Source organism: Sciurus vulgaris (assembly GCF_902686455.1).
Source record: "Sciurus vulgaris genome assembly, chromosome: 9".
In the NCBI taxonomy this organism is placed as follows: Eukaryota; Metazoa; Chordata; class Mammalia; order Rodentia; family Sciuridae; genus Sciurus; species Sciurus vulgaris.
The window spans coordinates 20822995-20967173 of record NC_136469.1 but is presented as its reverse complement, the minus strand read 5'-3'; the positions used below and the strand labels follow the sequence as shown (position 1 = coordinate 20967173).

Here is a 144179-nt window from a genome sequence, read left to right as displayed (position 1 = left end):
TTTGGATCTTTTCCCAAGCTAGAAATAGGTAGTAAGATACTCTTGGAATCCTGGTCAGTGACAGCAAGGCACAGGGCCCAGTTGACTTCGCAATCACCAGGGTAAACAACCCCTTTCCACTGAACTGTGTTGCTGCACTGTTGGTAGGCTTGGGATGTGAACTGTGGGGGCGGGGATCATTTATTTGCTTTCCAGTGCTGGAGATTGAACCCAGGGCCTCACGTGTGCTAGGCAAGCACTCTGCCACTGAAGTACATCCCAGCCCTTTCTTTTCAACTTGAGATAGGGTCTCACTACATTGCCCAGGCTGGCCTAAAACTTGTAATTCTCATGTGTCAGCCTCTTGAGTAGCTGGGATTGTATGTGCCACTGTGCCTGACTTAAATGCAGTCGGACTTATGAGATTTTGAATTTACTGTGGGTTTAATGGGGTGTAACCCTATCATAAGTCAAGGAGCATCCAAACTAAGCCTGATGCCTAAAAGAAAGCTTTTCACCAAAGCGGCTTATACCAGTACGCGGTGGACCTTCACAGACAGCCTGGCAAGTCTCATTTAAGTAAAGTGGGGAAAAAAATTGTCTTTGCAAAACAAGTGAATCTCCTCTGACCAGCAATTCCAGTAATCGTGAGTAAATGCTCATAAAAAGACCAGGAATGGTTTCTGAGAGCTGATAGAGTGAGACAGGATGAGAGGCAAACACCACATGTGATTATATACCCCATCAGAGTCACAATATTTAGTAGACACCTTTCACTTATTCTACAAATTGTGATTCAGTTGCATATGTTTTAGGAAAACAATGGCATTAGCTTTCTATTTGCTGCCATAACTAATTACAGGTTAAATGGCTTAAGACCACACACATCTGTTATTTTACAATTCTTCAGGTCAGAACTCTTGACATAGATCTCATTGGGCTTCAGTGAAGGTGTCAGCAGGACTGCACTCCTGGCTAGAGGGAGGAATTGATTTTCTTGCTTTTTCCAGTTCCTACAGGTCACCTCCATTCCTCGACTCATAGCTCCCTTCCTCCATCTTCAAAGCCACTAATGCCGCATCCACCTGTGCAGAGTGTACTGCACCTTTTGTGACCTTCTGTTGTCATATCTCCTTCTCATCTCCTCTTCTGCCTCTCTTCAACTTTTAAGGGCATTCATGATTTCATTGCACCTACTCATACAATTCAGAACCTATTTTAAGGTCAGCTGATTTGCAAACTTCGTTTTATCCGCAACCTTAATTCACTTGACTTCGTAACCTATATATATATATATATTTTTTTTTTTTTTTCCAGTTTAAGGAATTAAAATATAGGCATCTTTCAGTATGAGGAAGGGGTGGACATTATTTTGCCTAACTACATCCAATCTTAAGATGGTTTATTATTTTATTTCTAAAACAATAGCAAAAATTTCAGATTTTTCTTGGAGTGGCGAATATTTTAGGCACACTTCTTTCACAAAGCGTATTTTTGTACTCACCACCAATCTGATAAAAGACCATCACACTGAGATTTAAAATGGCAATTATCGTTCCGTTCCTAATCTCCTCATTCTGGGGCAAATAATATAACCTCTCTGAATCACAGTTGCATGCTGCTAACATATGGGTAACTACACATTTCCTACTGATCTCGAGTTATCTTCTGGGGTGGATGAGAAATGCAAATATATGTTAAACTATCACATTACCCTGCTAAGTAAATGTAAGACAATATATCTATTAGTAGCAATGTTGATAACAATTACCTTGTTCCAATTTACCTAATTTTTTAAAAATCAGAGTTACAAGCTATCAAATGGTATAGGAGTTAAAGGATCCTAGGAAGATGTCTCCCACATTTTCAAAGTGTGAACTCTCATGTAAGCATAGCATTTCTTTCATGAGTGAAATGCCTTTAAGAGGATGCTAAAACTCCTGCAATCCCCAGGGGGTCTAGTCTTCAAAGGATCTGGTTTAAAATAGACTATCTGTAATACAGATATAAATTATGTGACAGTGTGATTGGCTACATCATCCACTTTCTGCAGGTGGTAGTTTTTTTTTTTTTTTTTTTCTTTCCCTACCTACAGTTGCATCCAGAAGGGAAACTATTGCTTGCTTAAGTAAGAGGATGCACACAGGTGGGCCAGGGCCCGTGGTCCTCAATTTAAGGGTGCACTTTCATTTTCAATGCAATTAGCTGTCTAATTGAGCATCCAAATTTAGTAGTGCATTTGCATGTGCAATTAATTATGATTTAAAAGCACTCTGTGTTAATGGTTTCTTTTCCATTATCTACAAATGTAATTACCAAAGGATGGATTGAGTTTGGAAATCATTTGGGATTTTTTTTTTTTTTTTTTTTTTTTTTTTGGATCCCCAGAGTCTGATTCGGTAAGTGGTAACTGTGTGATCAGAGCATCACAGCATTATACCCAGAGGTATGAGTCTGAAAAGTGAGGGCTTTAGGGAGAGGACCAGAATTGCTAATTTGAGTATTTAGTAATATTTTTCTTACTTATTGGAATTCATTCAAAGGATAATCACCACATAATTTCACACAGGCAGAACCAAGATAAATCCTAGACTTTCAAACACTATATTTTAAAAAAGAAAACTCACATTTAATAAATTTCTAGGAGGAGACAATACTTTTAGTAATTTTTCATAAATCACAAAATTAATATGTTCAAAATTAATATGTTCACAAAATTAACAAACTTCAACTTAGAAGCATGTGCATGGTTTTTCTGATAAAGAAAATAAAGTATGACCTTTAAGAAGTTGAGAAGAAATTCAAATTCGGAGTCATTAATAATAACTAAGAATGTTAATTAAATGTTTATGAAAACAGACTTTGAAGAGAATATAAAAGTTTTGAATAAGCTGAAAATTCAAATTTTTTCTTTTCTTTTTTCCTAAGAAAAAGCATTAAGAATTTGGCTAACCTAAGAATTCTATAAATTTAATGCTGATAGGTTTGCTGTGAAAAAAGAAAGTTCAAGAACTTTAACAGACTCCAAGCATTTCCATCCCTGATTACAAGGGCTCAAAGACATTGAAAAATGGAAGCATACTGACTTGACTTTACCTCCACAGTCCTGGTGAGCATGGAACCTCACTTTGCTGGAAGTTACTGGAAGGAGAGTGGCCAGTAGGAAACTCAGGGTCACTTCAGAAATGAAAGGAAAAGGTCAGGAAGATGGTACAAAAGAAAAAATATCCCTTAATCATTATTTTATGAGTGTTTTAATTGTTTAAAATAAATTGCCTTAAATAAACTAAGTTTACTTTAAAATTATGTATTATTGACTCCCCATACTGCTTTCCAAAGTGGTTGCACCAATTGTATTTCCATCAGCAATGTATGAATATACCTTTTCCCCACATCCTCACCAACATTTATTGTTGCTTGTGTTCTTGATGATTGCCATTCTGACTGCAGTGAGATGAAATCTCAGTGTAGTTTTGATTTGCATTTCTCTAATTGCTAGAGATGTCCATCATTTTCTCATATATTTGTATTTCTTCTTCTGTGAAGTGTCTGTTCAGTTCTTTTGCCCATTTATTGATTGGGTTATTTGTTTTTTTGCATTAAAAATTAAACAAAATCAATAAATTGTTAAAATAAATTTTCTTGGTTGTTTAAACAACATATATACATATTAATAATATATATATATATATACGTTGTTTAAACAACCAAGGAAATTTATTTTTAACAATTATATATATATATACACATATATATAAACACACACACATATATATATATTTTTTTTTTAGAGGAAGAAAAACAAACAGAACAGTATAAGATGATGAGTGAAAGTATTCCTTCCCACTCAGATTCTTGGTTGTTCTCCCCAAAGTTGACAACGTGTAACATCTTTCATGTCTTCATTTGGAAAAAGAAAAAAAAGAAAGTATTTTAGTTTAGAATTTTACACAAGTTTTTGTATCATGTCATAACCAGTCTCTGTTTTGCTCCTGCTTTAATTTTTTACTTATTCCAATAGCTTCCATTTCCTTGCATGTCAAGACATTCAATGTTACCTCATTATCTCTTAGGGCTGCTTAGAATACTACTGAATAGATATATTTTTAATATTCTCATATTGATGAACATCCAAGTTTTTCTAGTTTGGTCCTTTATATACAATAATGTAAAGAACATTTTTGCAACTATGTTGGCATACTTTGGTGTAAATACAGGGAGAATACATTTTTAGAAATGAAATTCATGAGTCACATGATAGATGTATTTTAAATTTGAATCATTAGCAAATGCATATTAAAATATGACAACATTCATCACCACTAACAATGTCTTAGAGGTTAAATTTCTCCACACTTTTAGCAATGTAGTACTGATGTTTTAACTCTTCCTAAGCTAATAAGGGAAAGTATTTTGTTTTAATTTGTTTTTTCATTTTTTGGAATTTGATTATTTTTCACATGTTTACCTTGACAGTTTCAATCTTTTTTGTGAATGGCTCATGTGTTGGTCAGCTTTTTGTTGCTGTGGCAAAATACCTGAGAAAAATCAACTTGGAGAAAGATTTATTTTGGTCCATAGTTTCAGGAGTTTCAGTTAATGCTTAACCAGATCCATTATTCCTAGACCAGTGAAGAGGCAGAACATCATAGTAAATGGGCATGGCAGAGCAAAACTGCTCATTTTATGATAGCCAGGAAGGAGAGAGAGAGAGACAGAGACAGAGACAGACAGGCACGATAGTCACCAAGGGCAGACTGCCAAGGAACAACTTCTTCAACTAGGTCTCACCTCCTACAGTTCCTACCACCGCCCCTAGTCCATTCAGCTGCACCTCCATCAATGGATTAATACATTGATGAGGTCAGAGCTCTCATGATTAAATCACTTCCCAGAGTCCTATTTCTGAACCTATCTGCATTGGGACCAAGCCTTCAACAAATGCGTCTTTGGGGAACTTTCTAGGTCTAAACCATAACAACTCATTTGTATTCTTTGTTTTTATTTTTATTCTTTGTTTTATTTTTACTTCTTAAACATTTTTTCCTTTTGCTTTGTGCATCTGAGATATTGGACCTGGTAGGTGGTCCTTTCTGTATACTGTGTTTATTTCCCATTCTGGTCAGTTGGCTCTTGATGATGTCTATACTCTGCACTGCTGAAATAGCCTTGGTTTTTTTTTGCTGCTCATTGCTTTTGAAAACTGTTTTGGAAAAATGATTTAAGGTCTTAAAGAAAAAAAAGGAGACTTTATCTAAAGAGATATTGCCCTAAGGGTGTTCTTTATTAGCCAAGGACAATCTGAAACCAAATTCAGGACTCCCCTTTCCCACAGAATAAAACCATTGGCATACTGCTGAGGAATTTGTTTTTTTCTGAATGACAGTTTATTGAGGGAATGTCTCCACTAGAATATAGGGTGCACTCCCACTTCCCGCCTTGTATAGACCATGGGTTTTGATGTCTGCTTGACCTCCCTTGTCTTTCATGGATCTGAAAACAAATTTAAAATTTTTTTCAGGAATGGCAAGTACTCAATGGAAAAATGAAATACTCAGTTTATCTGCTAATCTTTACAGAATCCCTGCTTTGTTTTCCCTTCTACTTTCTTTTGGTAATCTCTGCTTCATTGTCAATTATTTGATATTTTCCAAAGGGGTTCTTAAAGTAATTTATTCAGCCTTTTAATTGTAAGCTGTATGTGGTTTGTCTGAATCACTTGGTTTTTGATTACCCTCATTGAAAGCTCTTATCTTTATGATTCCCTCCTTTCTACTTAGAAGAAGAGAGTGGTTTTCAACTTTTTTCCCCAGTTCTTTTGAGATTAAAATGAAGTTGACTTACATTGTTTTGCCTTCTTTCTGGTTTTCAGATTTAGTTGTCTGCCTCTTTTGTTTATTATTTTGGCTATGTCCATTGGTTTCAAATGTAGTTCATTTAAAATAGCAAATTAGTGACAGTAATTTATTTTTAATGTGATACCTTCGTTACATCTTTATGGCCACCTCTAACTTATTAATTTTCTATTTATATTTTTATTTTTAATTTATTTTCTATTTATATTATTATTTATTTTAATTTATTTTTTATATTATTTTAATTTATTTTCTATTTATATTATTATTATTTCTATTTATATTATTATTTTCTATTTATATTATATGATTGTGAACCATATGATTTATGCCTTGAGGAAGTACATATATTTACTTTCTTGCCCAATATTTAAACAGTTATTGTAACTATTACTTAGAAAGAGTATGTATGTTCGAAAGTTTCTTTTTTCTATGGTTGGAGGTAAGTTTATGTTTCTTTATTTTATTTATCCTACTGTTGTGTGTCGAGGGCTATTATATGCTGGGTTCCATCCTGGACTGCAAGGGAAGGACAATCAACAAAACTGACAGCATCACCGTCCGTTGCCAAATTGACCGTCTAGCGGAAAAGGCAACTAGTGCATAAGTAACTGCATTTTTTAGTGATAATGTCTGTGGACAAAAGCAAAAGAGTGTGAAGGGATGGAGGGTGACAGGTGTGGCTATAAATAGAGTGGTCAGGGCAAGTTCACCACGGAACCCAGAGAAGACAACTGAATACCGTTAGAGGAGGAGTCTGGGGAGGTCTCAGAGAACATTCCAGAAAAAAGAAACAGCATGTTATCAGGTATAGTTCCTAAGTTATGTCATTCAACTTCTCTATTCTTTAATGTTGTTGCTGTTGATATTATTGTTTGGGCTACTCTCTTCAATTTCCCAGAAAGATATTTTGAAGATGTTTTGAAGAGATCTCTTATGATCAGGCTTTCTAAATTTTGCATATATATATATATATGAAAACTGGAATAAGTTGCTGTGGCTACAAGACACGGGGTCATGTGTGCTGGCGGATTCTTGTCTCATGTGCCTGCAGAATGAAGTTCACAGATGACACAGAGTGAGAATTCAGTGGCAGATTTAATAGAAGCAAGAAAGGATAAAGCTCCCCACAGCATGGAGGGGTTCCAATGAAGGTGCCATCAGTGGCTCTCTGTCTAGAGGCTCTTATACTGTTTTATTGAGGAACTAACCTTTGGGTAGTTCCCCTTGATTGTTCTTTTGCACTGACTCAGTTGAAGGTGTGCACTTTTAATTTCTTATTCCCATAACAGGATGATTTAATGCGCTTGTTAACTTGAGTTTGTCCTGTACTTGTTCCTTAAAACAAAAGCATGGCTAGGATTCAAGACAGCTCTTTGAGGTTGACAGATGTTGGGGTAGTCAAGGAAACTAGGGCAACAACAGAATGTATGGGTGCCTGAGAAGAGAAGGGCCTTCCATTTCAAGCAGAGGAAAACAAACAAAGAAAACAAGTTCTGGCCCAGGGTTTTAATCTGGGGTGTTGGGATCCCATCCTCTGAATACCCCCTTTCTGTGAAATGTCTGTGATAATATTCCACTAGTCCTCAGAGTATTTCTGTCTAAAGTCATTATATAGATGGCTCCAGGGACCTGCTTCTGGTATTGATGCAATTCCCTTCAGCATGAATCTCTTCAGATTCTAGCTAACGGTTAGATCCTTGTCTGACTGCCCCAAAGTGAAGTCAACCAGTTGACAAAGCCAGGGACAGAGTCTCCCAAGAATTCTTCTCATTTAGGAGAAAGACAAAACTGGGAAACCACATTGTGCAGGCAGCAGTGGAGAAAGCCCCCTATGGCTACCAGGGATAATAAATCTCAAATATAAAAATTGAACCAAGAGATCCTGTAAGGAAAACAGTGTCATGAAAGAGAAGGCCAAGAGAAGAAATGAGCCTCAAACAGTAGAGGCTCAAACTTAAATATCCCACTTATTATCCTCAGAGAAATCTGTGGAGATACTGCGAAGTATTAAAGTTAAAAACCATTGATAGAATTCCTGGAACAGCTGGAAAACACTAGAAGATAAAAAATCAAAGACATTCTAGAGAATTAGATGGAAAACACACACACACACACACACACACACACACACACACACAAAACAGATGAGAATAACATTACAGACACAGGATATTTTTTGTTGCACCAAAATCCAACTAATAACCATTATAGAAAGAAAGAAAAAAAATCAGAGGAAACAAGTTTGTTTAACAAAAACAGAAGAAAATTTCCTTAGAAAGATTCATACTGAGTAACATTATAGGGGCTTGTATGCCATGCTGAAGAATTTGAAATTCATTATATTCTCTTTGGAATTCTCCAGTGAGATATTAGAGACTATAATCTACAGGCTATGATACTATATGTCTTTGTCGATTCATCTCTGTGTCTATTTGCCTACCAACTGAAACCAGAATTGAGGACAAGTAGTTAAGTGTAAAACTGGGAATCTGGTCAAATGGAGGAATGAAGGCCATCTGAGTCTGGGAAGCTGGAGACCACCTCTGGGAGATTGGAATGTCAGTGTCTCTAGAGCCCTTTTGATCACCAAGGTTACCTGCCCGTACTGCTACTCCCCAAAACAGCTGCAGACAGGGAATTGCTCCCTGGGCCCCTACCTGCCTGAAACTTCCCTGCAGCCGTTCTCCCTGCCACCTGCTTCTTACCTTTTGATCATATCACCTGCAACTCCTGGGCCTAGTCACATAGGCAGGAAGGAGAAAGATATGGGGGGAAAAACAGGAGAACAAAGGAGACCCTAATCTGTAAAAGATGCAGGGTGCATTCTCTTCTTGGGATTCTAGAACATCAGCCATGGCCTCCCAGGAGAAGTCTGTATTATTACCTTTAAATAAAACCTGCTTAATATGCTTGCCTTGGCGTGCTTCTCTGGTTGTCATACTTCAACATCTGAGAAAGCAGAAATCATTACTGATAAAAGGCAGTATCACTATCATCTATCATCTATCTATATCTATCTGTCAATTATGAGAACCAATGAATGCTTTTTAAACATCTGAGTAATATAATTGATATATCTTTTAGGAAATTATTTTCTATTAACAACCAATTATAGATAAGTAAAAAAATAGTATTTTATGAGTTTACATTTACCAGATCTAATCACATCTAAGTTCTTTCTATAACCTTACATGGACCAAGAATGTTATTATGTTGTTCATGTTTGATAGTTTTGATTCAAAAAATGTCTTTAACTCCTACGTATCAGATCCGAGAGTGAAGTTCAGTTTTTGGATTCCAATGTTGTTTTCTCTTTCCTCTCAATTATTCTTTGTTCTTTGGTGACATTTCACATGGATGTGGCACTTTTTCTACAATAACATTTAGCTTGCAACTCATATGGAAAATTTATCTCTGGTAAATCTAAAGACATATCAGAGAATTGCTTGGTATTCAATAAACTGGTTTTTCCTTAGTTTTTGAAACTCTGGTAGATGACATTTATTTTCCAGACTCCCTTGTTTTTAGATGTTACTATGAACTAGTTCCTAGCCAGTGGATCACAAATGCATCTCTGTTAGTTCACTGTAGCTCAGTATCTTGCCTAAATTAGGCTAAAACTTTAATTTTCTAAAACAAATGAAGTGTAAATCTATAAATTGAAAAAAATCCATACCTTAATAAACTATTTTATTTGGATATCCTTTCCTTTCCTATTTACTCTCCAAGGGCCTCTTAGAATACAGCCAAATTGGAATTTTTAATTGTAAGTAGCCATTTGAAATTGCTTAATCAATGCTGACTTTCAAGCAAATGTATAGACAAACTTCATTATCACAGCTACTTTCTAAATGAATTCTTAAGTGTATCGTGTAATTTTCTTTTTGATTTCTCTAGATAATGCCAATGAAATGGATTAAAAATAGGTCTAAGTACCTTAAATTTATAGACACATTTTCTTGTAAGTAAAGAATTTATTTCTTACAAAATATTTACCCTGGATAAGTAAGCTTCTCAGTCTCTTAAGAGTCTCATACAGCCCACTAAGTGGTATAAATATGTAAATGTGGTGATGTTGTGATTTCCAATGATAAAATGTCATTTTTTAAAACTTTAGTTTTATAATGAAAGGACCTAGATTTTCTAACCAAGTGATAATGGAAGACACATTTGTGTAGTTTGCTAATGATCTCTGTATCTTGCTGGGTTTGTTGTTTCTGTTACTGGTAAGGTATCAAACAGGGCTGTTTTAGCTGAGTGAGGTCCCCCTTGTGTACCTGATTGAAACAAAAATACTTTGTTTTTCCTATCAGTCGTGTTCCTTTATAAAAATAAAAACCTTATACTGGGATAAATTAGATCAAATGCAATTGTTTGGATACACTTATTTATAACCAGGGAAATCCTTTATTTAACTTATGTCACTGGGCTTGAGGAAAACACACATTTCCTAAATCCTTTAATTTGTAATCAAAACCTTTTTAAAACATATGCATCTTACACGTTTCTTTGACACTTCAGGGCAATTCCAGAATACAATTTCTTTCAGCATCTTTATATTTTTCATTAAAAATTTTATTTTTTTTCTGGTGATGCAAATAAGATCACTCTTTAGAAAATTGTCCAAAAACACCAACCAAACAAACAAACAACAAAACAGTAGTGTAGGTGAATCACATGAAAGTGCTATGGTTTAAATATAGACATTTTCTCTCCAGAGGTGCATGTGTTAAAGGCTTTGTCTCTGAGGTGGCAGTATTGATAGGTATTGTGAATCTTTAAAAGGTGGGGCCTCTCGGGAGGCCTTTAGGTCATTGGTGGTGTGCCCTTCAATCCCTTAGTCTCTCTTTGCTTCATGGCTTGTAACTTGACCGGTTGTCCTGATGCCTTGCCATTGCCATCTCTACTCTCATTGAGGACGAAACAACAGGTTGCCCAACCTTGGATTTGAACTCTAAACTGTGAGCTAAATAAATATTTTCTCTTTTATTGCCCTAGGTATTTCTCTGTAGTAAAATGATGACTAATAGAGAAGTTTAAAGGCTTTCCTCAGTTGATATGTATCAGGGAGCAGCTCAAAGAAATTCATCCTGGCACTGAAATTTTAGAAGGTGAGATTTTGATTGGGTAGAAGTTTTTAGTTTTAACTGCTGTGAAACTTTCGGTTGGGGATTTTCTGAGTTTTGTGCCTCTTGCTCAGAATTGTTGGTATAATTCTATCCTCATACCTGCCATTGGAAGTGCTTTCCAAGCTCAGTTTTCATATCTCTATGATTTGTTGGTTAAGCAAAGTGTGAGGAGGGTATTTGAAGGTGGCAACAGACAAGAAAAGAAAAAAGGGATCTGCTATGCTGCAATAATATTAAAAATGGTACTCAAAAATAAATGTATATGTAACATTAGAAAATATTACTCATGGCAAAAAAAAAAAAGCAGTAAGGGAAATACAGTGGAATACCAATGAGATAGAGAAAATAGAAAACAAAAACAATAAGGTAACCATAAATCCAAGTATATCAAAAATAACATTAAATGTGAATTGATCAACAATTGATCCAAAATTATCTCATATTAATACAAGTGAAACTGTCACTGCCTTGTAGGAGTTCAAACATACAAATACAACCTTGGAACTTTTGGTTAGCTTAATTTTCCTTTTTTAAAAAATTCCCCTCTGGAAAAACATGACTTATCTCACCTACATGAGATTAAATGTGGATGAAATACAGTACCCATATTATTCCTATTAAGATCTTTAGTTCATTGGAAATTTCTGTTCTTTTTTAAAAGCAAAAACTCTGAGAGAAGATTCTATTGCAGCTTTAAGCTTCTTTTAGTAACTGAGATGTACATGTCACCCTTAATAGTTGATTTGTAATTAATGGCTAACATAATATATTAAATGATTTCATTGTGATATTTATTAGGTATAGTCATTTTTCTCTACATTCTAGAACAGGCATCAAACAGACCACCAAACAGATGGGCCTAGCACTTTGCTGGTGTCCAATAACTATTAAGTCAATCAATTTGCTCTTCTGATGTTCAGCCTGCCCAAGAAGCCTTTAAAATATTCATTCCACTCCTTTAAAGTCATTCACAAGAGGCTGACCCTTTTTTGTCCTATTTCAAAAGGGTGCCTAGGCAGAGAGAGAAGCTGACTTTTGTTGATAGCAAATCTCACAAGCAAAAATGAAATCTACTTGTTAGATCAGGACTGTGCATCAGACCTGGCCATGAAAATCCATTCTCTTCAGGGTTTTATTCTCTTCTTCCATTATTTATGGTTTGAACTTCTCATGCTGCCACCCATGTTTCTATAAATGGAACTGAATCACGTTGTCATTGTCATTGAGGACAGGTGGGGATGACCTGCAGAATGTAGGTGATTGACAGGTATGTTTGATGGGGGGGCGTGTGCCCTCAGGTCAAATAAACCTGCTACTGCTTGGGTTCCAAGTACTTTTGATAATTAAAATGATGTTTTGTGATCATTTCAGTTTTAGCAAATATTTTCTACATTCCAATTTAGAGTTTCATTGTTTGTGCCTAAATATGTTCCTGGGTCCCAATCACTTGGGGTCCTGTTATTTTGAATTATGATACAGAACAGTGAAGGAAGGAATAAGAATTTTCTATTTCATTATAGGGCACTGGTTATATGACTACTGACATGAAAATAAACTACTTCTCAGTGCTTTAAAACCAGAACATAGTAAATAATACTATCAGTGTGATTTATTTATGGCTAGACCTTCATAGATGGGGATTTCTGCTAGATGCCTTCAAGTTTTAAGGTTTATCTTAGTTTTAGTGAGAAATGGAATTTTTAGATTAGGTTGGAACTGTTTTAAAGGTCTCAATGATTTGCCAAGCATATCAAGCAGCAGTAGGACACCTTAGAGATCTCTGACTATTCTATAAGGGCAAATAGGAGATGGAGTTGTGGACAGAGAGAAGGAAGAAGGGAAGAAAGGCAGAAAGATGTAGGCAGGACGAAAGGAAAGGAAAGGAAGGAAAGGAGGGAGGGAGGGAGGGAAAGAGGGAGGGAGGGAGGAGCCAAGGAAGGATTTGCAGGTAGCAAATGGGGAGGGAGGGAGGTTAAACATGAACTAAGCAGCTCCATTCTCTAACCTGTGCAAAACATTTTTCCTCACCTCTTCAGTTTTCCAAGTAGGCTGCTGCTCGTATCCTGCACCAGATAAGAAGACACCACTTCCATCCTCCCTAAGGCAAAGGCAGAAGGTACCTCTGGATTCAACATCGTCCTTCTTTCCAAGCACTTGATCTCTGTTTTGAACATCTGCCCTCTTTCCAAATGCCACTTGATTCAGTGACAGAGCCAAAATGGCCTCACCCACATTAGGTTGACTTTTGAAAGATTCAAATGGGAGCAAAAACTCAAGCACACTTATTCTGAATTTCTTTCTTTTTTTTTTTTGGTGGGGAGGTAGGGTACCAGGGATTGAACTCAGGGGCACTCGACCATTGAGCTGCATTCCCAACTCTGTTTTGTATTTTGTTTAGAGACAGTGTCTCACCAAGTTGCTTAGCACCTTCCTGTTGCTCAGGCTGGCTTTAAACTCTCAATCCTCATGCCTCAGCCTCCTGAGTTGCTGGGATGACAGGCATGCACCATCACACCTGGCCTGAATTTCTTTTTAGGGGAGGTAGACTGATGAAAATTTGTGAGTAAAGAGGACCAGTATTTAGGGTAATGAAGTTTATGCTGAATGATGGTTTATGAGTGCATTCAAAGAAAGCATAATATTAACCTGAGGAACTTATCTGGGCTTTTGATCCAATGAGGAATTGAGTTTATTGGAAAGTTTTGTGAAATGCATCCTTTCCAAAATACCATTATACTTGAAAGTTAACAGCCTAAAACTGTTGCACATCTCAAGCTGTTTGCTGAGTCTGGAAGCTTTGCGATGCAGATTAATCCCATGGTGGCTTCCTCCACCCCCACTGTTTTCTCTATTAGGAAGCAAAGATTCCCATATGCTCCCTTGTAAGACAGAATGACTCAGCCATTCTATATTTAATGCATCCCTTGGATAGCTGCTTTCGATTTTATATGCTGGTACAAGAACACAGCGATCAACTGTGACACCGTCTGTTGATGAAATGAAGAGAATGGCCCTGGAGACAACAAGTTTTATGTTCTGGTTGAAATGTGTAAGAAAATCCAAATCTGTCCAATCCTCTTATTTGCCAATATCTTTCAAATGGACTCCTGGCTTCAGCACTAAACCTAATCAAATGATAAAAGTGTTGAGATTATATGCAAGGTGCTGGTCTCCTAATAGTCAGCAGCAACCAGTAACAAATTGACGAGAATTCACGGTGTAAGAAAACCCACGAAAACCATGCCGGACATGGGAAATCACATAAGAGGGTTTATTAAGCAAACGGAGTGTCTCCCTGCAGGGTGAGAGAGAAAATGAGCGGAAAAGAGAAAGGGTGAACATAAGAAAGAGTATGAAAAGTGAGGAGGAGAAAGAAAGTGAGTAGGAGAAAGAAAGCATGAGAAAAAGATGGCGGGGAGCTATCCTTAAGCAGTTGAATTCCACCAGGCAAACAGGGGACCAATAACAGAGAAGGATACTTGCAAGCTGACTGATGAACCAATAGCTAGCTAGGATGTTCACAGACTGACAAGTAGTTGGGAGGCGGGGAAAATGGCTGCACCAGAAAGGGAGGGGAGAGCAGCTTTGTATTACACACAGTGGGCACTGAAAGGCAGAATTACGGTTGAGGATGTCCATTTTTTCCCTCAAGATGAGGCCTGTCAGCATCACCTACTATCATATTCTTTTCTCTATGGACTGTGCCTTCAATTCATGCACGGAATTGTTCCCTGAGATAAGTGGGACGTAATTGAAATGAGAAAAAGCTGGATAGTCCCCAATGACCATCTGCAGCTAGAGAGCTGGATGAACCAGTAGCCACGTAGTCCAAGAGGTGGAAGCCCCAGAACAAGAGGGAGCAACAGCACTACCCTAGTCTGAAACCAAGGTTTCTGGAAACTCCCTGGAGAATCACTGGCAGAGTCGGATTTGGAAGAGTGAAGAAATGAGAGTCCGATATCCTCAGATGATCCAGGCAGCAATCAAGAACCCGCTCAAGAAGAGCCAAGCTTGAGTCTGCTTCTGCTGCCTTGTTCTTCCAACTTTTATTCCATCCAAGTCACCATCCTATTGGGTGGTGCTGCCCACGCTTAGGGAGGGTCTCCACTTCAGTTCACTATCCCACATTCCAGTCATTCCTAGACACGCCCTCATGGACACACCCAGAAGCCTCTTAATCATTGTCATCTTTTAATTCATCAAGTTGACAATTCAAATTAACTCTTACACTGCCTAAGTGACCAGACCTAGAAGTTGCTGGTGGGATGGCCAAAAGGTGAGAAGCAGGTGGGCTGGAAAGGGTAAGGTGGAGTGATTGTGGCAGGAAAACAGGCATTAATTAATTAACAACTCCCTGTCTGCAATCTTTGGTAGTATAGGCAGGTAATATTGGTGATCAAAGGGCTCCAGATGCATTAACATTCCAGTCTCCCAGGGGTGGCCTCCAACTTCCAGGACCCAAACCAGCCTCCATTTTCATGATCCAACCCAGTTACCTATCTATACTGACTGCCTGTCTTTAATTTTTGCTTCAATATCACAGTAAGACATTGCACTCAACACAGTTAAATGGGTTTTTAACCAGATTTAAGATGACTATTTGTTTAGTCAAGATTATTGCAATAAGAAAAAGAGAATGAACTCAAATCTTGAGAGCGTTTAGGAGTTGGGGTGAGGAGTTTGATCCCACCTGTGCTTGCTGATTGTTTTTACACAGAAGACAAGTAAACGTTCCCCCATCATAATGACAGAAGAGAGCTTTACAACTTGGAGCAAAGAGCTTTTGGACTTAGGCTTCCACCCTCCCATGGAAAGTGAGAGATGTGGGCACTGCATTCTCCAGGATTACATTTCAAAGAGATAGCTCTCAGGTCCTTGAAAAAGACATTCTCTGGGTTGTAAAACTGGCACAGGCTCTTAAGGAGATTTACACACATTCTAAAGTCGCAAAAAAAAAAAAAAAAAAAAAAAAAAAAAAGAATTCGCAATTACTACATTGTTAAAGTAAATGCTCTAGGAGAAGATCTGAGGCTAAGAGTCAGGAGCTGAGTTAGCTTTCTGTCACTGTGACAAACACCCAAGATGATGAACATATAAAGAAAAAAGGTTTATTTTAGCGCATGGTTTTGGAGGTTGAGTCCACAATTGGTCCAGTTGCTTTTGGGTCTGCAGTGAGCAATACACCATAATGGGACCATATAGTGGAGCAAAGTCGCTCACCCTTGTGGTCAGAAAATGAAAGAGGAAGGGGAGGGTCTGCGGCCCTCCTACCCCTTTCAAGGTCATAGTCCCAGTGACCTACAGACCTCCCAGTAGGCACCACCTTCAAATAGTGCTAACCTAGGGACTAAGCCTTTAACACATGGGATTCAGGGCCCACTGCAGAGCCAAACTATAGTAGGAAGAAATCTGCCTAAAGTTTTATTAAGTAGACTGGAACATTAAGGCCATCTTAGTCACTTGCTGCAGAGGGATTTTCTAAAATACACATATTCCTGAGACATTTTCATCACTTGATACCCTAAACACTTTTGCGTTTCACCATGCTTCAGAATATTAGAGAATTTGAAAGTTTCTAAATACAGTATGTGCTTTGTTAGACCCACCTCTATGCCACCACACATACGATTCTTTTTACTGGAGATTCATTTTCCTGCCTTTTTCCTACTAAGCTCATATTTCCTTCTTTGATACCACTCGTATGAAGCCCATCCCAAATGAAAACTTTCACTCTTTCATTGACCACATGCTACCTGTTATATAGTTCCAGCTTGAACTTATCAGATTGTATTATTAATAGGTGTTCCTCTCAGAGCTAGGCAGGAATAGTTAGAAGTTGTATTATATTATCTTTATATTATCTTTGTGGCAGCCATATTAGGGTCAGTTACCTTGAAAGGACTCCTTTAATATTTTTCCGCTGAATTAAATACTGAGAAAGGATTTAAAATGTCACAAGAATGAAGTCATGAAATTCCTTAGCCCAGGGGAAACATGAAGCAGAGCACTGCGGTTACCTGAGCTGGTATACCGGGTTTTGCCAACTCTCTGGTGCCGTAAAGACAGTAAAGAACCCCAGGAAGTCTGTCCCTTCTTATGGAAACCCTCTCAAGTGAGCTGACATTTGTCAACCAATGCGTTTACAACAACCAACACGCAGCAGCCCCCTTCTTGTTCTTCTGATCTATAAAATCAGATCCTAGGGTACCATTTTGTACATTCAGTGTGCAACAACTTGCTTTTAAGTTGGCAAGGTGCAGTTTTTGGTTTGTTTGTTTTTTACAAATGGAGCTCTTAATTTTCCTCAACGGGTGTAAATCACCATCTTTAGAGAGTAGTTTTTTTAAAATAACAAGTGTAATTTTGAACTATATGTAAATAAAGAGCATGATAAAGCCAATTTTATAAAACCTGTCAGAAGTATTTTCTCACGGGATTTTTAAAAATGCACTCTCAAAGTCGAAAGCAAAAAGCATGTCATTGAAAGGAAGACCTAGTCCCAAGGACTTTCAAGGACAACACTGACTTAGATAAATGAGGTTGATATGTTTACTAATTAGTTAGTCTTAATACACCCCTGAAGTTTACATAGCACATCTGGGTAGGAACATGTTCACTATGAGTTCTTAGTAAATATATGTTGACTAAATATTTAGCAATGCTCCTGTTGTTTAAGGCATCATGGAAAAATAGGAATTAGGCCCCCTGGTTCACTCAGTTTCACACACACAGCAAGGTGAAATCATGCTCCACTGTGATAATGAATCCATTAGTCAGTCTTGTAAATGTTCAGGCACTTTCCCACTAAACAGCTGCCGTACACCTGCCAGCGAATGAACCTCATTCACTGAGTGTGCTTAGTTCAATTTAAAGTTGCGTTCATACCTGTGAACATGAATTATTTAAATCCCTGAAGTATTTGGCAGAAAAAAGACATTTTTTAAAAATTCTTCCAAAGATAACTGAAATCTGGCTTATGAGTTAACTCCACAGAGGGAAAAATATATTGGGTCGTGACTATTTTATAAAAAATAAAACTGGGCAACTTAAGAATGTACATTTTTATTGAATATAATTTACATAGCATAAAATACCAAAATCTTCAAATCTTAAGCGTACATGTCAAAGGTTTTAGCAAATGCATAGATAGATCAGTATAATTTGTACCTCTATCAGGTACAGAATATTTCATTTCAAGAAATTATGTCATACCAGTTAAAACCCAACTGAGGAAAACCCTCTAGATTCATTTTGCCTGTGTTGGAACTTCACATAAATGGCATTTTACAATAAGTCCCTTGTTAAGTCTCTCTTCTTTCACTCAGCCAAAAGGTTTTAGAAAATTTCCCAATGTTAATATCAAGATTGACATGTGTTGCTGCATGTATCATTATCTTTTTGCTTTTATTTCTTTGTAGTATTTAATTGTATGACTTTTTGTTAATCTAGTCCTATTTTTTGAAGGGAGGGCTATTCCTGGGCTATTTCCTTGATGCAACTATTATGAATACATCTGCTATAAAAATCATTGTACCCTTGAGTACAACTCAATTGTTGAGTTGTAGGGAAAGCCTATGCTAAACTCCCCAAGAAATTTAATTGCCTGTTATCCAAAATTGTTGTACTGTTTGACACACCCAGAAGGCATGAGTGAGAATTCTAGTTGCTCTACAAGCTATCTAACACTTGGTGTTATAAAACTGTGTCATTATAATCATTTTGGCTGTTATGCAGTAGATTTCCACTGTGGTTTTCATTTACATTTACTAAATAGTAAGTGCTATTCAGCACCTTCTTCTGTGTTTATTGGTCGTTCGTGTGTATGTTCACTGGTAAAGTAGTAATCAAGTCTTCTGCCTATTGGGTTGTCTTTTTATTTTTCATTTTGTAAGAAGATTGTGTGTTTGTGTGTGAATATATATAATGTATATGAACATATGTATGAATATATATTCTATATAATACATATATAATATATATTATATATATAATATATATTCTGTGGGAAAAAATATATATATATTCCACCCCCCCACACACACAGGGAGCAGAAATCTTTTGTCAAGCATTCATGTTAAGAATATTTTCTCCAGTCTGAAGCTGGCTTATTTATTTTTTTAATGGTGAATTTTAAACTAAAACTTTAAAACTTTAAAACTAAAGCACAAGCTTTAGTTTTGATGAAAGTCAGTTTATCAATTTTTTCTTTTATGGTTGGTGCTTTCTGAGTTGGTTCAGAAATCTTTGTTCAACCAAAGCAGGGCAGATTCATTCTCCAGTGTTATCTTCTGGAAGTCTTACAGTGTTAGCTTTAGAGTTAAGCCTATAATCCACCTCAAATTGCTTTTCATTTATGAGGTGAGATGTTCTTTTCTTTGTAAATAAGAATATACAATTCTGTAAGCACTCTTTGTTGAAAGGTTTTGATTTTTGCATTGAATTGCTTTGGTTTTCTCGCTTAAAACCACATGCTCTCACATGGGCAGGTCCATTTCCACACGCTTCAGGTTGAGAGCTACCGCCCGGTCTCCATGTCAGGCCTGGGATCCCTTGTAGGATTTCCCTCAGTTTTCCTCCTAGCCCCTGTGCCTCTCGGCCATGTGGGCCGCTTCTCTGGGCTCTCTTGGTCTTCCTCCTGTGGATGTCTGCCATCGCTCATAGTTAGGGTAAGGCTTAGAGTTCCTGCAAAGGGCATCTCTGGGCTCCTTCCTGCTGTCCTGTCTAATCAGCTCCTGTGCATGTGCCTAGAAGGGCCTTTCTTAGCTAGCTCTATTTTAAATAATGTGCAGCTGCTCTCTCATATTTGACATAAGCCTGGAATGTGGGAGGGTTTCTCTCAATTCTTTTGCTCTTTCTTCAGTCTACAGCAGGCTGGGGGCAATTCTACCTTGGAAAATTCTCTTACTTCTCAGGCTGTTCCAGCCATATTTCTAAAGGCCCATGTTAGAATGTTGGCAGGGAATATAGAATCCCTCTGTGCTTGGGCTCCTCAGAGTTTCTAAATTCTTAGGCTGAGCTCTTCACCCTTTAAAAATCCTTGCAAGTTCACTATATTCTTTTTCTTACTCCATGACGTCTTCTGCTTCCCCTGCTATTCTACCGAATAGTAAAAATAAAAAGGTCCATTGTTTCTCCCTCTCTGAAGAGGATTCTGCATTGTTCATATTTCAATTCATCATGTTACTTTGAGACTTTAGGTTTTTAGTGGGTTTAAAATAATCCTGATTTTCAAAAAATTGTCTTTTTTTCATTTTGTGGGTGATCAACTTCATTGAAATTAAAAATATGATTCGGGGTATTCTTCATCAACGTATGTTTCTATACCAAAGAAAATGTTCCTGTACTTAGTCTTCCACAATTTACACAGTACGGCATGCAGTAGAGTTTGATATCACTGAATGATCAGTTCTGTGCTCCAGGAGAAGGCATTTTACAGGATCTTCAGCAGTTTTTTACCCAAAAAACTTATCTACTCAAAAAACACACAAGAGCCAATGCTCTTTTTATATAAGAGGGAGCATGATGGGTCTGGCCATACCAGCTCTGACCTCTTATAGCAATAACTTGCCCAATTCTCTTTTATTTATAATATACCGGCAAAGGGGGCAAGGACCGGGAGGAGCTTCTTCTGTGATGGACAGGATAGGGTGGAGTTGGGGGAGCCATTGTCTTAGGGAGAAAATTCCAGAAGGAGACAGGGAACCACTCCCATACAGCACCACAGGCTTCCTGGCAGTTTCTAGAAGCCAGGCCTCTGTATCCCATTGCTCAACCTAATCTGATTCTGCTAAATAAAGATGGCTTCCCACAGAATGTGTTAGAATTTTGGGTCTAACAGCAGGATTCAGGCCTGGGGCAGGAGACTGCTTTTGTTCCAGCCATAAGATTTTGTATATTATTTGCCTCATGAAAAATGATGTACACAGATTATTTTCATAAAACAGTAAGAGACACCTTATTTAATAGAGCAGAATAGTCTCTATTTGTGGGTCCTATGGACCAATACAAAGTTATCTTTATTCCTGATATGTTTTATGCCAAAACATAATTTCTCAGTTTTGAAGATTAGTGAGATATGAGTGCTTTCATTTTAAGCAGGGGGAGGGAAACCATCTGCAGGAAGAAAAAAGTCCTATGATTAGGCTGAAACATGCTTTATTTTATAATACCAGCTCCCTAGTTTAGATAATCATAGCAACAGATTGCTCCAAATAAATGGCCTTCCCTTTCTAATGCACGGCACAGGTGAAAACACATTAAAGGCAACATTAGAGAAGGATATAAGTCATAATGTTGGCTGAGAAAGCACATGCCTAAAGCTCGGTCCTTGTCCCTGATGCCAATAATGAGGACAGGTTTTGAGAAAAAGGAAAAAGAAGGTTTATTGCTTTGCTAGCAAAGGAGGAAACACGGAGACTCCTGTCCAGAGGCGTGATTCTGCCCATCAGTAGGAACAGGGGGCTTTTATAGAGGTGATTTGTAGAGAATAAGATTAGAGAGGAGAGATCAGGAAGGAGAAGATCAGGGAAAAGAAGATCAGGGAGGAGAAGGTTAGGGAAACGAAGATCAGGGAGAAGATCAGGGAAAAGATTGGGAAAAAGAAAAACCATTTAAGTTTCAAAACCACAAGGGATATCGTCAAAGTGTCAAATGAACCACTGTTACAGAAGGACATAAATGGGTTGGAGAAAATGAGAAAAGAAAAAGTGGAGCCGTTTATAAGTGGGAGACCTTTCTAGAGTCTTGGGGTACTCAAAGCCCCATGTCTCCCGACCTCAAAGTTTTAGACCAAAAGAATGGTACCGTATTTCTTTTAAAAATAATTGCTACTTTTATTAGAACCCAGAGAAATGTCTTTGAGAGAAGACCAATACTTTCTGAGGCATCACTTTGAACTAAATCATCTCAAGAAATAAGGAAGGATTTGGAATATAATTCCCTTTATTTTTCTCACCTCTTCCTTCCCGAGGCATGAAAACTGCCATCCATGAGATCCACATGTTTGCTTTTCAGGATTTAAAAAGCAAATTAAAGAGTATGTTTCTACCTACTGGCTCCAACTTCTCTCTCTGGATAGTCCACAGATTTTTACTTAAACTGAAAGAATGGACATTTTTTTAAGCTGTTTTATCTCAACTCCCTAAGGTCTCCCTCCCAGTAATGGGAACAAAGCCCTTAAAGCTGTTCCAGGAAACATCCCCAAACAGAGAGTAAAAGAGTAAATTGACCCAGATAGCCAGATAGTGCTCAGACAGTAAGATTACCAGAAACTATTGACCAGAATCTACGCCCTGTTGTAAAACATTGTGAAACATGTTGTATGTTATCAGCCAACTCAGACCCCCTTTGGAATTTCCTGGCAGCTTTGTTCCCCTTTTTTTCCCTTTCATGTGCGACCCCTCCCGATGTGTGGTTTGTGCCTTTATAAACTTGTAAGATTTTCTGCTCGGGACTCGACTCCTCGACTCCTGCGTGAGTCACGAGTTGGGTCCCAGCGCGCTGGAATAAAAGCCTCTTGCGGTTTGCATCAAGTGGCACTTCCTGTGGTTGACTGGGGTGGCCGTCGATCCGTGGGACAGAGTTGGGGGTCTCCTTTTTGGGGGTCCTACAAAACCTGGAGGGAGATCTCCTAGAGTTGATGCTATGAAAGTAGTCCTGGTGATGTGGGATTTTCTCAAAATTTCTTTCCAAGAGGGATTGATACATTGTTAACTTGAGCATACTTTCTTGGGAACAAATAATAGCCAACTTCTTCTTTTGAATCAACCTTCAAACCATTTGGCATAATTACATGGAAGTCTCAGATATCCTATCCCTTTCCCATTTACAAATATAAAAAAAAGTAAAAACAGACCCTAATGTAGGGATGTAGAGAAAGTGATTATTTTTGTATATAGGTTGTTCTGTTCACCTGAGTCCAAGATTGAATGTCTGATTTTCACATAAAAATGTTAGCTCTGCTCGGAGAAAAACTATTTTAGAGTCATGGAGAGTCATTGTTTTGCTACCACATGTGCAGACCCAAATTACAGTGACACTGACATTAACAAGCTCACAAGAGGACACGTGAACAACTTTACGAGATTTATAATTGCCAAGGAAGTGCAATCATGCATCCTCAGGGCAGCACCTTTTCTCCCAGGAGGCAAGCCAAACAAGAAGCCAGAGAGCCTTTCTTCTGAGGTCACTCACTGAGCAGTGACTCTGAGCAGACGGCAGGGAGAACTCAAATGCCAGTGCAGTTGAGGCAGTGGTAGTGAAACTGGAGTTTCGAGATAAGACTGGATTCCCTGCGAAGCCAGAATTAAGGACAGGCAGTTAGTGTAGAAATAGGGGATTTGGTCAAATCGAGGAAATGAAGGTTGTGAAAGCCATCAGCCTCTGGAAGTTGGAGACTGCCCCTAGGAGAATGGAATGTTAAGGATCTCTGGAGCCCACTGATTACCAAATTTACCTGCCTTTATCAAGGACTGCAAGCAGGGAGCTGCTAATTAATGCCTCCTGGGCCTTAGCCTGGCTGAATCGCCTTGGCCCTCCCCCTGCCCCATCTGCATCTTACTTTTTACATCTCACCTGCAAAACCAGGCCTAGTCACTTAGGCAGGAAGGACAGATAAGGGGGGAAAGAACTGGAGAACAAAAGAGACCTTAACCTGTAAAAGATGTAGGGTGCATTCTCTTCTTGGGATTCTAGAACATCAGCCATGGCCTCCTTGGGAGAAGTCTGTATTATTACTACTTTTAAATAAAACCTGCTTAATACACTTGCCTTGGCGTGCTTCTCTAGTGTTCAAACTTCAACATTAGAAGGAGCAGAGCTCATCACCAGTAAACGGCGGTATCACCTGTTCGACCAATTTCCTTCTTGGTTCTTGGGTCATAAAATTTGAAGACTAAAGCCCACAGACAACCATGGAAAGGAAGAGTAAATGGAACAGGATTTATCTGAGCAAGAAGAGAGAGCTCCCACCCTTTGGGAGAGGTTCTGATAGCAGAATTCCATTTTGGAGTGCTGGCTTAGGAGCTGGGCAGAGCATGGAACAAAACCTATGTTAAACAGGAGTTGAAAATAGCACCAAAAGCATCGATCGAGATCTGTGTGAAACAGGCATTGAGATCAGCACCAAGGCTATCGCCCTTGAGTTTTGATTCTTACTATCAACTTCCATCTGGGTTCCTTTCCACCCCCATTTTCCCACTTTCATTTTCCCACCTGGGGGGGGGGGGCGGACACTGGAGGGGAAAAAGGAGTTCTCTCTTGTGAGCCTCAAGGTCTTTTACATTTGAAATAGGTCTTGATAGCTCCCATTAATCTGTCTACATTTTAGCCTCCAGGTATGATTTCTGCATTTGAACAAGACCTCAGTTGGGGCCCAACACTTCCGATTGCTGTCCATTGACTGTTCTTTTTCAGGAGGCCAGTAAATGCCTGGAAATGCACAAGTCCAATCTTCAATCAAGGAACCCTTTTCCAGGGAGCAAAAACATGAGCTCTCTTAGTTGTGTGTGCTTGTGACCTCCTTTATCCTTGCTCCCGCTAAGACCAGATCTCCTCATCTCTGAGACATCCCGTTATTCATTGTATGAATGCTATCAATATAGTTATCTTCAACTCACTGACTCTTTCCAAAGGTTTTGCAAAATGAATTCACCAGAGATTGCAAGATGGTGGAGTAGAGGAAGGAGACACTTCCTACTTTCTCTGCTATTTGAAATTGAAATGATAAGAATATGGCTTTATAATGAGGTGGAGTTCTGAAGAAAACCATTATAAATCAGTATCTGTCTATCAGAGATTCAGAGAAAATCAGAGATTCTGGTGTAGTGAATGGAGAATATGAGGAAATACACCTGAGCTTGGCAGTAGCTGAGGTGCTGTGTCACCTCAAAGGGACACAGTGGACAAATTTGGCCCACAAACACCTATGATGGGCAGTCTGTACTTGGTGATACAGAGACTGCACAGTGATCTGGTGTTTAAATGTGCTCAGTGTTTCTCGACTTCTAAGTGAAGAACTGAGGTGGAGATCCAGCTCAGGTAACTTGTGCTAAATCTTGTTCCTATGGGAAACCTAAGTCCTTGGCAAATCTTTCCGCTCTGTCTCAGCCAGTGCTTAATGCATGACCTAAAGCACACCTAGTAAATCATGATCCCAAAACTGTTGTAGAGAATAGTGGATCCAGGGGACTCGAGGCAGAGGCATAGAGGAGAGTGCAACTTGCTCTCCCTTTGAGCCCTGTGATATGAACAACCAGTGAAAAAGAAGGGAAGGGAATTGACCAGTTGGGCATGATTACACTGCAGACAGGAGAGTGCCACCTGGTATCCTTTTAAATTCTGGCAGGACTGACCAGCTCAAAAGGATCAAGAGAAAATTGATCCAGTGGGCAGGATTGGACTTGGAGACAGAGACTTGGAAATTTATGTTTAGAGATGAGTAAGCTACAGGAACCTACCCAGAGAGAGAATTCTTTCACCCTGCCCTACCAGTAGAACTATAGGAAGGCTCTAGAAACTTAGCTGCCCAGCTGAGATGGATGTCTACTCAGCTTCAGTGTGCAAGGATTTAATTGCTCTGGAGTAGATATCCCAAACAAAGGTATATGTTCCATTTAGAGCTCAACACAGCAGCTGCAAGTCACCAAATAAATCTTCGCACTGCTTCCAACCAGGAAAGACAGCAACCTAAGACATCTGGACAAAATCCCAATAAAAATAATTCCAGTACCCCCCCCCCACCTCCATACTGTCCAGCAGAGAAACTGAAAACCATCTAGACCAGCTATACTTCCAATCCACTCCAGAAGGCAAAGTGGCAAAAATCACAAAAGGAAGTTGGGTTTAATTCACCCAGCCTTTACTCTAAAAGGTGACTAGTCCAAGAAGTAGGGACCAAACAGGAGGCAAATATTCAACTTCAGTTACATCAATACAAAAATTCAAGCATTTTTAACAAAAAAATTTTTCTTTTGTTATTAATGTTTTTTAGTTTATTATTCTAGCTATGTTTGCAAATTTGTTCATGTGTATACATATGCAAGTATGTTTCTTTTTAATTTTATTATTTATTTTCCTTTTATTAACTTTTTTCTATATCATTTCTTTTTCTAAGAGGCAGTGATTTTTTGTTTGTTTTTTATTTTTCTCTGTTTTGTTTTTGGTTCCATTTTCTTTCTTTCTTTCTTTTTTAATGTTGGGGTGGTAGTGCTCCTTTGCTCTGCTTCTGTTTCCTTGTTTTATTATTGTTATTCTTTTCACCTCACCCTCGACTAGCAGAATACCTTGTTCTCTCTTCTACTTCTTCAGTCCCTCCCTCTTTAGAACCTCCATGCACTATCTAGCTTCCACTTCTTTCTCCTTTCACCTTTTGAACAACCCAACCTTCCCTCTGCCTTCATACCTCAATTTCTGTACTCTTAATGAAGTCTATTTTTAATGTCAATGTTAAAATCCATGGAGTTGATCCCTTTCAGGAATGGAATAAAGTAGCTCTGAGGAAGCTGCACTATCATAGCAGCTCTTCAATTGTGAATCAAAACAGCATTCGTCACTGGCAAATGGGATTTCAAAGCTGAAAAGAGCAAAGAACTCTTTCACTTGAGACAGATGATCTCAACTGTGGGATGAGGAGCCTACTGACTTGGGGAGTGGTGAACTGAGACCAAATTAAATTCAGACCAAATCTGGTGATCCCTGAGTCATCTTGTCCAAGACTAGAAAGGGCTGCAGGAAAGGCTGATGAATTTGACTCTCTCCTATCTCAGCATGTGGTACTATACTCCCGGAAAGAGGGCTGGGTCATAGCTGGCAAGCCAAGAAGGGAGTGAAACCCTACAGTGAAACTCTGCATACAAACTCCCCTAACAAGTTTTCCCACTTTGGGTCAGAGCTGAGAACAAACACCCTGTATGGTAGCTGAAACCTCAGAGGGAAAGCACTAAATCTCAAACAAAACAAGACAAAACAAAAAAACCTCAGCAGGAAAAACAAACGAACGAACAAACTGGCTCTTAGGAAGGGTGGACAGGAAAATAAATTCTTAATTTTACATATCCCAGAATGGAAGCAGCAGGAGAAGAGTTGACCAAAAAGCCAAATATAATTTAAAATCAATTTTACTTCCTTTATTATCTAGTTTCTCAAACAATTCAAGAAATTCACTCTAATTTACCACTCGGATTAGTGGACCACTGGAGAACATTGTTAATGTTAAAAAAAAAAAAAAAATTAGTATAGGTTACTTTTCTGAAATGGTTCTAATTACTGGGGATTAGTATTTCCTGTCAATGTGATGATAGAGACCAGACATAGCAACATGTTCAAATTGAGTGAAAATACACCAAGGCATTGGTCCAACCCAGTACACATTGTAAAGAGAAATCAGCTCACTAAAAGTCCCTTATTTAAAAAAGAAAGAGATAATCAGCTGGGAAAATGGGCATAAAGGCAAACGATATGAAAAACTAAGGGAATAAGCCACCTCAAGTAATTCTCAACCCAATTGATCTTATTAAAACAATAGTAGAGGAAAGGCTAGAAAAAGAATTTAGAAAGTTGATATTTAAAATGTACAATGAACTAAAAGATCTAAATAATGAACTAAAAATACACAGGAAATGAAAGACCATTTCAATAAAAATAGTTTCTGTAAAAGAACCAAATTCTAGAAAAGAAAGACTTAGTGAGTCAAATTAAAAATTCAGTTGAAAGCACTACCAATAGATTAGACCACATTAAGGACAGATCCTCAGACCATGAAAACAAAGTGTGTAATCTTGAAAATAAAGTTAACAATAAAGAAAAGATCTTAAGAGACCACGACCAGAATATTCAAGAAATCTGGGACAATATTAAGAGACCAAATGTAAGAATCATTGGCAAAGAAAAAGGTATCAAAATACAAACTAAAGAAATATGCAACCTTTTCAGTGAAATATCAGAAAAATTTCCTAACCTTAGAAATGAGAGGGAAATCCAAATGCAAGAGAGATTTAGAACCCCAAAGGACAAGATCAAGAAAGATCCTTTCCAAGACACATTTATAATTAATGTGCCTAGCATACTGAACAAGGAGAGCATTCCAAAAGCTGCAAGAGAAAAATGATAGGTTACATTTAGAGGTAAGTGAATTAGAATTTCTACTGATTTCTCAGCCGAGATCTCTTGCTATGTCCTGGGCAGCAAGGGATCAGTATTGAACAGAGGGGTGAACTAGTTGGAAAAATTAGAAGACTGAAGAAATATTTATAAATAAAGACAAAAGACAGAGAAATATAATTTCAAAAGTGGGGGCCTGGTAGATGAATCAAACTTGATTGATTTGATTTCTCTAACAAAGGAAAGAGGTCCATAAATTCTTTATTTAAAGGGAAACACGTCAAAGGGATTTATTGTCAGGAAGGATTCTTCGAGATAAAGTCAGCATGAACAGGCTAATTGAGGCATACCTGTTTGTGTGGTATCTTCTTCTTGATCAGAACAGCTGGCACCTCAAGGCTGTTGAGGGTGCCCATGCCTTTCACCCCAGGGCAGCAGGCATTTGAATCCCACTCCAGGCATGGAATCTGCCTCATTAACAGTGGCCACCTACAAATAGGTGTGTCTTCCGTCACTCTTCTACTGAGAGAAACGCACGAGGACAGTGTAGCTGTTCAGGCCTATGGAATTCAACACAACACAAGACATAACCACATTTTGTTTATGAAAGACTCAACTTTCAAAGACACTCACAGGATGAAAGTGAAAGAATGGAAAAAGATAGACCATGCAAATGGAGAGCAAAAGCAAGCAGGAGTGGCTACTCTCATATCTGAAAATATAAATTTCAAACCAAAATTAAGCTGAAGAGACAAAGAAGGTCAATTTATACTGCTGAAGGGAATCATCCAACAAGAATATATAATGATCGTAAATATTTGCCTCAAACCTTAATGTACCTACATACACAGAATAAACCCTACTCTGTATAAAAACTCAAAGAGACCCAATGCAATAATATTGAGTGATTTCAACACACCTCTTTTACCAGTAGATAGGTCATCCAGACATAACATAATAAAGACTCTTTAGAACTAAAAAAAATACACAATTTACCCGAAGGACCTAACAGACATCTATAGAAAGTTTTGTCCATCGACAACCAAATTATTTTTCTTCTTAGCTACACATTAAACCCTCTCTAAAATAGAATATATTTTAGGACACAAAACAAGTCTTAGCAAATATAAAAAATAGCATTCTTTGGATCCTATAAACTACAATGGAATAAATTAGAAATCAATAGGAAAATTTAAAAACATAAGATTAAAAATACACTTTTAAATGAGGAATGAATCATAGAAGAATTTGTGAGAAATCAAAAAGTCCTTAGAAGCAAATGAGAACAGAGAGATAATGTATCAAAATCTCTGGGACAGTATGGAGGCAGTTCTAGGGGAAAGTTTGTAGCACTTAACACCTACATTAAAAACCAGAAAGATCTCAAATAAATAATGTAATGTTATGCCCTAGAAAAGGAAGAACAAACTAAATAAAAATTCAGTAGAATATAGGGAATAATTAAAATTGGAACCAAAATTAATAAAATTGAGTTAAAAAAATACAATAGATTAATGCAACAAAAGGTTTTTTGAAAAGATAAATAAGATTGAAAAACTCATATCAAACTAAGCAAAAGAGAGATAAGATTCAAATCAACAAAATTGGAGATAGAAAAGGAAATATCATCACAGAAAATTCTGAAATCCAGAGGATCATGAGAAACTATTTTGAAAATTTATACTCCAATTAACTGGAAAATCTAGAAAACATTGACAAATTTCTACACACATATGATGTACCCAAATTAAACCTCAAGGACATAGGAAATATAATCAGAATAATATCCAATAATGATATTGAAGCAAAAATTAAAAGCCTTCCAACAAACATAAGCTCAGGACCAGAAGAATTCTCATCCAAATTTTATCAGACCTTTAGAGAAGAACAAATGCCAATCGTCCTTAAATTATTCACCAAAAGAAAGGAAAGGAAAACTCCCAAACTCATTCTATGAAATCAGTATCACTCTGACACCAAAGTCAGATAAAGATACATCAAGAAAGAAAACTACAAATCAATATTCCTGATGAAAATAAATGCAAAAATCCTTAATAAAGTATTAGCAAAATGCATTCAAAAGCACATTAAGAAGATTGTACATCATGATCAAGTAGATTTCATCCCAGGAATGCAATGTTGCTTCAATATATGTAAATTAATAAATATAATTCACCACACACATATAATTAAGGATAAGAATCACAAGATCATCTCAACAGATGTAGAGAAAGCCTTCAGCAAAATTCTCAGCAACTATTCATGTTAAAATTACTGATAAACCAGGGATAGAGGGAACTCATCTCAACATTATAAAGCCGGACATCCAAAGCCAACATCATACTGAATTGAAAAAAGACTGAAGACATTTCCTCAGAAATAAGGAACAAGAAAAGAATGTCCACTCTCACTAGTCCTTTTTAACATAGTTGTTGAAACTAGGCAGAGCAATCAGGCAAGATAATGAAATTAAAGGGATAGAAATAGAAAAAAGAAAGGAAAATTATGTCTGTTTTTTGATGATATGATCCTGTATTTAGATGACCCAAAAAACTCACCAGAAGAATTTGAAAGCTCATAAATTCAGCTAAGCAGCAGAACACAAGATCAACATATAAAAATCAACAACTTTTCTATTCTCTAATATTGAACCTGCTGAGAAAGAAATGAAGAAAACTATCCCTTTCCAAAAATCCTCAAAAAAAAATATTGGAGATAAATCTAACCAAGAACTTGAAATACCTCTACAATGAGAACTACAGAAAACTGAAGAAAGAAATTTAAGAGTGCTTTAGAAGATGGAAAGACCTCCCATGTTCTTGGGTAGACAGAATTAATATTATCAAAACGGACATACTACAAAAGCATTAAACAGATTCAATGTAATCTTCACCAAAATACTTAAGACATTCTTCACAGAACTAGATTAAACCAAACAGTCCTAAAATTCATTTGGAAGAACAAAGACCCAGAATAGTCAAAACAATACTGAACAAAAAAGAATAATATTGGATCACAATATCTGTGATCTCAAATTATTTTGCAGTGCAAGAACAGCATGGCACTGGCATCAAAACAGACGAAGATCAGTGGAAAAGAACAGAAGACACATACAGCCACACTTAGAATCACTTGATACTCAACAAAGGTGCCAAAAACATATATTGGAGAATAGATAGCCTAAATGATACCAAGGAATTTGGATGTCCATATGCAGAAGAATAACACTAGATCTATATCTTTCACCACGAACAAAAGTCAACTCAAAACGGATCAAAAACCTGAGAATTAGGCCAAAATCTTTACAACTGCTACAAGATATCCCAGGATCAACATTCCAACATATTGGGACAGAAACCAACTTCCTTATAAAGACCCCTGAAACTAAGGGATTAAAGCCAAGAATGAATAAATTGGACAGCATCCTGTTAAAAAACTTCTGCACAGCAAAGGAAATGATGAAGAGAATGAAGAAGAGGCCAAAGAATGAGGAAAAAAATTTGCCAACTACTCCTAAGTTAGGGAATTAATAACCAGAGTATATAAAATAGCTCAAAAAACTCAACACCAAAAACATCCAACCAATAAATGGGCAAAAGAACTAAAGAGACATTTCTTAATAAAATAAATACAAATGGTCAACACATAAATGAAAATATGTTCAACATTCCTCACAAACAGGAAAACGCAAATCAAAACTACTTTGAGATTTCATTTTATTCCTGATAGAATGGCAAACATCAAGAATGCAAATAAGAGGCTGGGGTTGTAGCTCAGTGGTAAAGCACTTGGCTAGCATGTGTGAGGCATTGGGTTTGATCCTTAGCACCACACAAAAATAAACAAATAAAATAAAAAAAGAATACAAATAAAAGGTATATTTGTACATTGTTGGTGGAACTGTAAATTGTTGGCACTTTAGAAAGAAGTATGGAAATTGCTCAAAATACTAGGAATGGAACCATCATATGACCCAGTTTTCTACTCCTTGGTATTTATCCAAAAAAACTAAAATCAGCATTCTATAGTGATACAGGCACATAAATGTTTATAGCAATGCAATTCACAAGAGCCAAGTTACAGAACTGGCCCAGGTGTCTAAGAAAAGTTGACTATCAAAGATAGGATTTGAACATAGATGAAAAAATTCTTAACAAAATTTTAGTAAATCACGTACAAAAACACATAAAAAAGATAGTGCACCATGATCAAGTGGGTTTTATCCCATGGATGCAAGGTTGGTTCAACATCTGGAAATCAATAAATGTAATTCACCACATCAACAGACTTAAAGTTAAGAATCACATGATTATTTCAATAGATGGAGAAAAAATATTTGATAAAATACAACACCCTTCATGCTCAAAACACTAGAAAAAACTAGGGATAGATGGAACATTCCTCAACATTGTAAAGGACATCTACACTAAGCCCATGGCCAACATCATTCTAAATGAAGAAAAACTGAAAGCATTCCCCCTAAAAACTGGAATAAGGCAGGGATGCCCTCTTTCACCACTTCTATTCAACATCATCCATGAAACTCTAGCCAGAGCAATTAGACAAACCAAAGAAATTAAAAGGATATAAATAGTAAAAGAAGAACTCAAACTATCTCTATCTGCCAATGACATGATTCTATAATTACAGGAGTCAAAATATTCTACAAGAAAACTTCTAGAATTCATAAATGAATTCAGCAAAGTGGCAGGATATAAAATCAATGCTCATAAATCTAATGCATTTTTATTCATAAGTGATGAATCCTCTGAAAGAGAAATTAGGAAAATTATCCCATTCACAATAGCCTCAAAAACGAAAACAAAAACAAAAACAAACTTGGGAATCGATCTAACAAAAGAGGTGAAAGACCTCTGCAATGAGAACTACAGAACACTAAAGAAAGAAATTAAAGAAAGCCTTAGAAGATGGAAAGATCTCTAATGTTCTTGGATAGGCAGAATTAATATCGTCAAAATGGCCATGCTACCAAAAGTGTTATACAAATTCAATGCAATTCCAGTTAAAATCCCAATGATGTACCTTACAGAAATAGAGCAAGCAATTATGAAATTCATCTGGAAGAATAAGAAACCCAGAATAGCTAAAGCAATCCTTACCAGAAAGAGTAAAGCTGGGAGTATCACAATACCAGACCTTCTACTATACTACACAGCAATAGTTACAAAAATGGCAGGGTATTGGCACCAAAATAGACAGATAGATCAGTGGTACAGAATAGAGGATACAGAGACAAACCCACATAAATACAAAGGTACCAGAAACATACAATTGAGGAAACAGCCTCTTCAACAATGGTGCTGGAAAACTGGAAATCCATATGCAGCAAAATGAAATTAAACCTCTATTTCTCACCCTGCGCAAAACTCGGCTCAAATGGATCAAAGACCTCAGAATCAGACCAGAGACCCTACATCTTATAGAAGAAAAAGTAGGTCCAAATCTTCATCATGTTGGCTCAGGACCGACTTCCTTAACATAACTCCCAAAGCACAAGAAATAAAAGCAAGAATCAATAATTGGGATAGAATTTTTCTCAGCAAACTATCAGCAATGTGAAGAGAGAGCCTACAGAGTGGGAGAAAATCTTTGCCACTCATACTTCAGATAGAGCACTAATCTCGGGAATCTATAAAGAACTCAAGAAACTTTACACTAAGAATACAAATAACCCAATCAACAAATGGGCTAAGGAAATGAGCAGATGCTTCACAAAAGAAGATCTACAAGAAATCAAAAGATATATGAAAAAATGTTCAACATCTCTAGTAATAAGAGAAATGCAAATCAAAACTACCCTAAGATTCCATCTCACCCCAATTAGAATGGCTATTTTCAAGAATACAAGCAACAATAGGTGTTGGTGAGAATGTGGTGGAAAAAGGTACACCCACACATTGCTGGTGGGGCTGCAAATTAGTGCATTCACTCTGGAAAGCAGTGTGGAGATTCCTTAGAAAACTTGGAATGAAACCACCATTTGACGCAGCTATCCAACTCCTGGGTTTATATTCAAAGGACTTAAAATCAGCATACTACAGTGATGCAGCCACATCAATGTTCATAGCTGCTCAATTCACAATAGCTAGATTATGGAACCAACCTAAATACCCTTCACTTGTGAATGGGTAAAGAAACTGTTCTATATATACACAATGGAATATTACTCAGTCATAAAGAAGAATAAATTATGGCATTTGCAGGTAAACGGATGGAGTTGAATAATATCATGCTAAGTGAGATAAGTCAATCCCACAAAAACAAAGACTGAATGATCCCTCTGATAAACTGATGTTGATACATAACAGGGAATGGGAAGGAGGCAAGAATGGAGAAAGGGTGGATTGAATAGAGGAAAAAGAGGGTTGGGGAGGGGGTGGGAGGAAGGAAAAATAACAGAATGAGACATATGTATATATGTACATGTATGATTACACAAATGTGCAACTCAACTTTGTGTATAACCAGAGAAACAACAACTATATCCCATTTTTGTACAATGAATAAAAAAAAATGATAGGGTTTTACTCTGCCATAAAGAAGACTGAAATTATAGCATTTGCTGGTAAATGGATGAATCTGGAGAACATCATGCTAAGTGAAATAAACCAGGCTCACAAAATCAAGAATGAAATGTTTTCTACATGAAAACTTGAGCAAAATAAGCGGGGAAAGAGGGAAATACCATGAAAATAGAAGGGAGGTCAGTGGAGTAGAGAGCGGGCATTCAAGGGGAGGGAGGAAGGATGGGAAGGGCAGGAACTGTGGAATCAAGTGGACCGAATCATGCTGTGTACACACGAGTTTACCACTGTGGATTCCATCTTTATGTCTGCGTATAAAGCATCAAATAAAAAGCAATAAATAAATAGAAGGAAGATCAGTAGAGGAAGAGGATAGGTGGAGGGAAAAAGCATACTGAAAAGGGTACTAGGTACTGAAAAAGAGCAAATTATATTCCATGTATGTATGATTGTGTCAAAATGAATAATGCACTAATAAAAACTGTCTCACCATTCTTGTTCTGTGGAGCATGAAACTTTCCCTTCAAGTTTATTCATGACCTACTCTTTTTTTTTCACTAGTTCTTTTTAGATACACATCACAGTGGAGTATATTTTGACATATTATATATACATGGAATATATCTTATTCTAATTAGGACCCCTTTCTTGTGGTTGTACATGATGTAGAGTCACTGTGCTGTGTTCATATATGAACGTAGGAAAGTTATGTCCGATTCATTCCACTATCTCTTTAATGTCATTTTTTCAATACATGTGCTTATTAGTATTACTAAATACCAGCAGAGGGTTCTTGGTCTGCTCAAATAACAAGAATAACAGACTGATCAAGGAAAAAGTTGGAGTCCGGAGGACCTAGGCCACCGTGGTAAAATGTTCTGTCCAACTTGCACTTAGCCTTAAGCGTAAATGGAATTTTGTCTTACACAAAAGAAAAACTGGCATAGCTGATGAGGTTAGGGGAAGAGATAGTTTGTGGAGAATAGAGAGAGATGAAGTTGGAAGACTAAGGTGGGACCATTTGACAGGAAGTGTCAGAATCTGGATTGAGAAAGCTCAACTTTATCCACTTGTCTAGGTGTTCCATGTTTTTATAATTCCTCCATTTTTTTTCTATGGATCCTATTGTTGGGCACTCTAGTGGGGCACAAAGCTGCTAAATTTTTGTTTATTTGTTTTGCCATTTCAAGATAATATTATCCCCAAACAACCAGTCCCCCAGGACCACGGATTATAATCATGCAAATTGGATTCAAACGTATTTTCTCAGCCATGCAGAAATACCAACAAGGCCTAAGACTCAGCACCACGAGGCTCAAAGATGTTTTGTTTGACCATTTTGCTGAAAAGGACTTGAAGGTTTATGCAATGGTGAAAGGATTGGACATCTGAGTCTCTGTGTGTGTTGAGGGAACAGCGAACTTTTCTCTTGGGACTCTTGTTTTCATGGAGCTGATAATATAAGCAACCATAAGAATTCATGGGCTGGTTAGCTAGGCTAACACTCCTCTAACCTCTTCATTTAAGTCTGAAGAAAATATTCAATTTTTTTATTGCAGTTTTTGTTCTGTTTTTGTCTTTTATTTATTTATTTTTATATTTTTTAAATTTATCTTTTAATTTTTTACAGACTGCATTTTGATTCATCATACACAAATGGGACACATCATTTCATTTCTATGGTTGTGCACGATGTAGATTCATACCGTTCGTGTAATCATACATGTACATAGGGTAATGATGTCTGTCTCATTCCACCATTTTTCATACCCCTCTCCCTCTCATTTCCTTCTACATAATCTGAAGTTCCCCCATTCTTCTTCCCTCCCCACCCCCACCCCCATTATATACCATTCTCCACTTATCAGGGAAAACATTTGGCCTTTGGTTTTTGGGGATTGACTTATTTCACTTAGCATGATATTCTCCAATTCCATCTGTTTATTTGCAAATGCCAAAATATTATTATTCTTTATGGCTGAATAATATTCCATTGTGTATATACACCACAGTTTCTTTATTTTTTATTGCAGGGTTTTCTTACCTTGGTGCTGGGTAATGAGATTCACCCATGGGTTTACCGTGTCAAAGGCAAGGGGGACCCTGGGGCCATCATCCAGCATAGCTCACAAAGATTCCATATCAGGGTTTGAAGGCGCCCCAAACCAGGCTGATGATAGGTGTTTATACAAGTTCCTCTCTCTACTTTCTTCTTTTCTACATGTATCTTTCTCGGAAACCTCTCCTGGCAGCCAGGATTTCTGTTCTAAATCCCAGGTTTCCAAGAGGACCTCTTAATTTGAAGTGCAAGTGGCCTTACCTTTCGGTGGTTGTACAGTAAAGTGGCTGCAAGGACCAGGGAGTCAGACAAAAGTGAAAACCAGGCAGGTGTGATGAGACCTGTGACTACAGACGTTCTTCCCGTCAATGAAACAATTCTAAGATAAGTTATTTTATGGAACCCCCAAAAGACCTCAAAAAGACATCAACATCTGAAAGGTCACAAAAAACTCAGGCACTCTCAAAGAGTATTAGTAAAGTCTGGGTCATGCTCTTTGGATAGCTCTTCCCAGAATATAGCAGCCTTCGCATTGAGTGAGATGCCAGAATTCCCCCGCAGATTGCTTAGGACCAGTCTCCCTGTGAACCTTGGCTCCCTTTTCAAACACCAGTCATCATTTCTATGTGACTGAATTTGCTATATGTGATTGTGAGGGCATTAAAGCAAAATCATCCAGAGTAACAATTTTGTTTTTAAGTTATATGGGGAAACAGCTGCACCAAAAAGATCAAGTTATTGGGCCTTGAGGAAAGTGACGGTGGGAAGAAAATGAGAAGTAATTTTGTCCTTGCTCTAATGGAGGACAATCTGTGCAGCACTTAGGGTCAAAAGAACATAAAACTTTTCCTCAGTATGAGCCTAAAATGAGAGATTTATGAACTGAACAGGGTGCTTGCGTTCTCCCAGTCAAGATAGAGATGGTCACAGGGCAGGAAGATGGCCTCAGAGGAAAATGTAAGAGGGCAGAGGGGCAACAGAAAAAAATTCCAGAGCTCACGGGGAAAGTATTGGGATAGCCTTCTCCACACACTTGTGGGGACAAACTTCTACTGACTCTTTCAATTGTGTCACCTCCTTCAGGAGACATCTCCATCAGACCCTATTCAAGCCTAACACTCCCAAGAGTCTATACCTGACAGTGTTAGAGATAGACGCTGGCTCAAATTCTTCCTCTACTATTTAATTACATATGAACTGGCAGAGATTGGCTTTCTTAGAGAGGAAGTTCTACTTTGAAAAGGAGGAGAAGACATATTAAACAGGGAAGATAGAGTCAGCCAAGTGTTCCAAAACATATATAATAGATGAGTGCATCATGTTATAAATGCAAATTATTGCTTCTCCTCCCTCTTCTTTCCCTCTGAAGCAGAATTCAGGGAGTGGGAACGAGCCATGTGTGTTTCTGTGAGACCTCCAGGAGAACTGAGTATGTGGTAAAGTATGTAAGCCACTGCAGAAGACAAAGATGACTTTATAAAAGAGGAGTCAAGCTGGGGCTGGTGGCACATACCTATAATTCCAGTGACTTGGAGGCAGGAGAATCATGAGTTCAAAGCCAGCCTCAGCAACTTAGTGAAGCACTAAGCAACTTAGTGAGACCCTGTCTCAAAATAAAACATAAAAAGAGCTGGGGATGTGGTTCAGGTTAAGTGCTCCTGGGTTCAATCCTTAGTACCAAAATGAATGAATGAATAAACAAATAAATAAAAGAGGTAGTCAAAAACATGGTATGATACCTGAAGGGAGTAGGGATTTCTTCAATGACATCTAAGCAGTCAAGTTTTTGGAGAGTTCTTCTCATGGAGTTACACAATTCTCTAAAGGCAGTAATGGACCCTAGGGAACGTCAGAACATCCTGGGCTGCAGGAGTTGGAAACATAAGTTAAATGCGTTTTAAACAGAGAAACTAAAATTAAACCACAGTATCAGAGATAAAAACATTTTTTTCTGGGATCATCACCCAGAATTCCCTTAAGGAATAAATAGGAATAAGAAGACTCAGATTGATGTTGCTGAAAAATAGAATTCATTTATTGGGGGTTGGAGGGTCTGGTATCAGCGGGGAGGTCAGAAGCAACTCCTATTGTCCCTGAAGCACATGCTAGCTCAGGGGGACCTGTGGAAAGGGTATCTGTTGTTTTTTTTTTTTTAGCTAAAGTAAATTACACTGCCTGTCTTTGTATTTTCATGATTTGAAGTGACATTCTATTAAAGGTGTTCCTGACATAAACAGGATTCGGTGGTAATGGGAGAATTAAACAAGAATTATGCTTGGCTGGTAACCTTGAGCCTAATAGCCTTTAAGAATAACACAACAGTCTTTCTTTCTTTCTATTTTTTTTTTATAGTGTGATCTATTCCCACGAGTGGAAACTTTGAGAGTTGAAAAATTATAAATCAGTACCAATGTTTCCCACCACATTTATTTACTACCATCTGTTCAGAAACTTTGTTAGTGATGAGAATTTGGTAGTAGGTCAAATTAATGGAAGTTCCATGTTAACCATGACCTTGATTCTTTGCTAATAAAAAAGTAGTGACCAAATCGTCTTGCCTTTGTAGCTTAATGATGAGAACCTCACATCATTTCTCAGCAAGCAAGGACGGTGAAGTAAACTACAGGAAGAAACAACCGTGACATAGTCCAAAGCTTTCAACCCAGCTCACCTGACACCTAAGAGTTGTGAGGGAATACATTCGACTTGATTCTTGACTAATGGGAGAAGGCTGAAATGAGATGAGTACACAAGGTCATACATCAAATCAATAATCAATATAACTGAGGCAAGCAGTTATACTCAGCAGAGGTAAGGATTGCAGTTTTATTGTAGTGAGTGAGACCACATCTAGCAGAATAACTTGAAAATGAGGTAAAGGAAGAAAATAAGAATTGGGGAGTATTGTGGTCTTTGCTGTAGGTGGTGGTTGTTAAAATAACTAGTGCAAACAGTGCTGAAGTTGGAGTGGGTGTGAGAGGGGGCGGTGGTCAGGTTGGCCTAAAGGTGGTCCCTAAGGCAACCAACAGGGAGCCAGAAAGCAGAGCATATTACCAAATTCTGGAAGATTGTTAAATTTGATAGGTAAGTCTAGAACTCTAAATCTAACCTAAACCAAAGGTATTAAAACTCAGAGAACTTTTCTAAGGATTTTCTGGGCACAGGTAATACTCTGCTTGTTTTCAACCTGAGACTACCCTGAGTTGTGTTGATCATAATACTCACCCTACTAGAGTAAAAGGATATCAAAGTACGTTCCAGGGATCGGGTAAAGAAGGAGAGTTTTAGAACCTACTCTTTGCCAAGAACTTCTAATTTAACTCACATCAATCCTTCTAGTTAATATCACTAATGCCTGTTTTCGCCAATAGAAAATAGGCTCTGAGGGATTGATTGATTTGCTCAGAATGGGATGACTAAGACCACGTCTGCTCTCACGTCTCCCTGGATAGTGTCCATCCAGTAATGACTGTGACTTCTGTGAACAGCTCAGAGGTAAAGCTCTCTGATGCCAAACTTAGTTTCATACCCTTACTGTCAAAGTGTGACCCCCAACCCCGGCCCAAGGCTCACACCTCCTGGAAGTGACTTGGTCAGAATCTGCACTTTAAGAAAATCCCAAGATGAACACAAAAATATATATTCACGTTTTACAAGCTACAATGCTGCCTGACCTTTAGCTTAGTAGGATGGATTAGGAATGCCCAGAGATGCAGTTTTAAACCCTTTGTTATATGGAATACTCTTAAGAATCTGATGAACACTACAAACCCACTCCTGAAAATGAATTAAGCAAAGTGATAACAGACTTGCAATTATTTTCTGAGGGTAAAATCCTAAATCTCATATATGGGCAACTGAATTTGGTGTAGATGCTAGGTTAAGAATTCCTTTGGGACATGATAAGATAGTGGAAAATCAAAACCAGTATTCAAAGTTTGAAAAAAAAAAAAAAGCAAAAAGCAAAAGTCCATTAGCAACACAAATACTATCAAACTGAATTACATATGTATTCGTAGAAGCTTGGCAGAAAATTTGATTTAAGTCACCTATGTGGACATGATATAATCCTCTTCATTTCTCTTCATTCACTTCTTCACAATAGACTTATTAATAGTTATATGAAGTTTTAGTTCTGCTCTGCTTTGGACATTAAATGTCCTCTGAAGGTCCACGTGTTCAAGCTCAGGTCATTGGAGGTGTGTCTTGAAGGGGACTGTGGTATCATGGTCTTCTCTTCTCTCTTTTGATTCCTGGCCAGGTGGTGAGCTGTTTTTCTCTGCCACATGATCTTACCATAATGTCCTATCTTGTCACAAGGTTAAAAACTGAGTCTGTCTGATCTTCAGCTGCAACCTCCCAAACTGAGCCAAAATAAACCTTTTCTCTTCATAAGCTAATTATCTCAGATGTTTTCTCATTAGGAAATGGAGTGACACCTGTCCAAAAGCAAAGATCTTTGATATTGATAAACATGTTTTTCTAAGAGGATATAGGGATACCTCATTCCAAAGGATGGTCAGACACAGTTTCAACTATGTTTTCAAAAACTTTATTCTAATAACTTTAGAACTATTCAGATAACTATAAACTTGGATATTCCAAAACTTTGTCATTTATTAACTATGGAGTGAAACAAAAAAAATTTTTTTTTTGATTTTTGAATAAACTAGACACTTCAAGATCACTTAGGAAAATTTTAAAAACCATAAATTCACTATGTATTGACTACTAATTTGTGCTTTTCTTCCTGTCCTTAGATTTGGAAGGTAGGCCTATGTTTATTGTTAAAAGATTCACTTCTTTGCTAGACAGATTACCTCTCAGTCACCTGGAAGTTTTGTCCAAATAGTGACATCAAAATAGAATATCATCCATTCTACCTTCTTCAATACAGTTTTGATCCTGCCTTAGTCTCTACTAGTGACTTTAGTGTTACTTAATATTTAGTAGTACTTTCTGGTGCTGGGGATTGAACCCAGGGCCTTAGTGTTTGCAAAGCAAGCACTCTACCAACTGAGCTATATCCCCAGCACAAGTAGTACTTTTTTTCTTCCCAATTATTAAAAAATCAAATCCTGTTTTGAATTTTGCTAACACTTCCTCTCTCTTCTTCACTGTCCATACTGCTAGGAAAGGACTCATTATCAATTTCAGGCTGCTATGAGTTCCCCATACAAATTTCTTTACAAAATTCAGAATGATTATGAAGTAGTTGCAGTTTAGCTAAAGTATTAAAAAAAATAAGTCCTTCTAAGTTTATGGATAACTAGAATCACAAACCATTTATTTTATTTACATCAAAATAATAATTTAGGTTTTCTTTAATAACAATGTGATAAAATAGATAAATTATGTGAATAACTAGTACGTAAATTTTAGTAAAATTGAAACATCTGCAAAAGATGCATTTTGGGCAACTACAAAATCATACCACTGATGTAATATTTTATTTTCTTTTGTTTTAAATCAAACAACACATTTCACTAATTTTATTTAATAAATTATTACTTGAGGAATGAACCAACATTTGAATTGACTGAACTATTACACCCCCAAATTTACTGTTTTTTTTTTTCACTATTTTGAAAATTAAATACAAATCGAAAAATAAATTGAAGAACTGAGGCAAGAGCAGTTTCCTCATCTTCACACACACAGTGCTATGTAACTGTTTATTCCAATCTATTTAAATGCAAAACTTTGCAGGAGCAGACCAGTAGAAACAATGCCAACCATTCCCCAAGTTGGTATGAATAAATCTGAGCTCTGTAGAAATGACAGTTAACTGCTTTTGCTGGGGTTGAAGGTGAACCATGTAACCCAGGTCTCTAAATGAACTTCTCTGTAGAGTATACTCATTAAAGAATCCATACAAAATGTGCTAAATGGGATTGCACATGCGTATCATTATTTTTAAAATGGTAATCTGAGCAATTGCTTAAAATTTAAAGCAAAACAATTCTTTTAAGGAGGCGTCCTTACCCTCCTTAAAACAGGAACTGAGCATTGCCCATACCTAGGAATCCTGAGGCATAGTCATAACAAAAGCAAAGAGACTCTTAGTTTTATTGTCTCTACACTCTCTGCAGAGTGAACTTTCTCGGTGTCTTCACTGGGAACTTTCCTCTGTGTTCTCAGTGTCACCACTTTCAAATATTCAATCCTGTGAGCATATATTATTGTTGTTGGAAATAAAGATGATTAAGAAATGAAGCTCATCCTTAGGGACCAGTGGGCTTTGCTGAGAAATGGTGTCCTCTTGGAAAACGAAGTTCCTTCACACGGAGGAAGTCAGAAGCCCCATCGGATGCCCAGGAGTCTTGATTTCATCACTGGAACAAGGGTTTCCTTCCTCTCACCTTTCTGGGCTCAGACACTAGAAGGCTTCTTTGTGGAGGTAAAGAGCTCTTGTGCTTAGCAAACCACGCTCTTTTATCAAACAAAGCATCTCTTCTATAATGGCATATCACCTCTCAAAAAACTATTGAACTGAAAAGTCAAAAATGGCATCTTGTGGCTATTTAGATGAAGCCTGTGGCTGCCTGCTCAATATCTGTTTAGAGGGAGAGATGCTTTGCTGATCCTGACTCTGAACGTGTAAGGTACTGAACCATCAAGGCCAAATGACCAGCAAAGACAATAATGCTTTAAGGGTGCACTGTCTCCTGTTTACTGTTTTGAATTGAGTGCCTCAGAGACAGGGTGACATTTTGGGATGTCACAATGCAGATGATGGGTCTGTGATTTTTACTCTTTTACAAACTTTGAGACGCCAAGAGTTTACAACATATTAAACAGAACAGGTTTCTTTTCAGATGAAATGTTTGAAGCAATGCTATTAATAATGCTGTGTATAACAGCTGCATTTATTTATCCATAAATATGGCACAAACATCTTACTTGTCAAAAAGAAAGGATTTTCTCTTACTATAAAAAGATAATTAATTCAGGCTGGATACACTTGGTGGTGGATTTGCCATCTGGGCAGAGCAAACAAAACACTAGAATAGAATTGTGTGAAGGAATAATATCAAAATAGGGAACAAAAATACATGCTTAAACTTTATTTTGATTTCTGGAATAACAAATAATTTCCCATCCTGAGTATTATACTCATGCTTACTTAAAAGGAAATATAAAAGACAGTACAGTGTAAAAAACACACAGCTGAACTTGGATGAAATTTCAGATTCTTTCTTTTCTTTCTTTCTTTCTTTTTCTTTCTTTCTTTCTTTCTTTCTTTTTTGTATACATCAGTGACAAAAATAAAATATTTCTGAGGCTCCGCACATCTTCTCTATGCCCCAGACAGATAATCTCACTGAATAAAATAACACAGATAAAAGTGCTTTGTGAACGTTAAAGAATCACAAATGACCATCAGCTGGGTCCTTAGGGAGGAGAACCCATAAACACATTGACTTAATAGTTCAACTCAGGAAACAGCTTGGCTGATGAACACGATCCGGAAAACCTTGGACAACGATGGCTCTTGTCCCGCAGGGCCATCACCATGCTGCCGTTCCCACTTCTCCCGCAGGTGGCTAGCTGTCTCTTCTGCAGAATCGTGACTTCCTACTTATGCTCTCCATAAACCCATTGGCTTTGTCCCTCTGAGCCTCTGCAGGGCCAAACTCTGATATGCAGTGTCATTGTGCTTCTAGAACTTTCTCCACCGGGTCACATCTTGCCTCTGTCCACCTCCCACTTCAGCTTTGACCTTAGCGGAACATTGTCATCAGGCTCTTGATCCTTCTCCTATACTCTTTCTCCTGGTGGGAATAACTGGCCTCTCTTTAGCACGCAGTTCTCAATGAAGAGTGATTTTGAAAGTCTTTTTTTTTTTTTTTTCTTGTGGTAAGATTTTGAGCACAGAACAATTCAAAGGTCCACAGAACCTCACAGATTAACCCTGCCCACTCCAGCCTCTTACATCCTGTGTGCTGTAAACACTTGTGTTGATGGTGAACGAGTCATTACTTTGTCGATGCTGCTTTCCATTAAGAAATTCATTAAATGGCTGCAGTGATGAAGCTCGTGTGAGATGATGCTATTAGACATCATTTAATGAAGCTGAGATTAAGTGGTGAGATTTTTTTTTACTCCAACTCCTCCCGTGACAGTAGAAAACTGTCTCCAATTTTTTTTTATGCATGCCAGAATAAGAGTCCTATTTATTTGGGGGTGTGCAGCAGAGGCTGTGAAACCAGCTGATACTGAGCGTGCCAGCTGTCCCTTTCAGCCCTCTCTCCTGCCCTGGATATTCTAGACTTCCTTTCATTTCCTTTCGCAGAAGCAATAGAACAAACAGCAGCCCACCAAGCACTCAGTTGGATACTTTAATAATGTGACTCAGGCTGGAATGAACACTTCATGAGGACTTTTACACAGCTATAACTGTCGTACCTAGCAAAAAGCTTCCACATAGTAGGCTTTCAATATACATGGTTCCAATGTGATTGAAGGAGTGAATTCCTTAATAAGGAAGAGCAGTGATAACAGTGATAATGGAGACAATCGACTTGCAGTGTGACACTGGATTTTCGGATGATAATATTCTGAAAGGGTGGACACTGTTCACAAAAACTAAATGTAAGCTTTTGATTTCTGCTGCTGTGCAGCCATTTCTTCTTTGGTTCCTTTGAAGCTTGTTTCAAAATTTAGGTCTGAAGGAGTAAAACATAAGATAAAAGCCTGGCTCTTTATTAATGATTGGTTAATTTTTCTCCTCTGTTGCATCAGAGAATGCTGTTATGATTAGGGGACTTCTTTATGCAGTAGAGTTTATCTGGCATAATAAATTCCCTAGTGAGGACACAGTTGTCACGAGACACATTCAGAAACACTGAACCAAATCTCTATGGAAATGGGGTTTCCTCTGGGCAAAAGATTTACATATGGCATGCACTATTAATCTGAACTTACCTGTGTGTGCAGAGAGCTACGCTAAGCCCGATATAACAGAAGTAATAAACAATGCATTCTCTAATATTTCTGTGTTGGGTGGGGGCAGAGAGGAGGGGACAATCACATTATTTGATTTCATATTGTATAATTTGGTTCGATGTTATGAATTATTGAATTTGACGACCATAAACAGTAACACATCAAAACATACAAGCCCCTCTTTAAAACTACAGCAACAGCAGCAAAACAATCCCCTTGATTCACTTTCTAAGACAAAGAATAAGATTATATACAAGTAATTGGGTTTCACGGATTCTCCTGACTCCCTAATTATGCACTCGTTCTGCTGTGTTTCTACATCTCCTGCCTTCTAGTCCTTTCTGTTTATTGCCAGAGAGAGTGCAGAGATAATTTCTTCTCATATATCTTTTCTTTGCCTGCAATTAAGAAAATGCAAGAACATAATTCATCAATGTGACTTAGAACTGTAAATCTAATTTGTATTAGGCTTACTTTTACTGCTTGAGATTAGCTATATGATTTTGTACTTTCTTTATTATATACGGTGTGTGGCAAATGTTTTCAGCATTTAGGGCAGTAGGCCAGATAAACATAGGATCCTCTAGGCAGATGACACTGGGCAGGTGAATCGGGGTGGAGAGCCAAAAAGGGCAGAGTTTTAAATACAAATGAAAGATTGATTTTGTTAAGAGTACAAAGCACGAAAAATAAAACTTAAGACTGCTGTAGGTGATTGCTTTGTTTCTTTTGCTGAGTGTTTTAAGAAATTGCAGACATATCCTAAATTTCCTAAGATCAAAGGAAATGATCCAAATTAAGTAGCTAATGTGAGAATAATTATAATTTCGAGCACTGGAAAGTTCCAAATTTTATACCCACTATAGGTACATATATCCAAAATGGGCTAATGACCACTATAAAACATTACTGCAAATACAGCTGGTATTGCGATTTTTTTTCTTCCCCCGATCCCAATGAACTTTGGGTGGGGGACCAACCTTTCCTCTAAGGATTAGATTGGAAACTTGGAATTAAAAATGGTGCATTTTAAATACTTTCCACCAATGGAAAAGCTAGAGAACTTGCTAATTTTACATAGTAAAATGCAAAAAATTATAATATACTATAAATAGAAAATTACAAACCATTATTTTCTATCCAATAACATAGACTCTTACAAACCAGCAGTGTTTTTATTCTACAAACATGATAAAAAGAACATGTACATAAAATACCTCTACTTGGGAAAGCATAACTATAAATGTCGTTGAAATCATTAGTTTTCTGTACACTGTTCTGCTTTTCAGTGAAAGTGTACTATTGCCACCACCACCTAAGATTTAATGGTACACATTCTATACCAGGCATTGCAATGTATTTCTCTAATAACAAGTGCTGTACATATCAATAATTAAGTTACAGCACAAAGCACAAGGTTTCCGCATAGTTCTTCTTCCTGTTGGTAGCCAATTCCTCCTCTGGGTGCTACAGTGAATAGAGAAATAAATAGTGGTCAGTAGTCAGTGGTTCCGCTCACGCACACCAGCCCAGCGATGGTATTGGTCAGGCCCTGCTATGTTACGTAATTAGACTATGACCTTTAAACAAATACTCGCTGTTTTTCCTATAGGAGGTAAATTATCAGTGCGATTTCAAAGGATGAAAAGTACACAGTTTTATTCACAATTTTACATTATGTTACAAATATGTACAATTTCAATAATAAATTAAAAATAAATGAGCAAGATAAGTCTGAGGAAAGTGCGTAGTTAACTTTGTCATTGACATTTTTCTGCCTTCATTTGTAGGAGTTCACATGATCCAAGATCCTGATCTTCTTCTTGCCAGAACATCTTGTTTTGGCAGCACATTTGAAACGCAGAGTGTTTTGTTGCCTCTAAGCATCAGGGAAGATGTTTGTTAATAATAGAAACACTGAAGAGGATCCATTGCAATCAAGGAGGGTTGATGAACATTTGTACAATATGTACAAAACTCTGCAAAAATTCTGTAATATTTTTTTCCTCCAGTTCCTCACATTCCTTGCATCCAGATTCTGTTACATTCTGTCAAATAATAAGAAAGAAGTGGTGAGTATGATATACTTCTTTCTTGGAATATCACATTATTTAAAATGTATGGTGAGGTCTTGAGACATGAGAGTTTGGACAAATTAATATCATAGTAGGAAGAACTAACTATGGGAAAAGAGAATTGGGAGTTTTATGATATAGCTGATCTTTCCTATAATGGATTAAGGTCATTGAAAAAAATAAGCCATGCCTATCAGATTTTCAGCTTAGAGTCAATGTTTTCTTAGCATCTCCTCCTAGCATTACTACAGTGCCTTTGCCTCCCTGCATCCTACACAGGTCCTCTACAAGCTGTTCCTATTCCCTTCACCTTTCCCCACTGCTTCAAATGTTATGCTTTGAGAACACCAAGTAAGCCCTGGTGCTCCTTCCCAGGCACACAGCGTGATATTGGATGTCTCTCTGCTTCTGTTTTTCTGTCCATTAAGTTCTTCCTATTTTAGCTACTGCCATGCATGCACACCTAAGAATATTCAGCTGCTGTCTCCTTTAGGAAGGCTTTCTGAACCCCTGAGCTCCTTGGGGCTCTGCTCCATGTCCTTGTCTCTCAGAACTCCTTGTTTAGACCTCTCTCATATCCACCTCACATTTTACATTCACTTTATGGAGTTTTACCCCCTTTTACACTACTGGACTCTAAGCTGTCCCAGGAGGCCAAGGCCATTCATTTTTGCTTTTCCAGCATTAAGCACAGGGACTGGCACATGACAATCACTCCATCCTAATTGGTTGAATTAATCCACATGGGTGAATATTACAAATTGTTGTTTCAAACACAGTGGCATGAATAACTAGAATATTCCAAATGCAGCAATCATTTTAGAGATCATCTGAACCAACCATGAAGGCTGTGCCAGCAAAAATTAGAATTAGATTTTATATCCATTAAGCACATGGAATTCAGATTCACCAATATTTATCAAGCACATACCATATGCCAAGCACTGTTGATTGCATGTACTACTGTTCTATTTGATCCTGAAAATAATCATGTCAGAGAGGAAGGCAAAGATATTAAGTGAATCAGTTCACTTATATTCAATTGAATCAGTTGAAATTCTTCATATCTAGGTCTTTCGATTGTGCAGACCTGGCCACTTGATCCAGTACACACATTCCACACTATGTCCTGAGGGGGAGGACTGTCAACATACACTTTAAACTGTTCATTCTGGCATGTATTATCTGTCATTATGATATGTCACTCTTTCCACTGATAAGATGAGATAACACATTATGGGAGTATTTTAACCATCTGCAACTTGTGTTTGCAAATATACTGAGTATTGAGTACCTGGGAGCCATTATTCTGGAAACTGGAATAGAACACGGAGAAAAATACCTTACCCTTTGAAGCTGACATTCTGAGAGGAAAGAAATGGACACTAGTCATTAAGTAAAGTGCATGATATGTCAGGAAGTGGGACACATACATAAGGGGGAGGACAATGCTAAAATGGGGAACAGCTTGCATTGTAAGTAGGTGACATTCAAGCTAAAGCCTAAGTAGTCTGGCATTTTTAGGGAAAAGGCAAGGTCTCTAGCCACGCTAGCTCAGGATCACTAGTCTTCGGTTGCCTCTGCCTGAACACACTTCTCCAAAAAACCTGAAGGCTCGTTCCTTCACATGGCTATCACAGTCATCTGAGGTGAACCTTCTCTAAGCTAGTGCCCCTGTTCCTTTACTTTCCTTCTTTATTGCCACTGGAATTAATATACACTTGACTTTTTACTCATTTGCTTATTGATTGGTTGATTTCTATTTCTTCTCTCCTTAAGAGTAGGGGTCATGGGTGTTTTACATACCGTATCTTAAAGACCATAAAGAATGTATTAAATGGCCTGATTTTACTATAACTTCTGTTTATAAAACTCCTTTCTGTTACCTTGCCTTTTCCATGAGTGTTCTACCATGAAAGTCACGGTTCTTTGTCTTTAGGACTCTGCAGAGCTGGCTCCCCCACCTACCACGGGTCCACAGCATGGGTTCTCCTGGAACCCTCTATTGCTTATGTTGTCTGGCGTGTCCCAAACTATACTCCAACCACTAATTATCATTATAATTTTCTAGCATAAGGGAACAGACTCTGGAGTAACTTTGCTTGGGTAGAATTCTGGCTTCTCATTTTACTAGCTGCATGAATTGGAGCAGATGATTTAAGCTCCCAATACTCCAGTTTCTACACCTTTCAACCAGAATGAGGGTCACTAAATTAAAAAAAGATATAAGGATAGTGATCTCACAGATTTATTTTGAGGATTAAACAAATCATCAAGTTAAAGCTTTAATAATAGTTCCTGGCACACAGTAGAACCCCAATGTGAGTTACTATTACTGATGCTTGATGTGATTATGTAATCAGATTAATGTTTATCTGATGCACTATTTGGTTCACCACTGTGACTGACTGTAGCTCAGAAGCACTGCCTGGCATTCATCATTCAGCAAATGTCCATTTATCAAATCAATCAATGAACAGTTGAGGACTGTGTGTATGCCATGTATGGTACACTTTTGGATGCTACTCCACTAGAATGAATTCTTCCTCTGGAGTGCCGTTGAGCAAGCTCTACTTGTCTACTGATGAATTCTTGTGATCAAGCCAAAAACATCAGATGGAGCTCTGTATGACTATTGGACAACTCACCCCATTAGAAGATAAACTGCTGTTTGCTAGGATGATCAGGTTTTTTACTGTTTCATTAATGTCCACATTTCTGGATTCATGTGAAATGACTCCAAGCTCCAGAAGAAAGCACTTCATTGCTGTTACTTTGCAACTGGGCTAGAAATAAGAGTTACAAAGAGCCATTTTGAAAAAAAAAAATCTCATTACTCATTTTCACAATGATATGTTTTTGATTTATAAAAATCAAGCCAAATATTTTATAAAGAGATACAATGCCTATAAAAGATTTTACCTAGGAATCAGCTTAATTTTTTTTTTTTTTTGTCTTTGAAATCAAAACCAAAACTAACCAATTACAACCAAGAAAGATGGTGCTATTATACAGGAGAACTAACTTAAGACTAGGAAACAAGGATGTATTCAGTTGTCTTTTGTCACTGAGCATGTTTCCCTTGTGGAAAGAGTAATAACACTGGTCCCAGAATTTCTGAACCTCAGGACTGATAATGAATCAGTAAGAATTTTGGAATCAGACCTATGTTAACATTTTAAATAGGGTAGCGGCTAATCACACTAGTCCCAAAATTTCCAAAGTTCCAGAGGCAGAGAGGACTCCAAGAAATTTATGAGAAAAACCAAGCAGGAGTAGTGTTTACGCAAAGTTTGGGCAAACTGAAAAGGGACCTCACAAGCAAACCACAAAGTATGCTTTCCACAACTGTTACTTAACAAAAATCTAAACTTACAAGAAAAAAATATTAAATGAGAATTTAACCATGACCTATTAGACTTCAGGTACCCAATGCCTGGCACAATACCTGTGTCCCTACAAGCATTTATTAAATGCTCACCGAATGGATGAATAAATGGACACCCACGTCCCAGCCCTGACAATATTCCTTAACCCCCAATGCAGCTGCTCATGATTGAAAGGTAGACCTTATTACCATGTAAGCAATAATAAAATGAGGTTAGGAATGTTAAGTGACTTCTAATGTAACACAGGTAAGAAGTGGTTGACTCAGTTTAATTCTAAATTTCAATCTCAGAGTCTTCCAACAGCCCACAAGTTGCAAGATTCTCTTGTAAGAAAGGAACCTCAGGATGCTGTGTTGCTGATTCACTGACTGCTTTCTGCTTAGGAAAAAAAAAAAAATGCACAGAAAACATGCTGAAGCCACGGGAGGATGACAATTTCCATGTGCAGCAGTGCTACTCAAGTGTTTGATGGACATCTGTTTTTCCTGCTTTTTGGCTACAGCTTCTTTCCAATGCTCATGAAGTATTAGTGGGGAAAAAAATCTATTTCAATGAAGTTCTAACTGGAGAATAATAGAGAGGACACTATTTTGAACATACACAACACAGAATTTGTTTTCCACAAAGTGAAATTGAGAATTCATTTCTTGGTTTTAGTGATAATCCAGGAAGAAAAGACTAAGAGCAAAACCAAAATCCTACAAGCCCTAGGCAATGTCAGTGTATTAATGAGACCAGTTCATCATTTTTGGAATTCTGGTAAGTTTTATGGATTATGTTTATATTCTCTCATAGAGAATACTTAGTCAGAATGCTCTTCTGACATATGTAAAGATCCATGCAAAATACAGAACAGGAATACCCCTAGGCAGTTTGTACAAAATGCAATTTGAGATGGTGATGCATGACGGCTTAGATATAACTGACATGGTGGATACTTTTAAATTGAATCGGTTAGACTGACTCTAGCATCATGATTTAACCACATCACAAAAGCATACACTATATTTTGTTTGACATTGATGTAAAAGGCTTTTTGTTTTTGTATTTTGATTTGGCACCATTATAAAAATAGCATTTATGTAGCTCTTTGTCCCCAAGCCCCACAACCTCAACAATCACTTATAAAGTTCATAGATGTAAGGACATAGAATATGTTCTAAGCATACATCAAAGTGAGATTTAAAAGCTACATATATTTCAGTGTTGAAAATATGCTTCTTTGCTATTTGAAAACTAGAAAAACAGCAATTTTGAAGGAAAAAAACTCCACTTACATGGACATCACTCTCCGTATACAAAGTAGCATCAATATGTATAGACTGAAAGGAAACAAAATTAGATAATGTGAAAAACTATGTCCTGATTTAGATATCATGAGAGCAATTTACTAAAAACAATAAATTAAGCTGTTTAAATCACTTTTTAAAAGTTTGGGATAATTTCAGATTCATACACAACTGTGAAAGAAAACAGAGGGATCCTGTGTACCCTTTACCAAGTTTCCTCTAATAACTTGCATAACCTTCATACAATATTACCACCATGAAATTGATGATGACGTAATCCACCTACCATGTTCAGATTTCACCGGTTTTATGAGCAATAATGTGTGTGTATACATGTGAGTGCAGTTCTATGTGATTTTATCTCAAAGATTCACATGACCATACCACAGTTAAGATACACAATTATCATCTTCCTGCTATTTTGGAGTCAAACCAATCTTCCTCCCACACATCACTCTTCAACCCACTACAGTATGGTATGTTTTCTTCTAATCTGTAATTTCAAGCTGTCTATGTCATTATACTTGAAGAAGCTTATTATAGATAGCACGGCTAGCCCGAGTTTTGATATCAACTCTGCCTTTTACTTGGTGGAATCTCTCCTTTTCTTCTATGAAGCCAATATTAGGATTGCTGGATATTTTTGCTACTGTCCCCAAGGTCCCTGAACCTCCCTGCCTCCTTTTATCTCCAGTATTCTATCCCAGGTTAACTGTCTTGCCTCTGTCATAATCATTCTGCTAATGAGCCTCTCCAGTTTGTTCTGTTTCAGTTATCACACTTTTCAGTTTTTTAATTTCCAACTGGTTCCTTTTATATTTACTTCTTATTTGCGAAGGCTTTCTATTAGTTTTACTTGTTTCAAGGATATTTGTAGTTGCTTTTTGAAGCATGTTTATAACGGCTGCTTTCTAATCCTTGTCAGCTAATTCAAGCAACTGGTCCATCTTGATTGTGATGTTCCTCTGCTTGGTATAGTGCTTTTCATTGATATTGTGGTGCTGTGGCTATCGTGTAAAGAGACCCTGGTCCTGCTTAAATCCATGTTAAAATGCAGTCAGCTTCTTCTGATTTGGCAAGTTCTGACCTACTTCTTATGCTATGATTCCAATGGCAGAGAAGTTTTCAGGATCTTTATGGTGCTAAATAAAGATGGGCTCCCAATCATCTGTTTGGTGTCACCTACTGGGGTAGAAGGAACTTATCCAGGCCAGGCTGCCTGGTTCTTAGGCAGAGAGTGGGATACCCAAAGGCCTCTGGGATAAAGTCTACCTCTCCAAACTGATATTTTGTGTGAGGTCCCTGCTCATCGTTACCTACTGATTCTACTAGGCCACCTGGTATCTGTAGGTGGGAGAAGGGGGTCTTTAGTCTACAGACAAGACATCCTTCCCGGGGGTCAGGTCCACCTGTGTCCCCTGCAGGTGCTACTAAGATACCTGGTTTCTCTAGATAGAAGAAGGGAGTTTGACCTGCGGAAATTAGAAATATTCAGGTAGGCCACTTATAAATTAAATTTTAAAGATAATCGGAACCTAGAAACAATAAGGAAAAGATGTATTTTAAGGCTTTAAAAGGCTCATAAATTTCCACAAAAAGATTATTGTTTAAAGTGACACTTTAAGGTTGACATAAAAACCTAAGGAAAAACGTGCACCATAGCAGTTATACTAGCTATTCATGGAAAAAAAATAAGTACTCACTTGAATAAGATTTTCGATTTTTTTCAAATCAATTATTACATCATGCCAGTTGGCCTCTGTTTTAGGAATACCTGCGCTGATACAGCTGGGGAGAAAAAAAAAAAAGAAAAAGAGCAAAGCACTTTGAATGATACAATACTGTCCTGCTAAATACTATAAGCAACAGCGCAATCAAAATGTTTTTATTCTGACCAGTGTGAAGATCAGTGTTATCCTAGTCTCTGTACATTCAATAGTCTTGTAGATGAACAGAGGCATGGAAAACAGTGCGCCTTGACACTTTAGGTCAATTCCAGGACTGGCCAATCTTGAGCATTAAAGAAAAGTCTAATTAATGAAGCAGAAACAATGCAAGATATGTGACCATGCTTAATAACTATTCTTGAATGAATTACTAGTATTTTTTAGGTAGAGGCTCCATGAGCTTACTAAGCAGATAAAAATCTTAAAGTAGGCAACAATGATTTTCACTTAACAACTGTGACAGTAAATGTTCTTTCCAGTATGTTCAGTTCTACGCTGCTCACATACAGTTTCCTTCATACACATTGCAAACTTTAGCCTGATCTGGGCTAAATGATCATATACTTAGTAACTTTGGTAAAAATCAAAATTTAATATCCAGATGAAAGATACTGACCAAATAACTATGGAACAATGGCTAGAGCTTCAGAAAAAAAACTGTCTTTCTCTGATGGATCTTGTACAGAAGTATGAGAATCATTGCTAATCTAGCTTATGAGGAAGATTTACCTCTATGGTTCCCCATACCATGATGCATTGGTAGAGGAAAAGTGAACTGGGATCAGATTAGACAATAATAGTTTGGGTGCTGGGGACCAACTGGGTGCAGTGTATTAGCTGCATCTAAGAGAAAAGAAAAAAGTTAATAGACATGGAAAGATAATGTCCGTTTATAAGGAGAAAAAGCAAAAGGTCTAAAGAAAGAATGAGACATTGTAAGCTGAGCTAGGATAGTGATCAAAGGACAGGAGAAGTCGTGTTAGGGACGAATGAAAAGCAACATGAGGGAATCCTAAACACCTACTTTTTACTGCTATGACAGTCACGCAGGAAGGAATGGCACACTTTCAAGTGTATTTGGAAATGGAGAGGCCCAGTTTATTGGCGGGGAGTACTCGTTTGGGATCTTAGGAGAATAGATAAACGTGCAGTTGGCTGTTCACCCAGACTCCTCTGAGCTGCTGTGATCTGCCCCTCAAGCCCCATATTCTCAGTTCCTAGAGGTGAGAGCAAACGGACCATTTTGCTGGGGACCAGTTTCATGGGGAAGACATTCAGGGACAACGGTCATGGCCTTTGACGTGACGATTATGATACCTAAAGATAAAATTACCCCAAAATGAAGACGCGAATGCCGGCCTCGGTTAAAAAACGACTATTGAGAAGTAAACACACGTAGCACTGGATGGAAGTAATTCTCAAATGTGGTTTCTGAAAAATATAATCAGAGACACAATGGTACAATATTTTCAGTTGAAAAGTTAAATGTAAAACAACATTGTATCTTATTTCTAGGCTCAAAGTGTAAAGTTATCATCATTTCATAGTTAACCTTTTTTTATCAAATAGTGAAACTAGAATTTATTTTTTTTCTTTATCCCCCACTTCCAAATCTATCTCTATGCTCAAAAGTCTTTAATAGGTATTTCTCTGGATGCACATTTTTGATAATAATTTAACAAAGTTTACATATTTAGTAGTATACTTACATACCAATGTCATCACTTAATTTTTTCTATTATCTTTCAAGTCCTCTCATCCTTCTTTCCTTTTTAATAGACCATCATATTTTATGCAGCACAGATTAATAACATGCATTAATAACAAGGTACTCATATATTAATTTCATGTAACAATTTGAAAATTAATAACATGCTAATATCACTTGGAAAAAAAGCACATAAAAATGAAGTCAACTAAAGATATTTTATTCCATTCTAAGAGCCTCTATATAATAATTTTTCTTGGTGATTTAGGAAAATCATTTATCTCAGACATTCCCAGAGTTTCAATACTTTTGCCTGACTCTTTTGTGTTTTTAAAGCTTTTATAGTTCTGCGCTTCAGTTAGTCTCCACGGAAGAGATGAATTATTCTCAGACCTTGCCCTCAAAGACGGCAAAATTTACTGCATAGACAGACATTTAAAGAACAAAATAGAGTGGGATGAGTGAAATAATGCATTTACAGTGACACGAAGAGCCTAGCAAAATTGTTAATCTTGTTTTTAAAACTCCGTTTAATTTATTTTCAAAATAAAGACAATCCTATGTGAACAGACATCCGTGACATCCCAAGGTCTTCAGCAAATAATCGTAGAACTTGTTATGAAGTGTCTGAGATTCAAATGACCTTTGAAAGAAAAGTCCACAGGCTATTTTCATCTATTTTTTTTTTTTTCTTACCAAAATTCTCATTACTCAATGCCAGAGTAAGTCCTCAGGTATTGAAGAAGAGCCTGCTATGGCAATGGGTTCCCAGCAGCCATCCATCCAGAATACGTCCTGCAATACAATTCCAAGTAAAGGACGATTCATTAAAGTCACAAAGAGACGTTTTGGAAAGAAAGGGAAGAAACTGATATTTAATGAGAACCTACTTTTAAAATGGATATTCCCTGCCATATGTACCACGTTCGATCCTCATGACAGTCCTGTGGGGAAAGGTAAGCAGCATTGGGGTAAGCTGCCCCATCCCACAACCAGTGTGTGACAGCCAGATATGGCATCAGGTTTGTCTGATCACAAAGAGCAAGATATTTTTATTAAACTATGACTCTAAACTGAAAATTTCTGAAACCATATAGTGAAAAGTAGATGCATGGAAATACTTATGACCACTCTTTGACAATCCCCTCCAACAGCAGGAGCTACTCCCATAGACACTGATGAATGTGTTCAGTCTTTAAAATAAATCATTGCTAACTGAAACATCATTTGAGAATTTCTTAAGTACAAAATTCTATTTTTTTATAATTTAAGGTATGTGAAGAATGCAAGGGTTCAAAATACATTCACTTGCAATCCATTAAAATATTTAAAATAAAATACAGAATATGAACAATTTATTATTGTCCTGTAAAATATATATATATATATATATATAATAGTACATATTTATTGGCTTTATCAACACACATACAAAAAAAAAAAAATCAAAATCTGCCACATCCCCTGAGATAAATATTCACTGGAACCAAGTTTCATAAACTCAAATAGTTCAATTCTTATGCTTTAAGATATTTCCAAAATATAAAATGATTGATTTAAAATCTATAAGGCATTAGTCTTAAAAGGAAAAACTGCCATTTATCAAGGTATTAAACAAGACATTATGAGGGTATGTTTGATAGGAATATTTTTCTGTGAGAACATATTAAATCTAATCTTCCTGTACATCTAACCTAAATGACCCATCAATTGATTCATTTAAAACAACGAAATTGCTGTTCTTACTGTTCTCACTTCATAATCATACCATCTACCTTATTTTACTGTTCATTTTTTACAACATTGTAAAATATTTCATAATCATAATATTTCATAAATATTTTTTATATTTCATTCAAATTCTTTCTAGTTCTAGTATTCCAAATTCTACATTTTTTCAAAAAACAATGCTATTTATTGACTTGGGATTGAATAATGAATGCTAAGAGTGATGAAATGTTTAGTGTGGCCTTAGGAAGCTACTTTAACAGACAATGGAGCTTTTGATCCTTGACTTTTATAGCAGTGACCCTCACTGCCATGCCCAGCTACCTCCTGCTGGCATAAGGAAAAGACTAAGTGCGTTAGCCAGAATGCTCCACGGTTGAAAGCAGGTCTCAAGCATGACGGAATGCAGTGGGAAATGTCCTCAGAATCTTCCAACAACATAATCATAACAGAAAGCAGTGTAGCTGAAAGGGAACATGTTACAGTGTTGACTGGCATCTGGCAAAAGAACATACGTAGATTTCTGGGTTGAAAGCAACCAACCTGGCAGCTTTCGAGATAGCCTACCTACCACATACTATTATTCTATGGACCAACGATTCTCCTAAAAACACATGTGTTTTTTTGTAAGTGGATGTAATCCCTGTGGTGGGGGGGGGGTGTTAAAAAAAACACTGAGTTTTTTTCTGGATTGGGCAAACCATCACTGTTTTAAAGAAACAGAAAGTGGTAATCATTTTCAATAAAGGGCCAGATAATAAATATCTCAGACTTTGTCAATCTCGTGGTCTTGCTCATAATTACTTGATAAGACCACTACAGTGAAAACAGCCATAGATAACACATGAACGAATGGGTTGGACTGTCTTCCAATACAACTTCATATTTCAAAATGGGTGACGGGGCCCTGGATCTACCAATAACCTATGTTAGTAAAAAGTTTACTTGTTGATGATCTCTGAACCCTATGCACTTCTCCATCAGTCCTAATTTGAATACTGAGAAAGTAATTATTTTCAAGTGTCATTACTTTTACTAGCATTTTTTTTAACAGTAATTGCTTCTTTCAAATAAGAGTCTTGGCTTATTTCACTTAGCATGATATTCTCCAATTCCATCCATTTATTTGCAAATTCCATAATATCATTCTTCTTTATGGCTGAATAGTATTCCATTGTGTATATATACCAGAGTTTCTTTATCCATTCATCTGTTGAAGGGCATGTTGGTTGGTTCCACAATCTAGCTATTGTGAACTGAGCTGCTATAAACATTGATGTGGCTGTGTTACTGTAGTTTGCTGATTTTAAGTCCTTTGGGTATAAACTGAGGAGTGGGATAACTGGGTCAAAAGGTGGGTCTATTCCAAGTTTTCTGAGGCCCAAAAAACCAAAGGCCAAATGTTTTCCCGATAAGTGGAGAATGATATATAATGGGGATGGGGGGTGGGGAGTGAGAGAAGAATGGGGGAACTTTGGATTATGCAGAAGGAAATGAGAGGGAGGAGGTTATGAAAAATGGTGATGTGAGACAGACATCATTACCCTACGTACATGTATGATTGTACGAATGGTATGAATCTACATCGTGTACAACCATAGCAACGAAATGATGTACCCCATTTGTGTACAATGAATCAAAATGCAGTCTATAAAAAATTAAAAGATAAATTAAAAAAATAAGAGTCTTCCTCAAACAAACTCTACATATAATATTAAGACTAAAACACAAATCATTATAAGCTACATTACCAGAGGCTATTGCTACATTTTCAAAAATTAATTCATACAAATAAAAGACCTGAAGTGGGTATTTAACTCTTTTATAATGCTCCACAACATACTCAAGGGTCTTGCTATGGTCTGATTGTCCCTCAGATGTTCAGGAGCTAGAAGCTTGGTCCTCTATGTGACAGTATCAAGAAGTGGTCTAACACTGAAGAGGTGGGGCTTGTGGGATGAAGTTAAATGGTTGAAACTGTGCCCGTGAAAGGGGCAGATGTAGGTCTCAGGGACCCCAGCTGTTTCCGTGAGAGTGAGTTGTTATGAAAGAGCAAGCTCGATTCCAGAATCCCTTGGGCTAATAGTCTCACCACATGATCTCGTCTTCTTTAGTGCACCCTGTTATTGTGATACCACCTACCACGAGGCCCTTGGCAAATGCCAAACTGATGGGGCCACCCAATCTAGAACTTCCAGTCTCCAAACCAATGAGCTAACTAAACCTCTTTTCTTTAGAAGCATTCAGCTTCTGGTGTTTTGTTTTAGCAATAGAAACATACTATTATAGGCCTATAAATCTCAATTTCAGCAAAATCACAAAAACAAGTGACTAGTTAGAATATTTCTTCTTTTAAAAAATATTGTTTAATACAAAAGTGTGTAAAATACCTAAAAGCATGCTAGGAATAGCATGTATTGCATAATTTGAGGATTTAATTACATTTGGCTCCTTCTCAAAACCATTAGCTTCTTAGCTCAGCTTGCTTCCCTACTCCATGAGGGTCCTGGTCCTTGCAATGCTATCCCAAGTAGCATACTAACTTCCCAACATACTTCATCTTTTTCCAACATACATTTTGCTAATTTCAAATTCCAACTGGCTAAATATTTGTGGAAAAAAATGAATGACATTATAATTTCATGAGTTGTAACCTCTAAAAATTATAAAGATCTGAAATCATACCTACTACCTTATGTGATTACAAATCAATAATAATGATATTGAACTACTGAATACTGAATTACAGTAATTTCAATAATATGGAATCACCAATCACTGCAAACTGCTAATTATTTCTTACTCTCCCTAACATCCTTGCCTGCATTTTTAAGTCAAGTTTATCAGGGTGCATTTCAAGATAATAAAACCCATACATTTTAAGCACATACTATGCAGAGTTCCAATGATCTCTCGTTCTCATGAAATCAGCACCATTGCCATGATATAGACCATACATATAACCACAGAAGATTCCTCATGCCCCTTTGCAGTCATTTCATCTTCAACCCCAAGTCAGTTCCTGGTTTAACCATGTACTTCCAAATAGCAATGCAGAAAGAAAATCGTGGATAATGATGTGGAAAAAGGAAGAAGCAGCCAAGTCATACTATGATTATTATTTTATTTGGGTATTTGAAACATATTCATGCTGACTAACTGCAAACATCAAGAGAAAATGTAACTATCGAAAGAACAATTCCCAAACTCATAAAACAGGAAGAAAAGGTGAAGAAAACTTGAGCAATCTAACAGAAGGTAGTAGTGGTGGATTGTGGCAATCAGAAAAGGAGGGGAAAAAGCACAGTAGGTAGGTAGGTAGGTAGAGAGATGATAAATAAAAAGCAATGTGACTTATCTCAGTAATACCCATATACTATTATTTCTCTCACTTCCTGTTAGAAAACTCTTGTCTTCGCAATTTCCTCTAAGGAATCCCTAAGTTGTCCATTCTCTCTGTAAGCAAAATACTCTAAAATAGTCCATGTGTGCTACCTCTGACTCTTCTCTCCCCAGAATTTTCTTCTTTCTAGAATAATGTTTGGAACACAGTATGTACTCATTTATTTTCTTGGAGTAAAAAATGAAATTTTCTTATTTGTCCAAGAGACATAGCATGTGTTGAAATTATTTAATATTAATTTACATTTGTATTCTACTATCTAGAAGTAACTTTCTCATAAAATAATCCCTGTATGAATGAATTATAAACTCATCAATTTTCACAGGGATGTTGATAACCTAACAGGTAAGAAATGAATGAGAAATGCAAAAGGATCCTGGAATCTACTGGTCTTAGTTCTGGGAAGCAGACATTTATTGAGTATCACATATGTGCCAGGTGCTAGGTGTACAAAGGCAAATCATTAAAGTTCCTGTCCGTTAGAAATGTAACACATGCTTTCATTATAGTATTATAGGTTGAAAGAAAATATCCCAGGAATGATAAAAATAAATTATCTGAGAGGATGATCAAAGTCAGGCCAAGAAGGGCGAAAAGGCTTTCCAGGCAGAGGCAAGAGAGGCATGGAAAATAATGGGCCAAAGTATAGAGGCATAACTTCAGGAGTACACAGGTGGACCACTTGCCTAGCACAACAAGTTCAAGTTGGAGTCGAATGGTACGTGAGAAATGGGAGTCAGTCATGGAGGGCCATGTCTAACCGAAGTTGCTTTCCATTGCCCTCATGCATGTAATGGCATGATTAGATTTGCATTTGAATAGATCGTCTGGACCACTATGTACAGGTATGTTTAAAGGAAGCAAGACTGAGGGTAGGGAAATGAACAATGATTATTGTAGAATGAAAACTGAGGAAGTGGGTAATAAGGCTTGAGGGTGGAGGTGGAGCTCATTTGTGGAGCATGTGCTTACCATGCACAAGGCCCTGGGTTTGATCCCCAGCACCAAAAACAAAACAAAGAACAGAAAAGAGAGGACTGGCTGGGGTAATTCTTCATAGGGCAAGTGGCAGATCTTGGCTGTGTGGCTACGCAGGGTGAGTGAGAGAGATGAAGGAGTCTAGTGTGACTAAGTCATTATGGCTTGGAGTATCAGCATAGTGGCGCCACTGATTGATACTGGGAAACAAGACGGGCTTGAGGGAAAGGTGACTCACTTGGTGTTGGACATGTTAAGGCTGGGAGGTCAGAAGGATATCAAAGAAAAACTTCTGGCAGACAGATGAATATGTAAATCAGAACTCAGGAGGGCAGGACTGTGGATGTAATGCAATGACCCAGAACAGTGAGTTCAGAAGAGATCAAGCCAGGAGAGCATGTAAAAAGAAAACTGCAGAAAGGAAAGGGGAGAACAACCATTTCTAACCTTCCTTTAGATAATGGCTTACCGAAAGGCTTCTAATTGCTTCAGATTGTTGGTCATAGCTAACATGATCATGCAGCAAGCAATTACAGAATTCTCATGGTCTCCGAGAGCTCATTTCCTTGAAGGTAAGAAACATGTTGTTTTCAATTTGGATATTTCTGAAACTGGGTCACATATTCTAAAGGATCTTCACCTCATTCTCAGAAAAGCTGTGATTAGAAAGATTGTGCTTCTTAAGAAACTGAGGGTTTTTCAGGAATCCGAGATGGTTTTATGCACGTGAAGTATATGGGGACATGTCTTGAGGATACCTGTGTAGGGGAAGGAAGATAGTCCAGTTGAGCAGAGGGAAGAGAAAGAAGTCACCAAGCAGTCATTAGCTGGCCTCGTTGGGGCTCTGAGGCTGAGATGGAGCCTGAGAGTTGTACCAAGCTGCGAGAATGGGAAAGAGAGATTTTAGAAACAACCCCCAGCCTCCACTCCCACCCAAGGAAAACTGGGCAAAGGCTACCCCCAGGGAGTAGGTGTGAACCTGGGCAAGAAGAGTTTGTCCTAGAGAAACTCTAGGACAGCTAGAGTTGTCAGCTGGGAACCAGCAAGTGGCAGTCCCCAGCAATGGGCATAACAGATTCTTCATTCTTTTTTTTTTTTTTTTTTTTTTTGCAGTGCTGGGGATTGAACCCAGGGCCTTGTGCTTGCAAGGTGAGCACTCTACCAACTGAGCTATTTCCCCAGCCCAGATTCTTCATTCTTGAAAGGAATAATGCTCACAGAATGGCGATCTACAAATACCATTTAAGGAGAAAGGAAATGTGACTCTTTTATCTCACTATGATTTGATCTTAATTTGATCATGAAGCATTCAACATAAATTTGTTCACTCATCTCAAAGTGCACTTCAGGAAAAGGCTGGGTGACCTGGAATCCTACCCTGTTTAGAATAAAGAAAGAATTTTTTTTCTGAAAAGAAAAACATACACAAGATCAAAAAAGGTATTTATTGCAAGATTCCTAGGGACTGACTGAAAAACTATTTGGCAAGGAGAGAGTAAAATAATAAAGGAGAGTGTTAACTTACTGAACTCTTATCATGAAACTGAAGTTTAAGCTTAAGCTTCAGTTCCTCTCTCCTGTACTTCCTGTGGAGAGAGACCACAGACCCGTAGTGTGATGGAGGCAGGGAGGGTGGCCCCAGCCTCGTGCTCATCTTCTACCTCCTCAAGTCATTCTGGGTTTGCAGTAGGTACTACTGGCAAGCAGATGCCAGTATCTCCTTCAAGCTACCTACACTCCAATGACAGCCCGACTCCAGTAGAACTTAGGGAGAACCTAGGCCTGTTGTAATCTTAAAGATATAAAGACAAGGCTTTGAGGTTATCATGTCTCAGGCTCCTGGCTATTTTCCACTTCTTCCCTTCATCTCTCACAGCAAGACCTGCCCGGAAGGGTGAGGATGGAGAGTCAAGAAGGAGCCAGTCAGTTGGACCTGCTGTCAAGGCACTGGCCTGTCTGAGACCATGCCCAGGGAGACCCAGAAGCTGGATTTCTTCATGGCTACCCTCCATACAGGCACTGCTTGAGCAAGAAGCCCCAGAGCAAGTTAGGTATGTGATGTTTCTGGTCATGCATTATGGAGGTGAGTGAATACCTCCTAAGCCGCTACCAACAAACAAACAAATCTCAATTCACTGTGCTAGAGAAAAGAATGATTTTTATTTATGTTATTTTTAAGGCAAATATTAAAATCCATACACATATGAAAGAGGAAATTTGAGTACAGCTATCTAAAAATCTGTAGAAAAAGAAGTATTGTAAATGGGTCTGAAACTTAGTCATGATAATGTTTTGTTATAAGTGTGGTATTTTTCAGTTTTATGATACCTATAATTTGTGATTTCTTTTCCCACTCTAAAGAGATACCTAAAAAGTGTCCCAATAACTCATTTTGCAGTTCTATTTGGGATACTTTTGCAGTGCTGAGGATTGAACTCAGGTGTGCTCCACCACTGAGCGACATCCCCAGTCCCTTTTATGTATTTATTTATTTTTTTGAGATAGGGTCTTCCTAAGGGCCAGGCTGGCCTCAAATGTGGGATCCTCCTGCCACAGGCTCCCAAGTAGCTGGAAATAGACTGGTGTCGCCAAACCTGGTTTTCTTTTCCTTAAGGAGCCTAGACACAGGAAGTGCTGCAGGCCTCACCAACCTCGATCTTCCTTTGCTTATGACGTGCTAGGGGCTCTTCCATGTAGCCAAGCAAAGACACAGGGACAGCCTCATAACTCCATGCCTGATCTTGTCTTAGACTTTAATATTGGTTTTATCTTTTTTTTTTTTTAATGACATAATCATTGCCACTGTGAGCACATTTTTATAGTGGAGATAAAATAAACATTTAACTACAAACTCAGCATACTAATTGATTATAACTATACTTGCAATAAAAGTTTATGGTTAGGAGAAGACAGTATCTCTATAACAGAAGGAACTCAGTATATATTTGTTGTATGATTGTGAATACATGGATAAATGGGTAATAAATAGTATTTAATAAATGCTGCTACGAATAGAAGAGGTTTTTGGTTTATGTGGGAATTGAGGTTAATTTTGAAGAGTGGATAAATCTTGAATAGAAAGGAGGTTATCCCAAGCTAATATAGACCAGCATAAATAATAATATGAGAAAACCTACAAGATGCCACTAACTGAAGAGCATTGAAGGAAGACAGGAAATACAAAGAACTAGTACCTTGGAGACAGGGTACTGTGACCTTCAAAGCTGAACTGAGGAATCTGATTTGATTTGCTAAGTAATGGGAAACCACTTTAGATTCTTAGTGACAATATCTCACAACTGTAATTGACAGGAATTAGTCAGGAATTAAATTAATAATTGAAGAGAAAATGACTATGTATCAGCTAGTATAAAAACTCAGACCAGATGTTTACCTCTTAGAAAACTATGACTCTAATCTTCTAAGTTGTCTTTCTACTTGAATAGATTTCTTTGTGATTCCTGACTGCTCATGATCAGTCTTTTTACAAGAAAGGAGAGATTATCATGAAGAGTGAAGATTTGTAGTTGATGGAATGCTAATCTTACGTGTTAATTGTTGACTCTATTGGATGATAATTAGTTGAGATCCTGGCTTGAAATCTTTCAGCCTCCCCAATATGTATGTCCAACAGAGGTTTCCATTTGGACAGTGACACTGTTAAGGTTTGAATGTGAGATGTCCCCAAAAGCTCATGTGTGAGACAACACAAGAAGGTTCGGGGGGGAAATGACTGGGCTAGGAGAGCTTTAACCTAGTCAGTGAAGTAATCCCTTGACTGCTTGGCAACTGAAGGTGGTCAGGGTGTGGCTGGAGGTGGTGGGTCACTGAGAGCACTCCTCTGGAGTATATATTTCGTATCTGGAGAGTAGACTTTCTCCACCTCTGATCATCATGTGACCTACTTCCCTCTGCCACATGTCTACCATGAAGTTCTGCCTCACCTCAGCCCTGAGGAATGGAGCTGGCTATCTATGGACTGAGACCTCTGAAGTGAGCACTCACATAAATGTTTTTCTCCTCTATGATTGTTCTGGTCAGGTCTTTTAGTCACAAGGGTGAAAAAGTTGACTAAAACAGATTTTATTTGTTGCTGTTACTGCCATAAGTGAAATTTTAAAACAATGTTTCATTGGTTATTTATACTATTGGCATTTTGGTCTGCCTCCTAAAGCTGGAGGTTACTAAAATCCATTCACAGTATGTACTCTCACCATAGATAAAAATGTGTATCACCCTCTTTCCCACCCAAATGTCTCTTTTGCCCCTTTAACTTTACCTTTTCCATTTTAAGCCATTATTCTAATAACTAAATGAGAAAGTAAATTTGGGAACTTACCCTAATACATTCATACTCCAGTATCTGGAGCTCACCATGGATACCAACACCTGTAGATGTTCAAGTCTTTAATACAAAATGGCATATCACTTACATGACCTACACACGTCCTCCAGAATACCTTCAATCATCTGTAGATACTTGTAATACATAATACAGTGTAAATGTCATCTAGCTATACTATTTGTTTAGGAAATGATAACCAAAAAAAGTTTGTACATGTTCAGGAAAGACACAATTTTCCCCAAATATAGATGGAGGGCTGACTGTTAATGGACAAGAGAAAAGTCAGCCAAAAGTTATTAGATGATTTGTTCCAGGTCTCCACAGAGCAGTTAGTAGAACAACCAAGGGAAGACATTGATTCTACTTTATTCATTGCTAACAATTATTTCTACTATGACCATATTGTCCTCTCGGCTTTCCAAAACTGTCCAGAGAAACTTCACAATGTCGTCTTTCCACTCTCTATGTGCCACTGTAGGGAACAAAAGGAAAAAAAAATCCCTTCCCTCATACATATTATTTATTTCTCAAAGTAAATGGATATATTATGTATATATGTCGTGAACCTGTGGAAGTAAATAGAAGTGACTTTCTGATAGATACATTCTAGTCAGAACTTAATATTTTAGATAGTTTTGATCAAAAGACTGATAGGGTGGGGGACCAGGTGTGGTGATACATGCCTGTAATACCAAATTCCAGGAGGTCTAGCCAAGAGAATTCCAAGTTCAATGTCAGTTTCAGCAACTTAGCAAGACCCTGTCTCAAAGTAAAAAAAAAAAAAAAAAGAAAAGAAAAAAGGAAAAAGGGTTGGGGTGTAGTTCAGTGATATTGCACCCTGAATTCAATTTCCAGTATCACATACACACAAAGGAAATTGGTAGTTTAGTTTATACTACTCAATAAAATTAATTTTATTTATGGATAAATTAAGAAGAGAGAAGCATGTAGGTAGAGAACAAAGGTAGATGTTAGTGTATTAATCATTTATATGTGAAGATGATAGTTAAACTTGTTTTTGTTGTTAACAAATGTTCATGAGAAAACACTGCCCAGCACAGTTTCTGATGGGTATAGGAACACTACAAGAACAAAGTCTTCCATGATTAATCTTCAACGTCCAGTATACCAGTTCACTTTTCCTGTGTAATGGTGACTCTTTAAAACTTTGAACTACTGTCTAGAAAAAAACGACTTCTTAGCAGACATAATTTCAAAAGTTTGTGAATTAAACTGAAGTCTACAATCAGTAAATTCCCCAAAGAGAATAATCATTCTTAGTCTCAGGAACAACCAAATGGGTCATTTAATTCTGCGAGTCACACACAACAAATGGACAAAATAAGCTTTATGCACTCAAGCACCCTTAGTCAACCAATTTATGACTTAACATGAGCACCTATAGAGATATTGTGCATTACTAGCTAAAAAAGATGTCTTTCCATAGGGTAGAAAGGCTATGCAGAGCAATTACCTTTGGGAAAAAAAAATTTTCTGTTTCCATTAGAAATATATGAAACATAAATCATATGGGAATAAAAAATATGCTAAGCATCTTGTTATTTCAATTTAATTTCCTCAATTTAATTTCTCATTATCATGCTAGGACTGACTGTTTACATCAAGCAACAAATAGTATCAGGAAAGAAGATTAAAGAAAATTCTTTTCCTGCTTATAGCATTTCAACATATGGGCTTCCATAAGGTAGGAAGGTACCAGTAACTAGCCTGTCTGAGCTGCCACTTGCCTCTTTATTTATTGATTTTTAAATGAAAATATGAGGAAATTCTTATGGAGGTTAGATTCCCTTTGGACACTGAGCAACCTGTTTCCAAGCAAAGCAAAAGATTACTATGACTTCTTTTACCCTTAAGAAAATGTCTTCTCCTTCTTTTTACTTGGGGTGATTAAACATGGTGATTCTATTAGCATTCTATAGAGAAATAGATTGTTAGGGTATATGTATGTTAAATACATAAAATTATAAAAGGGGATTTATTAGATTGGCAATGTGGCTTATGTGACCAGAGGCTAGATAGTTCCACAGTGGCCATCAGCAGCTGAGAAAGAAAAATCAGTAGCTGATCAGAACAAAAAACTGGAAGTCTCAGAACAAGAGAGACCAATGATGTGGCCCCAGTCTGAAGCTTAAGGCCTGGAAACCCCTGCAGGGTCCCTGGTGTGAGTCCATGTGGAAAGGCTGAAGATGGAGTCTGATGTCCACGGGCAAGGGCAACAGCAATGGATGCACCTGCTCAATAAGAATGGAGCTTGTAGGCACTGGTAGGCTTCCTCCTCCTCCTGCTCCATCCAGACCTCCAGTCTATAGGATGGTGCCACCCATCTGCCAATCATCTCTGGAAATATCCTCACGGGCACACCGAGGGGCATGGTTTACTATTTCCAAGGCTCTCTCAATATAGTGAAGTTGAGAAACAAAATTAGCCATAGGTCCACCCCTTGTCAAATCAACATCCAACCATATCTCTATAAATTATACTTAATCTCCAAATAAACACAATAACAAGGTCACAACTCCACCTAACGTGAAGTCATTATTCTGTATGATGACAGTTCTATCTACCACTGAAAGTGCACTATTTCCTTCCCCAGTATAGGAGTCAAAGTTTTGGGGTGATGTTTACTCTTCTCTTGACATTTCACAACTTAAATACTAGAATAAATACTTAACAACATGTAGGCACTGATATGAAGTCTATATTATGTTGCCCAATAAAGGAACAAGAGCAAGAAACAAAGGTATACATTTAACATGAGAGTTTCTGTGCAAAAAATATTCTTAATAGAACAGGAAAGAAAGGACTACAAGGACTATATAGTCCTTGCTTCTGTCACTGGCCACATGGCCATAGCAGTTCTACAACTATCATCTTCTACAACCCTATCTCTTCACTAGAAGAGCGACTCACACCTGCATTCCTGAAAGGTCTGTGTCATCCTGACTGGATTGGGCTGTTGTAGGTTCCCACTGACCTTAATGACAGGACATGGTATTACTAAAAGATGCCCTGAGGGATTTCCTGCATCGGCTTCCTCTTTCTTAACTCCATTGTGGAGTGATAGTACTATTTCCCCTTGGTAATCTGGGTCAATAACCTTAACTTTCTACCTTATTAGCCTGTTGACTCAGAGTCCTAAAGAGCGCAAGGTGTCCAGGGGAAGTCTTTTCTTTCTGTTAAATGGAATCATTATTGCACCTCCTGGCAGGAGTATTCCTCTTCTAAAACTAAAACTTAGTCCAGCAGAGCATAAGGTTATGGGAAGAGGAAGCAAAAATAAAATAAAATAAAATTAAGAAAATAAAAAGGAAATTGTGCTAGTGGTTAACCTGGGGTAATGGTGAGTCAACTATACCATATTCCACCCCTTAATTTCTGGACCTGTGAATCCAAGCCACAGAAACAGAACCATATAGTGAATGTTAACTCAGAGCATAAGCAGCCTTCTGGGGAGCTTTGTCCCAGTCCTGGAAGATACTGTCACCTCTCTGGCACTCCTCCTGCATTCTCAAAAGGCTATTCCACCATTCTATCAAATCAGCTGCTTTAGGATGGTGGGGAATCCTATGAGCACAAGCCCACTGCTGTCCTTCTATGGCTATCAGGAGCTTTCTTGACCAGAAGCAATTCTGTGTGGAATAAGATGATGGTGGGTTAGGCATTCTGTAAGACCAACTTGAGTGGTTTTGAAGCATTACATGCAGGGGAAGCAAATCTATATGCAGAATAAGTATCCACTCCAGTAAGGACAGAGTCCTATCCCTTCCATGATGGAGGTAGTTCATTGTACTCAATAGTAACCTGATTGCTGGCCGAGTGCTGGTCTCTGCTGCTGCAATTGGGCACTTAGCTGTGTCTTTCGACATAAGTGGAAGTCCATATTGCTGAGCCCATGTGCAGTCTCCATCCCTGCCATCATGGCCACTGTGCAAATAAGCCCATTGGGCAATAACAGAGAGGCGTGGCATGCCTGGGGGAAGAGTATGACTGCTATCCACAGACTTGGCTATCCTATCTACTTAGTTATTAAGGTTTTTCTCTGTTGAAGTCACCTTTTGCTGAGAAATTGCATGGCTCACAAATATCTTCACATACTTCATCTATTTGGAGATGTTCAGCCACATGCCTTTTCCCCAAATGTCTTTCTGTCACTAATTTTCCAATCATGTTCCTTCCAAATCCCTGAATATCCAGCCAAATCCCTGGCTACTGTCTATGCATCGATATATAGTAGCACATTTTGCATTTTTCCTTCCAAATGAAATGTACAACAAAGTTCACTGCCTGAAGTTCTGCACACTGTGAAGATCTTCCTTCAGCACTGTCCTTCGGGGCTATCCCAGAAAGGGGCTACAGTGCTGCAGCTGTCCATTTGTGGATAGTAGTACATATCAAGCAGAAAGATCCTTAAACCAGGCCCAAGTCTTCTCTTCCTCTGCAAACCACTCGTAGTTACACCCCATGAAGCCATAGGTTCAGGAACGGGGACAGAGGTATGTAGCAGGAGTAAGAACCATGGACATTTGGGTCACTTCATGCAACTTACTTGTGCCTCAGGACCTGTTCCCAGTCTTATCACATATGTACCATTTCCATTTGAAGATGTGTGACTGCTACACACATTCACCTTTATGACTTGGTGGGTCAGATAATCCCCAGTTCATGATAGGCAGGTCAGGTCATATGATAACTTGGTTGCCTATGGTCAAATATTCAGTTTCCTCTATAGCATAGTAGCCGGCCATGAGTTGACTGTCCAAAAGGAGAAAGGAGAGTATCTTTTCTGCAGATGACAGCAGGGCCGTGCTCCAAATTCCCAAGGACCATCTCTGTTATTTACCTATGGGGATCTACAAAATGCTCCATACAATACCCCTTTCTGTCACTGACACCTCAAGTATCACTTGGTCTGCTGGATCATATGGCAAGAGCCAGAAGAGCCTGCATAGCAGCCTCCACCTATTCCAGAGCCGCCTCCTGTTCTGGGACTCACTCAAAACTAGCAGCCTTTCAAGTCCCTTGGTAGATGGGCTAGAATAACACATCCATGAAAGGAATGCACTGCTTCCAAAATCCAAATAGGCCCACTGGGTGTTGTGCTTCTTTTTGGTTGTAGGGAGTGTGAGATGTGATGACTTATCCTTTGACTCAGAAGGGATATCTCAGCAGGTTCCATACTGCAGGACTCCTAGGAATTTTACTGAGGTAGAAGGCCCTTGGAATTTAGAGAAATTTATTTCTCATCATCTGACTTGCAAATGTTTCACCTACAAGTCCTGTGTCATTGCTACCTGTCACTCACTTGAGCCTATCAACATAATGCCACCAGTGTAACAGAGCAGTGTGATACCATGTGGAAGACAAGGTGACCAAGGTCTTTGTGAACAAGCAGAGCTAAAGAGATGTTATACTCCTGAAGACGGACACTGAAGGTGTATTGCTGGTCTTGCTAGCAGAAGGCAAATTGTTTCAGGTGAGCCTTATGGATAAGGATGGAGAAAAAGCACTTGCCAGATCAATAGCTGCATGCCAGGTACCAAGAGATGTGTTAGTCTGCTCAAAGAAACCACATCTTGTATAGAGGCTGAAATTGGAGTCACTGCCTGGTCAAGCTTATAATAATTAACTGTCATTCTCCAAGATCCATTCGTCTTCTGAACAGACCAAATAGGAGTGTTAAATGGGCATGTGGTGAGAACTATCACCCCTGCATCCTTGAAGTCCTGGATGGTAGATATCTATGATCCCTCCAAGAATGTGATATTATTTTTGATTTATTATTTTCCTAGGCAGAGGTAGCTCTAATGGTAGCTATTTGGCCTTTCTCATTATAGTAGACCTCACTCCATAGGGTAGGGGACCAATGGGGAATTTTACCAAGGACTAAGTATACCTAACCCAATTGTACATTCTTAGACTGGGTAATTAACCGCACAATAAGTTCAGGAACCCACTGGACCCACTGGTAATTGGAGCTTGGCCAAAACTTTATTGATTCACTGACCGCCATAAGCCCCTATTTCATTGGCAGGTCATAGAAACATTTTGGATTTCCTGGAATCAATGTTAATTCAGAGTCAGATTCCAGTAGACCCCCAAAGGCCTGATCATTGTCTTTTCCCCAATGTACAGTTGTCCTGGTAACATGCCACAAGTCTCTTTGAGGTAGGATGGGAGAAAGATTAACAGTAAACCTTTTTGATATTGACCAGGGTCCTTCCTCAAGGGGACCTGGCCTCACCTTCATTCAAGGGATTCTGGGTCAAGTCTGTGAATTGCATCAAGTCTGGGAAGCAGTTGGGGAGCTGTGAGTCTCTGTTCTTATTCAATGTAGACTTTTATTCATTTGCTTGTTTTCATTCATTTTTCTCTTTACACAGATCAAGTAAGAATTTAGTAGGTTTCCTATCTAGTTCACTTCTGGAAACACTATGATTAATCAGACAACACCACAGCACCATCAATCTATATGAGTCAGATCATTCTGTTCATTGCTTTGCCTCTGCTCTTCATGATCGTAAGTATTCCCACCTTGCCTTTGACAGTTGAGTGCTGCCACTTGGCCCCTGCCACTCTGGGATCCAGTTATACCCATCACATTTAACTTTCCCAATTGAGTGGCTCCAGCTCCCATGATGAGTTCCAGCATAAAAAGAAGAGCAATGATGGAACACTTCAAGGCTGCTGGTGTTCCACTCACAAATCTGTTTGTTAAAGTCCTGGTGAAGGACACATCTTCTGAACCCACCCAGTATGGAGGAGAAGGATGTGCACAGCAAATCCAGTACAAAAAATTCTAATCTCGCTGAACTGCTGAATCCTGTCATTGAAAGTAACCAAGGGCTATCAGGGTATGTCCAGCTCATTTAGTGTGACATCTTTTCATCCATGTTTCAGTCAGTCGACCAACCTAATAAATTATTAGCACCTTTTCTAACTCCATAAGCTGCAACATTAAATCCAGAATCATTGCTTATTGAACTCACACCAATAAATTCAGCCTGGTATAATTTTATGTTCCTTCCACCATATTTCCACTCCTTTAAAATCCACTACCATACATGTTCCTCCAGTCTTTTTCTGGTATGAATTGAAAAAGTCAAGAAGTTTCTTTGGGACATAGTGCACCTACTTGTGGGTAACACTGTGTACCTCACCTCTAGGGGTCTGCCTAGACTGGCATCTAGTTATAGGTTTAGAGGAAAAACATTGGGTGGTGGGGGCAGATCCTGGGGAGTATCAGCATTGTCTTGCTTGGCAACTGCATCATGGGAGGTCCTTACTGTTTCCAAGGCAATGCAGGATTATTTCCCTCAGAGACATGAAGAGGCCAATACCACAGACAGCAGGGATAGGGATGCCACTGCTGTTAAGGCTGGTGAGACCACTTCCTCTGGCAAAATAAACCCATCAGAATGTAGGACTTCAATGTCCCCAGCCTCTTCAGGGTCCTCCTACACATCTCCATTCGAATTGACGGGATCCCATTCTTTTCCAGTCAGTGCCTCATTTCAACTGCAGAGACCCTTTGAGACTGAGAGTTAAACTTGCATTGTTATTCAGGCAACTGCAGGATTACAGCTGGTGTCTGGCTTTCTACAACTTCAGTCTTAGGGCTACAGGAGAGAAGATTCTCCTGCAGGGCACTCTGAGAAGACTTTAGGTTGTTTATGCACATCTGAAGGGGGAAACTGAATCTCTGAGCTCATTCTTTTCCTTTGTTACTCTGTCCAGTGATGCCAGGAGCAACCAGCCAACATCATTATATCTCTAGTTTTCCAGAAGTATTCAAAAGTGTCATGTATAGAGCCACTGAACTCTTTGCCACTCACGAGTGGTCAATTTGGAGTATTAAATGCATTTGTTTTGCATATCGCTTCTAATAGTTCATGCTATGCAGAACCAGTGCCCTCTATACTCTCAGACAGAGATTGTTTAACAGCTTTAGATCTAAACTCTTAGAGAGCCAGCTCCAGAAACCACAAAACCATTTAAGGGAATTCATCCTTACAACTCTGTTTCTCTAGAATCACTTTTGGTACCAAAATCTGTATTAGTCAGGGTTTCTTTCTCTCTCTTACTCCCTCTCACTCCTCTCTCTCTCTCTCTCTCTCTCTCTAATATATATATTAGATTAGCTTACAATGACAGATACTGGATAGTCCCACAATGGCTGTTTGCAGGCTGGAGAGCCACAGACACCAGTAGCTGCTCAGTCTAAGTAGCTGGAAACCTCAGAACAAGAGAGTTCAATGATGCAGCCCCAGTCTGAGGCTGAAGGTCTGAGAGGCCCTGGAGAGTCACAGGTGGGAGTCCATGTGAAGGGCTGAAGAAGATGGAGTCTGATGAGCACAGGCAAGGGATCAGTGATAGATGCACCTGCTCAGGAAGAATTGAGCCTGCGTGCAAGGAAGGGTTTCCTCCTCTTCCTGCTTTTGTACAGTCCAGGCCTCCAGCCTATTGTATGGTCTGCCCACAGGCTAATCACCTCTGGAGATATCCTCACAGACACCCAGAAGCATGCTTCTCCCAGGCATCTCTCAATACAATCAAGCTGAAAGTCAAGATTGACCATTGCATCAACTTACCAGAGAAAAAGAAAGGAATTCTTTTCCACAGTGCATGGAATGCAAAAATTCAGAGCAAGAATCCAAAGATGTTCTAGGGGAGAAGGGACACTCTCCACAGTGGAAGACAAGCATTCTCCAGACTCATCTTAAAGTAAAGCAGAACCACTAGTAAGTCACTACAGGGAGAACACAGGTGTGTATTGGCTCAACTAAATATCCCAGATTCGACTGATAAGGACACAAAGGTAGAGTGACATGGCCACAGAATGGAAGGGGAGAGCAAAAGGTTTTAACAAGGAAGAACTGACAGTAAAGCATGTTCAGTACAATAGAAATATCCCCCAAATGGACAGCAAGTATTCACTGAAGCGCTGCTCAGGAGCTATGCCTGGGGTGAATGAGTGAACCTAAATGACACTTTGTCTTTGGCATTGCAAATACCCAAAGAGGACACTCAAGGCCTAGAGTTCAGCAAGCAAGGGTCACATGTACCTGGAGCTCCTGATGGGAAGCTGGTGGACAGTGTTTCTGCAGGAAGACAAAGGACTTATCTAAGTACTCAAGGCGAACACTGCTCTGAGTTAGAATCAACACTCAGGTTCTGGGCTTTTAACACACACAGGATGGCAACCCATAAAGATAACATCTGATCAAATTTTTTTGACTTGACTTTATAGTCAAGATATAAAGCCATCTCCATGAAGGAAGCTTTACAATGAGGCTTTCTATCAAGTGTTTGACAGAAATGGAACCATCTGACAAGTCTCTGATATTAAAAAGAAAAGAAAAGAAAACAATATTCATTCAGTAGAATGAAGGACATAAAACACAGGATATGGCTCACTTCTGGACATGGTACTGGTGGCATTTGCCTCCCTGCCTCTAACACACAGAGGCACTTTTCCCTCCAGCTATAATAAAACATTGCTATCAAGCCAGAAAATCAACACATTGGCTTCCAAAGCACATGGACTCAGTAGTTTCCCTAACAGAATCCTACAGCTTTATGAAGCCACGGAGTGACAGAATGGCAATGGAAAAAGAAAATAAAACCCAAAGAAAAACAGATAAACAGCTGTTTCCCCTTGCACGAAGGCATCATTGCAAATATATAGCAGCATAGGTTCTTGCATAGTGAAAACTCTTTTATTTTCTACATACTGAATGACAACGTGAACAGTTTTGTTCTGTTTTGGTTGCTATTTTTCCAAACTTTATTACCAGGAAAATCTTTCCCTATGTGCATGTTGCCCATAATATCCTCCCTTCCAGGGAGACAAGTTACAGCTCAACCCCATTTCTAATTTTACTGTTCATTTAATTTTCTTCAACACTTTAAAACATCATGTGGATACTTTGGCTTGTCAAAACCGAGCCATCAATTTGTGGAAGAACTCATCAAAAATGACACCATCAGTGTTTCACACAATATATTTCACAGAAAAAGGCAAAACCAACTTTGCCAAGACAATGGATACCCACATTGACCATAATAAGCTGCACCATATCTGTTTTTTTAATATTTTGTTATTGATCTTATATCTCATTTAAAGTAAGTGCAATCTTGAATAAATTGTGACAGAATAGTATTCAAAGTAAAATGTATTTCTTGTTAAACAACAAAAAAGAAACACATATTTGAGGAGACGAGTTTTATAAGAAGAAAGGATTTACTTGCCTGATGAAAGAAAAACAATTCTGTCTTGATCAAGCACACCAAGTCCCATGCACATGCCTATCAGTTTTACTAAAATGTTCTCATACACTTATCTGTAAGCCTTTTTCATGTCTTTATAAAATCCAGAAAACAAATTTCTTAATAGTCACATAAAATTAATTAAATGTTTCTAGCAACTTGGATTTCATCAAAGTATATCATAGCAAATACAATTTAAAATAAATTTGGGAACTGCTCATTTTTATAAATGTGGGCAATAAAATCCAAAGATAACTATTACAGTTACTTTGTTATTAAGCGAACTAGGATTGCGGACTTTGCTTCACATAAAACCCCTGCCGCTCCTAATTTACCTGACCTGGATGTAATCTATGAGACCTATCTGGGAATAAAGCAAGCCTCTGTCATTGTCCAAATGGGGACAAACTTAAAGAGATTCAAAAGCTGTCAACAAAGAAATCAATGATTCTCTCAAAAAGTATTATATCCAACAGGCTAGGAAATGTGTGCCATATATTTGCCATATATTTGTGTATTTAGATCAACAAAATACACAACTTTCTCCCTGTGTGCACCAGATAATTTTGTTTTTCATGAAATTTCATGTGGTCTCTAGTTAAATGGCAGCTCTGGTGATCAAGGATGTGATTTTTCTTGATTAACTTTGTAGCCTCTGCTGTTCCCTTAAGCACCTTGCTTATAAGAATTATGGTCACTTGACTCAATTACTTCTGAAAAGGATTTAAAGTAGAAAAACTATAATTGCACTCCAATTTCCAAAAGAAATCTGAGCATGACTCTTAATTAACCAAGTTTTAAAAGTGTGTTCACAAGACAGAGGAGATAAACTAGAAAGCAGCAATCAAAGCTTGTAATAAAATAGGGCAGACCAACAAACACAAGCGCTAATCACAGAAATATGTAGAGCATAACAAAACCTAATTTATGCAATTCTTGACCATCTGGATCTCCTGTTTTATGGGACCAGCATGTGCAAAACTTGTTCTGGAACCCTCTGAGGCAGTACTTTTTATAGCAGTATGTGGGACTAACTCTGTTTGGCTATAGAGCAATCTGGCTGGTTTCCATAATGCCCAGAGATAAAAATCAGTCCCTCTAATGAGTGTGGTATAGGGACAAAGTTCTGGGGTTTGACCCAAAGCAGGTCTGTCTTCCAGTTCTGCCAATTACTTATGGTAAGCAGAACTCTGCTTCTCCCCAAAGCAACTCCTCCCCTAGGTATGCAAGTGATGAGCTCTCACACCTGGGATTTTGTTACACAGAGCGATTGACCTTAAGTAGGGAGGTTTTTGAGGAAAGGGGAACCTAATTTAACCTCATGAGTTCTTAAATGCACAGAACTTCTGGCTGGTGGAAGAAGGGGAAGCCAAAGAGATGCAAATCGTAAGAAAATGAGACTTTCCATGGATGCTTTGAAGACTGAGGGAAACATGAAACACTATATGGACAGCTTCTAGGGGCGATGAGAATATCTTGTTGCTAGATACCCAGCAAGGAAACAGACTGCAACCTACAGCCACCAGGAACTGACTTTTCCAAAAACTCAAATGAACATGGAAGTGGATTCTCTTTAGTCTCCTCGTAAGTGCTCAGCCCAGCTGACACCATGATTTCTATCTTGTGAGACCTGGAACAGAGTATCCAGTTAAACCTGCCTGGACTTCTGATGTACAAAAGTGTGATAAAATTAATGGTGTTCATTTCAAGCCTCTAAGTTGATGATAATTTCCTATCATCAACAGCAATAGAAAGGTAGGGCAATTTTTTTAACTTGCAGAGCTGCTCCAAAGTAGAAATATTAATACAAATAATAAATGATTGTAATTAGGAGTAGTGAGATTAGGTGTGCAATGTGCCTGGCACAGCATTTAGGATGTGATATTTAACCCATTGTCTGATTGTCCTATATGTAGAACACTTGTACAAGCCTATAAAATTGTATAGGACACCTATAGAATTGCTCAAGTTTCTATAGACGTTGTATATGTGGTACAATTAGACATAACGGACTAAGATGCAATTACTATATATTTAAATATCTGATTTTTATGATGCTTCAGAGTTTCTGACACATCAATTTTTCCGAAACCTTTTGAAAACTTATTCATGTATTATTTATTCCTAGGTTTCCCTATACTCTAAGTTGATTAATAGGTTTGGGTGAATGAAAACAAAATTTCACATAAGATTTCCCCAAATAATAAAATGACTTAACAAAGCTCAGTTGAAAATCATCTGTAATTTGTATTCCTATTGTGCTATGCTTCAGCTGAACACACAAAAAATTACCTAGATCCCCTTAAAAAGCACTGGGATATTAGTAAGCCAACCAAAGTCATAAGTGCTCCAGGTTGAAGTTTGCTATTATAATAAAGATGGACTAAAGAGATTCCTGAAAACGCTACAGTTCTAAGATGGACTTCAGTGAACCTCTGTACATTTCAGGAGCCAGAAAAGAAAGATTAAATGTCTTGTGAATGTTCAACTCGCTTGCATTGTTTGACTGGTTGAAATAATTCTAGTTATGAAAGAGGATTAAATACAGGTGGAGATTAAAAGGCAGCTCATTAACTCTGTTGGAATATTAAGAACAAGACGAGAGCCTAGAATGTCTATCTTTGGCGGGAATAAGCTATGTAATGAAACCTCTGATCCCCTGTTGGGGTGAACCAGGCTTTATACATATGAGATAAATGAGCAAAAGGAGGGAAAGGGCGATGGATTACAGAACCCAAGACGACCCGCATCATGAAATGATGACAAACGCAGTGCCCCTCACGTGGGGTAGAAGAGGCAGATGGGAAGCTCTGAGGATAGTGGACAACCAGGCTATAACTGTTCAGGGGGAGAGAATAGAAAGACATGGCCAAAGCAGGAAATCTGGTGGGAAGGTTGGATACTAAAGGCGCAATTGAGCTGGTTGATGGGGTGATCAGGATTCCCATAGCAATGTGCTGGGGAACTGCACAATATACAGAGTAGGTCAGGAAAAGGCATATTTTTGATCACATAGTTACAATCTAACAAGAGATCTGTGGATCCTGGTTTTCATACAGGAGATTTCTAAAGCAGAAGATTTCATCTGTTGCATACAATGAAAAGGCAGGTCACTATATGCTTTTCCTTTTTCGATGGCAGAACAATGGGTCTTAATTCAGAAAAGAGGGCTTCTACTGTGTTTTTATTTGGATGAAGCACACATAAAGCAAAGAGGGGAATTTTACTGCAATATACTACCAGTTAATTTAAACCTCAGTCCCCACTGCAATGCTCTCACTGCTGTGCAGGGAAACGACACAACCAGGAATAAAGTCGGAGTCAGGCCGGCCCTCTGGACGCTCTCTGGTGAGGGACAGACAAGCCCTCAGCAACGGCAACACAGTGAGGAGCGCCTGAGGAGGGGGCTGCGAAAGCATACAAGAGCAGACTTCCTGGAGGAAGTGGCAAAGGAGCTGGGACCTTTTAGGACAAGAAGATGCTCACTGACAGGGGGTCAGGGAGGGTTCTCAACTCAGCATGCAGTGTGTCCAAAGGGCCTGAAAGACATTCCCTATAGCTGGAGACTATGATCAACATACGTAATTGGCTATAAAGGAGCTTATTTCTTCATTATCACAGCTATAGTTCAATCTAATTACAGTGATTTTGTTTTTCCAATATAGAATTCCTACTATTTCTAAAATCTTTGAAATCCCATGTTTTAAGCAAAATGGACACGTTTCTCTTTCATTACATATACCCTCAAGAGATTGCACTATATAAAGTCAGTGAGACTATAAAACAGCAAAGATAAGTCAATGAAATAGAATAATTTTCTGTTGTGAGGTGCTTTAAAAGTAAGATTATGCCAGGTGCAGTGGCACACACCTGTAATCCCAGCGGTTCTGGAGGCTGAGACAGGAGGATCACAAGTTCAAAGCCAGCCTCAGAAACTTAGTGAGGCCCTGAGCCACTTAGGGAGACACTATCTCAAAATAAAAAAAAAAAAAAAATTAAAAAAAGGTGGGCTATGGATGTGGCTCAGTGCTTAAGCACCCCTGAGTTCAATCCCTGATACCCCCCAAAAAGTAAGATTATCTAGTTAGAAATAACATCAAAACTATTCAATTCAAAGGAAAAAATTAAAGAACTAAACCATTTCTGACCCCCAACTGTAGGATCTCTAATCTTTGGTTATGCATGGAGATGAGAGAAAAACTAAGTGAAAATGTTTATCTTCTTGTCATGGATGTATTTTGAGAGCAGTTAAGAGAGCAGAATTTACCTCTTATTGCTAAACTGCTGAAGATAGTGTACTGATCAAGTAACAAGACTCCAGTGCTCCCAGACTCCTAGGTTTTCTCCCAGGCACACACAGAACCCCCTGTGGCACTCCAGTGGGCAGCGGTTACCCAAGTCTTTGAATCACAAACCATCAGCATGAATGGTAGGAGGACTAGGAGTTTATCTCCTTTCATGCTAGTATTTGCTAGTAGGGATTACTGAAGTTTTTTAAAAAAGTTAGGTGTCATGATAGAAAAATAAATTATTTACATTTTACCACATGGGAAATTAAACCAACCTCCCTCTCTCTCTCTGTATATATATGATGTGGAATATTAACTGAGATGGCTACAATCTCTCCCATCTACTGCGTGTCCTTTGGTACTCTGACTTTGCCACTCTGTCTGCTTCTCCTCCTCTGGACTCTCAGAGGCCCTGTCCCTAGAACTAGCTCTGACCAGCAGGATGTGGTAGAAGGAGTGTGTGGCTCCAAGGCGAGGGTCTCAGAGACCTTGCCACTCTGGCTGCTTCATCTTTGAAAGTTTCTCATGGTAAGAAAACCCAGCTGGACTGCTGCATGAAGGACCCAACTGCACGATGCATAACTCAGGCCATCGCCAACCCCGAGGCCCCAGCCAGGGCACGGCAGGGATTTCCAGTGAGCCCCCAAGTCAGTCAACCAACAAAATCATAACAAATAATAAATGCTGTGATTTTCAGCTGCTGAATGTTGCATGGTTTTTTGACAAAGCAATAGATAACTAGTTCGTTATACATATTAAATCTAAAGATTCTGAAAATATGAGTTCATAACCTTTCATCAAGAAATCCCTCAGTCTATAATATCAAGTCATCTATCTTCTACAGCATTTATCAGTACTTTTCATGACCTCATTCTTCCAGTGGGGAGAACCTTTTGAGTCAGAGTTCTGGAGGAGGGAACAAAACCTGATTGGTTTACCTAGTTAATAAGTACATTCTTGAACTGGGATCCTCTGTGCTAGTGTAGAAGCTTCTCTAAGTTATCTTTGTTTCTCTAGTACATGCATGATGGCTAGATATAGAAGGTTATATATTTATTTATGTTTTTGGTATGGGAGACTGAACACAGGGGCACTCAACCACTGAGCCACCTCCCCAGCCTCATTTTGTATTTTTTTATTTAGAGACAGGGTCTCGCCGAGTTGCTTAGAGCCTTATTTTGCTGAGGCTGGCTTTGAACTTGCGATCCTCCTGCCTCAGCCCCCTGAACTGGTGGGATTACAGGCTTGCCCCACTGCAACTGGCTAGAAGGTTATTTTTTAAAGGAAAGATGACTGAATAGAAGGAAGTATGTATGTACGTATGTACGCATGTACATATGTATGGATGGACAGATGGAAAGACAGATGAAGGAATAAATCTGCTTCTTCCTCTGACATTTTAAATATTTAAGACAACAGTGATATACACACCCCACTTCCAAACCCAAGCCCTCCATGACACTTGTTTTCAGTTATTTCACTTGAATTAGTCATTAGATATATTCCCATTTACCTTTTTTAAAAAAAAATTTTAAGAAAAATACAATTTGTCTATGTTTTCCTCCAATATTCAGGTACTTAAGTACCTGGACAAGTGTTGAAATCTAAAACTACTTTCAATGACCTGAACTTCTGCATCCATATGAAAGTAGCATTTTGTAGAGATCATCAGTTTATCTGGACTAAAGAATCATCTTATATGAAACAAAATAATTTCTGGTTATATTCTGTAAAGGCATTGGTTAAATTTGCAAACAGTAAAATTCTATTAGGAAAATATACTTTTACTCTCTAGTGATATACTTGAATTAAAAGAACAGATATTTCATTCTATCAATTATCATGACAATCTCATAAACCAAAGATACTAATTTTTGTCTCTGTCATACCCAGTAAGTAAACATTATTTTGCATTAATTTCCACAGAATTATACAATTAGGAATTTTCTGCAATATTATGTTAAATTCTAACCCACATTTAAAAAAATCCTCCTTAATTTTATTTTCTAGAATATCTAGTTTCTAAGAATTCCTGGGCTCACAAGAAGTGGGTCATGATTATAAAATCTATTTCCAGACAAAATTCTTAATTTTCAATTAGTTACATAATTGAACAATATTTAATTTTAATAGTGCACATCTATGCTGTGTCAAAAAAAATACACTCCAATTCAGTATCTCCTACCCGACACTCACAACACAGATTACTTCTAGGACCCAAAAGTGCATGGGTATTTCTCCTCAAGAGCAGGAAACCAATCAATTCTGCAGAGGATACCTGCAGGGCATCTGCTAATTGGATTGCAGTCTGTGCTATTTATCTGGAGAGAGTGTCAGATCCCACAGATTGCGTGCTCAGTCCTACGAGACCTTCCCACTCTGACACCTGTCTCATAAGTCTGGACCTCTGGAACCTCTGACCAACTAGCTCCAAGTTTGAGTTTCCAAGCACCCCTCTTTAGGCTCCAGTGATTTGCTAGAGCAGCTCACAGAATTCAGGAAACACATTTATCAGCTTTGATATTTTAAAGGAGGTAAAAGAACATCCAGGTGATGAGACACATAAGGCAAAGCCTGGAAGACTTCTGAGCACACAGCATGGAGCTGGGTTGCAGTTCTCCAGCATGAGGCTGAGTGTATGTTCACCTTCCTGTGAGCCTCCATGTGTTCAGCTCTTGGGACCCTTATCCTTCTGGAAGTTTTCATGGAGATGTCATCGCACAGGCACAACTGCAACATAGACAACGGCACAGAAATGTGACTGAACCAAATGGGCATAATCTGCTGCTAACAGACAGTGCGGAAACCCAGCAAGGCCTGTCATTCAGTTTCTTCCTGGTCCCTGGGAAGCACGCCTTCCCTGCAGGTATGGGGCAGGACCCCTTCTAAATGGGATCTAATGATTTACTGTCAGACAAGGTACATCACAAAATTTCTTTAGGACCATTTCCAAGACAAAAAGGTGAAAGGAGATGGGTATATTTTCAGTTTCTATGACCTGTACTGGGGAAGAGAACTTCTTGTTTAAATGGCCTGTCTAGGGAAGGAAAAGAAACTAATGAACAAAGGGTGGGAGAAAATCATAGAGAGACTTTGCTTGGAGGCTTACCCCTCAAGCCTGAGGCACTGCAACACTGCAACCAAGGACGGTCTTTAGCTTTCATTCCTGGTACTTTAACAAAAGCACCATGGATCTACTCATACAGAGCATAACAAGGGCTGGCTGTGCAGGTTATAAACCATGGAGGAAAACAACACATTGACAAAATGTACATAAACACATAATACCACGCACGTTCACTCACGCTTGTTTAAATTACCCATGTGCTGAAGATTAATCTAGATCTCTAGATCCCACATCTCAGTCCAGCTTCTCTTCTTTTGCAATAGACCACAAAATGGGCCAAACTCTGGCTTCAGGGGCCAAATCTGGTTGCAGCTTGTTTTGGTTTTACATTTCTACTTATGTTTTACATATATTAAGAGATTAGGAAAAAAATTACAAAAAATATGTGACATAGACCCTATCTGGTTTACAAAGACTAAAACATTTTACTCTCTGGCTCATCACAGGAGGAAAAAAAAAAAAAAGCTTGCTAATTCTGGCTTCTATAATATTTTTCTTTGAATTTCCCATTGTGATCTCAAACTTAAGAAACCTAAAACTAAATTTTTTTTTCTCTCAGACAACACTCTGTTCTTCCAACTCTCCATTTCTACAAAATCCAACACAATGCACCACTATTCCATGTTCAGAAGCAGCCTTGTCCAGACACCCTCTCTGATCACTGACAACCCTCTGTGGTTTCCTCTGTCACCACCACTAATTGTAATGTCACAGTCCAGGCCTGCATCACCTCCAGGCTGAATTCCTGTAACTACAATCTCTACTTCATGCTTTGATTATACCGTGTCAGTCAGCTCCTAATGTGAACCAAGATGCTACTTTTGTAATACAGTTCCTCAAATGTTTACAATTTTCAATATTCCTATGGCTTATTAGTGCATGTCTAAATTCTATGGTACTTTCAAAGCCCTCCTTAAAGGCACCTGCATTTCCAAATCTGTTTTCCATTTAGTCTCCAATGGGAAGTCACATATTCTCCTTCAATTAGCAACAACCTTACCATAGTCTACTCATGTTCTACATCTTCAAATATAGAAAAGAAAGGTAACATTTCACTTTTAATAACAACATTAAAATAACAATAGCTAGCTGGGCATAGTGATGGCACACCTGGAATGCCAGTGGCTCAGGAGGCTGAGGCAGGAGGATCAGGAGTTCAGCCTCAGCAACTTAGTGAAGCCCTAAACAGCTCACCAAGACCCTGTCTCTATATAAAAAATTAAGAGGTCTGGGGATGTGGCTCAGCGGTTAAGTAGCCTTGCATTCAATTCCTTAAATAACTAACTCGTAGAAGTAGCTAACTAATAGCAAGTGCTGACTTTGTCATTTTCTATTCTCAGCTATTTACGTGTTATTAACTAATTTTTGTTTTACAACAACTTTGTAAGGAAGGCACTGTTACCGTCATCATTTTAAAGATGACAAATCTAAGGAACAAAGTAATTGCATAACTTACCTCAAGTTATGCATCTAGTAAGTGCCAGCCCCAGAACAGGAAACCAGACAGTCTGTCTCGCATCCATGTTTTTACCACTCACCACTCACTGTACTATGTTCCTTTTAGAATTCAACCAGTGCCACCTCTTTTATTGAAAAATTCCTACTGCCTAGGATTCCCAAGCCTCCAGTCTTAAAAATGAAACTTGGTCTAGATCTGGTTTCTGGATTCTGCAGTAGAGAGGGGAAACACCATCTGTCAGCGGAAGCTGAACACGAGGTTACCCTCAGGAGAAGGATGTGATGCAAACTGGCACTTCAGCCAGGAGGGTGGGAAGGCAAAGAAAAACAGAAGCAGAAGAGGCGTGGACCAAGTTCTCCTTCCAGAGCAGACTCCAGGGAACGTGGGCTCAGAGTGCTTTCAATGGGGAGCTGAGTACTGCTCATGACCAGGATTCCTGTTGGATACCATCTGGGAGGGTAATCTCACTCACAGAGCAGCCAGATGTGACAGAGAAATAGAGGCGAGGCTTGGATAGGCAGAGAAGCATGGAGTGAACACATCCAAATCTCTGTGGAAGGAATCCAGAAGTTTCTGCCAAAGCCCACAAGGAACATGCAAGATGGCTGAAGAGAGACTCAGAGGTTTGCCCTGGAGGAGTGATGGCAAGGTGGCATAAGGGAAGTTGCCCCTACCTTGTCAGAGATCACCCACTAGCATGACCTGGCCAGCTGACTAAGGCATGGCGGAACCACAGTATCTTTCTCTCAAAAATCCCTCCATTCTAAGGAAACTATCTCCCCCAAGAGGTGTGCATATATTTTTGGCATAGGTGGTACTGTTATCGCTGTTACACAATCAATCACTTAACATGTGATAACAAAATTAGGAGGTGGTTTAACTACAATTGTAAAGTACATACTAATAAAATGAAATTGTATGGGCTGCATACTTTTTAGTAGCCAAATCACATTTTTAGCAAAGTGAGTTTTATTAACGGTGACAGTAGACAAAGCTTAATGTCCCATAAAAAATGTTAACAATATCAGGTTAGGTTTCCACAGAACACTAAAATAACCTATTATGACAGAAAATTAAAATAAGAGAAATAACTTAAGCAAAGAGGCTCGCTAATAATGGATGGTGTTGAAGTTCATGTATATGGGGTCATCCATACATGACTAATCTTTCCAGTGCTTTGAAACTTTCTGAGTATTTTATGTATGAGGATACTAAGACAAAAACACACCCACATATCAACCATTATAAGAGAACTAAAAAACAAAGTGTTTCAAAAATCAGTATGTGATTCAACTCCACCCTTCCTTCCTATAAGTGAATAAACAGAACCCTCAAAAGCAGAAGACAGATGTATTTCTTAATCTTGCTGACAGGCAAAGCAAACACATCCTTTTTTTAAAGGTGAGTAGCAAATGAGCAGTTCTGAAAACCAATCTGGTGAATTAAACCATAGTGTTCAAAAATGAGGTGGACAGATATATGTTCTTAAGATGAGACACTGCTGAGATTCCATCTGGACTTGCTCAAATTCTTCATTGCAAGTTGCCCTGTGGAAAAAATCATACCATCACCTCAATAGATGACAGATGCTTACTAAGCACCTATTATATTCCAACTGCCATGCGAACCCCATTAAGGGCTACAGGTCCTATGGCATTCATAGGACCCCCATGAGGCAGATAGAAAGATCGTCTCCATTTTGTAAATGAAACTTTAGAGCAGGAACAGACGACCCACTGCTGGGATACCCATCCTAGTAGATGGTGGAGCTGGGCTCCATGTCTACTCAGCTCAATCTTTATAATCTAACATGGCACTTGACAAAATTCAGTACACAGTCTTAAAAAAAAAAAACTAATATTTATCAATAAAAGAAATAGAATGATAATTCTGAACAACTTCAAACCTACTACCAAATCATGACAAGTATCCTCACTGTACTTAGGAGTAAGGATAAGATACCCTGGTACCTATTCTTTGACAAATAAGGGAGAAAAGGAAGGGATGATAGTTATAATTACTCAGGAGGGAAAAACAAAATGATCTTTAATTTCACAATTATGCAATTAACAAAGCTAGACAAATTACCTGAGATACCATAAGAACTAAAATATCAAGTTCTATGAGATGGTTTGGGGCAAAATAAACGATCACTGAAAATTGAATAATTGATCAATTTCATATACATCATTCTCTGCCTCAGCAATATGTAGGGGAAAATATCCAATCCACCTTAGCCACAGAACTATTGATTCCTGAAAGAAACACTATATATTACAAATCTATTTATTTCAAATGACTTCATAAGAAATGAAATTGGAATCTAAATTGACATATATGTGTTGACCTAGGAAGTGAAATTGAAACTATGATCCTTAAGTTCATCTGGAAAAAAAATTGATTGGTGAAAATAATTTTTAAGTAGAAAAAGAATAGAGAGGAACTAGACATAGTAGATGTTAAATGTACCAAAAAATGAAAATGAATTTGGTTTATCAGTACAGAGGTATTGATAAGTGACTTAGTGAAACATTATAACTCTTGCAACTTGAAACAGGTGAGTTATTTAACAAAGTTTCCAAGAAAATAGGTTAGCTCTTTAAGAGAAAATTTATACTTATCCCATATTCTATGACAAATAAATTCTGACTTTTTAAAAATTAAAAACACCCTGAAAAAAGCAAGTAAGTATTTATATGACATCTGAATAGTAATATAAAGTAGTATTTTTTAAAATTCAAAAAAGGAAAAGCAAGAGTTTGACAAAATAAAAATAAATTTATAAGTTAATATGTAATGAAAAGATAAGGTAAATGGATTTTACAAGGTAAAAAAAATGTTAAAATATATTGACCCTTTAATATATTAAAAACTATAAAATTTAACAGGAATAAAAATATCTCTAAACATAAAGAACTTTAATAGATAATTTCAAGGTGTGAAACTACAAACAGCAAATGAACTTGAGGGATTTGAACTTTTATAGTAATCAGAAACAAAGTAAACTCTCACTTTACAAATGTGTGTAAATATTTATAAATTTGCATTTTACTATATTTTTTTCTGTAAAGGTAGTATATTCACATGATTGAAAACACAATATGGAAAGGTATTTATAGAAATCCCAGTTCCTGCACTGTCTGCTCTATCCTCCTCCACCCTAGTGTCTCTAGGTAACCATTGATATTACTTCCTGTGCTTCCTCACAAGTCCCTTATAAAATACAAGTGAATCTAGATAAATGGACACTTATATTCCCTTGCTTCTTAAACAAAATTAAATAACAACTAGCATTTTATGTGGAGTTGAATATCTTTTTTTTTTTTTTTTTTTTTTGTTACTCAGGATTGAACCCAGAGGTGCTTTACCACTGAGCCACATCTCTAGCCCTTCTTATATTTTATTTACAGACTGGGTCTCACTGAATTGCTTTGCACCTCACTTTTGTGGAGGCTGACTTTGAACTCATGATCCTCCTGCCTCACCCTCCTGAGCCACTGGGATTATAGGCATGTGCCTCTGTGCTCAGAAATTTATTTATTTTTATACAGAACATTCTCCGTGTTCTTGCACTCCCCAAACTCCCACCCAAATATTTCTAAAACCTCTTATTACACTAGAAAAAAAAAACACCTAGTGAGATCTCTCTCTGTTTTGTCAATCTCATTTTGAATATCTTCCAGTTAATCATTTTTATTTTGAATAATTCCCCAGACTGATTTCCCCACCTCCCAACCAGAGGATTTTTTAAATGAGTCAGATTCATTTATTTATTGATTCTGATCTTAGATCCTAAAATTGAGTGATGTTTAGAAATGGTTGGGAGATTCTTGGAGTTTCTAAATACTTAGTCATCAAACATAATAGTTTTACTTCTACCTCTTTGTTTTAAAACTCAAATTTTCTTATAGCATGCTTTGTTGGAAATCTGATACAGCATTACCAGTAGGGTTGTACATCTTTAGCTCATTGGTATTTTACCAAGATTGGTGGCTACATCTCTGGAGTTTTGACATTAATTATGATCCCATCTTTGCACTGAGATTGTGTATGTTTGTGTGTGTGAACATGTGCGTGCTAGCCTGTGTTTACAAGCAGGCATGTGAGTGAGCAGTTTGCAATGGTTATAAAATCTTTAACTCTTATTTTATTGAGTTGTCCTATTTGTTTAAACATCCACAATGACTGCTGAATTTGCTCAACTAAACATTTGGTATCTATAAAGATTAATGTGATTTTTTTCTTAGATCCATTAAATTGATTAATTAACAGTTAACAATCTTTCATTCCTGAAATGAACCCTACTTTGCCATTATATACTACTCCTTCAGTGAGCTGATGGATTATTTCTGCTAACCATACTGATGAGAATTATTTTCTTGAGAAATTTGCATCAAGTTTAAGTATCAAAGGCATTCTTACTTCATGAAAATAATTTGAAGCTTGTACTTTTCTAGAAGGTTTTAGGTCACACTGCAATTATTTCTTACCAAAATAACTACTAGATAGAATGCAATATTCAAGAAGTTTGTTGTAATATCTCAGTAAAAACTAATGTCTGGTATACAAACTAAAAAAGATGTATGGTTCTAACATATAAAGTAATAGAGTATAATAGCATTAATTAACAGATGAATAGAAATAGGTGAGAAATTAAAAAGTGGATTAATCTACCATATGCAACAGAATGAAACTAAACCCATATCTCTCACCCTGCACAAAACTAAACTCAAAAGAATTAAGGACCTTGGAATCAGACCAGAGACCCTGCAGATTATAGAAGAAAAAGTAGGTCCAGATCTTCAATATGTCGGCTTAGGACCAGACTTCCTCAACAGGACTCCCATAGCACAAGAAATAAAAGCAAGAATCAATAACTGGGATAGATTCAAACTAAAAAGCTTTCTCTCAGCAAAGGAAACTATCAGCAATGCGAAGAAAGAGCCTACAGAGTGGGAGAAAATCTTTGCCAATCATACTTCAGATAGAGCACTAATCCTCAGAATCTATAAAGAACTCAAAAAACTCTACTCCAAGAATTCAAATAATCCAGTCGACAAATGGGCTAAGGAAATGAATAGACACTTCACAGAAGAAGATCTACAAGCAATCAACAAACATATGGAAAAATGTTCAACATCTCTAGTAATAAGAGAAATGCAAATCAAAACCACCCTAAGATTCCATCTCACCCCAATTAGAATGGCGATTATCAAGAATACAAGCAACAACAGGTGTTGGCGAGGATGTGGGGAGAAAGGTACACTCATACATTGCTGGTGGGGCTGCAAATTAGTGCAGCCACTCTGGAAAGCAGTGTGGAGATTCCTCAGAAAACTTGGAATGGAACCACCATTTGACCCAGCTATCCCACTCCTTGGCCTATACCCAAAGGACTTAAAATCAGCATACTACAGAGATACAGCCACATCAATGTTCATAGCTGCTCAATTTACAATAGCCAGATTGTGGAACCAACCTAGATGTCTTTCAATTGATGAATGGATAAAGAAACTGTGGTGTATATATACAATGGAATATTACTCAGCCATAAAGAATGATAAAATTATGGCATTTGCAGGCAAATGGATGAAATTGGAGAATATCATGCTAAGTGAGATGAGTCAATCTCAAAAAACCAAAGGACGAATGATATTGCTAATAAGTGGATGATGACACATAATGGGGGGAGGGAGGGTTTAGTGTTAGGGTTAGAGTTAGGGTTAGGGAGGGGGGCAAGAATGGAGGAAGGAAGGACTATATAGAGGGAAAAGAGGGTGGGAGGGGTGGGGGGAAGGGAAAAAATAACAGAATGAATCAAACAACATTACCCTATGTAAATTTATGATTACACAAATGGTATCCCTTTACGCCATGTACATATAGAGAAACAGCATGTATCCCATTTGTTTACAATAAAAAAAGAAAAAAAAAAGTGGATTAATCTAAATAAAGGCAAGAAAAGACAAAGCTCCATGAAGGGCTGAGTCAAACAGAAAAAAATGGTCAAATAAACACAACTATATCAGTAATTATACAAATGAAAATGAACTAAACACTGTAAAATACTAAGACTGCCAAGTTGGACTAACGACAAAAACATAATCTACAGCTAGCTATGCACTGTTTACCAGAGACAGGCCTGTAACATAAAAACAAAGAAAGGATGAACATAAACGGCAAACAAGCTGGGGTAGCTATATTTATACCAAAGTAGACTTCAAGTCAAGCAGCCTTACTAGAAAGATAGGTGGGGGCGGGGGTGCCATTTCGAAACCAGGAAGGCCAATAGGTAAGGTTTGGATCTTACCTATTGAAGGCTTGCTCCCTAGCTCATGGTGCTATGGAAGGTTGTGGAAACTTGGTGCAACCTAACTGGAGGAAGGAGAATATTGGGACTCCCTGTCTCTTCCTCCCTTTCTCTGTCTTTCTCACTTCCCACCTACCATGAAGGATGCATCTTTGCTCCATCTTGGGTTCCATACCTCTGTAATAATCTGCTTCAATACAGCCCAAAGCGACAGGGCAACAAGCAGGGACTGAAACCTCTGAAACTGTGAGCCGAAGTACAAGTTTCCTCCCTTAGGTGGTTTATCTCAGCTCTTTTGTCACAGTGACGCAAAGCTGACTAACACACAAGGAGTATCACAATCCTAAAATCATAGCTTTGCATTGACTAAGTTAAAATTAACAGAACTAAAGAAAAGAGAATAAAGCAATTCACCATCATTGTGGGTGTTTTCTAAAAAAAATCTTTAAAAAACCCCACAAACAATAAAAGAAGAGTTTAACAAGAATAAGCAGATCTAAAAAAAAAATTAGTAAACTTGATCTACCTGGTGTTGTATGGTACCTTATACCCAACAATGACAAAATTCACACTTTTTTCAAGTTTGGAACATTTGCCAAAATTAAGCATATGTTGGGTCATCATGCAGGTCACTGAAAATTAATAGAACTAAAATTCTGGCTGTGATATCAGTAAGCACAAAAGATATCTAAGGAATGTTCAATAGCTTGAAAATGAAGCAACACATTTTTATATAATCTGTGGTCTGAGAAGAAATTCCAAGGGAAATTGGAAAAACAATAAAAGTATGACATCATCATTAGACAGAAGTATTTCGGTAAGGAGTGCAATTCCAGGAAAGCGGGAGGAAGTGAACATGGGAAAAATATCAGGATACCAGAGAAAAGCCCCTATGGGGAAGTGCTGCAGAGCTGGCCATTTCTAAGTGCACAGAACTATACAGTCTGCACTATAAGGAGTCACTCAGGCAGAGGAAAGGGGAAGAATGTTCTGCTGACATCTCCATTTCCTTCGTCAGAGCTGAGACACACAGGCTGTCAACTTGTGCACATTTCCATGTGTGAAGGAAACCCCAGGCAAGACATGCACACTCCAGGCAGGTATCTGACTCTGACTGTCAGGATGCACACTGTGAAGTTCATTGACACTTAAAGAAAGGGTGTCGTATGTATCGTTCTGAGCTCCTCCAGCCTCATTACTGGAAGTTGCCACCATGGGCCACAGCCCACTCCCACCAATACATTTCTCTCCTTGTCAAAAATGTGCTTTGTGAGCTCTGCCACCTACAGATGCAAAAACTTCATTCTCTCTTTCTCCCAGCAATGATTTCTGTTCAGGCTTACTTGTCAGAGTAGCTTCTTTTCTTTCTTGCAGTATTTATCTATTAGTGAGCAATGACATCAATGGGTTCCTTCCAAATTCCCATTCTCCTCTGCTACTCCAGCAGGGTTTCCTGCACAGATTGGGCTGGCTTTAGTTGTTTTGCCTATAAATGACCTATTTTGGATTTTATGGTATTTTGCTCTCTGGATTTTGCTGTATGTTAGTTTGTGAGTCTCCCCCTCAATCCAAATGCCCTTATTTTCTGTAGGGTTTCCAAGATATTTACATTTGGCATAAACTATTATCCTATTCCTCATGGAACCAAAAAGGATCATTAAATGTTAGGACTGAGGAGGAGACAGGCCACCAGGGATGACAAAAGTGTAAATCCATACGTGCCTTCTAGAATACGTGTTGAGCATCTTTAACATATTTCTGACTTTGAACATCTTAATTCCTTTCTTTCATGACGAATTTTGGTCATCTGCCTAACTGAACTGAGGAGATGCTGGGAAATTGGTAAAGCGCAAATTCTGCGTGTGACCGTTAGGGTGTTTCTGGAGAAGACCTGCATGTGGATCAGTGAGCTGACTGGGGAAGACCCGCCCTGAAAGTGGGAAGTACCATCCAACAAGCTGGAGGTGCAGGCGGAGCAAAGGCAGAAGTGGGCCACTGCAGGATGCTCGGCTTTCCCTTCCTAAGCTGGTGGGGTTTTCTGCTGCTGCTGCTGCCTATTAACATGGAGTTCCAGGATCTTCAGCCTCTGAGTGCACGCCTGCACCAGGGGCTTTCCTGGGGGCTTTCCAGGGGGCTTTCAGGTCTTTGAACTAGCCCAGTTGGCCTCGCTCTTGTTTTGAGGCTTCCGGTTTCTTAGACTGAGCAGCTCCCAGTTTTCCTGGCTCTCCAGCCTAAAGACAGCATCCAGGGACATTTTAGATCCCCTGATCATGTGAGACAATCTAACAAATCCCCTTTTGTCATTATATATTCTACTGGTTCTGTTTTACTGGAGAACTCTTAATACACCTGCCTGAGAAACTTTCCTAATAAAATTGTCAGAATTATGGACAAAGACATATCCAAATATATATTCACTAGAGTGTTACTTTTAATAACTAAAATTAGGAAAATTAATGATGGGCTGTGATACATTTTAACTTGGATTATTGAAATAATATTTACTTATGTAATGCCACAGATAAATGTTACAATGTGCTATTCAACAAAGACACAATCTTCTTTCATATTGTTGAAAAAATAACAATGGAAAGAATCATGTAATCAATTAGTTATCCCTTAGTAATTTTTCCACCTTACACATTTTTGCTCTTACTATAATGAGCATGTATTACTTTGATAATCAGAAAAATAGTAAGAAATACTATTAAGAGTCTACTCCAAATTGAATTGAAGACACACCCAAGCCTGTAAGTTGCAGTTCTAGGTAAAAAAAAATAAATGAGGGCTTTGCATGAAAGCATGTAGGGGTAAGATCCTTATGAACTTACCATATTTCAAAATTCTTATTTATAAATACATTTATTCTCAGAATATAAAAAGTAAAGATCATGATACACACTACAGGTAAGATTCAATTAATACAAATGTCATACGGTTCAGGTTTCTTTACTGTGGAGTCTTCTATGCTTTTCAATTGATTTTCCAAAATAAAAGCTGCTTTGGAGGGAACACCCTATACCAATTCTACTTCAATGGGTCCTTGTCACTGTACCAGCAAGGGTCACTAAGGAATAAACTGCACTTGATTGTATGCTTTTAGTATGCAAACTGAAAGAGATTTCAAGGTCTCTCTACCTAGTCTAAATTTTCAATCCTCACTCATTAGACAGGAATAGTTATCACTAGCCACCACAAGCAGCCAATCGAAATGCCTCTTTTTAAGGATACTAACAAAGGAAGCTGAAGGAAAAATTGAGGAATTGGAACTCATAAAAAAGAAAACCTCAAATACTTACTTACTACTGAGATCATAAGGGAGATTCCTCTTGGAATTTCTTGCATTTTTCAACCATGATCTCATTCAAAGAAAACCCCCCCTACTATAGTTTATTTGTCCCCAAATTTATCATAATGGAATTTTTAAAAAATAATGACTAGTTGTTTTCATCAATGTCTCCTAGCGACAAGATAATTCAAAACTATATTGCTACTTCTAAAAATGTCCCAAGTTCTATATCCTAACCATCAAAATGCCCTCCTGTACCTTCTTGGGGCCCTCAATGCTGAAACGCTAATATGTGCCTATCCAAAAGACCACCAGTAAGTTGGTTCTTGAGTTCAGAGGAATTCTTAACAAAATTTCTACTAAACAGTAGTTTCAAGGAAGCCTATTCAGTAAACAGTAATTTCAAGCCTAAACAGTAGTTTCAAGGGGCAATTGTTAGTTTACAGGTAATTACTGCCAAAGGGTGTATTCTTCACACTTTTTCTTTTACTTTTTATGTTCCTATTTTCTGACACCAAAAAAAATGACTGAGCACGAGAGGAACTACCTTTTTCTTCTTAGTATTCTTGTAAAGAGTTTCAGTTTCTGTAAACCCCTTTCCTTCTGCACTATATACACAATACACAATTTTGTTTTGAGGAATTACATAGCAATTGTAACAGAAAGTAAAAGGAACAGGGGAAGGTAGGAGGGAAGGGAAAGGGATAATACTGAGGACTGAATTACAGCAAAGTATATTCCACACTTTTATAATTATGTCAAAATGAATCCTAAAGTTGTGTATAACTACAAAGAATCAATAAAACAATTTTTAAAAGAGACATGCTATGGACTTAGCAATAAGAAGCCAGGTGCTTGAATTTCCATTTCTGTGGTTTTATTTTGTTTAGTTCTTGAGACTGAGCTTGACCTTACATTATTTTTAAATATTTTTCAAAATTTTCAATTAGTCATTAAACAATTTCAGCTTTATCAGTCTCTGATTTCCTTCAATTAGTAAACTAAGAAGTGGGGAAATGGAATTATATTATCGTATAATTTGAAGCACCCCATTTCTTCAAAAGCAAAGTAGAAAAACAGCAGAAAGTGAGCTGCAGAATCTCATCATCTTATGCACCCAGGATTGACAAAACACAATCCACAGGCCAAATCTCATCCAGTTATGGTTTACATATGAAGTGTCCCCCAAAAGCTTATATATGAGACATTGCAAAAATATTCAGAGATAGAATGATTAGGTTATGAGAGCCTTAACCTGATTAGGTGTTAATTAAGTGTTATTAGTCTTAACCTAATTAAGAGGATTAATCCACTAATATGGATTAACTGGGTGATAACTGTGGGCAGATAGGTTGTGGCTAGAGGAGGTAGGTCACTGAGAGAATGCCTTGGGTTTATTCCTTTCTCCCTGATTAGCAGAGTGCTCTCTGCTTCCTGGCTGCTATGTCCTGAGTTGCTTAACTCTGCTCACACTTCCACCATGATGTTCTGCCTCACCTCAGACCCAGAGCTGTGGAATCAGTTAACCATAGACTGAACCTCTGCAACATGAGTCCAAATAAACTTTTCTTCTCTAAATTGTTTTTTATTTGTCTTTTGACTGTAGAGACAAACAGCTTACTAAAATGCACCCACCCCACTACATGCATCTTTAAATAAAGTTCTGTTGGAACTGACCAGACACACCCATGTCTATGGCTACTTTCCAGTGATAGGGCAGAATGGGCTAGTTGTGACCCATCATTTAGATTAGAAAGCCTAAAACATTCCCTATCTAAGTTCTTTGAGAGAAAAAAATTGCCTACTTCTCCTATGTGCAAATTCTCTGTCCTCAGAAAATGTTTCAAACAGTCTATGAAAAATGGCATTTTCTTTCACAACCAAGGCTCTCAGTTTATAGAAATTCTGATTATGTATGACATTACCAGGTTTGCCCCACCTTGCTTTTTATTAATTACATAAAAGTGTCTATATTGCACAATACAGTTTTTAAAACTTTGCTTACATGACTTCCTGTAGCCTGGCTCTCTGCCGGCATGGACTTCTGTGCTCTGTGGGACATCACCAACATGGAACAGGATGAGACATTGCTTCACAGAGCCAAATGGCCACACATTGGGATGGATTCTGTAGGAGTCAAAGGTTGGAATAAAAAGATCACAAATTAGGTATTGGATAATCCTCTTTTCCTCAGGTTAATGGTTTACTATGTTTCTGATTATGCTGCAAAAGACATGAAGACTTGCATGGAGAAGGCTTCAAAAGTTAAGCCTGAACTTTCTGGGTGAATCTTTCCTGAAGTCTTAAGAGTTCCCCATCCTTTAACTCAAGTCCATGTTAATTAGAATCTATAATGCTTCATAGTTTTCTCGTAAAAGGTTCTTCAGTCCACCACAAAATGGGACAAAGGAAATGTGATGTCAAATCTGTGTGTGGGTTTCATGTCATGTTACTAAGTCTAAGGAAGATATTAAAGACAGTTTTAAACATCTGTTCTAACAATGAAGTATGTCTCCATTTGGATATTTAATATTAAAACATTTATGTATGACATCATGTTTCAAAGTATATGTGATTTAAGGCGTTTAAATATGCTAACAAATTATAGTATTAGAACACCTTAAAATAGTATGCCTCTTATTTTTAAAAGTGGCATTTCAATTCATTCCACTTCAAAAAGCAAAGCAGTATAACTTCTATTTTATAAAATAAATTAAGAAACAGCCAAGATTAAGTATGGCCTATAATATAAAGAATATTTATAATAAGAGTGATAATAAATTCATTTTAAACAATCTTAGTTCTGATTACTTACTACTGAGGTAGTAAATGTTCAATATGATTGTGACTCCAAATTTAGCCATTCTTTATGCTTATCTGCAAGCTGGGATTTTTCCAAATTATTCATTTAAAAAATATTTACTTGACCTTTGCTAGGTGCTCTAATAATGTGTTTTAATCCTTAAGAAACTCAGCAACTAGTGGAGAAAAACCTGCAAACAACTGAAAAATACTCTGAATGTTTTGAAAGGAGAATGAAGAAACTCCCATGTGAAGTCAGTATGTGAGGCCACTGATTCCGTGGGGGTGAGGAAGATAAGGGACTTGGAAAGATTTCAGTGAAAAAGTGACATCTGGGCTGGCCTGAAGGAGTAGTTTTAGTCTAGCAAAGGATTGCAGCCTGAACTGGCTCAGAATTCCTGGAGGAGGAATAGGATTTCGATAGGATTTGGAATGGTTTTACTCTTGCTCTAGAATTGATGGCTAGAATTCCATGTTAGGGACAAATAAACATTAAGTTATCCAAAATTATAAAGAGAGTTCTGGAGCCAGACATCTGTTCTACACTAATTCTGAGGCGGGAAAACATCTCCTCCTTCTACTAATTCCCACCACCAACACCCTCCAAGACTTTATCTCTGATCCACATACAGAAAACTAAAACATCAGGGAGGAGAAGCAGGGTAACTACTGGAATCGCCACTCAGGGACATGATGGGAAGTGTTAGGCACAAAAACTGGCAAGGACTGAAATGTGGCTCCACATCCCCCACCAAAATTCATATGTTGAAGTGCTAACCCCAGTGTGATGGGGTCTCATGGAAGTAATGAGGTCAGGAAGGAGGGACCCTTAGGGATTAGTGCTTTTTTGAGAGGAGACACCGAAAGCTAGTTTGCTACTGCTTCTATTTCCCCTCCTTCTCCTCCTCTTCCTCCCCTCTCTTTTCCTCCTCCTTCCTCCCACCCCCTCTTTTTCTCTTCCTTCTCCTTGTTTTCTCTCTCTTTCCATCCATCTGATGTGAGGACGTTGCAAGAAAGCAACCATCAGAAAGTCAGGAAGAGAGCCCTCACCAGAAACAAATCAGCTGGCACCTTATTGCACCAGTATCCAGAACCAAGAAACAAATTACTGTTGCTTGTATAAACCACCCATTTTACAGTAATTTGTTATACAAACTGGCACTTTATCCACTGGTTGGACATCACATCAGCTTAGGATGAGACAAAATAGGAAGACCCAGCTCTCTCAAAGGGACACTTTCCTATTTTTCTGTTCATTTCAAACAGCCAAAGCTGCTTGGGGCTGGTGGGAATGGGCATCACTGTGTCTGGCTGATCAACTGATATCCATCATGTCCCTCTCCTGTACCCAGGTGCTGCAGCCAGATGGCCAATCCAGCCAGGATGACATCAGGCTGGATGGGGACCGCTGCCATCATGCTGGCAGTCCCATGCCCAGTGGAGTTGTGATCACTGTTGCTGCCATTCCTGTAGCCACACTGGTAGCCTCAGCTGGTACTACAGGGTCACCACTTCTGCAGTTGCCATGGCAACCACTGATCCCATCACTTCTACAACTGTCATAAAGGTCACTGATTTGACTGCCACTGCTTTGGTAGTCCAGGTGGGCTATCATGACACTTTTAGCTGTTCTGAAAGCCTTGTTCTAGCCACCACTGCTTTTGTGATTGCCATGGCAACTGCCCATGGCTGTCATAATCGCTGTCAAATACCTTCACTTTTGCCAGGAATGCTCCAGATGCCTCTACCCACACTGTAGTCAATTCTATTGTCCCCACTCCAATCTGAAAAGCTCCCATGCAGGGCACAACAGTGCAAAAAGTCTCTGCAATTAGCAGACAGATGACAACACAGCTAACCTTGTTACCAATCATTTGAGATTTCTTTTGCTCAATTCATTCAAATAAATGAAGTGCAGCTACCTTAATGTTAGTATCTCTGAGCCAGCAGCTCTCAGCTATTAGTGTTAGCAGCTCTCCCACCTGCCTTCAGAAGTCAGAGACTCCCAGCAGTTCTTTGGAGCTATTCAGCAGATCTCTGGCTGCTAGGTGTTCTTAGGGCTAGCAGCCCTTCATGTCGCCAACTCTTAATGCAATCATCTCAGCCTGCTCAACTCAAGAAGTCATGAATAAGCAAAATACAAGCATCCAAAACAGGTTTTATTTGGGTTCATGCTGCAACATACGGGGAAACAGTGTATGGGATAAAGATTTCCCAGAATGATCCAGTGAGTACAAAGGGAGTATTTATTCCACCAGGAGTATTTATATAGACAAAAGGAGCAGGCACACAGTCATCTCTCTACTAACAGGAGTTCCTCAGTTATTACCAATATGACATGATACTCCTAGGAAGTCGACAGGCTAGCTACTTCAGTGAATACCTAATAACCGGTAACCAAAATATTTAAAAAAACAAAAATACCCCTGTAACTCAGCTTACTATAGTTTGGTTATGGTTCATGTGTTGAAGGCTTTTTCCCCAATGCAGCAATACACAGAGGTAAGGTTTTTGAAAAGTGACTGAATCATGAGGACTCCGACCTCATTGGTGGATTGATCCACTAATGGATTAATAATCTGTTGGTATTATGGGAAGTGGTGGAAAATTTAGGGGTTGGGGTTTACTTGGAGGAAGTAGGTCACCGGAGGAATGCCCTGAAAAGGTATTTCTTGCCCATCCCCTCTGTGTACTCTCTTCTCTCTCACTCTCCCCCGACCTTTCTCCTTTCTCTCTCTCTCTCTCTCCCCCAAACTGCACCACAAAGGTAGTATGAAAGCCTAAGGTTGACCTATACACATAGTTGACCTTTATTGTGGCCAAGCACATATTTGGAAAAACTTATCTCTCACCTTGGAATGTAATTAGTACATTTTAAAATGGAACTAGAAAAGAAGAATGTTAGATGTTTCAGAAAACTTTCAGTTCAGCATTCATATTTCAGAGAGCAAGAAACTCGTTCCCAAAGAGACCAAGTGACTTGCTCTGATCAACAAGACCATGGAGGAACTGATAAACATTCACTTAAAAGATGTGAAGATGCTGTTCAGAGTTGTAGTAAACAAGGAGATGCTCATTTTTTCTAGTTGACAGCTCATAGCTGAGTCCTTCACCAGAAATGCTGTTATGGAAGAAGCTATCTAGTACAAGGTCGTGATCCTTCCCCTGCAAGGACCTGGTCTTCCTCCCCAGCGTTGGACATGTGATGGGGCTTCCAAGCTCCACATCCTTCCTCACAGGATCTGTTCAATTCTCTACTACAAGTGCATCAAAATTCAACATCCTCCTCTGCCTATCTTGTTTCTACCTGACCCAGCTTCCACCAGGAGTTGAGAATATGCACCGCAAGCAGAGTTCATATAAAGTGCACATCTCCATCCCAGCATCTGCTCCCTAGAAAACCCAACCTACAAAGATAGTGTATTCTGTCTTTAAGAAAATGTAACATTGGGATGCACATGTATTGGATCGAAACAGATTATCACAGAACTTCTTTTAATTTGACAACGTGCATAATGAACCACCAACAAACAACTAAAGTCATCCAGTCACTTAGTCATGGTATTCTTCTTGTTTAATATTCAACATTTTATGAGACTTATGTTCTCTAGAATATGCTGTGGAAACATGAATGCAGTCCTCTCAAGATGACGTTCAAATCTAATCACTGAAGTTACTCATGTAAACATTTCCTATAATAGCCAAATAATGGAAACATTCTAAATTTTAATCAATAAGTTGTTGCTTAAATTATGATACATTATAATATTGTACATTCATATAAAGGAATGAGAAGTTATTTAAATACTGATAAGAAAAACTCCAAGGTATATATTAAGTAGAAATAATAAGTTTTTAAACAGTGTATATTTTTATAATAAAGGGAAGAAGAAAATATATATGTGCATTTTCTCCACGGGAAGAAAACTATTTGTAAAGGCATATGTGAGAAAATGATAGCACTGGCTGCATCTATAGAAGGAATTTTGAAAGTACTTTATATATTTTGAAGTTTAGAACATGAGAATTTATATCAATTGATATATTCAAAATACATTAAAAAGTAACAGCAAAACATGGCAAAATATTAAGACATTAGAGATTTAAATAATTTGTCTAACTGTATATGAAAAATTTGAAAAAATTAATGATATCATTTATGAAGTTACTTAAACTATGACCTCCAAAAAGACTGAAAACATAACTTATTATTTAGAATGCCTGAAGTCTAAAAATGTCTCAACCAAAGGAGGCAGCAAGTAACTTTATAAGAAATAAAATCCTATGCTTCTAATACAGCAACAGATTTAAGACAGTCTTTTCTTTTTTTGTTTTTTTGAAACAGAAATTCTAGAAATGAATAAAGAATAGTATCTTCTATAAATACATTTTTCTGATCTGGTTTTTCTAGTATTGGTCTATAGTCTTCAATATTTAAAAGGTATCCAGAGCTGTTTTAACAAGTGCAGTAACCACTAACCCATGGAGCTTTTAAATTTACAAGTAAACTAACTAAAATAAAGTAAAAATAGGTAATCACTAACTAAATAAACTAAAAGTAGAAAATCACTTCTTCAGTTCAGCCATTTCAAGTGCTAAAAGGCCATATATACTTAGTGGCCACCATGTTGGACAGAGAGGGATAGAAAATTTCATTTTCATTATTGCAGAATGTTCTGTTGGAGAAGTGGAAGAGAACTTGGTTTCAGACAAACCTGGGTTTGAAACCTGACTTAGCCACTTACTAGCAGTAACATTTGGGGCAGGTTATTGTCTCAGGACCTCAGTTCATACATCTGCAGATTGGGAAACATGGTATTACCAATCTCACAGGATCTTTGTGAAGTTTAACTGAGTTAATTCAGACAAACTTCATAGAACAAACCTTAATACACAGTGAACACTCAAAAAATGAAGTCTTTATGAGCAATTATCCCTCTTGTGAATGTAGCACCTCACCCTACACCAGCCACATCATCCCTCACACTTGGGCTACTCCACCATCCACAGCCCTGGCAAGAGAAAAAGCAGCTATTAACACCTGTATAGTCCAGTTCAGTGCTATTAAAGCACCAGTTTGCAATGAATAAAGCTCACATTGATTCCTTCCTTAGGAAAAGTCTTGCTGTAAGGAAAACATCAGTAAACTAAATGTGTGTTAGTGATGTGGTTGACTGACATTCTGATGCAAGTTCTTTATCATGTCAAAGATAAGGAGCATTTTTATACCTTTAGTTGCACTGATCTCGGTCTCACTGGAAAGGCATACCACTGGAGAGGATTTTAAAATATGAAGGCTCTCCAATTTTGCTATGAAAAGAACAAAGACTCATACAGCAAAAATTGGCAGTGCAGGGATTTCCTGGGGCAGTCAAGGTGAAGGATTTATAGTTGGTAAATGTGAGCTCGATTTTGAAGAACATAAAAACCACAATGGTGGAAGAGCAATGAATGGAGAACCGTGATAAAGGAGTAATCGCAAATAAAAGGTGTCTCCCAAAAGTTCATGTGTGAGATAATGCAAGAAAGTTCAGAGGTGAAGTGACTGGGTTATAAGAGCCCTAACCTAATCAGTGTGTTAATCCCCTGAAAGGGATTAACTGGATGGGAACTGCAGGCAGGCGGATGTGGCTAGAGGAGGTGAGATCCCGGGGGGCATGCCTTTGGGGTTTCTATTTTCTCCTCTCCTTTCTGGTGCAATGTCCTGAGCTGTTTCCCTCTTCCACACTCTTTTATCATGATGTTCTGCCTCACCTAGGGCCCCCTAGGGATGAAGCCAGCTGTCTATGGACTGAGACTTCTGCAACTGTGAGTCCTCAAATAAACTCTTCCTCCTCTAAAATTGTTCTTGTCAGGTCTTTTTGTCACAGCAGTGAAAAAGCTGACTAAAACAAAAGGAAAGACAGAGAAGGGAAAGAAGCCTTATAGCTTTAGGCCTTGAAGAATAAAGATGTGTTTTCCTTTCATTCCAAAGGCCAAGCCAAACCCTGTTTACTCGTAGTTTCCAGCAACAAAAAACTAGGTAGGTATGAATTTAGGAGTGGCCAGTTTTGGACTCCTTATTCCTTCTGTATCTTATCTGCTTATGATAGAAATTTATATATATATATATATATATATATATATATATAAAATAATCTTAAACTCTACAAATACACATGGAAAGCTATTTTGATGGGTTTCTGAACTTCATGCATTTTCAGTTAAAGATAAATGAGCCTAAAAAAAAGTTCCCAGGTAAGCACTTAAAAACATTTTTGGATTCTTTAGGCATTTATATAAAAAGATCCATATAAAAATATTCTTCACCATAAAAATCAGCCAGTCATTACCTAACAATTTTCCAGTACTGCCACTATAGATAATTGTTTAACTATTAAAATGCATGCTGTGATTTATAACAACCATAATGACGCCAATCTCTATATGACCGTTCAGTGCTGCCGTGGAAGGCGTACATCATCTGCTGTAGCAGGAAATACCAGAGGGCAATTTGCAATGATGCACATTTCCTATTACCTGCTGATAATAACCTATCAATGAAAACAACAGTTTAATGGTATGCACATCTCCTGCTGGCAAATAACTGGATTCAAACATTTTGTTGGCTTCTCGCTAATCCTGTACAGCAGCAAAGAAGTACAATTAATACAAATGTCAGGGATAACACTTACAATTAAATAAGATGATTTAGAGCAAGGCTGATCTTTGATTAGACACAGATGCACTTGAGACCACATAATCCTACCCTGTCTTCAGGCAATCTGATGAGTGCTGGCGGCCATTCTTCTAACCTTTCATTATTTTTGCTGATTAGCCCTCTGGTACTTCCCATTCCAAGTACTTGGCTTTTTATGAAATCTATCAAGTGGTTTACACTGAACATTGGATCTCTGGAACGACAGAACAGCCACACATTTGCTGTAGTAGTCCCAAATATCTTCTTTTTAAAGCACTGATTCCTGGAGTCCTTCCTGAGAAACTAAACTTCTCAAGTCTCCTAGTAAAGCAGTAGTGCTCATAAAACTGCTAAGTAGTAGGCTGTCTCTCTTAATAAAGTTTATTTGGCAGTTGGCAGACAGTTTGGACTCCTGAGCTCTAGTGTGATTCACATGGCTAGTTAAGAGAACTTATCCACACTTTTCCACACTGTAGTTCTTTCCTCTCCACCAGAGCTGTGTATATTCATCTGAACAGAGCTCACAGGAGGTCTTTTCCCATGATAGGAAACAATTTTAGTACTTTTCCTCCTTTACTAACCTCACTAAATATTATTTAATTCCTAGTTTCCAAGCTATTGTTATAAAGAGACTATCATTTGCAACTTCTTAGGCTTCAGGTCTATTCCAGGGAATATCAGCAAGATTTCAAATTCTGCCAGGAAGTCTCAGTGTTACATGAAGTACAATATTGGAAATGGTAATGATTGAATGATGAACAGATAGAAAAAACGGTGGCCCTATATGAAGCGTAGCACTGTTCTACAACACATACGAAGAGAAATTCTCTCTCCTGCTCTTGGTTCTGTCTTTAAATAGCTACGTGACCATACATGAGGTCACTGTAAACCCATTTCCTTATCTTTAAAATGACATTGATTGGAGGTGACTAAAGTCTGATCCAGTGCCTAAGTAACATCTATAATGCTACAGTTGATAATCCTAGAACATACTAAATTCATCCATGTTGTACACATCCTTGGAACCACTAAGGATGGTTTAATATCCCAGGGCAAATTTCTCCAGTCTAATCATCTTAATTTTCCAGAAAGAGAGAGAGAGAGAGAGAGAGAGAGAGAGAGAGAGAGAGAGAGAGAGAGAGAGAGAGAGAGAGAGAGAGAGAGAGAGAGGGAAACAGTGGAGAAATTAAATGAACTGCCTGGATGTTTCACACAAGAAGGTAAAACTGTAACACGTTTTGGGTCACCATGTGTGTTTTGGATCCCCACTTTAATTCTTCACTAGAAATTAATTCAGTTAACAGAAGCACCCAAAATATATATGCATTATGCCACTTCTCTATATTAACCTCAATTTCAGAAAGAGTCTAATATATCTCTACAACCCAGATTACAATGTTTGGGGCTTGCAATTCACATGTGTTGATCCTATCTAAGAGGCAGTTATTAGTGAATTTTGGGCTTTTTTTTTAATCTCATAGCTCAGAGCTAACAATTCTACATCATCACTACCACCAGCAAAACACAGCTAAAATTCAAGTGGCTTCCCACCACTGATTTCCAAATAACTGCTTCTGGGTCAGAAAAACATACATTCTACCTGCAACTGCTCTGAACAACTCTTCACCCTGACTCACCGTGGTTCAGCTCTTACCCTTCTTCCCTGGAGGAGTGGGAAGATGGGAGATTCACGGTGTTGTCTCTGGTGGCTAGGCCACACTCAATACTTATGGTCCTGCTTAGCACACAGTTAAGTGCTCAATAAAGATGTGCTGTTATCATCTTTTTTGTCTTCAGGACTCTAACTGAATGTTATACCAATCTTGGTATCCTCCTCATCTCCCAAAATTAAAGGAAATGGTTTTCAAGTTTCTGAATTGAATTTGATGTTTACTAGAGACTTGTCACAGACCTACTTTATCCACTTTTCGAAGATCCCACTATTCTTATTCTTTTAACATTTGATATTATTTTTTTTTTCTGCACTTCAACACACAGTTTATGCAACTCTTTCCACATAGATATTAATTGCTCCACTAGATGATAAATTCTTGGAGACTATCCTGGCTGCTTTTTTTTTTTTAGCCCTCCCAGCATTTAGCAGAGAGCCATGTACAGAGAAAGTGATCAGTAAATGTCTGCTATTATGTAGGAGAACTTCTTTTCCACTGTGGGCGTTCCATGGCCTGGAAGCCATGCTTATAAATTGCAGTGACTGAGAACAGCATGACATGAATTAAGAGAGCTCAGACTTTATAGGATAAATGCCTTAACATCAAGTCAAATAAGCCATCAGCAAGAAAGGTCTCAAATTTTAGAGGTCCTGAGCATACAGAAAAAGTAGGATTTTGCTTTTCAGGAGTAGAGTCTAAACATATAAAATACAGAATTCTTTGTTTTTAACTCTGATTTGGGGTTATGAAAAATTCTGAAGTGATACAAAAATGATTTTAGGCCTACATATTTACTATCTTGAATTCTTGAAGAGACACTAACTAAACTAAATGCTAGAAATACTTCCAGTTTTATAAATTCTCCCTCTTCATTTGTGAATTATTTAAATAATTGTGGTTTTTTCCCACAAAGTATTTAGTAAATGGAATTAATAAAATAAAAGGACTTCCATTTGAAGGAATTTAGAGAATAGGGTGTGCCCTTGTTTCAATTTCCTTTCATTTTTTTGAAGAATTTACTTTGCAATTATAAAATTGTCAACACAATAATAAAACTGGCATGCAATATTAAACAGCTCTGATTTTGTTTTCTATGTTTGTTTCAACTCTATAAACTCTTCCTCATAATAATAAATATGAGGATTCTATCAATAGTTGGGGTCAAATTAGGCCCTCAGGAAAGTTCATTGCCCTTCCTGGTCCAGATAATACAGAATATGCTGGAGAGAATTTCCTAACAGCCATGTTATCACAGGAAACTTACCTGGAGTCAAATCTAGTCAAACTCTTTTCCTGACTTTTGGTCCACTGTGCTTCCTTCTCTTCTGAAAGCTTTTGGTGACCCTGACCCCCAGATATGATAGAGATTCAAGACAGAAAGTTCTCCTCTGTTTTTCCTCAAAACTGGTTTTAAATAAAGCTACTTCTTTTCCAACCTGTCTCCCAAAATTTTGTGGAGCACTAGGAGGTAAGACCTTTCACCATGGTAACAAGATAGTGACAGGTGTTTGGAGAAGATTTGAAGGGAATGTTGGTGAGATTTCAATCTGAAGTTCACCGGTCAGGAAAAGTTTCATTGCAAAGGAAGCAGTCAAGCCAAGTCTTGAAGGAGGTAAGAGGAGTGGGTCATATCTGAGAAAGGAGCATTATAGGTAGACGGAAGATCAAGTTCAAAGACCCCAAAGAGAAGAACACAACATTATAGCTGATGAACAGAAAAAGCCATCAGGGTGACTGAATCAGTGCACTAGGGAATGAGCAGTGGATGAGATGACGGATACAAATCACTTTGGGACATACCAATCACTGGAACAGAATTTGGCTTTTATTGGAGTGAGAAGAGAAGGCAATGGAGGGTTTTGAATAAAGGAATGGAGGTAAGACTGTTAATATTTTAACAGGATCACATTTTTAGCAGATAATCTCCAGAAATAGCTACCATAAATTAATGCCTTCCCACCTGAATGTGCATGAATGACACGCTGCCCGTCAAAAGGTGGAATCTAAGTCCTCTCCCCTTGAACAGGGGATGGTCTTCTGACTTATTTTTCCCAAAAGAATGAGACAAATGTGGTAGTGGGCGAAATTCAACTCCTAGGTATGAAGAGCTTGCAGTTTCCACTTTCCCTCTTGCAGAAATTGAATGCTATGCAAGAAGTCTGCCAGCCCAGAGACATTCATGCTATGAGGAAGCTTAATTCAGCTATGTGGAAAACCACATGGAGGAGGATCAGAAAGCCCAGTAAAGAGCCAGACTTGAGTCCCATGTATATAAACCAATGTCCACTGAGTCATAACTGCTGAGACCACAGACACTGTGGACCCCTGTCTTGTCCAGATTTATACTCTGAGAAAATAAAATGGCTCTTATCATACACCAGTAGGTTTGAGGGTAGTTTGACACATGACAATTAATAACTGTACCTGAAACTGATATGAGACCAGGTAGTGGGTGAAGAGAAGCAACGACACTGTCATCAAGTGCTAGAAAGGAAGCAAAAACTGTCATCAGATGCTGGAGAGAGGACAACTTATGTCACAGTGTGATGAGATTTTGGCAGCACTGTGGCCTATAGCCATAGGAAAGGAAGAAAATGTGCTTCTGAAAGTGCCAATAGGTTTCATTTAGCTTACCATGAGTAAGTACAGGAAGAGAAACATGACTCAGTGTTCAAGCAGAAGTTAGAGGAAATAGTTCAACCCAAGATTCACCGGCTGAGAAAATAAAACTTATTCTTGCCTTTCTAGGCAGCAAAAGATACTCAAAGAGAGAAGTGGTCATGGGACAAAGGTCAAATCCAAGGTTTACTAATACAGTGTGCCTTCAGGTTGAAGATAGATCAGGTACGTGGCAGGAAAACCCTTCATTAAGACCTTAGGAAGTTTTGAAGTGTTGCCTTAGATCTCGTCAGACGGGGCTCCTAAAAATCTTAAGGGCTTCTTCTATAGCATTCTCACTTGCAGAGAAAGTAAAGAGGAGCCAGCCTCTAGAGTTTTGAGGTTTTAAACATATATATAATCAAATGGAGTCAACCTCAAGCAAATTCAAAGGAAGTCCTCAAGGTTTTAAAGAGATAGAGATAAAAATTTTAAAGCAAGAAACAATACACCAACAGCTTAACTAAAAGAAGTATACAAAAGGTTTCTAACTCTAAGGACAGGAAGCAGGCTATTCAATTGCAAATGTTAGTTAGCCTTCTGGAGAGGACAAACAGGGAGGTCAATGCCTGGCCAGTCTTTAGCTTTCCAGATGTTCTAGCTGAGGAGACAGAGAGTAAAGAAGCATTCTTGAATGTTCAACCCTACCAGTCAAAGAAGAATCAACTAGCTGAAGGTAGCCCAGATTGCAGAATCAGGATAATATCAAATAAATGAGATTTTTAAGCCACTGAGTTCTTGACTGTTATTATATTCCATTTTTATCTCGTAGTGGTAATCATTTTTAATGTGGGGCCATTTAGCTGAAGTATTATAGCTTCGGTGTTGAGAACAGACTGGAGTTGGGGTGAGGGATGCAGGTGTAGCTGTTGAGAGACCAACTCTTACATTTACACTGGGAGAAATGATCATGGGTTGAGCCCAGGTGGCAGCAAGGACAGTGGTGAGAAGAAGTCAATGGTGGGGTATATTTCAAAGGCACAGTTAAATGATTTGGTGGCAGATTCAATGTGGGCATGAGAAAAAGAGAAGTTCTGGACAACTCCAAGATTGATTGATTGATGATTGACTTAATGTCTATGCATTTTAAAGAACGGAATTGTGAGACAATGCAAGAAGGTTCAGAGAAGAAAAGATTGGGTTGTGACAGTCTCAAACCAATCAGTGAATTAATTCCCTGATGGGATTAACTGAGTGGTAACTGATGGCACTGGGGGTGTAGCTGAAGGAGGTGGGCATTGTGGGCGTGGCTATGAGTATAATGTTTGTAACTGGAAAGTGGAGTCTCTGCTTTTTGATCATCATGTGAGCTGCTTCCCTCTGCCCATTCTTCCACCATGATGTTCTGCCTCACTTGAGACCTCAGGAATGGAGCCTGCTGTCTATGGACTGAGATCTCTGAAACCATGATCCCTCAAATAAACTATTCCTCTCCTATAATTGTTCTGGTCAGATCTTTTAGTTGCAGCAGGGAAAAATCTAACTAAAACATTAAGTAAGATGGGGAAATGGTGGGAGAGGCAGACTCAGGAGGAAGGTCAGAAATCCAGTGAGTATGAGACATCTAATCCAGATCCTGGACAGACTTTGGTTATGGGTCTGGAGTTCAGGGGAGAAGTCATGGCTGGAGACATAAATTTATGACTCATCAGTATACAAAGGCATTAATGCCATGAGACCAGATGAGATCACCAAAGGAGTGAGTATAGATAGAGAAAAGACCTAAGGACTGAGCCCTCAAACTTTCCTGTACTTCCAGGCTAGGGAAATAGGAAACCAGCAAAGAGACTGAAATGACTACTGGTGAGGTAAAAGGAAAATAAAAAGAGAAGAGTGCCTAGAAGCTTATTGAAGAACCCTCAGGTCCTACTGAAAAAGCACAGAGGAGAACTAACCAGAAGATTTAAAAACATGGAGGTTCCTACTGTCCTTGACAAACGCATTTTCAATGCACCAGTAGGGACGATAACCTGGCTGGTTTAAGACAGAATGAGAAAAAACAAATCTCAGATAGAGAGACTATGGTGAGCTTTGAAAGTTCTCCTATAAAATGTGGGCAGAACACACAGGTGGTAGTGGAAAGAAACAAGGAAAATAACTTAGGGCTATTTTTTGCTTAATGGAAGAAAATAGCATGATGATATGGCAAGGGGAAAGACCCATTAGAGAGAGAAAAAAATGACTGAGAGAAAGAATTATTAGAGCTATGTACCCTTGAATAGATAATGAGAATGAGACTACACACCTGAGTTAACTGGATGGATTTCTACTGGGTTTCCTGATTGCTAAATGGCCTTTTTCTTCAATGAATTCTACTTCAAGCTAATTTTCCTTAAATACTATTAGTATTACATTGGTCCAGCACTGGTTTTGCCATATTACTGTGGCTCTCCCCTCCTTCACAGGCATCTGCTTAGCTGTTCAACTTTTGAATGATCGACTGACTCCCACTGAAATCAATACAGATCATCTATGTGAACAGTCCTCTAAGGCACACAGGTCCTTTTTTATTCAAAATGCAGGTACAGAATCAGACTCATCAAAATGAATTTACAGACATAAAAAATTATTACAGGGGAGTACAGACAGCACCAAATAAATTCATAAAAAGAAGAAAATAGTTCTGCCTGGACAGAGGATGAGGACACAAACACTACAAATGATGGACATTTTGTGCAGGACCGACCCATGAAGGCTGGCAAAAAGAGGCAAGTATGTGTAGGAGACAGAAGCACCGTGCCTGGAGCTGAAGCTCCAAGAGGAGGTGAGGATGCTAAAGTGATCACAGCCTTGCTGGAACTATTTCCTGCTGCCAGCCAGGGAGGAGACTCCACAGAAGTCCAACTAAGTTCTTTACCTCTGCCCCTGCCCTGAATACTTAGCTTTATGTGAAGTAAGCCATGGCAATCCAGAAGCCAACGGGAGCATGCTGGGAATAAGGCTGAACTAGATCAGAGCTCTCCCAACTGAAGAAAACACACCCCTGGGCTGTCCTGCATTTTCCCAGGGGCGTGTGGGTATGGAGCACCAAAGGAACCAAATTCCATACCCATTGCTTACATAAGACTCCTGTACTATCAATGCCCTGCCTGATGGACTAAGGCAAGCAGATTTCTAGCAAGTTCTCCTTTATCACTTCCCCTTTCACAGCTACCCTTCTTCCACATTATGAAAGACATATCCCTCTCCCATGCAGAATCACACCATGTGGCTTGCCTTGCTAGGGTGCCAAATAAAGAAGGGGCAACTTGAAAAACTGACATAAGAAAAAGATTTTTAAGTCAAATAAATGATATCAATCATCTTTACATCTATCATTCACATTTCCCATATAGCTTTAGTTTTATGCCTAATTATTGCTTATGAAAAGTTCAAGGATTATTTTGGTTAATTGTCTACTCATAACAACATAACCAAGAATAAATTTTAACAGTAAAATTCCTTAGTTAAAAGAACTAAGATTCAATTTATATACTTACTTTTGTTGTAGGGAAGTAAGGAGAAAAAAATGGAAAATATATTATAAAATCCATAACTGTACAATGTTCAATTTAAGAATAATTATTTGAAAATTTTAGAGATCATCACTCACAATGTGCAAAAGCTACTTCATTTCTAAAATTTCAATTAGAAGACACATATATAAAATGTCCATGAAGGAGAAGTATGATTCAGTGTTAAAAGAGATCAAGGCTTTCTCTAGGCATATTTGTGTGTCACTATGATAACTCCCCCCACTCCATCAATCTTATAATCATTGTAGTTTCTTCTTCTAGGACCTTTTTCAGTTGACAAATACTTTCTATTTCTCCTCTGATCTTTCTCAAAACCTATCAGGATAATAATAATAATCCATTAACATTTGGAAAGGACACAACCACGTATTGCATCCAGACTTTTGGGGCCTTTCTTATTTGGACTATATGCAGCCCTCTATCTCTGCCATGGGATAAAACACTGTCAAACAGATGCACACAAATACCTTGCCTTCAGATGTAAAATGTGCGCAAATGCTATTGTTAACTGAATTGAGTTCAAAGAGCCTCTTATTTCCTATTTCTAATAACAGCAATGAATAATTTTTTTTTAAAAAAAGGAACATTCTTTAACATAAAGCTAAGCAATAAATATCATTAGATCATCCCAATGATGGCCAGCATCTATTTCATTGGCAAGGATATAGGCATTGTAGGTTTCATTATACTGAACAACTGACTTTCCCTAGAAAAGAAAACATGTGATATCCAAAAAAGTATTAACTTTGTAACCAAAATAAATCTCAGCAGAATGTCTTCTTAGCTATGTCCTAATCCAAGTGAAATCCTGCATACCAGTACAATTTGTTGTACAGTGAGGATTAAAATGCAGTTAATATTAGAATTCCAAAGAGGTTATGCAGATAAAATGCCAGAGTGATGCCTAAAACTTCCTTTGTGTAACTTCCAGATTCACATTAGGTTCCTGCTGGAATCTTTTTTTTTTTTTTTTTTTTCCCTGCTGGAATCTTAATAACAATAATTTGTACTTCAGACTCTTGTCAAGATTCTGGGCTACCCTGGTTCAATATACTCCAGAAACAGAGTGAAAAATAGCTCTTATCAAGCACATGTTAACAGGAAATACAGACATGCATACATATATACACAGACACATGTTTATGCATGCATACATACAGGATATATACATATATGCATATGTATATACATATGAACATACACTTGATAATAGTTCATTAGTGAACTGTACCATCAAATTGTTATTAATTACATTCCAGTTCTCACTAAAACCACACACTTTCTCTCAAAGTCCTATAGAATTTTTTCATCCAATCAATTTAAAAAGATAGCAGTAAGCATTTAAACAATGTTCAATCTCTAAAGCCTCACACAGTTACTGTAATCACTGGATAAGTAAATCTAAGAGGGAATGTGGAGCTGAAGAAAGAAGTTGGCTTCTTCCCATAGATAGCTCTTCTATCACATAGCCTTCTGAAAAGGGGGCTTCCAAAAGAGTTAACTTACTACTTCTAGCTGTCACGTAAAAGGAAGGTCTTTCATCCCGATTCCTCTCTGAGTCCTGGCCTTCTGCTTGCATAGATGGATAAATAAATAGGTGGACAGAGATATATAGATGAATCAAATTTGCCTACTGTTATTCTCTATCAGCTAAAACTGATGCCAATTGGACAAATGTTTTCATTCAGGAATCAGAAAAGAAATATCCCCAAAGAACCAAACATATATAGATACTTGTATGAATATTATTTGACTATAATATATACTCATTGATGTCAATACAAACATTACTTTAAAATCTACATTATAACCCTATAACATTGCCTCAAAATGAAATATGATTGTCACCGTCAAACTGTAGGAAATATTTCAGTGAGAATAACAGTATCCTTAAATAAATATGTGCTCTCTTAACCCAGTAAGTATCAAGTATTCAATCCAGCAAATATTTCAACAAAATATTAAAATAGGTTAGAAATCATGATCTAGAGCTTATATATGAATTAACATTAATTTATATCATAACTATTATAACTATTATATTTTTATTACTATAATCATATTATATACCATATTTAAGTTTTTTTTTTCCATATTTAAGTTTTTAACAGGTGTTCCACATAGGGGATAATGAGACAAAATGGGTTAAATCTGTCTGAGTTAGAATTTCAGCTCTACCACTTTCTAACCTCGGGAAAGTTATTTATTCCATACTTTAATTTCTTCAGCTATAAAATATGGTTTGTATCACAAAATATATCAGGATGATTTTTGCAATGCATACTTAGGGGGGCTGGGCATGTAGCTTAGAGATAGAGGACTTGCCTCTCATGCTGGATGCCCTGGTTAAATTTCCAGCACTGCCAAAATACAACAAAACAAAACACACTTACTTAGAACAATGTTTGGTACATTAGTAAGAACTCAGTAGGTGTTGGCTGTTCATTCTATTATTGTCCAAAATTCAACCTGTGGATCTGAAGACAGTACTCTGTATTATCATTAACTAACCTTCAGAAGAGTGGTTACACAATAAACAAAACAACAGAAAACACTCAGGGAAGTGTGGGGGTGGAGTGGGACAGTCTTCTAAGTTCTAAAAGGTGTGTACATTTTTTGGATCAAAGCCCCCATTTAAAAAGCTGATTGGACTTATGGGTATTCTCCTAAAGAAAATCTACACCTACAGGGAGTGCCAGAGCTCCTTTTATAGACTTCCCAAAACCCACCAGAGGCAGCAAACCTGAGATGGGGAAGCTCCTGGTGTTAAACTTTTCTATGTCCAGATTCTGCTTCAATAAACTTAAAACCATTATTTTTCCACCCTCCAAAGCAGACACATTCATTGACAACATTATGTCTTAATACTGTTGATGGCATTCTGTCATACTAATTTCAGAGATTAAAACAAAAAGTATCATATTATTTTTCTTAGACCTATCAGTAATCTGCCGGTAAATTCTAATGAGAACTTCAAATCAAACACCTGAGTTGCCCCTTCAAATTAGCAGAGAGCAGTGACATCACAATTACCAAAGCACCCTACCTATGAGAGATTCTGAATCTAGGGCCAACCTCACCATCTTTGTCACTGCTGCAAAGCAGATCAGGAGTCCGAATGAACCTCTGAGAGGGGAAAAAGAGCGATACAAGGACATGACACGAAGGATCCTAATAAAGCCGAAGACTTTTCTGACACTTTAAAACTTCAGCTTTTCCTTCACTTAAAAACACTAAAATGGCTATTTCTTTGAGTTCAGGCTTTCACATATCTTGATATTTCTTCCTTTGGACCTCCTCTCTCTGTCTCCCATGTATAATGCACTCGTTTATAAGAAAATAACACAAGTTTAAATTTCAATGTATATTGTATGTTGTTGCTTTCAATAGAATGGTCCACCTTACAGCTTCTGCATCCTGATTTGTTTATTCCAGAATCCTAACACAAGAGTTCAGCCAACTCAATTGGGTCTCATTACATACACTGAAAAGATGAGAGGGACCACAACTAACAAGTAGTGGCCATGAACCAGTATCATAATATTACAAATAGTCTAGACATATCTAATGGGAAATTACTGGTGACAACCACTTTGCTTCTAGTTTTAACTTCTGTCTCATCCTGTTTAAGAACCTGCATCATTGAAAAATTATAAGCATCAGTGAAGAACTACTTTGCTTGACACATACTTTGAAATTAGCAAATTTTAAATGCATAGAATCATAGGAATTAAAGTGAATTGTAAAGTTTTGTAATAATGGAGCATCAATAAAGCTTGAAAAAATTAGTTGGCTCTTCATTTAAAGCCCCTTGAATAGGATTTTATTTCCATACCATTCTTCCGAATTTCTTACAAGTCTTTTGGCATTCCAGATACGCTTTTCTAAGAGACAAGAGGTTTGTGCAGATTTGGCGGTAATACAGCGCCAGGCCTGAGTGCCAAGCACTGACCGTTTCTGCATGATTATCTCCCCTAGAAGACGTATCTCGATCAAAGATGGATATAATTTGATTTTGCAAAGGGAGCAAGAGAGGCGCGCAAGGGGCTTGGGGCGACAGGGAGGAAGCGGAGAGCAGCGATACCTTTCTTGACCTTTCGGAGCTGGATTAGGTGCAGGAGGAATCAGTGCGTCTTCTTCGAAATCCGCTGCGTGGCTGGGACTGCCAGACACCCTCCGCCAACCTTCGCGGAGTAGGTGGAGCGCAGGGACCGGCAGGTCACCAGCTGGCCCGCCACGGAGAACTGCAAGAGTGCCGCGCACCGGGGAGCGCACGCAAGGCGCAAAGGGACGGGAAAACGCGCTCCTCCGGAAGGAGTATGGGGAGACGAACCCACGAGAGAAATAAAGGGTCAGAAGGGGAAAAACCTCTGCACGTCGCGCTACCAAAAATTGAAGTCCTGGTCAAGTGGGCGGGGCGCCGGCTGGTGGAGGAGAAGCGTGAGTTGAGCCGCAGCTGGGAGGGGCCCGGGGCGTGGGCTTTGGGGGAAAATTCCAGCGCTGTGTCAACCTCCACCATCTGCCTTCCCAAAGCACAGAGGCTGAGCTCGTACCTCCATGGAGACCTGGATGCCGGATGGTCCCCTTGCAGCCCGCGCAACCGTACCAAGGACAGGGCTAGGGGCTCCGAGCGAGCGAGTCAGCTGTGATTTCCCCCGCCGCCTTCACCCGGGGAGTCCCAACTCTGGCAAAAAGAAAAGTGAAAGAGAAAGAGCCAGAAGCAAAGGCAAAGATAAACACCACCAGCGGAGGTTGGGGGAGGGGCGGATGGCCGCTGGCTCCTGGAGCTACAGGTGTAGTCGCGGTCGCCTCCAGGTCCTGGGGCACAGAACCTGAAGTGGGAGCGGGAGACCGTCAAGGAGCCCAGACCCGCCTTGATGGGCTATTGGCCACCGACCGCATCTGCCTCCTGGGACACCTACAAAGAAGTCGGAAGCAGTGGCTTGGATCCCAGAGGCCACAGCCACAGCTACTGCCGCCCCAGAGAAACTTACTCAGCAAAGCCTGAAGCCCCTGGTGCCATGGGCACGCAGAGGAAAGGAAAGGGATTTTGGATTGGGGTGGATGGTTATTCCAGACAAGCCAGTTCGCCCGCAGCGCAAGTCGGAAGAAGGAAGTTTCTGAATTATTAGAGGAAACTGTTGGAAGAAAACACCTCAGTGACCCATTTGTCGCAGGCAGTTGTTTGTTAGGGTCGGTGAACTTGCAGGAAGTGGACCTATCTGGAACCCCTTTTTCAGTCTACTATGTAGTGGAGCGTAAAACATGACACAGGGTCCCATTTGATGGGATCCTGAGATGTTATTGTATATTCAGATTGGAATGAATTTTTCGAAGCTGATTTCAAATTGGAATGATTTTTTTGAGGCTGAGTGATCTGCATGTGGATCTGAGTTAGCAGCAAAGGCACAATGCCCAGCACTTGGGAGAATCTGGCATGCATGTGAATCACAAAAAATCCCTAGTGGAAGGTGCTTCCCAGAACTTTTCAGAATCAAGGCATGGAGAAAACGATAAGGCTCCTTGGAGCGTAGTTAAAATTTTAACTATTTTTTGTATTTCATTAATATGATAGAAATAAAGCAGGGAAAAATTTGAAATGATCATTAGCTGTGCATAAAATTTCACATAAAATCATTTGTTACTTTTTAATGAAAAAAATTGAGTTTCCATAAACTTACCTTTCCTATAAAAAGTTTTATATTTGAAATAGCTGATAAACTTTTTGATAATGATCACTTCAAACTTTAGTCATGATAGCAAGTTACTGAAAATAGGTAAAACCTTTTTTTAAACAACTGCTCAATTTTTTTCATAGTTGAAATTATATTTAAAGAAATGAAGGAATCATTTTTCTCTGTACAAGCAAGGTAGTGTCGAATTTTCTTGTGATAACGATCATGAATTTCAAATCCAATCAGCCTTTCCCCATAGCAATATGAGGATGCAAAACCAGCGCCCGTCTGGGAGGCTTGCAGCTGAATGGGATTCCATTGCAGAGCTATGGAGCAATTAAGATAGAACGGACCCATGAGTGTGTGTTGAAGGAATAGGGATGGGCAAGTAGGCCAGGTGATCCCACCTTCAACTTGGACCACTGCCCAACTTCTTGTGCTCCAGCAAAGTGAATTCCTCTCCACCTAAGTAGGTGGCCACACCCAACACCTCCTAGCACAGCTGGATATTATTGTTGGCAGAAGACACATCACATCCCAGATCCTGCTCCTCTTGGACTGCCCAGGTCCTCTAGAGGAAGCTCTTCTCAGCGGGGGACCACTATGTCTCAGTCAGATAGCACACTTTTAACTCATCTCTGCTTGGGCAATGTGTTAAATGTTCTGAGCAACTGCAGAGTTTTCATAATACTGTGAACTGATGGGAACTTTCTTCATACTTCAAAGAACAATCTGAATATATAAGAAAAATGAAGGTTCTAGGGGCTGAAGTTGTGACTGAGTTGTAGAGCCCTTGCCTGGCATGTAGGAGACCCTGGGTTCAATACTCAGCACCGCATATAAATAAATAAAATAAAAGATCCATTGACAACTAAAAAAAAAATTAAAAAATAAAAGAAGAATGAAGGTACTAGAGTTACTGGTTCAGTGCCAAATATATGTTCTGATATAAGATAATTTTAATGATATAAAGCATTCAGTCAGATTAGGGAGATAAAATAACAAAAAAAAAATGAAATGAAAACATTAAAGTCATAGGATATGCTTTGTTTTCTACTTGCCTCCCAAATGTATGGGTCAAATTTATTTTCTTAATTACAGACAAAAAAGGGTAATTTTTGAATCAATTATGAGTGCCTACAATTCAGTGAAGTTGAGTCTGTTGTGCATTTTGTTTTTGTTGTATTGCACTCAAATGGAAAAGTCTAATGTATGCATCTTGTCTTTTCAGTTGCCACAGGCAGTTTGGCAAGATATTGAAAATTATTCAAACCAACGAACAAGTAAATTCCCCTGCATAAATTAAAAGCAAAGACAAAGATTGATGAAATAATTTGAAGCTGCCTTTAAGATATCTGGTAAAATTATAATGTAGGAAGAAGTAAAAATTAACTAAACCTCACAGAAGTGGCGATAATAATCTAACTTCAAAGAACGAACAATAAAAATCAAAATTCAATAATTGTTTCAATATCTGATTTTTTGCCAAAGACAACATTTGCCAATTAAATAGTTGTGTTTAAAATAAATTTATCACATATGTTTTCTATAGCTTTTAAGACTACATGGAAGAAGCTAAACATTAGCTCATCTGATTTAGTGTTCAAGGTCCATGACAGAGGCTATATTTATGGTCCTCCTAAGATTAACACACAAGCCAAGAACAAGTTGATCTGGTCTTTGGAAAGTATGGGCTACCCAAGATCCCTCAAGTTTCCATTTTGATTAAGTATGACTGAAATTCAGTATTAAGCCCCAGGGAAGTTCCTACTTCTATTTTGTTTGGTAGTCTCAGCATTAAGAAAATACACATGCTTTCAAAGGTGACTTCAGTTTTCAGGAGGGGAGAAGTTGTTGGATTTTTTGAGGTCTAACAAAGTTAGCTATTAATTCTATAGAACTTACAGTGTGCACCTGGCATTGTGCTCAACACAATTTCTAAAATTTTATTACTTTTATTTTCTTGTACTTACTTATGGGGCACATTGTGCTATTCAGTACCTGTATACAATGTAAGCACAAATATTAACTCATTAAATCGTCAATGAAATATTTACCATTATAATCTCTGTTTTACATGTGGAGAAACTGAGGCCTGGAAGAAATTAGACAACTTGTCTTAAGTACCAGGGCAAGTGACTGACCCCATAAGAACTTGAACTCATAGTCTGGCTTGAGAACAGATTTCCATCCTCTGCTGCTTCTAAACTGATAACCACACTCCACTGCTTTTAAACCAGAGGGTTCATGAGGCCCCTGGCTCTCAGGTGTACTGTTCTGTCTGATTTTTGTTTGCTCAGGGTGATTTTTGGTACCACCAGGGAGAAAACTTATCAGTTGCCTTGAATTGCTTCCTCTCGAGCTGCCGTTTCTATAATGAAACTGCCCTGGGTATCACAGCCCTGCTAACAGACATGGGCTATTAAATAAAGTGACGGACAGAGGTTGGCAGAGTATTGTGGTTTGAAACAGCAAAGCTAGTGGCTCACAGACTTTGCCTGTTCCTAATAAAAATGGGTGAAGTTTTAAAACCTAATATGACAAAGTACACCAATGGCATAGAAGAAGAATACATCAGTTTCAAGCTGGAGATGGTTCAAAAAAAATACACTTAATTCTTAGTACACTTTAAAATCTGTTAAATAGTAAATGCATTGGAAGATGGAGAAGAGGTTTAAAACCAAGAGTTAATGTGCTAACACTAAACAGTCTTTTAATACTAACCTTAGTCAAAATCCAATTCAAAAAACATTAATTACCTTAGGTTTACAATAAGAAAATATATCATTGATGTATAAAATATGAATGGTCCTCTTGGCATTTATTTCAGTGACAAATGATAAAAAGAAATCTTGCTTTTTATCACTTGCTTGTAAACACCTGGCACATGCTCATATCTCGAATTAGTTCTATGGCTTAAACTAATGTATCCTATTTTGTTTTACTTCATTTTCTCTTATTAAGGTCTTGCTAAGTTGTGCAGGGTGGTCTCAAACTTGATCCTCCTGCCTCAACCTACTGAGTGGCTTGCATTACAGGTATGTGTCACCATAACCAGCTAAGTTTATACATTATAAATGACATATCACAACATTAACAATTAACGGATGTAAGATAAGATCAAGGACAGTAAGATGTCTTTGTCAACAATTGAAGTTAAAATGATGTTGATTTTGGCTCTGTGGGAAATAGTAAGCCCTCAATAAATGTTTATTGAATTTATTTTGTCAAAAATAATTTCACAGTTTTATATTCCTGGTAAAATCAAAATCTGAGAACTTAGGTATGTATGTGTGCAGGTACATACATTTCTACACATATTTCATATATTTATGTAGATAGATAAGTATGTATATATGTGTGTATATAATGGCTCTGTGAGGGTTTACACATAAGGTGTCCCACAAAACCTATGAGGCACAATGTAAGAACATTCGGAGGTGAGATGATGGATTCACTGGGTGATAACTTTAGGCAGGAGGTTGTGGCTGAAGTCAGGGTCAGGTTCCTGTTTGGAACACCACCAACGCAGAGGTAAGCAAGCTAGCAAGAATCATATTCAAAAAGAAAGTGAAAGAGTAAAGCTCAGCGCTCCTGGTGCATTGTCTGCGAGGGGCAAGAGTGCCCCCACTGGGGCCCACCTTCAGTGTTTATGGGCAGAAAAGGGGAGTCACTGGCTTTTAAAATTGTTGATTGGGATTTGAGTCTAGGGTTCGTGGCATTATGTGATTGGAATCTGCTGCTGGGGTTGGTTGATTGGTCTTCTCTTGAAACCCCAACCTGCTTGTGCAACTTCTTGACTGTGTTTGTCTCCTGTGGTCCTGAGGTCAGGGCCATTGGTAACTTGGGATAAGGAAGAAGAGGAGGGGAGCACCTGCCTGCGTGAGCTTGTCCCTGCCTAACTGCCTAGCATTTCCCCTATCTCAGCAGGTCACTGAGAGCATGCCTTGGAGTTTGACTTTGGTCACTGGTGAGCAAAATCTCTCCCCCGCCCCCACCCTCACCTCTCCCCTTCCGATTCCTCTGCCATGTACATCCTCCAGGATGTTCCGACTCGAGTCCAGAACAGGAGAGTTGGCTGACCATGGACCTCTGAGACCTTGAGCCAAAATAAACTATTTCTCTTCTAAGCAAACTCATGAGATAATTTGATAGTTTACATTGCTTTATTCAATAAATTATCTCTTTATTGAGTTTTTAAGCTTTCTTCAAAATATGAAAATCAGATGTTGAAGTACTCTGCTATAGATCAACAATACTACGAGAAGCCTCCAGTCACTGCTTAAGATCTCGTTGGTTTTGTTATTATGGCAATGGTCATGTAGAAACATCACCTTGGTGAATTGGTAGCCTCCCAAATTCTTTCCTAGAAGTCTCAGAAGAAAAAGACTTAGAGACCAAATAATGGTTCTCAAATAACTAAAAATCAACTAAAAGCACACATTGTGAAGCAAAAGAAAAGACATGGGGTACGAGGTTAGGCTATGAGTGTGTGAAAGGATCTCACTACCCTCATCATGGATTATAAAACATTGACATACTACCTCTGTCCCTCTCTTTTTCTCATGCTTCCTTTTTCTCCCTCCCATGGCGGCCTTCTTTGCTGACCCCGTGTTGACAAGGACTAAAGTTGGGGTTTGAGTAAGGATGGAATGCACAGATGGAAACTGCCTGTGGCAAAAACCTACACTTGCCCTATGAGAAAGACAGAGCAGCAAGCTATTTCCTATCATCCTCCTGAACAACTGTGGGGTTACTTTCATTTCATGGACACAGAACAAGTGAAGTTAAAATAGGATTGTATTGGAAGTCAACAATGGCCAATTTAAGAATGTTTTGTAAAAAATGTCTTCTAAGCCAGGTGTAGTGGTGCACGCTATAATCCCAGTGGCTCAGGAGGCTGAGGAGGATCACAAGTTCAAAGCCAGCCTAGGCAAAAGTGAGACACTAAGCAACTCAGTGAGACCCTGTCTCTAAATAAAATACAAAACAGGACCGTGGAAGTGTCTCAGTCATCAAGTGCCCCTGAGTTCAATCCCCAGTACCCCACCTCAAAAAAAAAGTCTTCTGAACTCACACACACACACACACACACACACACACACACACAATCATTCAACAAATGGGCAAAAGAACAGATATTTCTCAAAAGAAGAAATACAAATGGCCAACACATATTTGAAAAGAAAGTTCCCTGATTTGCAATCAGAGAGGTGCAAATGAACACTACACTGAGATTTTCTAGGCACCGTAACTTATGTTCAGGAGGCCTAGGTTTCTCTGCTGCACAGGTACTGGAAGGTCCATAGGGAGAACAGGAACACCTTGAAAGCCAGAAGATGAATATTACTACAAGTTTATACCTTGATTAAAGGAACTATCGAGAACTATCGATGAGGTTTTGTATTTTTTCTAAGTTTGAATAGTACATGTCTTTGTTCTGAAGTGATTGTTGTTCTGAAGTTGATAAATAGGATTTAGTGTCTTCTCTCAAAGTGGTGCAGATACTAGGAACAGCAGAGGACACACACTGAGGGGAAGTTCTCAATACCTAGATATTTAACCAGGCTGGGGCTCTTAAGAGAAAGAAGTTCATTAAGTAGGACCGTAAGTAAAAAGAAAGAGTAATCATTCTAATAGATGGATAGACCTACAAGCAGTATAAAAAAGAAAAAGAGCCTGCAATGCTTCAACAACTGACCCCATGGGCCCCACAGAGGAGGAATGTTGAAGAAAGAATTTAGAAAGTTCTTATTAAAATGTTGAGTGGGGCAGCGATGTGACCTGGCTGGGCCAGGTCCACCACCCACCGTCTCCAATGCCCATGCACCGCGTGGTCTAGCACCCCGCCCCTGGCTGGCCATCTACCAACATGTGGGGTCTCCTCTGCTCACTCTCATGGATTATTCCTGACCTGCAGGCCACCATCCTTAGTGGGGCAGCTCACTTCTTGGGACACCACATTATCAGGCTACTGATGACTAGGAGGTTTGAACAGTACAGTATAGTTTTATTGTAGAATATTTTTTATTAGTAGTATTATTACTACTATTCCTATTATTCCTGCTTTTCTTTTTTATTATTTTTCTCACTCTCTCTATTTTCCTCTTATCTGTTTCCTTGGAGACTCCTTCTCCCTTTTCTCATGCTAATAACCAATTTCTTTTGATTCCACTTTCACTACTCCTTTGACATAGTACCTCTATAGACTCACATCTTATCTCATTAACATCCCTCATCCTACACCCCACTTCATCCTCTTTGTCCACCATTAGAAATTGTGGACCTTATTGCAAACCTCTTGTTTATGCTGTAGATAAGAATAGAACTCATCATCTCTGTTTAATAAGACAATACAGTTCATATCTTAATAGGGACTATTTGGGTTAAGGATGCATATTGCTTGTATTGTGTGCTGCTAATATTGATCTCTGACTTTAAGGTGAGATATTGGAAACCTGCAGGAACATTATAAGCCTGTAGGACAGAAACTGCAATACCTTGGATTCACACTGCTAGAGGGGAGGACACATGAACAACATGAAAAAACAAGGGAAGGAAGTGTCCCAAACAAACCTAGAATCCAATGACAGCATGGTAGAAGAAATTTCAGAAGAGGAGTTCAGAATGTACATAATTAAAATGATCTGAGAAGCAAATGATGAGATAAGAGAGCAAATTTAGGCAATGAATGATTGCACCAATCAGCAGTTAAAAGCACAAATGCAGAAAGCAAAAGATCATTTCAATAAAGAGAGATTCTGAAAAAAAAAAAAAAAAAAAAAAAAAACAGAAATCCTTGAAATGAAGGAAAAAATAAACCAAATTAAAAACTCAATAGAAAGCATCACCAACAGAACAGGTCATTTGGAAGACAGAATCTCAGACAATGAAGACAAAATATTTAATCTTGGAAACAAAGTTGACCAAATAGAAAAGATGGTAAGAAAGCATGAACAGAACCTCCAAGAATTATGGGATATCATGAAAAGATCAAATTTAAGAATTATTTGGATTGAGGAAGGCACAGAGATACAAACCAAAGAAAGGAATAAACTATTCAAAGAAATAATATCAGAAAATTCCCCACATGAAGAATGAAATGGAAAATCAAATACAAGAGGCATGCAGGTCACCAAATATATAAAACTACAACAGATACATACCAAGGCACATTATAATGAAAATGCCTAACATCCAAATAAATACAGAATTTCAAAGGCGCAAGAGAAAAGCATCAGATTACATATAAGGGGAAACCAATGTAGATATCAGCAGATTTCTTAGCCCAGACCATAAAAGGTAGAAGGGCCTGGAACAACATATTTCAAGCTCTGAAAGAAAATGGATACCAACCAAGAATCTTATACCAGCAAAACTCACCTTCAGATTTGACAACAAAATAAAATCTTTCCATAATAAACAAAACTTAAAAGAATTTACAATTAGAAAGCCTGTGCTACAGAACATTTTCAGCAAAATATTCCATGAGGAAAAAATGAAAAACAACAATGTAAGTCAGCAAAGGTAGGAACTACCCTATAGGAAAAGTCAATTAAAGGAGAAATGAAGTCAAGTTAAAAACCAAAAATAAACCAAAATGACCAGGAATACAAGTCACATCTCCATAATAACCCTGAATGTTAATGACCTAACCTCATCAATCAAAAGACATAGACCGGCAGATTGGATTAAAAAGAAAGACCTGACAATATGCTGCCTACAAGAGACTCATGTCATATAGAAAAAGATATCCACAGACTAAAGGTGAAAGGAAAGGAAAAAACATACCACACACACAAACTCAGTGAAAAAGTGGGGGGTTCCATCCTCATATCAGATAAAGCAGACTTCAAGTCAAAGTTAGTCATAAGGGATAAAGAAGGACATTTCATACTGCTTAAGGGAAGCATAAATCAGCAAGACATAAAAAACATAAATATTTATGCCCCAAACAATGATGCATCTGTGTGCATCAAACAAATCCTTCTCAATTCAAAGAACCTAACGGACCACAACACAATAATACTAGGTGACTTTAAGACACCTCTCTCACCATTGGATAGATCTTCCAAACAAAAAGTGAACAAAGAGACGGTAGAACTCAATAACACAATCAATAATTTAGACTTAACAGACATATATAGAATATTTCATCCATCAACAAGCAAATACACTTTCTTCTTAGCAGCACATGGCTCCTTCTCTAAAATAGACCATATGTTTTGCCACAAAGATACTCTTAGCAAATACAAAAAAATAGAGATACTACTTTGTATTCTATCAGATCATAATGGAATGAAATTAGAAATCAATGATAAAATAAAAAGCAGACACTATTCCAACACCTAGATACTAAATAATATGCTATTGAATGATGCATGGATAGCAAGAGACATCAAGGAGAAGATAAAAAAATTCTTAGAGGTAAACAAAAACAATGATGCAACATATGAAAATCTCTGGGACACTATGAAAGAAGTACTAAGAGGAAAATTTATTGCATTGAGCTCATTTAATAAAAGAAGAAAAAGTCAACAAATAAAACACCTAACATTACAGCTCAAATTCCTAGAAAAATAGTAACAGATCAACACCAAAATAGTAGAATAGGAAATAGTTAAAATCAGAGCTGAAATCAATGAAATTGAAAAAAAAGAAACAATTCAAAAAATTGACAAAACAAAAAGTTGGTTCTTTGAAAAAATAAGCAAAATTGATAAACTCTTAGCCACAGTAACAAAGAGGAGAGAGCAAACTCAAATTACTAAAATTTGTGATGAAAAGGAAATAACATGACAAAATATTGAAATAAAAAAACGTAATTAAAAACTATTTTGAAAATCTATACTCCATCAAAATAGAAAATCTCAAAGATATCAATAGGTTTCTAGAGACATATGATCCACACAAACTGAATCAGGAGGACATACACAATTTAACAGATCAATTTCAAGCACTGAAATAGAAGAAGCCATCAAAAACCTACCAACAAAGAAAAGTCCAGGGCCAGATGGATTCTCAGCCAAGTTCTACAAGACCTTCAAAGAAGAACTCATTCCAATGCTTCTCAAAGTATCCTTGAAATAGAAAAGGAGGAAACCCTTCCAAACTCATCTGTGAAGCTAGTATCACCCTGATACCAAAACCAGATAAAGACACATTGGGGAAAGAAAACTTCACACCAATATCCCTAATGATCATGAATGCAAAAATTCTTAATTTTAGCAAATCACACACAAAAACATATTAAAAAGATAGTGCACCATGATCAAGTGGGTTTCATTCCAGGGATTCAAGGTTGGTAGAACATTCAGAAATCAAAAAGTGTAATTCACCACATCAACAGACTTAAAGTTAAAAATCACATGATTATTTCAATAGGCAGAAAAAGCATTTGATAAAATGCAGCACCCCTTTATGCTCAAAACACTAGAAAAAATAAGGATAGTAGGAAAATACCTCAACATTGTAAAGGCTATCTATGCTAAGCCCAAGGCCAACATCTTTCTAAATGGAGAAAAACTGAAAGCATTCCCTCTAAAAACTGGAATAAGGCAGGGATGCCCTCTTTCACCACTTCTACTCAACATCTTCCTTGAAATTCTAGTCAGAGCAATTAGACCAAAGAAATTAAAGGGATACGAATAGGAAAAGAAGAACTCGAACTATCACTATTTGCTGATGACATGATTCTATATTTAGAGGAGCCAAAAAATTCCACCTGAAACCCTCTAGAACTCATAAAAGAATTCAGCAAAGTACCAGGATATAAAATCACACTTAAAAATCTAATGCATTTTTATTCATAAGTGATGAATCCTCTGAAAGAGAAATTAGGAAAACTATCCCATTCACCATAGCCTAAAAAATAAAATAAAATACTTGAGAATCAAACTAACAAAAGAGGTGAAAGATGTCTACAATGAAAACTACAGAACACTAAAGAAAGAAATTAACAACAACCATAGAAGATGGAAAGATCTCCCATGTTCTTAGATAGGCAGAATTAATATTGTCAAAATGGCCATACTGCCAAAAGCACTATACAAATTCAATTCAATTCCAATTAAAATCCCAATGATGTACCTCATAGAAATAGAAAAGGCAATCATGAAATTCATTTGGAAGAATAAGAGGCCCAGAATAGCCAAAGCAATCCTTAGCAGGAAGAGCAAACCAGGAGGTATTACACTACTAGAACTTCAACTATACTACAGAGCAATAGTAATAAAAATGGCATAGAATTGGCACCAAAATAAGCAGGTAGACCAATGGTACACAATAGAGGACACATAGACAAACCCACATAAATACAGTTACCTCATACTAGATAAAGGTCCCAAAAACCTACAATAGAGAAAAGATAACCTCTTCAACAATGGTGCTGGGAAAACTGGAAATCCATATGCAGCAAAACAAAACTAAACCCCTCTCTCTCACCCTGCACAAAACTGAGCTCAAAATGGATCAAGGACCTAGGAATTAGACCAGAGATTATGCAACAATTAGAAGAAAACGTAAGACCAAATCTTCATCATGTCAGCTTAGGACCAGACTTCCTTAACATGACTTCCAAGCACAAGAAATAAAAGCAGGAATCAATAAATGGGATAGATGAAAACTAAAAAGGTTTTTCTCAGCAAAGGAAACATTCAACAATGTGAAGAGAGAGCCTACAGAGTGGGAGAAAATCTTTGCCACTTCAGATAGAGCACTAATCTCCAGGATTTATGAAGAACTCAAAAAACTTAACACCAATAATACAAATAACCCAATCAATAAATGGGCTAAGGAAAAGAGCAGATGCTTCACAGAAGAAAATTTGCAAGCAATCAACAGATACATGAAAAAGTGTTCATCATCTCTAGTAATAAGAGAAATGCATCAAAACTACACTAAGATTCCATCTCACCCCAATTAAAATGGTTATTATCAAGAATACAAGCAACAATAGTGTTGGGGAAAAAGGTACACTCATACATTGCTGGTGGGGTTGCAAATTGGTGCAGCCACTCTGGAAAGCAGTATGGAGATTCCTCAGAAAACTTGGAATGAAATCACCATTTGACCCAGCTATTCCACTCCTTGCCTATATCCAAAGGACTTAATATTAGTATACTACAGTGATGCAGCCACATCAATGTTTATAGTGGCTCAGTTCACAATAGCTAGATTGTGGAACCAACCTAGATGTCCTTTAATTGATGAATGGATAAAGAAACTGTGGTATATATACACAATGGACTATTACTCAGCCATAAAGAAGAATAAAATTATGGCATTTGCAGATAAATGGATGAAGTTGGAGAATATCACGCTAAGTGAGATAAGCCAATCCCAAAAAATCAAAGGGTGAATGATCTCTCTGATAAGCAGATGATGATACCTAACAGGGGATGGGAGGGAGGCAAGAATGGAGCAAGGATGGATTGTATAGAGGAAAATGAGGGATGGGGAGGAGTAGGGGGAAGGAAAAGTAATAAAATGAGACAAACATCATTACCCTCAGTACATGTATGATTACAAAAATGGTATGACTATTCTTTGTTTACAACAAGAGAAATGAATGTTGTACCCCATTTGCGTACAATGAATCACAATGACAATAAAAAATGTGGTATATGTTAGACGAATGGAACATGGCAGGACAGGCATTGCAGACTTCCCATGAACATGGCTCTTTTCTGATTTTCTCAATTGTCCACATTAATTCAGTTTTAAGATATAAACAGCAATCTTCAATTTCTCATTTTGAACAAACAACCTTATACTTTAAATGCTAAAAATTGAACATGAAATCTCAATTTTAAGTGCTACAAAATGTACCGATTCCCTTTCATACATCATGTTATTGAAGTCTCACTATAACTCTTCCAGGTATATAAAATTTTGTTTATTAATTTCATATAAAGTGACTAAAGCTAAACAAAATAATGTTGAGTGAGCTAAAAGAAGATGTAAGAAATGAACTTAGAAAACATAGGAAGCGAAAAATTATTTCAATAAAAAGGTAGAGATTCTGAAATAGAACCAAATGGAAATCCTGGAAATGAGAGAATCAGTCAATCAAATTAAGAATCTAATGAAAAATATAAAGAATAGATTAGACCACTTTGAAGATGGATTTTTTTTTTAGGTACTGTAGACAAAGTATATAATCTTGAAAATAAAAAAATGATGTTAAGAGATCGTGAGCAGAATATGTAAAACTGTGATAACATCAAGAGAACACATTTGATTCTCATTAGGATAGAAGATTCTGAAATACAACCTAAAGAATCCACAGTGTCTTCAATGAAATAATATAAAACTTCCAGGCCTAAAAATAATGATCACAAAGGACTCTAGAGTCACAAATTTGTCCTGAGTTAATTTGAGTCTGATCTTCCTAACCTTTTACCTTGATAAACTTGATCTCTTTTTAATGATAAGATTATGAGTTACTCTCTTCATGGTTTCCAGAGACTGGCTGAAATACTAATTGCTTTTGTGCTAATTGTTTACAAAAAGTAATGCTTTGTTGTCTTAGCATGACCCCTGTCCTATGTATGCTTTATCCAGTCACCTGCCATCTGCCACTGTGGACTTCTGAACTGCTAGATGCTGAATTCCCTTAACTGTCCACGCGCTACCTGATAGAGAACAAGGACTTTGGGTTACTTCCCCAACTTTGCCCTCTTTCAGCAGGAAGCAGCTTGAGGATATTTTCACCCATTTTTCCATAGAAATGGAATATAGAAATCATCAGTGGGGAAATGTAACAGTGGTCCACTATATGCTCTGCCCCTGCAACTTATTTTTAAAACGGACAGGTTTCTTTTTCTTCCTTTCTTTCTACTCCTCCTTCATCTCTTCCCATCCCTAATCTCAGGGGAAACAGAATCACCTTTCTTCCCCATTTTAGGCAGATTTATCTGTCCTTGAGCACACACTCTCCACAGAAATGAAGTAATCCAGGCTTTGGGGATGGAATCAGAAGATCTCAGAAATGACCTGTCTCCCATATTAACAAGTGAATTACAACTTCAACAGAGAACACGTGAAATGAGCCTTTGAATCACCTCTTTAAAAGTGCCCTGTTCCTGCTAATGGGCAGAATCATAGACTCTGGGATGGGAGTTCCCTGTGTTTCTCCTTTGCTAGCAAAGCAATAAAACTTTTTCCTTTTTCTCAAAACAAAACAACTTTCCAAATCTTAGGAATGAGATGGAAATCCAAATACAAGAGGCAAGTAAAACTCCAAATAGGCAAGATAAAAAATATCCTCTCCAAGTCACATTATAATGAAAATTCTTAGTACACAGAATAAGGATAGCATTTTAAAAGTCATCAGATATAAAAGGCAAGTCACATTTAAAGGTAAACCAATTTGAATTTCAACTGATTTCTCAACCCAGACCCTACGACCCAGGAGAGCTTAGAATAATAAATATACTATGCATTGAAAGAGAATAGGTGCCAAACAAGATTGCTATATCCAGAAAAATTAACTTTCAGAATTTAGATGACATAAAAACTTTCCAGTATGAGCAGAAACTAACAGAATTAATCCATAACCACTAATCCAGCACTACAAAATTATTTGATGAAATATTTCATGCAGGAGAAATAAAAAATAAATATCTGAGCCAGAGCATGGATGAATTTCACTAAAACAGTCAATTAAAAAGTCAATTCTGAATTAACCATGATAAATTAATCAATATGGCAGAAAATTAAAATAATCTATAAAAGCATTGAATATAATTGGTCTAAACTCTTTAATCAAAAGGCATATATTGGCATGTTGGATTAAAAAACAAGAGCCACAATATGTTGTTTATAAGAGACTCACCTTATTGATAAAGACATCCACAGACTGAAAATAAAAGATGGAAAAGATATTCCATGCAAATGGAAACTGAAAGCAAGCATATCAGACAAAGTAGGCTTCAGGCCAAAATAATCAGAAGAGACAATGAAGGTCACTTCATACTTGTTAACATGGTATGAGGATTTTAAATACTTATACCCCAAACCCTGTGCATCTATGCACATAAAACAAACCTTTCTCAATATAAAGAATCAAATAGACCCCAATACAACAACTGGGTGATTTCAACACACCTCTCTCACCATCAAATACTTCCTTTAGACATAAACAAAGTAAAGTCTCTTCAGTACTCAAAAATACTATTAATCAAATGGTCTTAGCAGACTTGTATAGAATATTTCATCCACAAACAACTGAATTCACTTTCTTCAGGAAATATTTAAAATTAGAGCCCAAATAAATGAAATTGAGAATTTAATAAACAATACAAAGAATCAATGAAATAAAGAGTTGGTTATCTGAAAAGATAAACAAGAAGTGATAAACCCTTAGTCACACTAACCAAAAAAGAAGGCCCAAATTAATAGAATTAAAGATGAATAAGAAGATATCACCACATACTCTACTGAGATTCAGAGGATCATTAGAAACTATTTTGGAAATTGATACTCCAAGAAACTAGAAAAATTTGAAGATATTGACAAATTCCTGGAGTCATATGACTGACCCAAATTCAACCAAGTGGATATAGAAAACGTCAAAAAGCCAACGTCAATTAAGGAAATTGAAGAAGGTATTAAAAACATTCCCACAAATTAAGTTCCAGGCCCAGATAGATTCTCAGCCAAGTTCTAAGGATCTTTAAAGGAGAAGTAATGTCTATCCTTCTTAAATTATTGCATGAAATAGAAAAGGGAGAATGTTGTCAAATTCATTCTATGAAGCTAAATCATCCTGATATCAAAATTAGACAGACACATGAGGAAGAAAACTTCAGAAAAATACCACTGATGAACATAGATGCCAAAATTCTTAACAACTTATTGGCAAATCACATTCAAAAACATATTACGAAGATAGTATACCATGATCAAGTGGATTTCATCCCAGGGATGTAAGGTTGGCTCAATATATGCAAATCAATAAATGTAGTTCACTACATACACAGAATTAAGGACAAGAATCATGTGACCATCTGAATAGATGCAGAGAAAGCAAATGACAAAGTCCAGTAGCCATTCATATTTAAAATGCTAGATAAACTAGTGATAGAAGGAACTTAAGTTATACATGACCAACCCAAGGTCAACATCATACTTAATGGAGAAAAACTGAAAGCATTTCCTCTAGAAACAGGAACAAGACAATGATACCGGCTTTCATCACTACTATTCAACATGGCCCTTGAAACTCTAGCAGAGAAATCAGGAAAAAGAGAGAAATTAAAGGGCTACAAATAGGAAAAAATGTTCAAATTATCTCTGTTTGCTGATGACATCATCCTATATTTGGAAGACTCAGAAAAAAAAAATCCACCAGAAGACTTCTAGAGCTCATAAATGAATTCAGCATAGTAGCAGGATACAAATCCACACTCATATGTCAACTGCATCCCTATACTCCAATAATGAATCTGTTGGAAAAAAGATTAGGAAAAATTTCATTTACAATAACCTCAAAAAAATAAAATAACATACTTAGGAATAAATATAACTTAGGAAGTGAAAGATCTCTCCAAAAACTATGGAACACTCAATAAAGAAATTAAAGGATACTTTTAAAGATGGAAAGATCTCCCACATTCTTGGATAGGCAGAATTAATATTTTCAAAGGCAATATACAGCCTCTCTTGTAATCCTAGTACCTTGGGAGTCTGAGGTAGGAGGACGATGAGTTCAAAGCCAGCCTCAGCAAAAGTAAGGCCCTAAACAACTCAGTGAGGCCCTGTCTCTAAATAAAAAATACAAAATAGGGTCGGGATGTGGCTCAGTGGCTCAGTGGCTCAGTGCCCCTGAATTCAATCCCTATTACCTGACCTCTGCCAAAAACAATAGGTAGAATCAATGCAATCCTTATCAAAATACCAATGACATTCTTCACAGAACTAGAAAAAACAGTCCTGTTATGATTTTGATGTGATATGTTCCCCAAAAGCTCATGTATGAGACAATACAAGAAGGTTTAGAGGAGAAATGATGGGGATTAACTGAATGGCAACTGAAGTCAGGTTGGGTGTAACTGTGGGGGGTGGGTCATGAGGGAGATGCCTGTGGGGTACATATTGCTTCTGGCAAGTAGAGTCTCTTTCTCTGCTCTCTGATCATTATGTGAGCTGCTTCCCTCTGCCGGTTCTTCCACCATCACCTCAAGCCCCAAGGAACAGAGTCTGCTGTCCCTGGACTGAGACTTCTGAAACCATGGAACCCGAAAGAAAAACTCTTCCTCCTCTACAATTGTTCTGGTCAGATCTCTTAGTCACAGCAGAGAAAAAACTGACAAAACACAGTCCTAAAATTCATACGGAAGAATAAGAGGCCAAGAATAGACAGAGCAATCCTGTCCAAGAGGAGCAATGCTGGGAGCGCCACAATACTGGACCTCAGATTATACTCCAGAGCTAAAGTAACAAAAACAGTGTGGTACTGGCATCGAAACAGACATGAAGACTGATGGAGTAGAACAGAAGCTTCAGAGGAAAACCCACATAAATATAATCATCTGATTCTCAACAAGCGTGCCAAAAAGATATGGTGGAGTAAAGATGGCCTTTTTAACAGATGGTTCTGGGAAAACTGGATATTCATATGTGTGAGAACGAAGCGCGATCCCTATCGTTCATCCTGCACAACAGTCAACTCAAAGTGAATAAAAGACCTAGGAATTAGACCAGAAATTCTGAAAATGCCTGTACAAAATATAGGCTCAAATCCCAACATATTTGTACAGGTATTGACTTCCTTCACAAGGTTCCTAAAGCTCAAGAAATAAACCAAGAATAAATACTTTGGATGGCATCAAATTGCACATTTCTACATACAAAAGGAAATGACTAAGAGTGTGAAAAGAGAGCCTGAAAAATGGGAGAAAATCTTTGTCACCTGCTTCTCAGATGGGGCATTAATATCCAAAATATAAAGAACTCAAAAAAATTAACACCTCCCCCCCAAAAAAAAGAAGAAAGTAAAAGAACCCAATTAATAAGTGGACAAAAGAAATACACAGACATTTCTCAAAAGAAGAAACACAAATGGCCAACAGATACATGAAAAGGGGGTTCAATATCTCTGGAAATCAGGGAAATGCAAATCAAAACGACACTGAGATTTCATCTCATTCCATGCAAAATAATGATTATCAAGATACAAATAATAATAAATGTTGATGAGGATATAGAGAAAAAGGTATATTCACACATTATCGGTGGGACTGCAAATTAATACAATCACCCTGGAAAGCAGTATAGAGAGTCTTCAAAAGACTAGGAATGGAAATCATATGACCCAGCTATCCCACTACTGCATTTCCAAAAGTTCTAAAATATGCATACTATAATGATGCAACCACAATATTTGTAGAAATGTAATTCACAATAGCCAAGTAATGGGATCAGCTTAGGGGCCTGTCAGCAGAAGAATGGATAAAGAAAATGTGATATATATACACATTGGAGTTTTACTGAGCTATAAAAAAGAATGAAGTCATGGCATTTGCTGGTAAATGGATAGAACTGGAGAACATTATGCTAAGTGAAATAAGCCAGACTCAGAAAGACAAGTGATAATGTTTTCTCTCATATGCAGAAGCTACAACAAATTAAGGGTGAAAAGGGGGAGGGGTTTTTGTATATCCTAAGGACAGAGGGAAGATAAGTGGGTAGAAGGAGAAGGAGATTGAGGTGAAGGGAGGAGGGACAGGAAAAGGGAGGAAATACAGAATGAACTTGACAAAATTTTACTATGTGCATGTATAAGTAAATGGCAGTGAAACCCATCTTTATGTATATCTATAAAAAACCCAATTAAAAGTAAATAAATAGAAGAAACACCAATAGAGTAGAGAAAGGGGAACAAGGAGAAGGAGAAAGAGAGGGAAAGAGGAGATCAGGGACTGAAATGAAGCAAATTAAATACCAAATTCAGAATGACAAATTGTATGATTATGTCAAAATGAACTCAAGTATTATGTGTAAGTCTAATGCACTAATAAAACCATTAAAAAGAAGGATGATGGTCTTTAAAAAAATAAAAATATGTATCATCTACAGAAAAAAAAAGTTCTGAGAAGCGCATTATCCTAATTGACTCTATTTCTGTCTGTAAGTAATATTATTATTTGTTTTGCCATATTGCTATAGTTTAGCTCTTAAATGTTTCCAAAGACCCAGATGTAAAAGTCTTCGTTCCCATCTTGGCAGTATGGAGCGGTGGTGGAAATGTTGAGTCAGGTTTGGTGAGAGGTCTTCTAGTCACTGGGGGCATGCCCTTGAAGGACCAGGCCCTTCCTCTTCCTGTCTTTCTCTTTCCAGGCACGAGGTGAACGGTTTTGCTGTGCCAAATGATACTACTGTGGCCGCTGGCACACCCCACCAGAAACTTAAAAGCAATAAATTCACCTGACCAATCCAAAATTGTGGGCCAAAGTGAAGTTTTACTCTATAAGTTGATCGCCTCATTTATTTATTACAGTGACGGAAAGCTGACTAATGCACACGAATTTTATTTATTGCACTTATCTACCTTTAGCATGTCTCCCAGGTTACTAACTTACTATTTAACATACATTATGAATTTTGCTACTAGCTTACCTAATTATCTCTGACTACATTTCATACTTCTATACAAGTGGCTATTTTCTTGTCCTTTATAGAAGAATTAAATACTGTCTAACAATATAGCAAAGTTATTATTTGTGCTATTAATTGTATTCATTTGAGACCTGTATGCCATAAGAGCATGTTTATAATATTTATTTTTTTTCTGCTCCACGCTAAATATCCCCAATCAAAGGTCTCCGGACACATAATGTCATGATTGCTCTGGTTCTAAAAATACTTGCTCACACTGTGCCCCTCCCACAGATATGCCTCAGCCTTGGATCTTGATAATTCCCTAGAGTGAACCTGTATCCCTATGTGGGCAGGATGCTCCTATATGTTTTTCATTGGGTCACCTCCGGGGCTGTCCTCTCTCCATCCTTTGTATTCCAAACTGCCTTATGTCCTAGGGTATAAACAACAATAATGTTTTGCAATTTCCCAAGGCATGTTTGACAATCTTCTGAATTAAACAAGTTTCTGAATAAACCATGGATCAAAGAAGAACTCACAGAAGGAATTATAAAAGACTTGTAACTATACAATAATGGAAAAAGATATCAAATTTGAGTGATGCAGTTAACATAGTGCTTGGAAAATTATAGCTATAAATACTTACATTATAAATAAAAGTGATAAATGTCAATGGAATAAACTTTCATCATAGGAAAATAGAAAAAAAAGGAAATACCCACAAAGAAATAGAAGAAAACAATAAAAAGGAGAACAGAGATGGGAAATTAAAAAATGAAAATAAGTATTTATTGGAAATGATCAATAAAATCTTTAGATAAAATAAAACTCTAGCTGAGTTGATTTAAAAAGGAAGAAAATACTAATACCAATAACAGCAATTAAGCAATGTACTATAGACATCCAAAATAATGAGGGATATTAAGAAAAACTTTATGGCAACAAACTTGACATTTCAGAAGAAAGGGAAAAACTCCTTGAAGTTACAAGTTATAAAAGCTGACACAAAAGGAAATAGAATGTCTGAATTGATCAACATCTTTTTATACAAATTAAATTCTTTATTAAAATCCTTTCCACAGAGGAAACTCCAGGCCCAGATTATTCAATTGGCCAATTCTATAAGTAATTAGTACAAAATACTACTGATTTTACACAAGCTCTTTAAGAAAACATAAAATAGGAAATATTTCCACCCCACTTTTTTATGAGGTCAGACTGACCTGCCAAGACCAAATGAAGATCTTACATGAAAAGAAGTATACATATGAATATCTCTTTTGAACATTGAACAAAAATTCTTGACAAAACCTTAGCAAATCTAATCCACTTACATAGTTAAAAAAAAGAACATTAACAACCATGTAATGCAAGACTGATTTAACATTCAAAAGATGATCAATGAAATTATCAATATTAATTGAACAGAGAAAAGCATTTGGCAAAATTCAGTATTCAGTCATGATAAAACCACTTAGTAAACTTTACCTGGAAAAAGAAACCTCACTTAAAGAAATCACCAGCTAGTATCTTACTTTGTCATGAAAGATGACTACTTTTTCCCTAAAGTTAGCTATAAGCAAAGATGTTTGCTTTTATCATTCGTATTCAACAGGTACCAGAAATCCTAGAAATGCAATAAAACAGTAAAAAGAAAAAACTCACAAAGATTGGAAACAAATAGGCAAACTGACATTTTTTGCAGGCAATAGGTTACTGAGGAATCTACCAAAAAAAGATTATTAGAACTGTAATTCAGATGGGGCAATCCAAGATGGCGGACTAGAGGGTGACTGCATCTCCAGTTGCTCCAGAACCCAGGTTTCAAGAAGGGGAGGCATTGAGAGACTCAGACTAAAATAGAGCCACGGGGTGAGTCTCCCCCACCAGGTGAAGCGCTGCCTGGGCGGCAGGCCCAGATTCGGGTGGCTTATTAGAGTACACAGAGGAGCTAGAGTCCTCCCCAGGCAGGCCTGCATACTCCGGCGGTGGGCTCCTCCCACAGGGCCAGATTCTCCAGCATCTCGGAGCAGGTCCCCCAGTGAGAGCCTTTCTGCACAGAACCAAGCTTCACGTCCCTGAACTAAGGCGGTGAGTTCCTGCCCGCAGGTTGCTTAGGGACCAGGATAGGGCAGCCAGGGACTTCCCCAAGCAGCCCACAGCCTGGCCCCCTCTGGTGGAAAGCGCCTTTCCAGACTAGCTTCTTGGAGCAGGCCCCCCAGTGAGAGCCTTTCCACACAGAGCCAGCTCCAAGTTATGGAACCAGTAGCGGGCCAGGGGCAGCTTTCCTTGGAAGCACTGCATTATCAAGTTACTCCAAGACTTTAGGCTACTGAAGGCAGGAAGGTGATACACTGGAAATCTACAGGGACACAATAAGCTAATAGAAGAATTCTGCAATATCACAAAGTCCCACTGACATCTGACCAATATGAGAAAACAAGGGAAGAAAATGTCCCAAACAAACCTAGATACTATATCAATAAACCCCAATGACAGCACAGCAGAAGAAATGTCAGAAAGGGAGTTCAGAACGTACATAATTAAAACAATCAGGGAAGCAAACAAAGAGATGAAAGAGCAAATGCAGGCATTGAAGGAGGAGATGAAAGAGCAAATGCAGGCATTAAATGATCACACCAATCAGCAGTCAAAGGAGCAGATATGGGAAGCAAGAGATCATTTCAATAAAGAGTTAGAGATATTGAAAAAAAACCAAACAGAAATTCTTGAAATGAAGGAAACAATAAAACAAGTTAAAAACTCCATAGAAAGAATACCCAATAGGATAGAACACCTGGAAGACAGAACCTCAGACATTGAAGACAAAATACTTAATCTTGAAAACAAAGGTGACCAAACAGAAAAGATGGTAAGAAATCATGAACAGAATCTATAAGAATTATGGGATATCATGAAAAGGCTAAACTTAAGAATTATTGGGATTGAGGAAGGCTTAGAGAAACAAACCAAAGGAATGAACAATCTATTCAAAGAAATAATATCAGAAAATTTCCCAAATCTGAAAAATGAAATGGAAAACCAAGTACAAGAGGCTTATAGGACTCCAAATATACAAAATTACACCAGACCCACACCAAGGCACATTATTATGAAAATACCTAACATACAAAATAAAGACAGAATTTTAAAGGCTGCGAGAGAAAAGAATCAAATTACATTCAGGGGGAAACCAATAAGAATATCAGCAGATTTTCAATCCAGACCCTAAAAGCTAGAAGGGCCTCAAACAACATTTACCAAGCCCTGAAAGAAAATGGATGCCAACCAAGAATCTTATACCCAGCAAAACTTACTTTCAGATTTGACGATGAAATAAGATCCTTCCATGATAAACAAAAGCTAAAGGAATTTACAAAAAGAAAGCCAACATTGCAGAACATTCTCAGCAAAATATTCCATGAGGAAGAGATGAAAAACAACGATGCAAATCAGCAATGGGAGGAACTAGCCTAAAGGAATAGCCAAATAAAGGGGAAAGCAAATCATGTCAAAAAACAAAAATGAGCCAAATGACTGGGAATATAAATCATATCACAATAATAACCCTGAATGTTAATGGCCTGAATTCATCAATCAAAAGACATAGACTGGCAGATTGGATTAAAAAGAAAAATCCAACAATTTGCTGCCTGCAAGAAACTCATCTCATAGAAAGAGATATCCATAGACTAAAGGTGAAAGGATGGGAAAAAACATACCATGCACACGGACACAGCAAAAAAGCTGGAGTATCCATCCTCATTTCAGATAATGTGGACTTCAAGCCAAAACTAGTCAGAAGGGATAAAGAAGGACATTACATACTGCTTAAGGGAAGCATAAATCAGCAAGACATGACAATCATAAATATCTATGCCCCGAACATTGGCTCATCCATGTATGTCAAACAAATCCTTCTCAATTCCAGAAATCAAATGGACCACAACACAATAACACTAGGCAATTTTAACACACCTCTCTCACCGCTGGATAGATTGTCCAAACAAAAATTGAATAAAGAAACCATAGATCTCAATAACACAATCAACAATTTAGACTTAACCGAATTATATAGAATATACCATCCAACAAAGAACGAATACACTTTCTTCTCAGCAGCACATGGATCCTTCTCTAAAATAGACCATGTCTTATGCCACAAAGCTACTGTTAGCAAATACAAGAAGATAGAGATACTACCCTGTACTCTATCAGATCATAATGGACTGAAATTAGAAATAAATGACAGAATAAAAAACAGAAACTTCTCCAATACCTGGAGATTAAATAATACACTATTATATGATGAATGGATATATATGGATATATATTATATATGAATGGATAACAGAAGACATCAGGAGGGAAATAAAAAAATTTTTAGAAGTAAATGAGAACAAAGACACATCATATCAAAATCTCTGGGACACTATGAAAGCAGTACTTAGAGGAAGATTTATTTCATGGGGCGCATTCAAAAAAGAAGTAGAAATCAACAAATAAACGACTTAACACTACAGCTCAAAGCCCTAGAAAAAGAAGAGCAGACCAACACCAAAAGTAGTAGAAGACAGGAAATAGTTAAAATCAGAACCTAAATCAATGAAATTGAAACAAAAGAAACAATCAGAAAAATTAACAAAATAAATAGTTGGTTCATTGAAAAAATAAACAAATTTGATAAACCCTTAGCCACACTAACAAAGAGAAAGAGGGAGAAAACTCAAATTACTAAAATTCGGAATGAACAAGGAAATATCACAACAGACACAAGTGAAATACAAAACATAATTAGAAGCTATTTTCTATACTCCAACAAAAGAGAAAACCTCAAAGATATCAACAAGTTTCTAGAGACATATGAATTACCCAAACTGAACGAGGAAGACATACACAACTTAAATAAATCAATTTCAAGCAATGAAATAGAAGAGGTCATCAAAAGCCTACCAACAAAGAAAAGTCCAGGACCAGATGGGTTCTCAGCTGAGTTCTACAAAACCTTTAAAGAAGAGCTCATTCCAATACTTCTCAAAGTATTCCATAAAATAGAAGAGGAGGGAACCCTCCCAAACTCATTCTATGAAGCCAATATCGCCCTGATACCTAAACCAGACAGAGACACATCGAGGAAAGAAAATTTCAGACCAATATCCTTAATGAACATCGATGCAAATATTCTCAACAAAATTTTAGCAAATCACATACAAATATATATTAAAAAGATAGTGCACCACGATCAAGTGGGTTTTATCCCAGGGACGCAAAGTTGGTTCAACATCTGGAAATCAATAAATGTCATTCACCATATCAACAGACTAAAAGTTAAGAATCACATGATTATTTCAATAGATGCAGAAAAAGCATTTGATAAAATACAGCATCCCTTCATGCTCAAAACACTAGAGAAAATTGGAGTAGTGGGAACATTCCTTAACATTGTAAATTCCATCTACGCTAAGCCCATGGCCAATATCATTCTAAATGGTGAAAAACTGAAAGCATCCCCCCTAAACACTGGAACAAGGCAGGGATGCCCTTTTTCACCACTTCTATTCAATATCATTCTTGAGACTATAGCCAGAGCAATTAGACAAACCAAAGAAATTAAAGGGATACAAATTGGAAAAGAGGAACTCAAACTATCCCTGTTTGATAATGACATGATTATATATTTAGAGGAACCTGGAAATTCCACCAGAAAACTCTTAGAAGTCTTAAGTGGATTCAGTAAAGTAGCATGTTACAAGATCAATGCTCATAAATCCAATGCATTTTTATACATAAGTGATGAATCTTCAGAAAGAGAAATTAGGAAAACTACCCCATTCACAATAGCATCAAAAAAAAATAAAATACTTGGGAATCAATCTCACAAAAGAGGAGAAAGACCTTTACAATGAGAACTACAGAACACTAAAGAAAGAAATTTAAGAAAACCTTAGAAGATGGCAAGATCTCCCATGTTCTTGGATAGGAAGAATTAATATTGTCAAAATGGCCATACTACCAAAAGTGCTATATAGATTCAATGAAATTCCAATTAAAATCCCAATGGTGTACCTTACAGAAATAGAGAAAGCAATTATGAAATTCATCTGGATGAATAAGAAACCCAGAATAGCTAAAGCAATCCTCAGTAGAAAAAGCGAAGCAGGGGGTATTGCAATACCAGATCTTCATCTCTATTACAAAGCAATAGTAACAAAAACGGCATGGTATTGGTACCAAAATAGACAGGTAGATCAATGGTACAGAATAGAGGACATGGACACATACCCAAATAAATACAATTTTCTCATACTAGACAAAGGTGCCAAAAATATGCAATGGAGAAAAGATAGCCTCTTCAACAAATGGTGCTGGGAAAACTGGAAAACCATATGCAACAGAATGAAATTAAATCCCTATCTCTCACCCTGCTCAAAACTCAACTCAAAATGGATCAAGGACCTTGGAATCAGACCAGAGACCCTGCATCTTATAGAAGAAAAAGTAGGTCCAAACCTTCAACTTGTTGGCGTAGGATCAGACTTCCTTAACAGGACTCCCATAGCACAAGAAATAAAAGCTAGAATCAACAACTGGGATAGATTCAAACTAAAAAGCTTTCTCTCAGCAAAGGAAACTATCAGTAATGTGAAGAGAGAGCCTACAGAGTGGGAGAATATCTTTGCCACTCGTACTTCAGATAGAGCACTAATTTCCAGAATCTATAAAGAACTCAAAAAACTCTACACCAAGAATACAAATAATCCAATCAACAAATGGGCTAAGGAAATGAACAGACATTTCACAGAAGAAGATGTACAAGCAATCAACAGATATATGAAGAAATGTTCAACATCTCTAGTAATAAGAGAAATGCAAATCAAAACTACCCTAAGATTTCATCTCACCCCAATTAGAATGGTGATTATCAAGAACACAAGCAACAACAGGTGTTGGCAAGGATGTAGGGAAAAAGGTACACTCATATATTGCTGGTGGGGTTGCAAATTAGTGCAGCCACTCTGGAAAGCAGTATGGAGATTCCTCAGAAAGCTTGGAATGGAACCACCATTTGACCCAGCTATCCCACTCCTTGGCCTATACCTAAAGGACTTAAAATCAGCATACTACAGAGATACAGCCACATCAATGTTCATAGCTGCTCAATTCACAATAGCCAGATTGTGGAACCAACCTAGATGCCCTTCAGTTGATGAATGGATAAAGAAACTGTGGCATATATATATATATATATATATATATATATATATATATATATATATATACAATGGAATATTACTCCGCAATGAAGAATGATAAAATTATGGCATTTGCAGGCAAATGGATGAAATTGGAGGATATCATGCTAAGTGAGATAAGCCAATCTCAAAAAATTAAAGGACGAATGATCTCGCTGATAAGCGGATGAGGACATATAAGGGGGGGTATGAGGGGTTAGCGTTAGGGCTATGATTAGGTTTAGGTTTAGGGATAAGGAGGGTGGTAAGAATGGAGGAAGGAAGGACTGCACAGAGGGAAAAGAGGGTGGGAGGGGTGGGGG

At 37.9% G+C, this 144179-nt stretch overlaps 1 protein-coding gene across 3 annotated transcripts; it reads right to left on the bottom strand.

Annotated features, from left to right (window-relative positions):
- Window positions 1-47248: 47248 nt before the first annotated feature.
- On the bottom strand, window positions 47249-120375 carry IL15 (interleukin 15). 3 transcript variants are annotated; one of them, XM_079154843.1, is made up of 7 exons: window positions 116431-120375; window positions 56501-56599; window positions 55430-55527; window positions 54073-54157; window positions 52358-52402; window positions 50340-50477; window positions 47249-47664 (listed from the first exon to the last, which is right to left on the bottom strand). In XM_079154843.1, exons 2-7 carry the CDS (start codon window positions 56510-56512, stop codon window positions 47554-47556), a joined length of 489 nt encoding a protein of 162 aa, XP_079010969.1. In that variant the 5' UTR covers window positions 56513-56599; window positions 116431-120375; the 3' UTR covers window positions 47249-47553. The 3 variants fall into 3 exon arrangements, with proteins under 3 accessions (XP_079010969.1, XP_079010970.1, XP_079010968.1); XM_079154844.1 differs by having other exon boundaries at window positions 116900-120375; XM_079154842.1 differs by lacking the exon at window positions 116431-120375 and adding an exon at window positions 97025-97146.
- Between the last annotated feature and the right edge of the window lie 23804 nt (window positions 120376-144179).

Bases quoted from the DNA above. Each gene is read 5' to 3' on its own strand.
- IL15 (XM_079154843.1), bottom strand. The intron at 54,158-55,429 runs GTAATTTTATCT...TTTTCTCCCCAG, and splicing joins ATTCGCGTCTTCATTTTGGG to CTGTATCAGCGCAGGTATTC. The intron at 52,403-54,072 runs GTGAGTACTTAT...GTTTCCTTTCAG, and splicing joins AAATCGAAAATCTTATTCAA to TCTATACATATTGATGCTAC.